A 144,179-nucleotide genomic window follows, 5' to 3' on the forward strand; every position below is an offset into this window, starting at 1 on the left:
ACTAAATTGTTTGTAGACATTTCTTAGAAGCTGACGGATGACAAAGTGGACAAAGTTTTATGGATAACAACTTCTTTATTAAATTGAAATACAGTAAACTACGTTTGTAACGAACACGCTTATAACGAACTGACCGATGTAACGAACGTATTTTTTAGTCCCGACCATTTGATGTATAAATGCTGTATATATGCTTATAACGAACTACGGTTATTACGAACTAAAATGAGTGGTCCCTTCGAGTTCGTTATAACCGTAGTTTACTGTAGCGATGTTTCGGCTTTGATCCCTGTCTAGCAATATGTATAAGAATATTTTCCGAAACATCGCTACTTCAGTTCAAGAAGTTGCTATCCATAAACCTGTGTCTACCTTGTACTTAAAAGAACTCAGAGAACGGCATAGCCATACATGGTCTGGCACCCACATTACGATGAACTTAAAATGATCGGTTTTGTGCAACGTAACCTGAAAGTATAATTCTATGATGGCTGTGGCTGTCAAAGTCTATTTGAATTTAATGTTTGACAGACATTCATAAGTTGAAAGAAAACAACATGTTTTAATGAAAAACAACTTCTTTAATAATTATTATTTGTAACGACGACTCAGGGGTACTTCTTGACCCTTCTTAAGGTGAATACTGAGGAAGCGTATGTATGTGCTATGATATGTTTACAGAAGGTTAGTTTAACGTACCAAGATATCAATATAATGACGAAGCCAATGATATTAACAGAAGCGAAGGCAATTTAGTACAAGGATTGTGTCGTGATTGAGCTGGGTGTTATAACAAGGCGCTGACTATGGTAACAATGAGGCAATCAAGATGTCCATATCTGGTGGATGATGTGATTAAAGCACAGAGGAGTACACTGGGTAGGTACATGCCTTGGTCTCTGTTAATGGCGGGCTTCTTTCTTTGGATTTCAATGGTTTCTTGACCACCATATTTCCTGGCAATAAACCAAGATTCTCCGTAAGAAACCCACTCACTGTTAAAAGAGGACACTTTAAGAAACTATTGAAATCCAAAGAAAGAAGCCAGCCATTAACAATGAAACATTTTATAACCTCCTTGGTTGTTGATTTTCGGTCGCTTTCTACATCACTTTCAATCTTGAATTTTTCATATTTTTTTTATGGTAGTACACATTTTAAGTTTTATAAAAACATCCAATCTGTGTGACATTGGCATTTACAACATGTTCTTTAACTGTTTATCACATTGTCAACCTACTCAGACCTATTGACACCGCCGTCATTACTTACAGACCGCCGCCATACAGCTGGAAATATTGCTGAGTGCAGCGTTAAACAACAAACAAACAAACCTATTGACGCTTGTTGATGTTTGACTTCATGCAAGCCCAGGCGATCCTTCAATAACGACGCTGGGTTTCGTATGTAATGTCACATGACCAGATTCACTATGGCCGCGAGTACCAGGAACTCCGAAAACTGAGAATATATATTAAAATAAATATGTTATCAAACCTCCGACATTGTGTCTCTCTTCATAATCAAATCAGATCATATTATAATATATGTATACCCGACACAATTTTCTATCGCACAGGACACGTGACGATCCCGGGTAAAATAGGTCTTCAACAACCCATGCTTGCCGTAATAGGCGACTATGCTTGTCGTAAGAGGCGGCTTACAGGATCTGGTGGTCAGGCTTGCTGACTTGATTGATGCATGTCATCATATCCCAATTGTGTAGATTGATGCTGATGATGTTAATCACCGGATTGTCTGGTCCAGACTCGATTATTTACAGACCGCCGTCATATAGTTGGACTATATCTGAGTGCGGCGTTCAACAACAAACAAACAAACAGACAGACCTATCGCACATCTGGTATACGGGTGGCCCAGCAGTCAAAGGCGTAGTAATTTGCTGTGCAGAGTTGGAGTTCCAGAAACTTATGATCATGGGTTCCAAGTTTCTAAGTTTCCCGGCACTATATTGGTGCTCGTGGGTTTCTGAGACTTGCATCACTTCACGTTTTCCTCCTAAGTGAATCAGACACGCCGTAATATAACTGAAATACTGTTTAAAGCGGCGTTAAACCCATCATAATAAGCTTTAGTGAATTTTCAAATTGTGCAAAGTAATGCAACGAAACACTGTCCCCGGTCGCAATTTAATTAACTAAACATCATTGTATGTGTTAAATTATACAATAAAGTTTTAACATGACCGTATGTAATGTTTATGCCAAATGACAGAACTACCTCCACCCTCTTCCACTCCTTTTTGTGAAGTGATGTTGCGATGGGGAAGGGGATGTTCTCAACAATGTCATCCATTATGGAGGGCACGGGTGGCCCAGGCGTCTAAGGCGCCGCGATTCGTTGTGCAGAGTTGCGTCCCTTGGACGCGCCAGAAACCTGGGATTGCCGGTTCGAATCCCGATTTGCTCCGATTATGTTTCTAGGTTTGTCAGCACCACGCCGTGATATGACTGTAATACCGTTAAAAGCGGCGTTAAACCCAACTCACTCACTCATCCTTCATGAGGTTCATGACCAGTGTGGGTAATTACTCAACTGTTGTTCAGAAAAACATTTAACATGTGCTATATGAAATGAAATAAAGTAGCATTTTAGACGTCACGTATTACCGTTTTAAAATTAGCTACTTTTGTTAAATTTTTCACATATACACTGAAACCTGGAATAATTTTAGTATCTATGACACAGCATAATTCCGATCCGATCTTAATCATGGCCCCCTTTGAAGCTATGTTTCCTGAAAATGTTGCCAATTGATCGGCCATTTCTGCAAAATTAATTATGAAAATTGAAATGTTGTAAGTGTGTAGTTTGCCTTTTGTTATCATTATTGAAATCTACAAACATTGTAAACATTATCAAAAAATATATTCTCAACCACTTAAATCCTGAAGCAAATACTTTGTTAGTATGTTAATACACCATTTTGAATCGATCACAAAATAAACTGCCGGGCAAAAGACAGTACGCAGGGAGATAGGATTTGACCCAAAAATGACGTTATCACGACGTTACAACGCTAGAAACAGTCGTGGAAGCATTGCAAAACTTAAGGTAAAAAATTGTCGCTATATGGCTGAAATAATGCCGATGCAGTTACATTTTAGCTCACCCACTAATGTCCAAAACACAGCTATGATACCCGTATCAAATACATCACTATCGAATAACCATCCTTGTTTGTTTCGTTTTTAGCCACCGTAAAACATGGGTAATACTTTCTTTTACCCGGCAATATATATCTCTGTTCACTCACAGCATCGGAATATGTGCGATCATGTCTACAGATTATTACATACACCTGTTCAACTGCGACGGCCATGTTGGAAGCGGGGACCATATTGGAAATATCTGATGGCCCATGTCTGAACATAAATTGCATAAAATATTCTACCTCTTTGCAAAGTTTCATACTTTTAACACTACTGAATTACTTATAAAAACTGCCAACAAAACCCCCAACTCGACAATCCTGTTAGCTTCATTTTTTATTTTGTTATCTTCAAAAAGTAACCCTTTCCTGTTTAAACAGTTACTGTCTGTGTATAAATCAACACATAAGGTCAGTAATCACTACAGAAACGTCACTACAAACGACATAGCCCCACATAAGAGTTTAGTCATCATACACTGAAGGCACAGGACGTTACCAGGAGACGATGTCGTTACCATGAGAAGATGTCGTTACAAACACTTCTTCTTTTCTTTTTTTCAACGTCTCACACAACAATATTCCCGCCATATTACGGCGGTCTGTAAATATTCGAGTCTATACCAGACAAACCAGTGATTGATATCATTAACATCGATCCACGCAATTGGAATACGATGACATGCATCAACCAAGCCACCAAACCTGACCACCCGACCCGTTAGTCGCCTCTTAACAAAAGCATGGGTTGCAAACCAATTCTAACCCGGATCTCCATGGGTTTGTCACAAACACAATAAAGAAGTTATTAAAACAAAGTTTCACGCTCCCTCGTTCTATCAACTTCTACATGCAAATCAAAGATTTCATGATGCAGAAGCTTGGTTGCAATATTGACATCTGATATCTAGAAATTCAGCATGCTTAGAGTGGGGAAGTGTATTTAAATCTAATCGAGTCTGCTGTATGATGAGATGGAACTCGTTGATGTAAGTATACAGACGCAGTTGTTGTTCTACCTCATCTATTAGATGGCATCTTTGCTTTATGACATTAAACGGAATAACACTTTTTGAGAAATAAAATACCCTTTGAAACATTTTCGAATAGGTTTGTTGTTTCTATTTTATTTGCTGGACAAATCTGCTCTTGTTTCAGCAGGGAAGATCAAAAGAGATACATTACCGACTTGAGTCCATGAAACCATGCGGAAAATTGTATTCCATCTGATTTAAGACAGTTTCAGACTACATGTTTAAGTTCAAAAATAAATCTCATCTGCATACTTTTTTAACCCATGAACTTTAAAATCATAATGTGATTGTTCTTGTGAAACATAATATCAGCGATCATCTTCGTATTTCTGTTCAAAGTAGGAACAATAGCTCGTTGTCGGTTGAAGGAACACGATTATGCCAGAGATGAACAGAAACTCGGATTAATTTCGTCTTTGCTTTGTTGAATAAGAATTAATATCAAGCCAAAAATTGCAAGAAGAAATTCGATGAATAAAATATAATTCCGTTGTTCATCCTCGATAGTGCAGGAACGTAGAAAGATTCATGGTGAACGACGAATTAAGGTTTTCGGTCTATAAGATGAGGTCAGTTTCATGTCTTGATAATGTCTGAGGTGGATAAAACACATTGAGGAATATATCAAATTACTACAGACCCTTCTGCGGACTCGCTTTGATCGACATTAGCGCGAATCACGGTGTCAGTTACAATTCTCAGAATGTAGTATTTTATAGCTGATATTTCTTTAACTCTGATCTCTATAAGAAGTTAAGTGGGTAACTACTAAAGGATATGTCGATATGTGTCTCTGTGTGTCTGTGGGTGGTGTTTGCCACTGACCCTGTGTGTTTGAATGCATGCGGGTTTGCGCACAGTGTGTGTGGGTGGGTGTTATTGCGCGGCATATGTGTGCATGTCCTTGTGACTTTAGTGATTGAGTTGTAGAGTACGTTTGCTATTATGCTTGAGAGTGAACCAAAGAGAGTGTGTTTGAAAGTGAAATAGAGAGTGAGTTACAGAGAGAGTTAGACAGTAAATTAGATAATAAGTTGGAGAGTGTGTTAAAGAGTAAATTAGAGAATAAGTTAGAAAGTGTGTTAGAAAGTGAAATAGAGTGTAAATTAGATAAGTGAAAAAGTGAGTTAGAGAGAGAGTTAGACAGTAAATTAGATAATGAGTTAGAGGGCGTCTTGGAGAGTGTGTCAGAGTGTAAATTAGATAAGTTAGAGAGTTAGAAAGCGAAATAGAGAGTATATTAGATAAGTTAGAAACTGAGTTAGAAAGTAAATTAGATAACAAGTTAGAGAGTGAGTTAGAAAATGAAATAGAGAGTAAATTAGATAAGTACAAAAGTGAGTTAGAGAGAGAGTAAGAGAGAAAATTAGATAATAAGTTAGAGAGTTAAAAAGCGAAATAGAGATTATATTTGATAAGTTAGAAACTGAGTTAGAGAGTAAATTAGATAAGTTAGAGAGAGTAAGAGAGTGATTAGAAAGTGAAATAGAGAGTATATTAGATAAGTTAGAATCTTTGTTAGAGAGTAAATTAGATAAGTTAGAGAGAGTAAGAGAGTGATTAGAAAGTTAAATAGAGCGTGAGTAACAGAGAGAGTTAGAGAGTAAGTTAGAGTGAGTGAGTGAGTGAGTTTGGTTTAACGCCGCTTTTAACAGTATTACAGTTATATCACGGCGTGTCAGCTTAATGTGGGAGGAAAGCCCGGAGTGATGCAGGTCTCAGACGTTTACCACTTCGGTGATACCCACGAAGTGGGGGTATGGTGCTGACAAACCTAGAAACATAATCGGGGCGAACCGGGATTCGAACCCACAATCATAGGTTTCTGGCGTGCCCAAGGGACGCAACTCTGCACAGCGAATCGCGGCGCCTTAGACGACTTGGCTACCCGTACCCCCGTAAGTTAGAGACTGAGTGAGTTAGTGAGAGAATTAGAAAGTGAGTGACAGAGAGTGTAAGTTAGAATGTACACTAGAGTGTAAGTTAGAGAGTGAGTTAGAGTAAATTTTAGAGTGAGTTAGAGAGAGTGAGTGAGTGAGTATATTTTACGCCGCTTTTAGCAATATTCCAGCGATATCACCAGAAATTGGCTTCACACATTGTACCCATGTCGGGAATCGAACCCGGGTCTTCGGCGTGATGAGCGAACGCTTTAACCACTAGGCTACCCGACCGCCCCAGTTAGAGAGAGAGTTATAGAGTGAGGTAGAGAGTTATTTAGAGAGTAAGTTAGAGAGTGGGTTAGAGAGTTTGATTTGATTTGTTTGTTGTTGAATAATATATTTCAGCTATATGACTGCGGTCTATAAATAGTCGTGTCTGGACCAGACAATCCAGTGATTGACATCATGAGCATCGATCAACCTAACTAGGATACGAGGACATGCATCAACCAAGTCAGCGAGTCTGACCACCCGAGTCCGTTAGTCGCCTCTTACGACAAGCAAAGTCGCCTTTTACGGCAATCATGGGTTGCTGAAGACCTATTCTACCCCGGATCTTCACGGCTCAAACTAGAGAGTAAATTAGAGAGTGAGTTAGTGAGTTAGATAGTGGGTTAGAGAGTATGTTAGAGAAAGAGAGTTAGGGTGATTAGTTACAGAGAGTGAGTTAGTGAGGGAGTTAGAGAGTGAGGGAGTTAGAGAGAGTTAGATAGTTTGTTAGAGAGAAAGTTAGAGAGTGAGTTTGAGAGATGTTAGAGAGTGAGAGTTGGAGTGGTTAGTTACAGAGAGTGATATAGGGAGTGAGTTAGAAAGTGAGTTAGAGAGTATATTAGCGACTGGGTGAAGATGCTTGTTATGGGTGAGTGAACAAATAGCCATCTTCACGTTATATTACAGTAGTCCTTGCATCTAATGTTTGACTCAAATCAACAGACAACTCCAAGAGTTCTAACTCCACACACTGGTATGGTAGCCTGGTTGATAAGGATTCGTTGTCATACCCAAAGCCTGGGTTCGATTCCTGACATGGATACACTTTATCACATTGTCGGTGTCCCTGTTGCGATATTTCAAGAATATTGTTAAAAGCAGCTTAAAGCCATAATCACTTCCAACTCGATTTCTCCATCACGTTCATCAATTCAACACAAACCACAGTATCACATCACTTGAGTATCCAGTGTCGCAATCAGTGAACTGGGTATCACTATAATTTCTAAAACGTTTGTATAACCATCGTTCTACATAATAACACTCGCGCGATAGCTCGCTCAGATTTGTCTCTTTTTCTTAACAAATAACAAGCGCAGTGAGTCTTCGTCTTCGTCCCAATTTCACGTTTCTTATCATTTCTTGTTTAATGAGGTCCTTCAAGTGCACCCCTCGTGTGCTTCCCAAATATTTTTTTTCTGACAGCTATATCTCGCTGATCATTAAGAAATAATTAATCCGATTTGTGGTTACAAGATACCTCCGGGCCTCCAGGTTGTGCCGTGCACGTCATTACCGAACAAATTACACGAAACTTCTGAAATTCCTACCATTTCGTGGAGATTTTCAGATTGCATAAACACCCCATTAAATCTATTTTGACAATAATTTCCCATCTTTTCTCGGCGCCGTATCAGATCATTGGAAGCCATGAAATGTCATTACAGTGTAATCATATGTGTTTTTCCCCAGCTAAGCCTCCCCCGGGGACGCAGTTCGCCCATGGGAGTCGGACACTCACTTAGTGGAGTTTGTTGTGCCGAGTCTTGGTAGTGGCAGCTTGTCAGAGCTGGAACGGATGGCTACACCTCTCAGGTTTCCGTCATCTGATTACCTGCCGCCTGATATCATTGACAGGCTTCTGGTTCACTTTAATTTAAACAACTCGTTTATTAATTTGATTTTTTGTAGCAAAAGGTTTCGGAAAAACATGTCTCATTTGCAGTTTATATATTCTAATTAAATAACGAAGGCTGTGTTTCTTGGCTTGTTTTTGCCTAGATATATATGAACATGGACTTGCTGTGGTGGATACGTAAGACCCCCGGCGGCGACACAGCGGCTGTTGGTGACTGTGCTAACTATAGTTCCAGTTCTGTGTCTGATTTGATAAGCACAAATCATTCTTAGAGGCCATCGGTTTGATGTGTTTAATGCTATAAGGATTCGAACCCAGACTAACGGCTAAACATTGTAAAACAAATTGAATGAGTGAGTATGGTTTTACGCCGGATTTAGAACTAACTAATTTATTGTCAAATCCAATTTCCAAGTGTATCCTTTCCCCAGTCCGGTAGTTTAGTTGGTTCTCATAAATTAGATTATATTAATTTTTAATCTTTGAAATTACATATGTATATATTTACAATAAAATACAAATAATTTTTTTTCGTTAATATAACGCTGGGTTGAGTAAGTGTATGGTTTTACGCCACTTTTTGTAATATCCCAGCAATATCACGGCAGGGGGACTCCAGAAAAGAGCTTCACACATTGTACTGATGTGGGGGATCGAACCAGGGTATTCGGCGTGAAGGGCGAACGCTTTTACCATTTGGCACCACAGCTGATTGAGTGTGCACGTTGGAAGAGAATGCTACGGAATAAAACCAACCATATTTGAGTCTACAATGCCGATTAACAACGTGTTGCAGGTTTGCGGTTGAAAACAACCACCTTTATCTCTTAGTTTGAAAATATGTCAGCACCATACCCGTGCTCGTGGGTTTCACGGAAGTGGTAAAGGTCTGAGACCTGCATCACTTCCGGCTTTCCTCCCACACGCAGCGATATAACTCGAATACTGTTAAAAGCGGCGTTAAACCCAATTCACTCACTCACTCACTAGTTTGAAAATAATTAAAAGCTCCCCTGTACGCAGTGCCACAGCTCCTTACAGCGTCGAGGACTCGTTTGGTAGAAAGTAGCATTTCTTTCTAAAGGATGTCATCGACCAATACCCAAATTATGGCAGTGAAGCAGAGTAACACGTGACCTGACTACAGTCACACGCACGCCTTTATCTCGAACCTGGCGGGGCCGTGTTGTAACTTCGAGATATCCGGATATTCGAGATAACGAGGACAGATCGTGTAACAGAATTTCAGATCCATAGCAATGCGATTGCATATCCGAGAAATTAAGAACACAAGGTCCAAATAGAATTACCAATTTGCACACAACACCAGTTACTGATTGTTTATTAACACATTGCCCAAGGACGTGTCTGTAGGAACCACTGTGGCCTTAGCTTAAGCTGAGTCTGGGGATTAATCAGAACTTGAAATAATCGATGATGACCTTCAACTGTACTAACCAACTTTTAAATATCTTGAAATCAAGCGTTAGCTTCCTCTCTTATCAGATACCAATGAAAACTTTTTGAAAGGCTTTGTTGGCATCGACAGATTTGCTCGAGATAAGGCATTTCTCGCACTGCACAGCGAGCGAGTGAGTGAGTGAGTTGGGTTTAACGCCGCTTTTAACAGTATTACAGTTATATCGCGGCGTGTCAGCTTAATGTGGGAGGAAAGCCCGAAGTGATGCAGGTCTCAGACGTTTACCACTTCGGTGAAACCCACGAGCACGGGCATGGTGCTGACAAACCTAGAAACATAATCGGGGCGAACCGATCATAGGTTTCTGGCGTGCCCAAGGGACGAAACTCGGCACAGCGAATCGAGGCGCCTCAGACGACTGGGCCACCCGTTCCCCCCGTACTGCACAGAAAACCATTCGTCTTCAATGCATATACGACTGGTTGTTTGAACTCGTTTAAAAACTATACAATAGTGACTTACATATTGACTGTGAATAATGTGACCTTTGAACGTCGTAGATTTGTTTCTTGACTCCAAATATATCGTGACCTTGATCTTCACTCACGATGGTGCGACTTTGACGTTCGCTCATGGTGATTGGAACCTTGACCTTCAACCACAATGGTGCGACCTTGACCTCTGCTCACGATGATTGCGATCAGAAGGTAAAAAACACCTAATGAGTGGCGACAGTAAGTTCTTTGTTTCGTTTCATTGTGAGATAGGAATGCCTGTCTTGATAATATTACAAACCCCTGAAACAGCAGTTAAATATTTTATCGTAGAGAATTTTATATTTCTCATGGGGCACGAGTGGCCCAGTCGTCTATGGTTCCACATTCACAGTGCCTTCGGCGTGCCAGGAACCCGTTATCGTGAGTTCAAAGTTCAAAATTTACCTAGCATCATAGCCATGCTTTTGGGTTTCACCAAAGTGGTAAACGTCTGAGACCTGCATCAATTCGGGCTTTCCTCTCACATCAAGCTGACACATCGCGACATAGCTTATATACTGTTCAAATCGGCGTTAAACCCAACTCACACACTCTTTCTCTTACTCACTCTTTCACTCACTCACTCACTCACTCACTCACTCGGCAACATAATGAAGCGACAGCGTTGGGTTGCATCACTGTCTTTCAATCAGACAGACAATTTACCTATATTTGGACATCCTGTTTCGATCATACGTCTTGTGAATAATAACATGCTCTTAACGAGATCTTCCATCAATTTAATGAATTTCCCGATCACTACACACCGAGTTTGGGTAAACAACAACCAATGAAAATTGCCGGCAATATTGATAAAGGTCACGTGGATCCCGTGAACGAGACTGAGCCCAATTTTCTCTGAACGATATTTCGTAGTCGAAGGCGACCTCAGTTCGTGTGACGCACGCTCGTGGTTAATGTCTTTGTATAAATACACGTAAAAGTGTTTTCAACATGTGAATTTATACTGCTCAAAAGAAGTTAAGGAACACCCTATATATTCATGGGACAATCTGGCATGACCATGACAGATTAACTTTAGTCATATCAAAAAGGTCGGCCCGATCAATCTGACCATGACTGATCCGGTGATATGAATAAAACGAGTTTTCTTTCACTTCTTTTACGTAGGTAAGGTGAGGTGAAATGGGGCTTAACGTCGCGTCCAAGATTATTGCACTTATTTAGCGACGTGCATGCATGCATGTGTGTGTGTGTGTGTGTGTGTGTGTGTGGCTGCTTGTACTAGTCCGAACTAATGCCGATTTATAGTGCTAGCTCACTGAGATACAATGCCTCCGTGGTCTAGTGGTAGAGGGTCCGCCCGGAGAGCGGAAGGTCCGGGGTTCGATCCCCGGCCGTGTCATACCAAAAGACGTTAAAAAATGGTACTTGTTGTCACCCTGTCTGGCGCTCGCTATTAAGGGACTAAAACAAGGACTGTTCGGCTCGAAGTCAGTATACTGTGTCTGAGTGGGGTATTCATGTTAAACTGCGGCATGGTATCTCAGTGAGCTAGCACTATAAATCAGCATCAGTCTCGACTAGTACAAGCAGCCACACACATGTGTATGCACGTCGCTATATAAGTGCAATAGTCTTGGACGCGACGTTAAACCCAATTTTACCTCACCTCACCTCACCTCACCTCACCTCACCTCACCTCAGCAGTAGTGCATGTGACGTCATAAAGCCACGGCCTTCATGTTTTTGGAAAGCAGAAGGGGTGATAAACGTAAGATATGGCACATATATATTGTGTTATATGTTATATTAATACCATCTTGGTACTGCGTCAGGTAACATCACGATTATCACCTGTTTGCATTAGCTGCGTGAACATAAATAGAGAAGAATATTCAGGGTAACATGGCGAGAGATGCTTTCTCCTTATCTTCATATATTTGCATAACGTCCACATATAAACGTCACATGGTATTCATCTTCAATATATTAACAGTTTTAGGACAAACAGAAATAGAAAAATCGTTCATTACTGGGAGTGTAGCTGTGTCTTCCAAGTTCCACATTTAAATGGAAATTATTACATCTACAATTTGAAATATATATCTTATTGTAATGTGGAATGTCATGTTAAATAACGTTCTGTGTTCAACATAGATTTGTACTGAACATAGTAATTACGTTTCGAAGATAATTCCATTGATGAATGCCAGTTTTGTTGCAGGTTACCTCATAGTCTTTGCTGAAATACATTTTAGGAATAATGTGATATCGCCGATTTGTTGTTGTAGCCAAACTAGCCAAAACCTAAGCTAAACACAGTGTCTCAGTTGACGTAGCCATGTCCCTCTGCCCACCTCACCAAGTGATTTTAGCATTAAGAAGGTCTGACGTAATCTGTAAGTGTCTAGAGGAAGACGTCTGCACCAATATTTTACTGCTCTTGTCATATAGATAGACTGCAGAGGGAGGCTGCCACCCAGATAAATAAATCTGCAAATAAATTTGATACCTAACTTGAAATGGAGTTTAACGTCACGCGCTATCCCGCAGTATACCACACTCAGACACACTATACTGACTCCGTGCCGACCAGTCCTTATTTTAACCTCTTAATGACGAGTACTAGGCAGGTTAACAACAAGTACCATCTTTTAACGTCTTTCGGTATGAAGCGGCCGGGGATGGAACAACTGACGTTTCACTCTCAGGGCGGACGCTCTACCAGTAGGCCACGGAGGCGGTCCACTACTGGTAAATATGCCTTGACCACATTTTTTCTAACATCATTGTGAGTTCATTGAAAAGATAATAAAAAGGTCTGAGCTCAAAACAAATCCCTGACGGGTGCCGACATTGCAGGTGAAATAATCAGAAAGACCATCCTCCATTCGAACACATGACGATAAGAGTACACCGATGCTACTTGTCGCAGAAAGGTCCAAATCATTTCCACTCGAATTAAGCTTTTCAAAAGAATGTTGTAGTCTACTCTGCTAAAAATGTTCTCGAAAAGTCAATAAAGAATGCAGTTGGAGAAAATTGCCTAACCGTGAGTGAGTGAGTGAGTGAGTGAGTTGGGTTTAACGCCGCTTTTAACAGTATTCCAGTTCTTCACGGCGTGTCAGCTTAATGTGGGAGGAAAGACCGAGGTGATGCAGATCTCAGACGTTTACCACTTCGGCGAAACCCACGAGTACGGGTATGGTGCTGACAAACCTGGAAACATAATCAGGGCGAACCGGGATTCGAACACACAATCATAGGTTTGCCCAAGGGACGCAAATCTGCACAGCGAATCGCGGCGCCTTAAACGACTGAGCCACTCGTGCCCCAAAATGGCCTTACAAAGAGAATGAAACAGGACAGTGAAGCATCATGTATACAAAATGCAAATAGACAAATACTCTGTGTGTAGTGTTTGTTTAGTTGATTTTGTTTTTTGCTTGTATTTGGGTTGTTGTTTTTGTTTGTTTTTTGTTGTGGTTTGTTTTGTTGTTGTTGTTGTTGTTGTTGTTGTTGTTGTTGTTGTTGTTGTTGTTGTTGCTGTTCTTGTTTTGTTTTTGTTTTTGGAGGGGTATGGAAAATATGAGACAACGTTAAAGTTGAAAATAACTCAGCAATGTTGACAGCAACTGAATATTGTGTCTATGGTGAACGAATTCCAGTCAAATGGGTGGGGGGCTCAAATCAACATTTTGAATGTCATACTTCCATAAAAGGACTGGGCAGAAGAGGTAATAATATGGTTCAGGGACTGTGAGTCAGACCACTGTATCTTCGGAGATGAAATCCGTTCTGTGGTAAAGACGATAATCACCAAAGATCATTACTTAGTCTTGACTTCGCTTGTCATATTGGCATGTTTGTTAGTTCCTTGTTGTGATAGTTCAAACTAGCGCGCTGTCTGAACACAACACTGACGTGACCTGACTCACCAGAACGTCAGTAGCGGCTTGCCGAGCTGTTTGGAGTCAACAAATAAAATTATTTCAGTCATTTCAATTAAAACGTGTTGTTTCATAGATGTAAGATAAGTATATATCACAAAAACGGAATGAAAGGCGACAATGTTGTGCCGAACGTTTACCATGAGGTTTGATTTCCAGAATAATTCAGCGGTCTCTATATTTAGTCCGCGGAGATGTTGTTGTATATTATGGAAGTGACGCGTCTCTATGTTTGGATTTTGCCTACTTTGTATGCATACGCTCTTATTTTAAGGACACATTGACATGGTGTCGTTTTGTTGATAAATAATTAAAAATCGTCAGCGATAAATAGGATCCAAAATTCGTTCTCATTTCGTATCAATTTATGTCCCTCGTGAAATTTTTTTTTCTCCAACCGGAGCATAAAATTTGATCACTCGCGTAATTTCCTATAAACATTAAGCTAGTATTATGCAATAATTTACTTTGTGGCGTCAATTAGAGGTTATATATTTAGCCTGTTATCTGCATCTCTATGTGTCAACTACATAGAACAATCTTTACCTTTTAACTTTAAATTTTCGGCATATGACATACGGCGTGCACGCTTCGATAATGGTCGCCGTCAGTTAAGTCGACACTTGTCAAAGCTAAACCTATTTGAGAGACTTGGAATAGAATTTACAACCAGACAAGACTCGTCTCTGTCAGAAAGAACGACAGGTCAGCCATTGCTGGCCATATCAATAACGTTTTAACCTCTGATAATTACCCCCCTTGTCTCAGGGGAGACCACTGGAAATAATGAGAACCGAGCAATTTACTAATTACAGTCTGTGCGCAGACATAAACATATTCAGTAATTTTCGGGAGAAAATTACTTTACAAGATTAGACAGGAAATTGAGTGAGTTAGAGAGGTAAGGGTAGTGAGGGATGGGTGTGGGGGTCACAAGGACAGACGGATCGAGAGGGGCAGGGAATGGCAAGATGGGTGGGGTGAGGTGGTCACCAGGACAGACGGTTCTGGAGGGGCAGGGATTGTCAAGAGGGATGGAGTGATGGGGGGTGGGGGGGGGGGGCGTAATCAGGACAGGCGGATCGGAAGGGGTAGTGAATGTCAAGAGGGGTGGGGTGAGGGCGGCAGGGGTCACAAGGACAGATGGATCGGGAGCGGCAGGGAATGGCACGAGGGTTGAGGAGAAGGGAGTAGGGGTCACTACGACAGACGGATCGGGAGGGGTAGTAAATGTCAAGAGGGGTGGGTCGAGGGGAGTGGGGATCGCTATTACAGACGCATCGGGAGGGGCAAGGAATGACAAGAGGGTTGGGATGAGGGGAGTGGGGTTCACTAGGAAAGACAAATCGGGAGGGGCAGGGAATGCTAAGAAGGGGTGAGGTGAGGGGAATGGGGATCACTATGACAGACGCATCGGGAGGGTCAGGGAATGGCAAGAGGGGTGGGGTGGGGATAGTGGGTGTCACTATGACAGACAGATCGGGAGGGTCAGGGAATGGCAAGAGGGATGGGGTGGGGGTCACTAGGACAGACGGGTCGGGAGGGTCAGGGAATGGCAAGAGGGGTGGGGTGAAGGGAGAGGGGATCACTAGGACAGACAGATCGGGAGGGTCAGCGGAAGCCAAGATGGGTGTAGTGAGGGGTTGGGGAGGGTAGTTGTCGGGGGAGGTGGAAGAGACAAGATAGTAAGTAGAGAGTCGGAGGTGACAATGCAGATACAAGTAGGATAGTGGCATGAATTATTAATAACTGTGTGATTACACTCTGACCCTAATCCCATCTCTCAGCAACATATCAGTTAGACTGGACCTCATTCCGACACCAGTCCAACCGACCGACCCCCCGGGTTCTCTGTACCCCGGGATTTCGCACCTCCCACTGTAGTGCCGCCTTCAATCCCAACCTGAGGCGCAGCCTCATCTCGTAACCTCATCACCTTCCCAGTCCTCATCAGAAACGTCGTCTTTGTACTTATTCATCCCAACCCCTTCGTGAATCACAGGCGTGTTCCATAAGGAAGTCAATGACCGCAGCTCTGCATATCATAGTCACTGCAGCACCAGTCCTTCATCACTGACGCGCGCCCCTTGAAAACAAACTTCCGATAAAGGTGACAAGTTGAAATTCACCGCTACCATTTTTCTTTCTTTCCTAAAAGGCCAGTGAAGTAATATAGAGTCCTGTCCCCGTCTTTCAGTAGTGGGATGTAAGGCTCTCTAATTAGCTGTTATTATGACATAGTTTTTGTCCCCGCTATCACTCGCCCGCCATGATTTATGTCTAGCCAAGCTGAAGAGGAAATTAGCCGCCATATTGACTAAGTGTCAAGCGCGTGCGGACAGCGACACCTGGGGAGAAAATTAGAATCTTTTTTCTTCCTTCGCCTAATGAGCACATTTTCAAAGTAATTGGCAAAACAATGAGACTTGAAGGAAGAGAATAAACAATTTGTGGCGGTCGTACCACCTGTGGTGCTTCGGATTCGTACAGTGAATAATCAGTTGGAGAATATGCTTCAGAACTGGGTGATTGGCTGTTCACGCAGGATGAGACGGTGTGGTGGTCAGTGTTCATTAGCAGTCTTCGTGGCAACACAAGAACATGTAGGTAGACAGATGTAGGTATAGCAGACGCTGACCGAGCACATACAAAATCCGAGTGTTTTAGTTAAGGTAACTCTCAAATACGTGTGGGGCCCTTGGGTAGCCTAGTGGTTAAAGCATTCTCTCGTCACGCCAAAGACCTAGGTTCGATACCCCCACGTGGGTAAAATGTGTGAAGGCCATTTCTTGTGTTCCCCGCCGTGATATTGCTGAAATCTTTCTATGCATGACGTAAAACCTTACTCATTCACTCGCCGGCCTCTCTCGTGGATCCACCCCTCCAACCTCTTTACCGGGCCCATTACTTCAATATCTGAGGGGCTGTCGGGTAGCCTAGTGGTTAAGTCGTTCGCTTGTCACGCCGAAGACCCGGGTTCAATTCTCGACATGGGTACAATGTGTGAAGCCTTTTTCTGGTGTCCCCCGCCGTGATATTGCTGGAATATTGCTAAAAGCGGCGAAAAAAAATACCCACTCACTCACTCAACTTCTCATGTCTCCATCCCTACAACTTCTCTCGTGGATCCATCACTTCAATTTCTGTAGAGGATCCACCCTTTCCACAACTGTTGTGGGACCACTCCTTCAACCTCTCTGGTGGCTCCACACCTTCAACCTCTCTAAATGATCCACCCCTTCCACAATTCTAGTGGATCCACTCCTTCAGTCTTTTTGAAGATTCACCACTGCAACCTCTCTTGTAGACACCCCCCCCCCCTTTCAATCTCCACCCCTTCCACGACTAATGGATCCACCCATTTAACCTCTGTGGTGGATCCACCCATTTAACCTCTGTGGTGGATCCACCCCTTCCACAACTCTCGTGGATCCACCCATTCAACCTCTCTAGTGTCTCCACCCCTTTCCTCAACTTTCGTGGGTCCACCCCTTCCACAACTCTCGTGGGTCCACCACTTCCACAACTCTCGTGGATCCACCACTTCCACAGCTCTCGTGGATCCACCCATTCAATCTCTCTGGTGGATCCACCCCTTCAACCTCTCTAGTGTCTCCACCCCTTTCACAACTCTCGTGGTTCCACCCCTTCCACGACTCTCGTGGATCCACTCCTTCCACAACTTTAGTGTCTTCAACCTTTCTATCTAAGCTACTGCTAGCAATATGCTATATTGACCTCTGCCCTCGCCAATTGGCCAATCTCTCTGATCGACCCGTTCAATTTTCTGTTGAATCCACTCCTTCAACCTCTCTGTTGAATCCACTACTTCAACCTCTCTGTTCGAATCCACTCCTTCAGCCTCTCTGTTGAATCCACTCCTTCAACCTCTCTGTTGAATCCACTCCTTCAACCTCTCTGGTGGATCTCCGTCAACCACTCTTGTAGATCTGAAAGGAAAGCGAAGAAAGCCCATCCACAGACTGAAGCTTTTATAAATTAAAACATTCTGACGAACCTTTCTGACAATTCACGGACCATGTAAACATATATGTAACAGAAATTGCGTTAACAACATGTTTTCATCGAATGAGGGAAACTGGTTCTTTTGAAGTTTTAGTATTATCTGCTAGCTTCAAAAACTCACGACAAGCATATTATCAATTTCCTTGTGGAATAATCGCACAAGTGTAAGCTTTAGGGCACTCACTCACTTATAGTTACGACCATCGCCTACACTTAGCATACACTTACGGCTCTTCCTGGAGCGAGGCCCAGCTTAGTTGTTACATGTACAGTAAACAACGGTTATAACGAGCTAAGAGGGACCACTAATTTGAGTTCGTTATAACCGTAGTTCGTTATAAGCGTTTACACACCATATATACAGCAAATGGCCGGGACCAAAAACACAGTTCGTTACATCGTCAGTTCGTTAGAAGCGTGTTCGTTATAAACGTAGTTTACTGTATGTGTACTAGGAAGACCATGGCGAGAGTGACCTATATATGTCGTAAGATCCGGTTGATATTGTGTCATTGTACCCCGACGATGTAGCTCGTTGCTCATGATGTCGCCCACTGGATTGGCAGGTCCAGACTCGATTATTTACAGACCTCTGTAGTCTGTCCCACAGTCCCCGAACCATATTAATTTCCCTTCCGCCCAGTCCTTTCTGTAATGCAAAAGCAAAATGAATTAAGTCTAGATTTACCCCTGGTCCATCTCACAGGGGTGTTTTTTCAAGTGACTTGGAGTTATTTGTTTCTATCAAAGTATTTTTTCAGAGACTAAGCGACTAACATGGCTGACTGCGGCATTCAACAGCATTCACTCATTAGCACCGAAGAGTGTTATTGATTCCGTGTGTTCCGCCAGTCACTGACAAGCCTCATACGCCTCCATCTTACAGCAGATATACTACTAATCAGACGTCACAACTAACAGATTAATAATAGTTTTTGTCTGCATACAAACGGCTGACTTCCGCGGCCACTGTAGAAAGTCATTAGGCTTCATTAACAACCGCAGTGGGGGAAAAAATGCCAATTTATAAGAACTTCTCCAAGTAAGGCCTTTTTCAGGAAGCGTGATGCCAATGTCGGCAGCACCTGGTAAGGGTGTTAGGTGCTCTCCAAGACTTGCTCCACTCCTTCAACTCGTGGCGTATGTTTGCTTATTAAAATTATGCCAATTCGTATCGGTAGGGTACTAGCATATTTTCTTTCTCCCTTGGGTATTAATACGCCAGTAATGAGCGATTCGGCTCACTGACAGTTTATCTTTCCGCGCTCAAATTAGTCCATGGAGGAACCATAGCAGAACGCGAAGCCTCATTACGGCATTGTTAGACCTGTCTCCAAGTTCACACCAGCTGTCTCAATCTCGTTATAATGAGGTGATTGTGGAAGTTGCAAGAAAAATAAACCGTATAAGCTGTGCTGTGCTTCTAACGAGCTTCAGCCTACAGTAAATGTGTGTAATTAGGACCCATTATGGCGCATACAAACCCCCTGTTCTGTTGCCCGCTCTTCATTACGGCAGTTCTTGTTACGTGGCTAACCCTCTGTCCCGTCATTGCCTTTCTTCTCAAGAGCGTTAAATAAATAAGGTGGTGAGAAGAATCCGAACGTTTTTCCCCCGTCAATCTTCGCCTAATTTGTGCTTTATTCTCAGCCTAATTGGCGCTCATGGTCGTAACCTCTGGCCCGTCTGACTAATCCTGACAAGTTTGGACCTACACATGAGGTAGCACCACCACCGTACCAGTCATTATTCACAGACAGTGTGAAGATTTCCTACAACCAGCTCGATGAGTGAAAAATGCTACTAATGACACACAGACACTGCTATAACGTTATTTATCCGCAGTTCCGTCTCCCGCTTGCTGCTCCGCCATTCTAGGAACCTAGTCCGAGTTGCAGTCGTATTTAGATATCTCGTTGCCGTAACGCACGGTTTCGTACATCTTCACTCGCTATGTTATGTTAGGTAACGAAGCCTTCAGCTGCCTCCGGCGCAACAATAAAGTACTGAAAACGTTCTGAGGTCGAATTCTGAAGAGGGCACGTGATAAGTCCAATATTCAGTCTCAACCCAACATCCAAGTTTTGTCGGACCCCCTATCTAATTAGTCCGTGTTTTTGTTTAAACCGAAATCTGATTTTGTCCGACTTTTTGTATAAACCGAGCTGTCAAATTTCCGTCAACGATGACCAGCAATGTCATCTCCTGCCCACAGATCCCTTACCACACCATGACACTCCCTCCACCATATGGTACGACCTCCTGCACGCAACACGCCGCCGTTCGTTCACCCCCCTTCGGCGGTAAACACGTTGTCTTCCATTAGCCCTAAACATACAGAATCGACTTTCGTCAGTGAAGACAACCCAATGCCAGACACGTCGTTGCCAACGTCGTACAGTCCGGGCCCATCTCAATCGCAGACGACGATGTTGCGCTGTCAATAGCTGTATGGTCTAAAAGCCCTGATTCCATGAGCCCTGAGTCTCCTGGCCACTGCCTGTCGACTAACCCTGTGACCCAAGGCATTTGTCGCCGATGACGTCACTGTCAGGAAGCGATTTCGGAGGTGCAAGGTACGCAAGTACCGGTCATCATGGGGCGAGGTCACCCTGGGTCTGCCTGTTCTTGGCCTGTCAGCGGTCCGCCCTGTCTGTCTGTAACGTTGCATCAAGTTGGTAACGGCAAAACGGCAGCAGACGAAGGTTCGTGCAATATGGGCGTGGGTGGCTCCCATCTGTACCATACCCAAGGCTCGTTCACGTTGTTCGACTGTGAGTCGTGGCATTTCTTTTGTGTTTTTTTTATCACTGTGGATGTCTGACTTGCCGTTGGAATCGTTTTATACCCTTACCCGCACGTGCATTTGCAGTTGTCCGTGGTGCACGTGTTTTTCACTTTTTCGCGTGTTATCTCGCAAACATTTAACAGACGATTAACATTTTCTGCATACACTATTGTTGTATTTAGGTTATGTGTTTTAGATAGACTTCATCGAAAAAAAATTTATACTTTGTCTGAAATTTATATTTTCAGTTGGTAAAGTTTCTTTTGGACGTCAGTTTATTTTAGACTTACATGGGCTGTATTGGATACATTCGTTTTAGGCTCTCTGTGACAATCTAGCAGTCGAGGCTGCACTGGTGATTGTGCACTTATTCTTACCAACGAAGTTACACATCAACGTAGGAAGAAGATGACATGTTTAAGATACTTAAATGTTCTAATAAATTGCATAGATACAAATGAACTCCAAACAGAGTGAGTGAGTGAGTGAGTGAGTATGGTTTCACGCCTCTTTTAGCAATATTCCAGCTATATCACGGCTAAGGACACCAGAAATGGGCTTCGCACATTGTACCCATGTTGGGAATTGAACCCGGGTCTTTGGCGTGACGAGCGAACGCTTTAACCACTAGGCTACCCCACCGCCCCTGAACACAGTGATACTGAGGTCCATACATCATATCCAATTGTTGAGAGCCTCTTAAATAACACACCCATGTTACCTACAGCAAATAATACATTAGACTGTGTTTATAAAAAGTTTCGAAAAGAAACAAGTTTAATAAACCTTTTTAATAACAATAGACTGTATCATAATATGTGTTTGATGTCTTGAATTATGTTCTACGATGTAAATAATTGATGGCGCTTCACCAAGAGAGACAGTCACCAATATCCGGATACTTACGTCACCAGAATAAAAAAGTCGTTTGGATAAAACACGGTTATTGACAGTCGGTTTAATATGTCATAATATCCCAATCAATAATCCGTGTCTCGTATTGTGTGATGATGTCAGCTGTACGATTCATCTCGTGTTGAACATCTGTTAGAGTCATATACAGTAAACAGCGGTTAACACGAACACGCTTATAACGAAATGACGGATATAACGAACTATGTTTTGGTCCTGTTTATTTTTGCTCTATATTCCGTACATTTGCTTATAACGAACTACGGTTATTACGAATTAAAATTAGTGGTCCCTTTGAGTTCGTTATAACCGTAGTTCACTGTATAAGCAAAGATGCATACGTTACCCAGTGTTTAAGGTCGTGAATTTGAATTTATAATTTACATGGTTTGTAAAATCAGCTTGTATTGATCATCTTTTATTTTTGAAGTTTGGTACCGTTGTATTGTTTATTGTAACGCCGTTCTTGGGCATTAATACCAAAGGACCCGTGAAGATCCAGGGTACATTAGATCTTCAGAAACCCATACTTGTCGTAAAAGGCGACTAACGGGGTCGGGTGGTCAGGCTCGCTGACTTGGTTGATGCATGTCATCGATCCCAATTGCGTGGGTCGATGCTCATGATATTAATCACTGGATTGTCTGGTCCAGACTCGATTATTTACATACCGCCGTCATATAGCTGGAATATTGCTGAGTGCGGCGTTAAACAACCAACCAACCAACCAACCAACCAACAACCAGTAAAAGTTCCTACTACAAATAGCGTGTGGGAAGATAAGCCTGATATAACTTGCAAGACAGAACGTTTGCTGCCTTTTGGCAAGTAAGGGAGATTCTTCAAGCTGCATCAGAGAGACGAGGAAGCTGAAGAAATGTGACAGGTATCTGAGACAGACGCTGCTGCATCTGGGAGTACATAGCATGGTGTGACTCGAATGATGATGAGAGGGAAGGCAATGTGAGCCTGTGGTGTGTTTCAAGAGGCAATAGATTGACGACAGTTGTCTATTTCTAGATGGCGATTCAGATTTTACGGGCCTTTTTCATTATTCTTTCATATGTCACCCTAATATTGCTTTAGATATGTAGCTGGTGATACTATTTCGCCAGATAGTTTATTTTTCTTTTGTCCTGATCAGTGTTTCATGTAAATTTAACGTTCTAACAGTATAATCTGTAACTGTCTCTTCTGATGAGTTTGTACCCACTCATATTGAAATATTGATAAAACAGAGAATGTTTACACGTAATAGCATTAAATGTCACATAACAATAAGGATCTTAATAACAACAAATATATTTTAATCACCGTGTTTCTGAAAGTATTGAAATATACCTTGATACTTGATGCCTTCGTTGTGGCAGCGTGTAAAGGTGTGTCAGTAACAATTACGTACGTTACCAAAGTCATACGTAAATGTTCCGAACAAAGACATAAGTTCCATTTAATAATGTCTGAGACATTTGCTTTTCTATGTGTAATAGATTACTATAATTGTGTTTCCCTTTCTTAGTTCTTTTTGTTAAATTATTTCATTTCATATCAAAGCTGTAGCAAATTATTTAGTTATTGAAGCAATCAATGAAAAACACGATTTATAAATATGTGGATATATGATTCAAATAATCCAAATTTCAATAAAATGGAGAGAAAAATAATAATTGTGAAGTAAATAGGGATGCATGTTAACAGACATGTGATGAAAGATTACAATATTTTAGATATTGTTTGAAAATTAGAGGATCCACTTTTCACTTCTTTTATTCATATTAGGTTCTTCCCATCAATAAAGGCGAGTTGTTGGCCTCGCCTTCGGAACACCGCTGCACGTATAAAACACAAATGGTGCTGTTTAAATGTTCAAACTGACCACCATATGTGACAACCTTTTGAAAAAAATCCCTGTGGATTGCCTTTTTTTTAAATGTCATATACGGTCACTTCAATTGCACCTCATTAGTGAGAATGATTGTCTGATCTTAGACAGACTCACACATATGTGGCTGTAGACGTACGCAATTTTGTGTTAGAGTCAGATCAATATGAGGATATGTAGAAAATGAATGTCGTTTTAGCTTGTTTGTGAGGCTATGCAGATGTGCGTCAAATTTATCTTCACTAGCAATGCTATGTACATCTCACTTTACAGAAATAATAATATATTAATAAAAGCGATAAAAAAAATTCTATATTCATAAGAAAATCTGCCCAAAGCAGGGTCGATTGTACGATTCCGACTGTGTATTAAAAAAACATCAATATTAATTGATAAATAATAAAATTTACTATAGCCCGCGAGGATATTGGAAAGGTATAGGAGAAATATAAAAAATAGCCACTGCGGCTAAGGTTTGTTTGTTCGTTTGTTTGTTTGTTTGTTTGTTTGTTTGCTTGTTTGTTTGTTTGTTGTTTAACACCGCACTCAGCAATATTCCAGCTATATGACGGCGGTCTGTAAAATAATCGAGTCTGGACCAGACAATCCAGTGATTGATATCATGAGCATCGATCCACAAAATTTGGATCGATGACATGTATCAACCAAGTCAGCGAGTCAGACCACCCAATTCCGTTAGTCGCCTTTTACGACAAGCATAGTCGCTTTTACGGCAAGCATGGGTTGCTGAAGACCTATTCTACCCCGGCATCTTCACGGGTCCTGCGGCTAAGGTATCTAAAGATGTGGCCAAGGATTGGTTAAAGAAACAAGCAATGTGGCAAATATACTTACCGGCCCGGCGTTATATACCGAGGAAAAAGTTTCATATTTTCACAATGAATAAAGTTCATCAGGCTGACCTCTTGTTTCTTCCTCAAGATAAGGTAAGACGCAAAACACATAAATACGCTTTAACCGTAGTGGTTGTAGCTAAAGTACTCACGGAAATGAAAAAAACCCTGTTTTTTCGACCTCAGATCTGAAATTATTGCAGTTAATATACAAAATATGTAAATATTCAAACAACTAAATTAGTACTAATTGGGTCGTGGCACAAATAAAGCGTATTAAATGTTTTTATGCCTTTTTACACGTAAAAGTGTGTAAAAATGTGAATAAAACAGACTATTGTGAAACAGAGCATAACCAGGTGTAAGTAGATCAAGGTGACCTATGACACCTTGACGACAGGTGAGAACAGGTGCATAATGCCTATAGTCTGTTTCTGCTATGTCAATTTGGACTTAGTTTTATTTTTGAATGTTGAAAGTGCCGACAAAGTACCTCCTGTAAAGTACATTTTGTATTGTTCACTGAGATCAAACTAGCAAATCCAGACTAGTACTTTTCGAGTTGTTTTGTTATTTCGTATTTACATCTACGTAACACTTTGTGTCGATTTTTAAATTGAGAAAAACAGTTTTTTTTCATTTCCGTGAGTACTTTAGTCGCTACAAGGAGGCTGAACCATTAACCTCGAAAGATTCAACATAAGTAGCTAATGCACTGAGTCGCACATATAAACGCGGACCACTAAAATGGCCTAAGTTCTTTATAGATGTGAGTGTATCCTAACCCCGGTGGCATCCATCACCAACACATTCAAAGGCAAGTCAATTATTCACCTGAAACAAAAACATGGGAACATACATAATTCTTGTCAATGATACGTCAAATGCAAATACTGAATGTTGGCTGATCTGTAACCCAGGCTGTGTGGGCCGGTGTCCTACATCAATGATGAAATTGAAAAAATATGTCATTGAGCTTATGTTTATGTTGTTTGGTATAGCACATGGTTTCGAAATGCCACGAACTTTCCAAAATAACGTTTGGACACAAGATTACTGCTTGTAAGGTATTAACTTTCTTTGGTTAAAATTAATTTATTTTCAGGACAAATATTTATTCCCATTATACTATAAGCCCCCTTAGATATACGTAGTATATGGTACAACGAATATAGTATATAACATAACAGATGTTTTTGTCTGTTTTTTTAACGCCGCACTCAGCAATATTCCAGTTATATTACGGCGGTCTGTAAATAATCTAGTCTGGACCTGACAATTCAGTGATTGACATCATGAGCATCGATCCACGCAATTGGAATACGATGACATGCATCAACCAAGTCAGCAAATCTGCCCGTCCGATCTCGTTAGTCGCCTCGTACGACAAGCATAGTGACCTTTCACGGCAAGTATGGGTTGCTGAAGACCTATTCTATCCTGGATCTTCATGGGTCGCATAACAGATGTAGTATACTAGTATAGTATAACAGATAGAGTACATTATATAACAGATGTAGAATAGAGTATAATAGATATAGAACATTGTATAACAGATCTAGTATATGGTATAACAGATATAGTACATTATATAACAGATGTAGTATATGGTATAACAGATATAGTACATTATATAACAGATGTGTGTGTGTGTGTGTGTGTGTGTGTGTGTGTGTGTGTGTGTGTGTGTGTGTGTGTGTGTGTGTGTGTGTGTGTGTGTGTGCGGCTGTTTGTACTAGTCCGGACTAATACCGATTTTATAGTGCTAGCCCACAACGATACTGTGCCGTAGTTCATGCCCTGTAGAATACCCCACGCAGACACAGTATACTGTGCCGACCAGTCTTTGTTTGAGCCAATTAATGCCGAGCGCCAGGCAGGGTAACAGCAAGTACCATCTTTTAACGTCTTTTGGTATGACGCTCTACCACTAGACCACGGAGGCGGTCGTATATGGCAAAACAGTATTACTTATGTTTTTGTTCGGTAGTTAACGTTTTTCAAACAAATCTAGATAACAGATATATGTTACTGCTGGTAGTAATGTTCAACTCTCATCTTTAATCAAGGGCGATGGAGTGAGTGAGGGAGTATGGGTTTACACCGCAAATATAAATCAATGATGTCATGATGTTCGTACAAGCGGACAGGTAATAGACTGGGTTCAATCGCGCTAAGCTTACGTCGCGTACCAACAGTGGAACCAGTTTAGCGGACAGGCCGGCGTGTATGGATTTTTACAAGGCAGCGTCTGTCAAATCAGACATGTCGATTCTTTTGCGAGTAATGAGAACGTTCTGTGTACTGTCTAAAATATGTTCCCTTGAAAATCTTACGATCATTCCGTGTGCGCTGTTCCCTTAAGCCATACTGAATACACAAAGCAAATGTTACATTTGTCTGATCTATTTGATATTCCCCAACATTACAAATCGTCAAAAAAACATGTCTTAGTTTTCTTTTTGGTTTAATGAACTTATTTCGATACATTTGCATAAAGACAATTATGATGGGTTTCTAATTGTTTCCCCAACCGCTCTCTGAAACAGCCTTAAACGCAATAAAAGCAAAGTTTTTCTCAGAAAACAAAAAGCAAAGAAGGTAATTATACCGAAATAAAAACAGCCGAAGTTGACATCCATCAATTCTCTCCCTTATGTGTATTACTTCTAAATGCCTTTCAAAGACTTGAAATAAAAACGATCCATGTCAGAGAGTCTTTTGAATCACCCAGTGTACGTGTGTAATGACGTTTGTTACGATAACGCAGATGAAATGGATTCCAGTAGCAGTTCAAGCATATAAGAAATGCTATTAATTCGAATTTTATTACCTTAGTAATGATTTCAAGAGCTGACATTTTTGTCATAACAGTAGACAAATTGATGAGATTGCGCGAGTAACAGATATGTTGTAGCGGCTTGTGTAATATAAATCTGATAAAACGTCGCACACACATCAACCTAATCCTTGTCAATAGTAATTTAATTTTCCTAAACGAAATTAAAATCTCATATGAGTTATCAACAATCGTTCAAGCGCGACATTCCCAGATCTAATGCAATAGTCCGTTGAAAGAAATAGCCTAGATTTGTTTGAAAAACGTTATCTACCGAACAAAAACACAAGTGTTACTGCATTTTAAGGAATGCTTTTGCTCTACGCGAAACTGTCTTCTCTGGGAGGCTCCATTTAAGTTTGAGCGCGGACGCTATCGAATTAAATTTCTCATGATATAAAATCAGTCGTAAAACGAATCGCCAAGCAACCATTTATCTTAATTGAACAGAAAATGCTATTTGTAGTGTCCTCTAATCGCGATGTACATCTTGATTGGAGTCCCTCTTTTTCCTACTTATCACTTACGCAGCCGTAAAATACAATTTCAACCTACACGACACCCGGTATCAGCAAATACCGCGCTCGCTTGTCCGAGTTTTCTTATCCTGAATATCAATATGGCGAAATCACATCAATTCCAGGCCCGACGTTTATTGACGTGAAATCAAATTTGGTTTGATATCAAAGAACATCTGATTAATCCAGATCCAGCGCTTTGTATCGGGCGGTTATATCTAATTTGAATGAAAGAAGTAATTAACAAAATGATAGAGTTGAGAATTATTATGATTAATGTTAAGGATAATGAACGCGTTTTCAATACGACGTCCAGCGGTCATGCTGTGAAGTTGGACCTCGTTCCTTTCGCCCTTAAGGGGGCCTGCGTCTCCTCAATATATCAAATTGCTTTTCAATGCCGCTTTTATACAATTACACAAGATTTTAGATAATTATATCAAGAACAGATCTTTCACATGTCCGAGACTGACAAGACCAGTTCTGATTTCACACAAAAAGTCTGGGGGTACTGCCGTAAGGGCGTCGTGTACCGTCCATGTTTCAGCGTCACACACGTGTAAAGTGCGCCGTACAAGGTGAAGTCTCACACACGGTAAAGCGTGCCGTACAAGGTGTGGTCTCACACACGGTAAAGTGCGTGGTACAAGGTGTGGTCTCACACACGGTAAAGTGCGTGGTACAAGGTGAAGTCTCACACACGGTAAAGTGCGTGGTACAAGGTGAAGTCTCACACACGGTAAAGTGCGTGGTACAAGGTGTGGTCTCACACACGGTAAAGTGCGTGGTACAAGGTGTGGTCTCACACACGGTAAAGTGCGCCGTCATGATGTAGCCTCACACAAGGTAAACAAACATAGGTGTGTACTTTCTTTTGCCCGGCTGTTTACAAAGAACCCATCCCATACAACTAGTTCTCGCATTGCATAATTCAACGGACCAGTGTGCATTCAATTTGTATTCTCGTCTCCCTGGGGAGTATACAAGCCAGCGTGCCTCTCAGATGCAAGAAGGTTCTGAATTCACATTTGAAGATCAGGGTTAGAATTGGTCTTCAGCAACCCAGGCTTCTTCCCTCGTGAATATCCGGGTTATAATTAGTGTTCAACACCCCATGCTTGTCGAAAGAGGCCACTATATAATCTTGGACGAGACGTTGCATTTCATCTCACTTCACATTATGCCATATACTCCATCTGTTATACCCTACACTAGATCTGTTATACAATGTTCTATATCTAGTATACTCTATTCTACATCTGTTATATAATGTACTATATCTGTTATACTATATACTACATCTGTTATGCGACCCGTGAAGATCCAGGATAGAATAGGTCTTCAGCAACCCATACTTGCCGTAAAATGCAACTATGATTGTCGTAAGAGGCGACTAACGAGATCGGGTGGTCAGGCTCGCTGACTTGGTTGATGCATGTCACCGTATCCTGAATGCGTAGAATGATGCTCATGATATCAGTCTCTGGGATGTCCAGTCAAGACTAGATTACTTACACACGCCGTCATATAGCTGGACTGTTTCTGAGTGTGGTGTTAAATAACAAACAAACAAACATTCTCTGCTGGGTAAACAACGGCTGAAACAACGTGTGCGAGGAGACAACGACTTACATAACCTTTGTTTCAGCGTGTGATGCACTTTAGCTCACCTGCAACCCCTGGCCCCACAGCTTCATCAACCCTGAAGCCAACATGCCGAGACGAGGAGATCGCTTATTTCTCTCATTCTGAAAAAAAAAGTAGACACCAGCTTCAAGTTTGCCACTTTGACCAAGGGCTTCAAGACCAGCTGACGGAGATACTCATCGGCGAATTATTCCCGTGCTATGAACCAGCAAATGATAACACATGTGATGTGGGGAGTGGAGAGTTTATCAAGTGTTTTCTGCCCACTGCTCAAACTCCTTTCAGCGTTTGTTTAAGCTGACAAAAAGGATTTTATTCGTAAGATCGCGGTTTTCCCTTGACATGGCTAGAGACACGTTGGTGCGCAGCCCTCGTTCGAATTTCGCGCTCGACTGACTTACATCAAACGGCGATTATCACAGCACAAATAGTTTTCACAACTGTCAAGCGAAAGCAAACTGTAAATGAAATTGTTCAAATGTTACTTCATAAGCCTTCTTCAACAGATGTTTACATATAGTTCAAGGCATTGGAGCTTAAGTCAACTTCAATCAAATTTAATTTTAATATAAACACATATAGTTGTTTGAGAGATATTTATTCAATTGAAAGTTAAATTGACGTCAAACGGAAAACACTGCACCGAAACGTCAATGACATGTAAACATCCTTGAAAATATTTACCGTTTTCTGATACTGTACTACAAATATTTATAAACAAAGACAGTCTGTTTTGTTAATAAACTACTTAACCCATAACCTGTTTTCATTCTAATACACATTTCATAACTGAGTGATCTTCCAGCATAGGAAGGCGTTGTGTGTGTGTGTGTGTGTGTGTGTGTGTGTGTGTGTGTGTGTGTGGTGTGTGTGGGGGTAGTTAAAGTTGAGGGCGAGTGGATGGTGGGAAAGGAATGGGTTGGGGCGTGTTCGGGGCGTAGGGCGAGGTGTGGATCGTAGGAGGGAGAGGGGTAGGGGCGTGTTGGGGGCGTAGGGGCGAGGTGTTGATGGTGGGAGAGAGAGAGGTAGGGGCGTGTTGGGGGCGTAGGGCGAAGTGTTGATGGTGGGAGAGAGGGAGAGGGCTAGCGGCGTGTTCGAGGCGTAGGGCGAGGTGTTGATGGTGGAAGAGAGAGAGAGGGGGGGAAGGGGCGTGTTCGGGGCGTGGGGCGAGGTAGGGATCGTGGAAGGGAGAGGGGTAGCGGCGTGTTAGTGGCGAGGTGTTGATGGTTTGGAAAGAGAGAGGTAGGGGCGTGTTGGGGGCGTAGGGCGAAGTGTTGTTGGTGGGAGAGAGAGAGAGGGATAGCGGCGTGTTCGAGGCGTAGGGCGAGGTGTTGATGGTGGAAGAGAGAGGGGGGGGGGGGGAGGGGTGTGTTGGGGGCGTAGGGGCGAGGTGTTGATGGTGGGAGAGAGGGGGTAGGGGCGTGTTGGGGGCGTGGGGCGAGGTTTGGATGGTGGGAGAGAGAGGGTAGGGAAGAGGTGTTGATGGTGAGAGAGAGGGGTAGGGGCGTGTTCGGGGCGTGGGGGTGAGGTGTTGATGGTGGGAGAGAGAGGGGTGGGGGCTTGTTAGGTGCGTAGGAGCGAGGTATGGATGATGGAAGAAAGATGGGTAGGGACGTGTTGGGGGCGTAGGAGTGAGCGGGAGCGAGAGGGGAGGGGAGCGGCAGGGATTAATGGAGCAACAGATTTGGAGGTGAGATAGGGATGGTTTGAAAGGATGAAGGTGTGTGAGGAATGGAAGGTCAGCGCTGTGGGCAGTCAGTCCAAGGAGCATTTCCCCTCGTTAACATCAATGAGACAACAGATACACGGCATCACACATATTACCGGGGATAGGTCAGCTCTATATGCAGGGCCGGTGGGTGTACCTTCCCGGGGCACCCTGCCCGGGGGTCTGTGTAAAGGACACCTCCATTGATGCCACCCCCAGCCCCAGGTCTACGGGTCCCCCGCCGGCCCTCCGTTCGTCCTCCCCCACACAGACCTTCATCATGCACTAACAACAGCCTCTGAATGGTGTGTACACATGGTAGTATGGGTTGAGTTGTACAGGGATAGAATACTCGACTCCAGAATAGAAAGTTATCTGGGGATCCAAGGTCTTGTTATTTCCTTACTACGGAAATAGTGTTGGTCTTTTGGGGTCATTAGTATGGGAACGCATATGGAGCAGGCAACAAATAGACTAAGTTCGTTCTTCAGTAGGTCATTGTGCATGCCTACGCTGTCAGTAGGTGTGAGCTAGCTGCTGATGGTCGCCGAAACATCTTGGAATGGATGCGCGAGTGAGTAAGTGAGTGAGTGAGTGCGCGAGTGAGCGATTGAGAGAGGATGAATGGATACATAGCTAGATGATGGATGGATAGATGATGGATGTGTACATGGATACATGGATAGATGATGGATGGATACATGGCAAGATGATGGACGGATACATGGCTAGATGATGGACGGATACATGGCTAGATGATGGATGGATAGATTATGGATGTGTACATGGATACATGGCTAGATGATGGATGGATACATGGCTAGATGATGGACGGATACATGGCTAGATGATAGATGGATACGTGGATAGATGATGGAAGTGTACATGTATACATGGATGGACGGATACATGATTGATGATGGATGTGCATATGGATACATGGATAGATGATGGATGGATAGATGTGGATGGATAGATGTAAATGGATAAATGGATATATGGGTATATGAATAGATGATGGATCAGTTTATAAATAGATGATGGATTGGTATATATATATATATATATATATATATATATATATATATATATATATATATATATATATATATATATATATATATATATATATACACTTTAAAATAAGAAACGAACAGGTAGTATGTAGTTCATTGAACCTGAAACAAACCGGTATATAAATTGGATATATGTTATTGGAAAATGTTGGTGGCCTGATATTCGACAAACGGTGCGTCAAAACGCAGCCATTGTCGATTTGCAATGTCTTAAGCGGCATTGTTTTCCCACTTGTTCAAAAATGTCATGGAAGAAAACAGTAAAGCAAAATGCACGTGCAAGTTATGGTATTCGTAAGTCGTGGAAGTGGTTATAAAAAGGCAAGTATAAGTCAATGTTTTTCATTCAATTTTCGAAAGTTCGAAAATGCCATGACTCAGCGCTGCCGATCGGAACTTCGCCATAGGAGGTATCCAAAGAGGAATCGTGGTCTTCTGTTGCACGCCACTTCAACGTCCACTACAGCACCATTTGCCGCCTTCGGGAAGGATACACACAGTTCAATTCAACTGCAGACCGTCCGAGAACAGGCCGACCAAGAGTTACCACCCTTGCACAGGATCGCTACATTCGACTGTTCCACCTACGTCATCGCAATGCCACAGCTACGGAGACTGCAGGAAGCATCCCTGGTTTGAGGAGGATATCGGACCAGACTGTCAAGAACCATCTTCTCGAGGCTGGAATCCGACCCCGAAGACCAGTTATAGTCCCTGTTTTGCAACAGATCCCCCGACAGCTACGTTTGCGTTGGTGTCATACCTTACAGTCTTGACATTTTGAATCACGACTTCTTCTTCACCGGCGAGATGGAAGACAACGCGTTTATCGTCGTCGAAATGAGCGTTTTTGACTTGGTTGGGGTTCAGGGAAATTTGACAGCAAATCCCTACATGAATCAAATTCTTCAACATCACCTTCTTCCAATCATTTAAAGCCAGGACAACGCTCCACCGCACACAGCTCTTGTCACGTTAGACTAACTTCATAATGCCAACATCAACGCCTTGCCCTGGCCGTCGAGTTCTTCAGATCACGACCGAATCGACCACCTCTGGGATGAAACGTCAGAACACACCGCAGACACTCCCACAACTGGCCAACACGTTACAAGCAGATTGGCGCATAATTCCACAGGACAGAATTCGTACACTTATCCAGTCAGTGCCGAGGAGATGCAGAGCCATGATTGCTGCCCGGGGCGGTCACACGAGATACAGTTCAGCGCAACCTTGTGGCCTTATGACAATGAACAGTTTTCAATGCCTTTGTACAACGATAACATGTGACTATCGAACTCCAAAATTTCATATTTGTATCTATGATATTATATTAAATATATCGACTTAATTAGGTACAATAAATTTACTAAAAATCTACCTGTGCGTTTCGGTTTTTTTAAGAGTGTATGTGGTGGATGACACATGGATAAGTGATGGACGGTATATGGATAGATAATGGAGAGGTACATGGATAGATGTGCTTGTTTATATGGATGGATACTGGATGATACATGGATAAATGATGTACGGGAACATGAATAGACGTGCTTGTTTATATGGATGGATAGTGGATGATACATGGATAAATGATGGACGGATACATTGATAGACGTGCTTGTTTATATGGATGGATAGTGGATGGTACATGGATAAATGATGGACGGATACATTGATAGATGTGCTTGTTTATATGGATGGATAGTGGATGATACATGGATAAATGATGGACGGGTACATGGATAGACGTACTTGTTTATATGGATGGATACTGGATGATACATGGAAAAATGATGGACGGTACATGGATAGACGTGCTTGTTTATATGGATGGATAGTGGATTGTGCATGGATAAATGATGGACGGGTACATGGATATACGTGCTTGTTTATATGGATGAATAGTGGCTGGTACAAGGATAAATGATGGACGGATACATTGATAGACGTGCTTGTTTATATGGATGGATAGTAGATTGTGCATGGATAAATGATGGACGGGAACACGGATATACGTGCTTGTTTATATGGATGGATAGTGGCTGGTACAAGGATAAATGAGTGATGTTTTGGTATTGGATAGATGATGAATGTTGAATGACGAAATATGGAAGGACTAATGTGTGATTATATGAATGACGAGTTGATCAATGATTGATTGGTGAACAGATGTATGAATGAATCATGTGTATGGGGGACGAACAGACAGACAGACAAATGAGGCCTCTTTAAGTGTATCTCAATAAAGGTTATGTTAATAAACGCCTACAGTCTGTTGGTAAGAATTCGCCCAAATCCCAGGTCCTACAGCAGTGTCTCTATGTTGTGGCACTACTGCTAAGCCCTCTTTGATCTGAGAACTTGGGTTATTTGGGGCATCCCTGTATACGATTAATGATGTGTTTACTTTAAACAGAAAATCAACTTGAATCATAATACATCTCTCATCTTCCGCTACCAAACAGTGAGTCGTGTTACTATAACAACCTCTAATTGTGGCCCGAGGTGGTGGGGGTGGTGCCAGTGCCGCTGGGGCTGATATTCTTCCCCCAGGGGGTCGTCTCATAACAGCAACTGTACCCTTAATGAAGGAAGACCTCTACATGAGGGACATTTAATGAGAACCGGGTAAATAATCAGCTAGGTACTTGAAGGTAATCACATGTAAATTTTGAAGTTTTTATTTTTAAAATCAATCTTGTTGAAATTTGAAGGTATAATTACATGGCATGACGTCTGTGAACTTGTCATGTGTTCGGAATATGGCTTACAGAAGGACGCTCTTGTTGCTTGCTCGTCACGCAGGGAGATGAATCGTGGTTGGTCATCAATGCTGGGTTTAATATCTGTGAGATGTATTAATAAAACCAGCGATTGTTTTATTGATATTTTCAATTAAATACACTTTAGCACAAAACTCAATTAAATACACTTTTTACACATACAAGCTTCACACACATCTTGCTGTGACGTTCAACTGGCAGCGGACGTCGACACACGTGACAACAATTTCGTTAAACTAAGAAAAAGAAGATACTTTATTTGTTTATTGGTTTATTTGTTTATTGGTTATTTGTTACATCATATAAACATTTGACACTTTCATTGAATTTCTCCACATTGATTTATAACATTTAACGCCGATTCTTTGAATGACTGGGTGAATGTTGTTTAATGCCGCTGTAAGACATATTTCAGGGAGCAAACAGTAGGATATAAATCATCCAATCAAATACAAAACAAGTCTAACAAAAACGCAATATAAAGAGTAACCTAATCAGAACCCGGAATTGCGGATTAACTTTACCCCACTCACTCACTCACTCATGGCGGGTAAGTTATTCTCCCAACAGATACAGACAGCATACATTATTATAACGGTTGATTAATTTAGTTCACATAAATCCGTTTTCAACTCTGACATTTAAATTCACTTTTTGACATATTTAATTTATTCATCTGAAAGCAATAACATCCCATTTAACATTTTTCCATAGCACACTGGAAATGATTTACCTTTCCCAAGTCCACATTTATAACAAAACCCACCAGTGGTGTTCTTAGCTCACCTTACTTTACTGAATTACCAGTACCGTTTATTCATCCCACGTGTGGGGAATAAGTCTTGGGATGGACAACCCAATACACACACCGCCGGGACTAACCAACAAAATGAACTTTAACACAAATAGGCAACAATTCAAGCGGCGTAAAGCCATACTCACTCACTCACTCCATTCATACATTGATCATTTTGGGACTTCGGATATTGACTGGATTTAGAAGAGAGGGGGGATTATTTTACGCCCTTTTCAGCAATATTCCAGACATTTTACGGCAAAATTAAACCACGAACGACCCCCCTAACACACCTCGTGCGACCCGTAAACATCCAGGTTATCCTTGTCAGCTATATGACTGCTATCTGGACCAGTGATCAACTGCCAGTGATCAACATTATCAGCAGTTTTGGTCATATGGTGGCCGAGAGGGGACATCGCTTTCTTGTTTTCTCGCTCTATCGCTTTATCGCTCTATCTATGAAAGAATCGGGTGTTCTTTAACTTCTTTTGAATAGTATGTACTGTAAATCTTGAAATTAACGTGAAAGTTAATTATGAATGCAAAAAAATGAGAGTAGACCTAAGTAATTAAACTTATGTCTCTGCAATGACTGTTGATTAGACGACCTCACTGCACACTTTGAATAGCGGAAATACCAACTTGAATATAAAACCAATCAACTATCTATTTCCACATTACGGTTACTGAGAACAATATGTCATCCAAAAACTAGAAATTACATAATGGACATCCGGTAGTATTACCATTGCTTGGGTGATGACTTCCACTTTTATGACATCTGCTCCGCAAACAGAACAAACATTGATATAACCTAAGTGTTGTTTTTAGGAAAACACTATCAGCGCTGTTTGTTTTGATAACTTGGCCTGGGGGCGGTGGATCCAATAAAACTCCTAAATAGTCCATAAATCAATCAAATTCTTTTTTTACGCAGAAATCCGTGGATTGTTATTAAAGCACCTACGTTTGTACTGTTAAATTATGTTGAAGTAGACAGTGAGAAAAAAATTATCATTCCAACCATATGTATAATTTAAAATGTGACTGGAAAAATCTCAGTTCTCTTATATAATTAAAGCCCACATCAGCCTTCGCCAACTGAGGTCAGGTTTAACAATTCATTAATGTTGTTTTACGTATATGCTTTTTATCGAAAAGAAACACATAACACATGCGACCCATATAGTGGCCAAGAGGGAATATTGCTATATCGCGAGAAAGCGAGAAAGCGAAATAGCGATATAGCGATATAGCGAGAAAGCGAGAAAGCGAGAAAGCGATATAGCGAGAAAGCCAGAAAGCGAGAAAGCCACATAACGATATAGCGAGAAAGCGAGAAAGCGATAGAGCGAGAAAGCATGTCCCCTCTCGGCCACCATACAGTCATGATGTTCGACGAGTTTGTTGTCAGCTCTGCATTTTGTGGCTTTTCTTTAAAACTGTTATTTTTCATTACCTGATTCGGCGCGTGACGGCGATTTGGAATATTAGAATGTTTCAACAACAAAATAATTATTTCTGTTAATGCGCATGTCAAAGTAAACATAAAAAAGGAATAAAGTTTTAAATTAGTTTTTGAAGAAACAAATGTCATTCTTTAAGTGACTGTCTGTATGTATCATCGTGCCTGAATGTGTGTCGTCGTGCCCTGAATATGAGTCATCGTGCCCTGAATGTGTGTCATCGTGCCCTGAATGTGTGTCGTCGTGCCCTGAATATGTGTCATCGTGCCCTGAATGTGTGTCATCGTGCCCTGAATGTGTGTCGTCGTGCCCTGAAAATGTGTCATCGTGCCCTGAATGTGTGTCATCGTGCCCTGAATGTGTGTCATCGTGACCTGAATGTGTGTCGTCGTGCCCTGAATATGTGTCATCGTGCCCTGAATGTGTGTCATCGTGCCCTGAATATGTGTCATCGTGCCATGAATGTGTGTCATCGTGCCCTGAATGTGTGTCATCGTGCCCAGAATGTGTGTCGTCGTGCCATGAATGTGTGTCGTCGTGCCCTGAATGTGTGTCATAGTGCCCTGAATGTGTGTCATCGTGCCCTGAATGTGTGTCATCGTGCCCTGAATGTGTGTCATCGTGCCCTGAATGTGTGTCGTCGTGCCCTGAATGTGTGTCGTCGTGCCCTGAATGTGTGTCATCGTGACCTGAATGTGTGCCATCGTGCCCTGATTGTGTGTCATCGTGCCCTAAATGTGTGCCATCGTGCCCAGAATATGTGTCATCGTGCCCCGAAATGTGTGTCATCGTGCCCTGAATGTGTGTCATCGTGCCCAGAATGTGTCATCATGCCCTGAATAAGTGTCGCCGTGCCCTGAATGTGTGATATCATGCCCTAAATGTGTGCCACCGTGCCCAGAATGTGTCATCATGCCCTGAATAAGTGTCGTCGTGCCCTGAATGTGTAATTATGCCCTGAATGTGTGTCATCGTGCCCTGAATGTGTGTCATCATGCCCAGAATGTGTCATCATGCCCTGAATAAGTGTCGTCGTGCCTAGAATGTGTGTCATCATGCCCTGAATGTGTGATATCGTGACCTGAATGTGTCATCATGCCCTGAATAAGTTTCGTCGTGCCCTGAATGTGTGTCATCGTGCCCTGAATATGTGTCATAGTGCCCTGAATGTGTGCCATCGTGCCCTGAATGTGTGCCATTGTGCCCTGAATGTGTGTCATCGTGCCCTGAATATGTGTCATCGTGCCCTGAATGTGTGACGTCGTTCCCTGATTGTGTGCCATCGTGCCCTGAATGTGTGTCGTCGTGACCTGAATGTGTGCCATTGTGCCCTGAATGTGTGTCATCGTGACCTCAATGTGTGTCGTCGTGCCCTGAATGTGTGTCATCGTGCCCTGAATGTGTGCCATCGTGCCCTGAATGTGTGTCATCGTGACCTCAATGTGTGTCATTGTGCCCTGGATGTGTGTCATCATGCCCTGAATGTTTGTCATTGTGCCCTGAATGTATGTCATCGTGCCCTGAATATGTGTCGTCGTGCCCTGAATGTGTGTCATCGTACACTGTCGCACGATCCTGTGTCCATTCCAAACGCCAGGTAAGGTGAGCTAAATACATCAGAGAATGTCACTTTAATGTGCAGCAGCATTCCATTGTTATGTTCGTGAAAATATTTATCGTGATTAAAATTATGTTCGCAATACAATTACGTTTTGTCTAATTAAATGCCAGCAGTAGTGATGGAAAAAATTGCCATGGAGCTGATGTAAAGTAGATTTATCGACGTATCCATATCAGGTTACAAGGTATGATTAAATTCATCAACTTTTGTTAAGAAATTCTAAGCCGTTTTATTTAGTGTTCTTACACAGGTAATTTTTTCTGTCAACAGCGACAAAGACGCGGGCGTTTTAATTAGACGTTTCATATTCAGTTAGATTCATTTATTTACTCAAAACCACCCACGATGGTACATGAGTACAATATGCAATTAACATTAAACAAATATACATAGAATAATTTAAGACATTGAATACATACATTGCAAGTGTAAATTAACATCAGGATGTAGGGTTTTAGAACTTAAGTAATTTACATAAAATTCCCAAGTGTTTAGTGCTGTTCCTGGAAAATAGAAAAGGGTATTGGGGAACTTATAATAATATTTGGGATCCAGACGGGACAAAGGATTCACATTTAAATAAATAATGATATTCATCAGCTACTATAGGGTGAATTTTAATATTTTTAACTAGTTTTAAATATTTTGATTCAGTATGAGGTCAGGTTTGATATACTACTATAGTCTTTAGAACTAGATATGACTCGTTTCCGTTAGTATAAACTTTATACAGATGAACACCAACTCTAGTGGTATCATGGATAAACTACACACAGATGAACACCAACACTCGTAGTATCATGTATACACTACACACAGATGAACACCTACACTAGTAGTATCATGTATACACTACACACAGATAAACACCTACCCTAATAGTATCATATATACACTACACACAGATGAACACCTACACTAGTAGTATCATATATAAACTATACACAGATGAACACCTACACTAGTAGTGTCATGTATAAACTACACACAGATGAACACCTACACCAGTAGTATCATGTATACAATACACACAGATGAACACCTACACTAGAAGTATCATGTATACACTACACACAGATGAACACCTACACTAGTAGTATCATGTATAGACTACACACAGATGAACACCTACACTAGTAGTATAAACTACACACAGATGAACACCTACACTAGTAGTATCATGTATAGACTACACACAGATGAACACCTACACTAGTAGTATCATGTATAGACTACACACAGATGAACACCTACACTAGTAGTATCATGTATACACTACACACAGATGAACACCTACACTAGTAGTATCATGTATAAACTACACACAGATGAACACCTACACCAGTAGTATCATGTATAGACTACACACAGATGAACACCTACACTAGTAGTATCATGTATAAACTACACACAGATGAACACCTACACTAGTAGTATAAACTACACACAGATGAACACCTACACTAGTAGTATCATGTATAGACTACACACAGATGAACACCTACACCAGTAGTATCATGTATAGACTACACACAGATGAACACCTACACTAGTAGTATCATGTATAGACTACACACAGATGAACACCTACACTCGTAGTATCATGTATAGACTACACACAGATGAACACCTACACCAGTAGTATCATGTATAGACTACACACAGATGAACACCTACACTAGTAGTATAAACTACACACAGATGAACACCTACACCAGTAGTATCATGTATAGACTACACACAGATGAACACCTACACCAGTAGTATCATGTATACACTACACACAGATGAACACCTACACTAGTAGTATCATGTATACACTACACACAGATGAACACCTACACCAGTAGTATCATGTATACACTACACACAGATGAACACCTACACTAGTAGTATCATGTATAGACTACACACAGATGAACACCTACACTAGTAGTATCATGTATAGACTACACACAGATGAACACCTACACTAGTAGTATCATGTATAAACTACACACAGATGAACACCTACACTAGTAGTATCATGTATAAACTACACACAGATGAACACCTACACTAGTAGTATAAACTACACACAGATGAACACCTACACTAGTAGTATCATGTATAGACTACACACAGATGAACACCTACACTAGTAGTATAAACTACACACAGATGAACACCTACACCAGTAGTATCATGTATACACTATACACAGATGAACACCAACACCAGTAGTATCATGTATAGACTACACACAGATGAACACCTACACGAGTAGTATCATGTATACACTATACAGTGATAGCTTGATATCTTTAATGTTGCAGGGGAAGAAACACATCTCCATATGTTCTAACCAGCGTCAGATGGTCTCTCATAAATGTAGCATACGTGAACCACATGTGCACAACAAAGCAGTCTAGATTATATTCTATTCTATCAATGCTCGCTGTTCGCTTGTTTATTTATCGCCCGGAATACGTGGTCCCCTCGCTTCTTATAATTCAATAAAACCATATTTACTGTCCCTAGATATATATACAATTTTTTTTTGTATTTTAACCCATTTCATGTTTATGTATCCCTGGTTCCATGTTTGTGGGGACAGCCTCCGTGGTCTAGTGGTAGAGCGTCTGCCTGGAGAGCGAAAGGTCCGGGGGTCGATCTCCAGCCACGTTGAAAAATGGTACTTGCTGTTACCCTGTCTGGCGTTTGATATTTAAGATGCTAAAACAAGGACTGGTCGGTTCGGAGTCAGTATACTGTGTCTTGAGGGGGTGTTCATGGTAAACTGTGGCATGGTATCTTAGTGGGCTAGCACTATAAATCGCCACTAGTCCGGACTAGTACAAGCAGACACACACACAGACACACACGTGCATATACGTCGCTATATAACTGCAAGAAATCTTGGTCGCGACGTTAAACCAGAATTGACCTCACCCACCACATGTTAGTGGTCAAGGCGTGGGAAGCGCCTTAAAATACCTCCCCAAACCTTCTTCCACACCATCTGCGCGCAACATGTCCGAGAGTCGATATTTATGTATAAAATCAGTTGATATTTACACTTGCGCTCGAAACAAATATGCATGGTTATACAGAATAATATATACACATTAAAATTTTGTTTTTCTTGAAATAAATGTTTAATATGAGAGCTAATTGTTTCATGGTGCTTTCGGTAGGTTCTTCTCGGTGTCCAGTGTATTGAGTCCGCGATAGTACCCACGTTGTACAATTTGCCAAATATTTTCCAAAATAAACATTACTGTACATGTTTATTATAACACCATGGCTACATGCGTTATATTGAATACAAGCACATAATGTAAACGTGAAGTATAAAATGAAACCCGTCGGAAGTTATGTGAACAAATAGCGAACAGGCTCGCGTTTATCTCAACGACTGGCCGCCTATTTGATATGTTCACGAGGACATAGCCACGAGTGAAATCACATAAGAAGATCAAGAGATGTTATCAACATCAAGAGATGAGCTTACTCTTGTATATATGTATTATGGATTTTGTATTCAAAATAGTCGCAGCGAGTTTGGCCGAACTTAGGACAAATATGAAGTGCTATTTTATTAAGTGAAAATCTATCGACTTTATTTTCAGACTTTTTTTTGTATCTGCTCGTGATTGAACAATACAAAGTTCCTTTACTTTCCACATAGGTCCACGTGGAGTAAAGTATCACAAACAAAATAAAGTATAGATGTTTTATTTTTATATTGTATCTTATAAATTGTTAAAGAAGCAAACAAGGGCTTTTTCATTTAATCACTCGGGCATTTTCTAGTACAGATGGTCATTGTCATTTTGTCATATTGTCATATATATATATTTTTTATTAAGCAGACAATATGCACACACCATCCAACAATGCCCTATACGTTTTCATTTAATGTAAAATAAACATAAAAACATAATACATGGATTGTAATAATGTATGAAAGGCAAATGTTTACACTATTTGTGTTTGTTTATCTGGTGTTTACCCGTCCTTCATGTATGCATTACCAAACTGGGACCGCTGGGACGGTCTTAATGAATCTCCAAATCAGAAAAATACTTTCCCATTATGTGTGTCTTTGAATGCAGTGGGGCTGATAGAATCACAACTTAATGAGAACATAGTTAGAGCTATCAAGAAACAGGGGAAATTGTGATCGAACTCTGTGATACAAACTCGGACTAATCCAAGGCATGGTTCCAGATATTAGGTGGCTTTCAAATGAAGAACACCAACCAATGCTGATTTAATTGAATCTGGGTGTGGCCATATAGAGTTTTAATCAATCATTCTGCTTTGCAAAATCCAATTATAAAGGTTGCATGATCAAATCCTGCAATTAGTTTATTAATTCCATGCAATACACGGCTGTATGGCAGATGCGTGTAGAATTCTTCTCGTAACAATCTCAATCCAAGTTTCCTTAGCGTTGCACAGTTAGCAATAAAATTGGGGGAAATACGTCTGTATGATTAGGCACCAGTATCCAATCAAACAGACCTCATAAAGGCTGCACACGAATCGTCAGATCGGGACCTAACGTAATGCAATATCACGGTCACCGTCTGCACGTGATATAGCGCGCGAACGCGGCGTGCGTCTTACCCCGAATGTATCAATCCCCGCTATTAGAGGGAGCAGCCAATATTACTCTATACTTACCCCTAATGAAATAAAGGGGACCAGATAATGGGGTCCAACGTTGATTGAAAACACTTGTTAAAAACAACTCCGACTTAATTGATTGGCTAGAAGACAGTTATTTGAATTACACACTCGTGGTTCGTTCTTATTGCATTATTGCATGGATTTTCTACTGATTAAGGGCGCTCTCTCCGGGCAACTAGTGGTCGGCCGAGGGCAGGCCCAATATATCGTTGATTATACCACTTCAAATGTAATGGAAGGTTTGCAATTTTGGGCAGCAATGTTTAATGCCGTCTATTTCATGTCCGGGCAATATTAAAGCCCAGTAATTGCGATCGATCTAGCTTTCAAGCCGAGGAGAGGGTAATTAGCTTGGTTTGTTTATTCTTCATTTCGAGCGAGCTCGCTTACTCCGGCCAGCCATGTGCTTTCATTTCCCTCCGTTAATGAGCTCGGGCAACCCGACACCCCTACGTCTGAAAATGGACCGACCGGCGAGTCATTATCGGTGTATACTGAACGGTGATTCGTCGACTGGATATCATTAGAGGGCCCATTCATAGCTCAGTCGTTGTGCTTCGCGCTAATGAGGTAACCCCAATGCGATATGACAAGCCAAATTACTGGAGTTGGGATGCTTCGGCCGACACGGCTTGAATTAAAGATCGGCCATCAGTGCGGGCGAGACTAGGGGCGAGGAAGGACTGTCGTGTTGTGATGTTACTGAATGATACAGTGGTTTGAAAGTGTAGGAACTGCTTGCGGTGAAAACTGTCTACTCGTACCACAGGATAACGCAGGGTCGGAGTACGCTACCCAGGAACGCTACGATTCTCATACTAACTGGACCTGTCAGTTAATCTCGGGTTAACATTGGTGGCAGACGTGTGGACCATGGACCCGTCTGTGTCCGCATTTAACTCCATGACAAACGGTAAGTGCACTAGTCGCTGTGATCAACACACGCATACACAACACGTCACTTACCATGTCGTGCACATGAGCTCTGCGCGTCTCACACCACGCGCTCAACACAAAGACTGGCATTTCTATCCGACGGGGCAATGGCAACGATTTATAACCGCAAGTGAATGTTTTGACAGTTGAATAGAGATTTGGGATACGACAAAGAAGGGTAGTGTCGTTGGTGTTATATTGAGATCGGGGTTTCTGTATTCATTGTGACTATTTGCCACGTGCTGGTGGCGTTCTCTCATCATTCGCCCCAGTAAGACTGAAATCGTTGACAGTAGTGATGAGAGGTAAGGCCTCGCCGTGTAAGTCAGCCGTTCTCAAAGTGTGTACAATAGCTAATGGATTGGCCTGAGGCCCTGTCCGGCGACCGCCCTCGCCCATGTGGGTTCGCTTGTTTTGGTTGTGGCGGTCTCTCGATCGACAAGAGAGCGCTGAAATTCAGGCGTCTGGTATTATCGTCGTTCTGTTTTGAATCATGGGTTGCCTGATTACATGAAACACGTGTCAATTCCTGTTAGTTCTGCCGCATAGATGTACACAAAACCTTCTTCGGCTGACCTCGTAGCTGGCACAACAGCCATAGTTAAAAGGCCGCGCAGACAGCTGATCACTAAAGCTGATTTCGAATCTGTTATTTTCACGAATCTGAAATAAACAAAGTGATTGGTTTAGTTCATTCCGAATGTTCCCGTAAGATCGATCCGTGTTTTAGCCGACTTACACCACCGATGACACATCAAGCTAAAGAGTGATCGCTGCCTTTGATCTTTCGAGGGGGAAATGTTTCCTTTTTTTACTGGGGAGGGATTCGCGAAACCAGTTGTAGCGTCACGCCTCACAAACATCCACACACGCCGGGAGTATTGGGAATAAACCTGACTCACAGGGAACGTGGATCGGACTGTTTCCAGCCCTAGTAATGGTGATTAGTCATAGAAAGGAGTCGTGGTAAATGCACCTCTTTCTGCAGGACCCCGACAATGGTGCCCCACTTCCGATTATATCGCTGGTCTTTTCTCTGTAGGGTCACTCGAGGTCCGTGTTGGACTGCCGTTGGAGAGTTCGCTAATAAGACGCGGCCGTTGTGGTTGTTGAAGATGATGTTTTGCTCTATTACTTTCAATAGGCTTCATTGCCTCGACAGACCCTTTAGACGCCAAGTCAATCTACTGTCTGGATGCAGCCCAAATCTCACTAAGGAAAACGATCAGTCTTGTTATGTAAGCACCGTGCCTCCAGGTTGTAGAACCAACTATTGCGCGTTTACAATGCGACGATGTTATTTCGATATCATTATATAACATTCTATTTATAGCATGAGTAACACCCGTAATAAACACGCCTCGTAACGGTTATGCTTTTGTCCAGTAATGTTCCCTCCTTACATGTTTGTAAGTAGCTGTGATATACACGTAATTAACGCGGTTTGTGAAGATGTGCATGGTGACATGGTTCTGTGGTAGACAAGGTCTTAAGATGAGGGTGACACAGACATTAGAACACATCGTATTGGAGAGACCGCCTCCGTGGTCCAGTGGTAGAGCGTCCGCCCGACCGGTCATACCCAAAGACGTTAAAAGATGGTACTTGTTGTTACCCTGTCTGGCGCTCGGCATTAAGGGGCTAAAACAAGGACTGGTCGGCTCGGAGTCCGTATACTGTGTCTGAGTGGGGTATTCATGTTAAACTGCGGCATGGTATCTCAGTGAGCTAGCACAAAATTCGGCATCAGTCCAGTCCAGACTAGTACAAGCAGCCGCAGACACACGTGCATGCACGTCGCTATATTAGTGCAATAATCTTGGACGCGACGTTAAACCCCATTTCACCTCACCGTATTGAGGACCTTGAGACTACCCCCACGTGTAGGTAGCGTACGAAGGTCACCGAACGTTGCAAAGGGCAAAACTCATGTTGACTGCAGTGAATAGGGAAATAATACACTCAGATTTAGGATATCTGAAGCAGATGATTTAATAGAAGTGTTGCCCAAATCATTCACCAATATTTGTTTGTCACACATTATTTCTGATATTCTCGTCTGTTCTTGCCTTGTATTATTGGTGTTGGCGACTACAGTGTTCTAATGGTGCTCAGCTGTTGTGGTGTGAGGGTGGCACCCCTGGTGATCGCCAATGGAAGCGAGGTCCGCATCTCGACAATGATAGTCATCACCCCTGCCATGTTGTGTTGCATGACCAGAGCGTCATGAAGTCAGAGAGACAGTACCGCATATGCGTGTCCACAGACAGCGCCGCATATGCGTGTCCACAGACAGCGCCGCATATGCGTGTCCACAGACAGCGCCGCATATGCGTGTCCACAAACAGCACCTCATACATGGGTCCACAGAGTGGCAGCTGCATATGCAACTGCCCACAGAGTGGCAGCACCACGCCTGAATCCATTGCACACTTGTTACTGGATGTTCAGACCATGCCCCAGCCCAAGCTCTGTTAAAACAAGAATTGCAGTTAGATCCTCTATCTGTCGTACATCTCCTAAAGCCAAGAGATGTAATAGCGACGGCCAAACTAACTCTATTTCTGAGAGATGAACAGCTCCTCGAACGTATGTAAACGCAGCAGCCAAAGATAAAAAATGAAATCATATCAAAATACGAAAATAGAAATCTTATCAATACAAATATGTGGACCCTAGTCACACACGAGTCCCCTCATATGGGTACACTGCGTGAAGCCCATTTCCGCCGTTATATTGCTTGAATATTGCCAAGAGCGGCGTAAAACCATACTCACTCACTGACATGTGTCCTAAAGAGGGACAGGTCAGTCGAAATTGCTATTGCAGAAGGCGACCTCTTTAACACTTAAAGCAACAGCGACAACAACAACAGTGACAGTGACACCACCACAACATAGCACCTACGGTATCAGCCCAAGCTTCAAGTTTTATCCAATTCGTTTCTTACATTTCAAGTTACACAAACACCTTTGAGCGCAAACCTAAATACATGTTTCCAAACAACTGCCTGCTGCAGTGGTGTTATTCCCATGCTCCGGGTCGGTGTACCTTCTCCAACACCTATCCATTATTAATACTGAAACCACTACCGTTAAAATGTCACGTTTAATTCAGCCTCACAAGAAGCTGTCGCCGCTAGCTGGTTGAATGTATGTACTTGTACAGCACCGACTCACGCTTTAAGTGTTACAGATATCTAGTTGTCAGGAAAGTGGTGTTAATCATCGCAAAGAACATTTGTTTCTCTTGGAACGCCAGTGTTTTCTAGCACGATTGAGGAATCTTCGGTGTGTCGCGCCTAATTGTTGCGCAAACAGTCACCACTTCTTTTTATGAAACATACGTGTTGTAATTGCTATCCATTTAATGTCCTACATTAGTGTGAACGCTGAAATATGCAATAAACGCGATTCCATTATACAAATATTTGTTACAGCGAAACAGCGTGGGGGGAGTGGAAGGGGGCGATTGGAAATAGAAACTGTTCGCATTTCCATGCTCTTGACATAATAACAATCCGTCGGAATTGTTTATGGGACATGGATTAATGGTGTTCTGTTTCCAAAAGAATTTGTATCACAGAACAATCAGAACGCTTTTGTTGAAAAGGATACCAATTACATGGTACTGTGGCAATGAATGGGTGCATGATGACAAAAACACAGGTCTGGTGCAGACAAGGCATTTTCATTATGAAGCTCACTCGAGCGGGATAAAGAGCTATAATTTACGAAGTATGATCAGTCGAAAGTACAGAAATGTTTCGCGTATTGATGAGTGAGTGCGTTGGGTTTAACGCCGCTTTGAACAGTAGTTAAGACACAGGGATAGAAACGGCTACTGGTCCGTTAGTCGGAGACAAGTGAAAGTCGAGATGGACTAGTTTTATCCCCAAATCTGATGACATGTATATTTATGTGAATCACAAGTCCGAAATGAGCTGCGGAAATGACTAATGGTGTCGGACTCGTGAAGATCTGGGTTAAAATTGGCCTTCAGCAACCCATGCTTGTCGTAAGAGGTGACTAACGGGATCGGGTTGGACTCTCAGAGTTCGTTAATGTATATCCTCGTATCCCAATTGCGTAGATCAATGCTTATGATGTCAATCGCAGGATTGTGTGATCCACCCTGGACGTTCTCCTGACCTCCGTGACAAAGCTGGAATATTGTGCGGGGTTAAACAACAAACAAACAAATGGTGTTTATCCCTGTCAAAGTCATAGAATTCCCAGTGTGATGCGGGTCGTACACGTTTATCTCTTTTGTGGCACCGACAAGCATTGGAATGGTGCGGACAAACCATTATCACAGTCTGGGATTCGAACTTACGGTCGACGGTTTTGAGAGCTGCTTGCATATATATATATACACACACACACAGGGTAATGGCGAAAACTGGTGAGCAGACAAGCGCTGTCCGCTCCTATTTGTGTAAAAGCAATTTAAGATTATAAGCCTTTTACCGTTAAGCCTGACCTGGTGTGGTATTTAAGCACCGACGATGACTCGAACATGGCGCACACTAGTGGAAATCGCTTCACTGAGAGCGGGGTCTGCACTGTGGCAGCTCTCTAACCATTCCTGACAGTCTGCGAGTCTGTCGCGCATATTCCAATAGGTGCTCAGGTACCGTGTCAGTGACATGTTTTTTGGTTAACAGGCTCCGCAGCCAAACAATTCCCCTTTCCTCTCGGGTGCGTGGTGCTTCATGTGCAAGAATGGCGCGCTGCAATGAGTTTATTAATTACGCTGCAAGTGTAATAACGCGCCAAGGTACTTGTTGGTGTGTGTCCATCGTTGCCGACTATTTTGTCAAAGTTCAACTGTTTAGTCTTGCACTGCACGTGCTCACGGGGACGTTAGGGAGGAAACAGATCTGAGGTGAACATTTGTGGGAAACAGGAACAGATCTAACCAGAGTAACGTGGACATGAATGGGAAACAGGAAGAGGTCTGGCGTGGGCATCAATGGGAAACGGGCAAAGATCCTGACGTTATTTGAGATTTTCTGTTGTGTTCCAGGAGGTGGAATGACGCTCAAATCAAATGATATTTCAATGTCAGCGATATGTGATTCATACATAGATACCTGTCCTTCCGAGTACCAAAACAGTCTGTGTGGCAGTTTATGAGACGATTCTCAAATATAAAATGGCTGCCAGGTCATAACTTGCATGTAGAGTAATCTAGAAGAAACCTTATGAGTTTAATTACTGAAACTTTGTCTCCACGGGGTACAAATTACAACGTCTAGACCTGTAGTGGCCATTGTCTCCGGACAGACATAGCCTCCCCCCTCTCCCCTCTCCCCTCTCCCCAACCCCCTCATTAAGTGTACGGTTGAGCACGTGATACCGGTTACAACAAACATTATTCGGGATACATCTCCGAAACGATGAATATATTCCACATCAATGAGCTAAATAAGGGGTGGGGTCCAACGTTTGTTTGTAATGAATACAGCCTACATTTAGTATACATGTTAATTAACTCACATGCTGAAACGTCAATACAATTCCTTTAATTAGTTTTACTAACTTAAAAACTGTCATCGCACCAGACATATTGATGAGGTGTTAAGTGCTTTCTGTCGTCAATAGTTGGAACCAATAGATAATGCCTCACGCACCCCGAAGACGAGTATGCCTGTGTTAAACACAATATCCAATATCGTTACACATTTGATATACGATATTCTGTAAATATAACAGGTATAGATAGGTTAACTGTAATTACGCTCCGCGCTATTAACCGCATCAGAGATGGATATTGTATATTAGGACCTATAATGGCCGAATCTATCCGTGGCTCTCGTCAGAGTGATTACAGTTAATCATCACGCTTGTGAAGGTGACTAGAAGCAGACAGCTGTTTATAATTACTGTATGATTGACAATATCGGAGACAACAGCCCGGAGTAATTACATGGCCGTCATGCGCAACAAGGATGTAAATAGGTGTCCGGAAAGTAGAATCTAATTTCATATAACGCGTGAAAACAATTAACATCCTGTTTTAAAAAACAAGCCTTGATTGTTCTGTCGCAGGTACGGTATTGTGAAATTTTCACGTAATCACTGTTTATTTTCGCTCACATTATCTACAATTGTTTTTTGACAAATTCAGTTCAACTCGATACTTGTAAATCCGTTTGGGTCACCGTGTACAACACTAAACTCAAACGTTCCCGTGTTAGTTGCATCGATTTGCGGTTGTATATTCCCATTCGGGCGCCATTGCGCATCTTACTAGCCCTTATCGAGAATTGCGTTTCTGTTCGTGTTTGCCTCATCTGATACTCCTCGTCTCCCCAACATCTCCGCCTAGAGGTTGTCGTGTGGAATTCTTTGTCGTGTCTTCATTGCCTGCCGCAGCCTTCCTGTAGTGTCTAGTCTGTCCTTGCCCCACTCCCACCTGCGTTATGTGCACAGATATACCCCACCCCAGGGTATTGCGGGATATACCCCTACACCAATTTATAGCGGGATATATCCCACCCCAGTGTATAGCTGGATATATCCTACCCAAGAGTGTGCCGGGTTATATTCCCACACCAGTTTATAACGGGATATACCCCACCCCAGGGTATAGCGGAATATACCCCTTCACAGGTTTATAGCGGGATATATCCCACCCCAGGGTGTAGCGGGATATACCCCTACACCAGTTTGTAGCGGGATATACCCCTACACCAGTTTATAGCGGGATATATCCCACCCTAGGGTATAGCTGGATATATCCTACCCAAGAGTGTGCCGGGTTATATTCCCACACCAGTTTATAACGGGATATACCTCCACACCAGGGTATAACGGGATATATCCTACCCCAGAGTGTACGGGGATATATCTCCACACCAGTTTATAACGGGATATACCCCCACACCAGGGTATAGCGGGATATATTCCCACACCAGTTTATAAAGGAATATACTCCACCCCATAGTATATCCCACCCAGAGTGTAACGGGATATACCCCACCTTATGATATAGCAGGATATACCCCACCTTAGGGTATAGCGGGATATTACCGACACCAGGGTATGGCATGGTATGCCCCACACTAGTTGATACCTGAGTGTGCCCTTCACAGGATGAGCAGTAAATACCCCCAACCCAGGGTAAAGCAGGATATACTTCGCTCAGATGTATCGTGTACCGACATTGTCACGTCACGTGACCTTGATTCATCTTGTCTTCAATTATAATATACATTTCAATTTGTTGGTTAAGTTGAATCTTTTTTTTGTTTTGTTATTCCAACCAGTCTGTGATCTTTACAGCGTTATAGCCAACACGCCATTCGTTCTTGTCGATTGCACAACACAGTTTGTAAACACGTTTCGTGAAATAGTTCAGTGATTGGTTAATTTCGGAACTATATTTGTTTATTCTTTGCTGGTGGGTTTCTTCTGAACAACTGAAATAATCAAGTCGAAAATCTTGGGATCATGAAAGTGTGCATCGTCATTTATTCGATTTCACATAGTTGTAAAGAAATTAGTTTTCAGATCAAAGGGTAGACATGGTAATTTGTTCACCTCTATTGGAGTTGTTTTATGCCAGACTAGATGTCGTAACCCAGAGATTTAGCTCCAGTCAGTTAATAGTATATGCGAAATACAATAGTGCTGGGAAGAATTATTAATATGCCTTCTTGTGTACCTAGACTCTAAATAAGGAGCAAAGCCGATAACAAATGCTCGACGTTGTACGAGTCGACAGTTACCGAACCTATGCGTGAACATTCGGCACATAGACACATAACTGTCATCCCCAGACTGTTTATAACGCGCTGTGCAAGCAACGCCACTCACAAACTCCAGCTTTGCCTAAAATATCAAAGTTTTGATTCTTCGCTTCTGTCCCATCTAGACTGGTTTCAATCGAAGCGCAGACACGAAATGATCAGCGTTTGTCAACATCGTCCTCATTTCGCATATTTACCACTTCATCTTCCTGTAAACACCGCTTCCCGTGTACTAGGTGACACACAACTTAAATCCGTAACTACACACATTATAAGGTCGTCAACCGAATTTCCTTATCTAAACAAGTTGTCGGCATATACCGTTATGCTGCGGACATCATTTCGCGTGTTAAGCTGTAATCATGTAGAGTAAAAGCACATGCAGAAATTATTTCAATACAGCTAAATATTTCCTCTCCTCAACTTAATAATAGTATCGTTCCATGTTTTCACGAAGAGGGATGCGACACGAAAATCTACTCTTCTTGTTTTGAAATATCAAACACTCAAATCGTAGATCGATAGTAAAACATGAAAATATTGATATTTGAATATCACTTCAGTGTATCAGTGTTTTTCCATGCTGTAGTGAATTCCGGCAGCATGTTTTTTTTTCTTGTAGTCTATTATATGTGGTGAGTAATATAGTATGTTCCAGCGAGAGGCCCTGTAAGGGTGTTTAGTCTTTTGATCCATTGTATCAGGCTTGGCAAAAAAAGAACGTGTGTTCAAAAACATAGAAATGTGTGTGAAATTATTCTATTTCGCTAACTAAAATATCCATAGCCAGATATATGATAAGTTTTTGCACACTGAAACTATATGTACAGAGTAATGTTATACGTCACCGTGGGAGGCCCAGGAAGGGTTTTCGATTTGTGTCCATGTCAACACAAACCCTGTAACAGCCAAGTGACAGTTTGTAGTGGGTGAGTTAGCTAGAACACTTAAACTGCCCTCGCTTCGTGCCCACCCTCATACTACTTATACCGTCTCCATTATCGCCATCAAAACTCCCTCCAGGACCCATCGACTGCTAATCGACGCATTAACTTGAATGTGTTAATACGCTGTTTTAATAATGCATAGACGTCAATCGTTCGAACCTGTCAAATATTTTACTGCCATTAAATCTACAATTCCAGTAAGTGGTTTTGCGTTGATGATATTTCTGTAGGTAAGACACTCTTGCGTGTTCCGTTTAACGATTAGGGTCTTATCCGTTTTCATCATCAATCGTTTAATGGAGCGTAGGCATGTGCTGTGTGGATAAATTCTGCCTCAACATCCGAACCCGTCCTTCGCGGGTTGCCAGACTCGTTAACATCTGGGTGAGAACATGTCTTCAGCAACCCATGCTGGTCGTAAGAGGCGACTAACGGGATCGGGTGGTCAGGCTCGCTGACTTGGTTGATGCATGTCACCGTATCCCAATTGCGTAGATCTATGTTAATGATGTTAATTACAAGATTGCCTGGTCTAGACTCGATTATATATAGACCGTCGTCATGTACCTTGAATATTGTTTGCTGCGGCGTAAAACAGGATCATGTGTTCAGGCTCGCTGATTTGGTTGATGCATGTCATTGTATCCCAATTGTGTGGATCAATGCTCATGATGTCAATCACTGGATTGTCTGGTCCAGACTCGATTATTTACAGACCGCCGTCATATAGCTTGAATACTGCTGGGTGCGGCGTAAAACAAACAATAGCAAATAGCCAAGTCAGCTAAATACTGACATTATGACAAACTGTCTCCAGCTTGCTTTATAGATTCGACATGTGTAATATGTTGCTAAACCTGATATGAACAAGTTGTACAACATTACAAAAAGCCTCCTTCGAAATTTATGCCTGTAAGAGGGTATGTCCCGCCGACTAATTGAATACGTCGGCCTGCGGGTTAAGGAGCTGCGCAGACAAAGCCAGCTGTACGACCCCACGGCTTAACAACCCCGATATTTTAGTTGAAACCTATTAGGCAGTATACCCCGCATAGCACCTTGATGTCTCTCAAATCGCGCACCTGTTTCGCCGATGTGTAATTCAGGCTCTTAACGTCGTCCGGATCCATCCATTTGCGTTGTATTTTTTGATAATCCATTAAGCGCGTCGACGTTTCGCTCACATATCAATAATTCAGGAGAGAGTAAATAACGCAACACACGCATGTGCAATCAGTTATTAATCCGCCCATATCAAGACAACCATTAGATGAATATTATATGCTCCGAAAACGTTAATGGTGGGACAAATGGTTTGGTATTAATCTTGGGTAGAATAAACATTAAACAATGATTCGTCTAATCTTCACCACAATGATATCTCCTAGTTATAGTAATACACTAGGGACCATGTGCTTGAAGCTTGAAGCATGGACAGGAATGATTCTGATTTGTGTGCTTGTTGTTTAACGCCGCGTTTAGCATTATCCAGCTATGTGAGTGCGGTCTGTATATAACTGAGTCTCAATCTGACAAGGGGCGGTCGGATAGCCTCATGGTTAAAGCGTTCGCTCGTCACGCCGAAGACCCGGGTTCGATTCCCGACATGGGTACATTGTGTGAAGCCCATTTCTGGTGTCCCCCGCCATGATATTGCTGGAATATTGCTTTAAAACGGCGTAAAACCATACTCACTCAGACAATCCAGTGGCCGATATTATGAGCATTACCGGTTGGTACGATGCCACGCAACCAACGTGTCACATGGCCAACCAATTCCAATTGGTTGCCGTAAAAGGCGACTTTACTTGTCGTAAGAGGCGACTAACGGCATCGGGTGGTCAGTCTGCTGACTTTGTTCATACATGTCATCGTATCCCAATTGCGTGGATCGATGCTCATGACATCAATCACTGGATTGTATGGTCCAGACTCGATTATTTACAGACCGCCGTCATATGGCTGGAAGATTGCTGAGTGCGGCGTTAAACAACAAACAAAACAAACAATTCATCAGGTTGCCTCTTTCGACCCGCACTGGTTACTGGGACTTCTAACCCGGAGTCATCACGGGGATAGTTTTGTTATTGCCCGCGTGTACCGGAGCAAAGCGTCGTCCCATCATTAGATGGCGGGAATAGTGGCAATCCTTCATATCAGGTTCCCCTCCGACTTATCAACAGATCGCTCCGTAAATACGCATTTTAGCAGGACTGTTTAACGCGAGCCTCGTTGCATGACATCCTTGTCGGTATAATCTCTGTATTATTTGACAGGAAACTTCGAGACGGGTAAATAGCTTTTAATTACTTTTTTTTTACGCCCAAAGCTCGGCTGGTTTTGAGAGTGCTTGGTTATTACCAAATCTGACACTATCCAAAGCTCTCAGTGTGTTGTTGATGTCGTATATGCTGCCTGACATGCTGTCGGGGATGACGCCGCATCCATATACTCATCTCCGCCGTAAGATGCTTGGTCGTAGTGGTAACGCCGCTTTCAAACACTGCATTGCAACCAATAGGAGCGCGACACTAAGTGCTTTCTTACCAGTCTCGCACAGTCTCGTACATTCTCGTGTAGACTGGATTATCCAGTCGTCCTCGGTTTAATGGAACGCGGGCAATGTATCGCAGCCGCGGTTGCAGGCACAGCTTAAATAGAGATCACAGGCCTCTCGTTTCCTCCTTTAATGTAGTCTTCGCTGTATGCTAGGTACATCAACGACACCTAATTGAGGAAGTGATAGTCAGCCCACGACAAGGCTTTCAGATGAAGTTTCCTTGCGTTTGTGTATTTTCTAAATGTAATTATCATGTTGTTCCATTAGTCTTGCTCGCATCTGCCACATGACGCATTCTTGGTCTACATGCATCTTCCATTCCAATAATTAAAGGCACTGTGCTAATACGTTTAGCTGTCGATATCGATATAGCCTCCGTCTTTTATTCTGATTAAGGCCTGGTCTCGGTTCTCGTGGCCAGAATGTGGTTCCAACGTAGCGACGAGATTAACCCTTGAACACGTAACGGTGCTGCTGACTCGAGCCTTTAGTGTCTTAGTGGTTACCTTGAGATGTCTTAGTAAAATAGCACCCCGGTTCTGTCTTAAATTAAAACCAGGGTTTACACTGTGCGACCTTCAGAATTGTGTGACATTCTACCCGGACGGCGTTGATGGTTGCTCGTGCTATTGATCACTGGTTTGGATGAAAGACGTGTTATAAGTGGCGTGAAACAAGGATCGAACCACGGGTGGTCTTAGGTGCAGCAACTCACTATGCAGTCATTTCAGGATCTATAAGTGCAATAATCTTGAACGCGACGTTAAACACCATTTCACCTCACCTCACCTCACCTCACCTCACCTCACCTCACCTCACCTCGTCTTCCACTACGTGCTATTTGCCTACTACATACGTCACTGAAGTGATGCTCAAACTGATGTTGACTCACTCACTCTCACTCACTCTCACTCACTCACTCACTCTCACTCACTCACTCACATACACACTCACTCACTCACTCACTCACTCACTCACTCACGCTAAGCAGCTTGTGGTTACTCCCTGACAGGGAACACTCATCAAGGCCAAGAGCCGTGATTCGCCTCCTTCCAGATTCAATCATGGCTTGCCCCTTGACCCTTTCACAGTTAAGTGACCAATTAAGCTTTTAGCCAAGGCGGTTCTTATTATCCGGATCAGGTTAGAGTTTAGCCTGGGTTCCTTGACCCTTTCACTGTTGGGTCTCTGTCCACCCATTGCCTTGACAATGGCAGATGCCATATTATAGTTATCATTTTGTGGGATATTATATCCCTTTGTTTGATATTTCTGGACAGGGTGTCGTTTCTTATGTGCGTGTTTCACGTCGACCGCATTTTCACTCCCGACCAAAATGACATTTTTTGTTGTTTTATTCCTGCCAAACCAAACTCCCTGATTTGAGGACAAACTTTGAGTTAGACCTGCTTGTTGAGCCGTGCAATGTAGAGTACAGTGGCAAACTACGATGTAAAGTTATCCGTTTTATGACAAGTCTTCCGATCCTATCATTGAACCCCAGGGCAAATACAGCACACTGTTGTTTACCTCATGGAATAAATTATGCATCACGAGAGAGCTGTGGAGGTGTGTAACATGGTTGTGATGATGAGAGTGTGGTTGTTGGGGGCCATGATGTGTGTGGGGAACCATCCTCTGTTTGGATACATCGCCATTTGTTGCAGCGAACTTTACGAATCGGATCCGTGTTTCAGCTAACACCACCCTGGTGGGATCCCAGCATTGGGCCCCTAGTACAGGGCCCCCAGTACAGGGCCCCCAGTACAGGACCCCCAGTATAGGGCCCCCAATGTAGGTTCCAAGTATAACTCCCAGTATAGGTCACCAGTATCGGGTCCCCAGTATCGGGTCCCCAGTACAGGGCGCCAGTGCCTGGTGTGTGTTGTATGACCAGAGGGATCGGGTGTTCAGGCTCTGTGACTTTGGTGATTGAACCCCAGTGGCGTGAACCGTGTTATCAACCTCTTGTTGTCTTGTCCAGGTTTCGTTATTCACAGACCGCCGTGATGTAACAAGACTGAAGCGTTGAAGAACAGCCAGTCGCTCAGTAAATGAAGGTTAAATATCCGTTTCAGAATTGGTCTTCAGCAACCAATGCTTGTCGTAAGAGGCGACTAACGGGATCGGGTGATCAGGCCCGCTGATTTGGTTGTTGCATGTTATCGTATCCCAATTGTGTGGATCGATACTCATGGTCTCAATCACTGGATTGTCTGGTCCAGACTCGATTATTTACAGACTGCCGTCACATAGCTGGAATATTGCTGGGTGCGGCCTTAAACAAACAAACAAATTGTCGCTCTTTCAACACCACGCTCATTAAATTGTACAGGTTTCAACCACGCCCCCTTTTGACCATCGTTCTTATTTCCTTCTAATATGACTTCGGTTTATGAAAAAGGTACTTGCTGTCCTCCACATACCTCGCACCTGATCGTAAGCTTCCCCCCTTCCTGACGCAGCGAGAACTGACATCTGTCTCTGGTAAATTTAAATTGGGGAACATATGGCCATGATTGAAGTGAAACACGGTCGTCTATGTATTCACGGGTTTATGAACTAACTCACTTCTAAACATTCTCATATCAGATCCCACCTCCTGCGTGAGCTAAACACTTCACCCCCGCACATGTAAACACGTCTATATGTAGCCCTGATGCCCGGATGTTGGAGTAACTAAGTGCGCATATATGTGCTTGTCAACTGGGTAGCGCTTGAGTGTAATAGCGTCGATGTATGCGTCCTGTCTTGTCTCGAACGGTGTCCCCTGATGTCTCGAACACTGGTGTGTCTCGACGTGGAATAAAACGTCGCTGTGTTTTGTTTGTTGTTTAACCTTATTTCACTAGTTCTCAGAATTTGCAGGTAGTCCTACTTTGACAAGACAAACATGGCCACATATTGTCAATTTTATTCAGTTCAAATTGTATTGAAAACTGGTTCAGAATCTTAGCCCTCAAATGCTTCTAGTGAATGAGGACACGGACTTGTATAATAGGTCCGGTGATATAGGTCCGTGATGAGGACTACCATGATTGAATTGTTTCTTGTCCTCAGTCAAATTTAGTTGTCCCGGGTGACGGGCTAGCATGAAGGCTGGCAATTAGTAGGAGCAGTAAATTAACATTTCCCTTCCACTGTTACCGGAGTATCACAACTATAATCTATCAGAACATGCTTCTCGATAAAACACTCACTTAAAAAGCTTTCAGACCTCGATCAGGCTTCCAATATATGTTTTCACGACAGTAAATATTGAAGACGTTTGTGATGAATTTTGAAGTTGACAGAAGTACTTAGAATCAATATTTGGAAACCTGTGTTAAGTGCAATTAGTGTCAGCTTGTCAATCACTGGAGTACATTAAACGGAGATAGCCGGTAGAAGGGTGTTATCAGCTATCATCTGGATAATACATCTTCACGGGGAACCCATCCCCTGGGTTTTGTCAATTTCATTTTGTCCCGGTCGGGATTCAAAGCTATTGTTGGTACCATTTTTATGAAATTGTTAATATATATTTGCCTTTATGGCTTTTATGATCAGCTTTTTAGCGCCCTTAAATTGGCCATGGTAGACATCGGTTCGTTCCGCCCCCTAATTTCGACGCAGGGTTAACAGCAATTATGGCTGTGCAGTTTTCATACTGACCACTGGTCATATATTGTCCTTTGGGACAATTGACCGTTTCCACACCTCCGTTGTTCAACTTAAAGGCGTACACCATTCCCCGCTGTGCCCGACCCCCGAGGCGATCTACACATTGTTCCATTACCATACCTAATTATTTCAAGTGTCGATCCTCAAAGAAACCTTATTCCGTTTTTTACTGCAATCTACTTTTTGATCATACCTATTGTAAAACATAATGTCATTTTAGTTCTTTGTTGTTTTGCTAATCCTATCTTTAGAAAAATGTGCTGCCAGTTTCTTTCATGTTGCCGTTTCCGCCATTTCTCATGAATTAATTGATTTTGGAATTAGCTCGACAGGCGTTAGGATTTTCAGTTGTCGTTCGCTCTCGCGTGAATTTCCTATAGTGATTCTGCTGCCGCCTCGTCTCAGTGTATATGACCGGTCAGTCTCTCACCCCACCCCACCCCACCCCATCCCACGCCACGCCACCCCACACCACCTACGTAGATGACCAGCAGCCCCGCGCATGGGTGGGGGAGGGTTTGTTTGCAGCCTGTGTCTATAGACGTTGCCTACAGTCCCGTCCTTGACGCTGTCTTGTACTATAACATCATTTAGCCACAGCACTGATATGGATATTAACTTGCCGCATGTTGCCTGCGGCGCTACATCGATTGATGCTCTCAATAGCTATTTGTCTGCTATCATTTGTGTTTACTTAAGGGTTAATCTAAACCATTTATCAAATTAACCCCACTCTGTATTGACTAGCGATTGGGGGTAATTTCTGTCGTCTTATGGCGCTGCCTGTGGTTCTTGTTGAGAGACAGAATTTCGACCTCATCCGACAGAAGAACAATGTCAAGGCCGATAACTCTTCTACTTCCTGTTTGAATCATCACCCATGTTAATTTAGTGCAGTTTACACACGCAGTGGGATTTACTTTACACTGATATAACCTATTAATCTTGTCTAATAAAACCATGTTTGCAAATATGTTATCTTGAATCACATATTTCCTCCCTTTAAATTTGCTTTTTTTTTAAAGAAATGTTGTTTGTTTTGTAGGAAACGCAGACAGCAACCAGCTCCAAATGAACGGCAGTTTAGTGTCTCAAGCAACCAACAACCCCCAAGGTAATGGGGGCCCGAACGGAGGGGGTCCGGTTAAAGCGTGTGGGGGGTGCGGTGCGCGCATCGTAGACAGATTCCTCTTACACGCATTAGACAGATACTGGCACACAGGTTGCCTAAAGTGTTCTTGCTGTCAGGCACAGCTTGGCGAAATCGGGACATCGTGTTTCACAAAAGCAGGGATGATTCTATGTCGGAATGATTACATTCGGTGAGTAGGTTGTGGATTGCTTTCGTATTTTGTGACGTTTCAGATCTACTTACATTTCAGATAACCTCCAGATAAGACCGGGCTAGAATTGGCTTTCAGAAACCCATGCTTGTCGTAAGAGGCGACTAACGGGATCGGATGGTCAGACTCGTTGACTTGGTTGATGCATGTCATCGTATCCCAATTTCGTAGAGGGATGCTCATGATGTCAATCACTGGATTGTCTGGTCCAGACTCGACTATTTACAGATTGATGTCATATAGCTGTGATATTGCTAGTGTGGCGTCAAACAGCAAAAAAATAAACAAACAAGCGTTAAGGGAAAAACGTTTGCTATTTGACCCAGTGCGTTCAAAATAAGTTCTCGAATTTCCAGCACACCGCTGTGGAGCCTCATTCACAATTCGGTGGCACCGGGGGATGGTCATTGTTGTGTTGGGCAACTGTGGAGCAACATTTATGTAGGGCTTTAACCTAGGTGTACGGTCAGTTCAATCAGTCAACATCAGCAATCTATTCTATCCCATTAGCTGTCGTAGTGAGCTTCCAGGTGCATTCATTGGAAGGGAAAGCGGTCTCCATTTCCCTGAGTGACCAGCACACTGACACCATCAATCCTAATGGCCACCCTAACTGAACAGTGGTGAACTGCCACATACACCGTCTACTGTTGTAACGGGCGGTGATATATTCTCCCATCACCCTCAGACTCGTGGCTTTTCCTAATAACGTATTTGGAATACTACCCCAGGCATGGAAGTAAGTAAATAAGAAATCTACTTTGCTGAAGCTTTTCTCGATGTAACACAAATAAATTTCAAAGCCGCGGCGTTCTTTCAAAGTTGCTAAAATGGGGCGAGGACTAGCGACTCGTTAAGGTTAAATTTCATCCGCGGCTTGTTCTGCCCCAGCGTGGGGTCTTGGAGAAATATCGCCTTTTCACGAAACTGCCGAGTACGCATGGTTCAAACAGCACTTCAATGTTGGCAAATGAGTGAAGGTTCTTTGGGAAGCAGGAATTATTATCCATTGACAGCGCTAAACCCTGGCCGTAATTATATTCCTTGTCTATTGAAAAGGTTGGCTGAACTTGGAGTAAATTGGATGTCCCGCGAAACCGCTGACACTTGTTTCCGACATGTCAGCATCAGAATCAGACTGACTAGATTTGCTTAATACATAGCAACAACAGATATCCTCGAGAGGGAGGAGGGGGGTGTATGCGTCAGCTTCTTGGTGAAGCATTGCACTTCACCAATGTACTTTTCTATCTACTTGCCGTAAAAGGCGACTACCCTTGTCATAAGAGGCGATCGGGTGGTCAGGCTCGCTGACTTGGTTGATGCATGTCATCGATCCCAATTGCGTGGATCGATGCTCATGATGTCAATCACTGGATTGTCGGGTCCAGACTCGACTATTTACGGACCGCTGTCATGTAGCTGGAATATTACTGCGTGCGGCGTTAAACAACAAACAAACAAACAAACTTTTCTGTCTGACCAGGAAGACTATACAGATATTATAGATTTCCTGCTCTGACGTACGAGGAGATTATGTAAGAAACGAACTTTTGTTAAAGCGAGACTATGGAACACAAAACCACTCTGCTACCCTGTTTAAACTCCCTCGATGGGAGGAGTCCGTACTGGTTCACATGCTGTTCTGTGTTGTACTCATTACTCAGACCTAGTTGACAAAGAGAGTATGGGCGTCGTTTTCATTTTCACGATGGCTAGAATTGATTGATATTAGCATAATCCTCATAATGAAATTGCTTTTAACATCAGTATTTTGGCTGAGTATTATCCCCTAACAAAAAACGTCAACATTGGACAAAAGACAAAGGTTTGTCAAACTCGTACAATGAAGGATCCCTTTAAGACAATAACCGGTCCCCAGCATACTTTTCCTTTCTCCTAATAATGGCGCAGGAACCGCCAATCCATTCCGTTATTACATTGGGTAGCCGGGGCTCTTAAAACGTCCATTTTTAATTATCTTGGCAAACGGTGACGTCACGAAACAATTCCTAATTGAAATATGAGTCAGGGACAGAGGAGTATAATTAATTCCCGTGGACGGTGTTTACCCAATGTCGCCAATTCGGAATTTACTTCACTTTGGCGCAATTGGGCCTGGATTAATTTACCGTGACTATGTTGTCAGCCTTTCGCGTTTAATATTTGTAATGGGAATGAATTTTCCCTTTTACATCCAGCATAATTGAATGTGTCGGTCGTATGTTATCTGGGTGATGTAGGGCTTTAGAGCGTGGATCTGTGCAATAATGAAAAATAGTAGATTTATTTCATGAACGTAATTAGATTAGTTGTGACGCGTTTTCCACACATCACTAACGTCGGAATTACATCTTTTTGTGGCGGAGTTTGAGATATGTCATTTATTGCGACGAAAATACGTTTCATTAAGTGTGACTGTTTGTTAACGAATTTCAACTTAAAAGATCACACAAACTGTCTGTTAGGAAGGAATGCGGGCTTTTCGGCATTAAAACCTCAAACTCACGTTCCATGTATGAATAGCGTTGGTATACTTTTGAAACCTAATGAATTTCTCAGTAAGTTCTGGGACCGCTTCCGTGGTCTAATAGAGCGTCCGCCCGGAGAGCGGTAGGTCCGGGGTTCGATCCCCGGCCGCGTCATACCAAAAGACGTTAAAAGATGGTACTTGTTGTTACCCTGTCTGTTCGGCTCGGAGTCAGTATACTGTGTCTGAGTGGGGTATTCATGTTAAACTGCAGCATGATATCTCAGTGTGCTAGCACTATAAATCGGCATCAGTCGTGACGAGTACAGTACAGGCTGCCACACACACACACGTGTATGCACGTCGCTATATAAGTGCAATAATCTTGGACGCGATGTTAAACCCAATTTCACCTCACCTAGTAAGTTCTGGCAAGCCATGGCACTGGTAACGCTAATTAACAATCTCTAAAGTGACGTAATGAGAAAGATAGCATCCAAGTACACGTGGAGCTTTGTGTGCAGAATTACGCTGCAGTGGAGCCACTGAGTGCGTGCGCATCTGTCAGAACTCGACCCGCACGGCAATGCAGGGGTGAATGCAGACGTCATTCAGCGCCTAATTTCAGAAGTGGAAAAAATAGCAGAAGCGGGAAACGCTGTTAAGAATAGACATGACCTCTTGTGTGCGTCCGTACTTGGTGTAGTTGTAGTCATGGTGGTGAACGTGTGTTGACAGGAAGACTTCTGTGTTATGTCATGCAACAAGCACATTTTTTTATGCCAATTGTGTGATTGGCGGATGCTCCAAAATAGGACAGAACAGGCCTTTACGTGAACACATGGTGTCATCACAGATTTTCAGTAATCCGTTCGTATTTCCACCGCTATTCTGCCTAGTACGCCCAATGGAATCTGTTTCGGCGGATAATCGAGACTGGCTGTTTTATGGCGTTGGCGTTCTATTTTGGTAGAGGCAATATAACTATTCTCAATTTAATACAGACTAGTACAACTCTAGTCTATGAAAACATTTCTTTGAAATAATTGTATTTTATTCTTCAAAAGAACCTTTCCGCTTCTGCTGTTTTGTGGAATCAAGAAAACTAGACTTGGTTTAGTTTATTCTAGACTTGCCTAGGCTTTTAGTAAAATAACTGAGTTAAAGAAGACGGACGTGTTCATACATTTTTAATGCTCATATCTCGAACACTTTGCGAATCCGGGTGAAATACTGGTCCTAATTTTTATGCTTATCTTATGTAATAGTGACGTTGCATGGGGATGGGTTGGCTTGGCTGATTGTGTGTCATCTACCTCATCAGCGTTCACAACATAGCCTCGCGTACTGACTCACCGAGTCGTGTTTTATGATATGTATCGTTTTATCATAAACTCTTGAATTTCAGTTTTATTAACAGTGTTTCGTGGCGCTGAATTATCCCACCCTTCACTCGTCGCTGAAGTCATTGTTCGTGTATCGTTTAGCAAGCGGATATGAGTTTGACACCTCTCGGATAAGAGAGGAAATATGATTCGTATTGCCCCATTAATAACTCTCTGGCTCCCCCGAGTCGCTAAAAAAACTACCGAACAAAAGACAATCTCAAACAACATTCTTGTGCCTGTTGACAAATATGTAACTATTTCATTTGATTGGAGACTAGATTGTGCCTCTCAACTGTTCCACAATGACGGTTTGCACGTATGTGTTTATGAATTTTCATATTTACCATTAGTATATAGAGGGGTAATCGGGCGAGGCCAATGTGTGCCCATCTACAGGCGATCTTCGCACCTGTGTTGTGGGGTTCAGTGACGGGGTGGCAGTCAATATATATTAGTATTGTTACTATCTGTTGTATGCGAGAGGTGAGGCGAGAGTGGGTCAGACACGGCTTCTGGCTTGCCGTGGAGTCAAGGGCGAGAGGGTGTAGTGACATGTGGAGAGAAGCGAGAGGGTGGGGAGAGAAATAAGAGGCGAGAAGGTGACGAAACGTGGGGAGAGAAGCGAGAGGGTTGGGAGAGAAGTGAGAGGCGAGAAGGTGACAAGACGTGGGGAGAGAAGCGAGAGGGTTGGGAGAGAAGTGAGAGGGTAGGGAGAGAAGTGAGAGGCAAGAAGGTGACAAGACGTTGGGAGAGAGTGACGAGATTTGGGGAGAGAAGCGATAGGGTGACGAGAAGCCTCGTCAGGAGAGAGGCGGGTGTGTGTCGAACACAACTACTGTCACGTTGATGAAAGCTGCCATTTTATCTGAGACGCTGCGAATTACGACGTAAGGCTGTTTCCGATCGATACCCCAACTATTGAGAACATATTTAGGTTACGTTGCTCTACACTTTCATCACACACCCCTCACAGGATCCGAAACTGGACCTTAACGGCCACAATATGCGTGTAAATATGAATCTTGTCATAAATGTGTTTTGTATCACAGCCAGAATTCACGATTAGCCAACATTACTCGATCTGATAGCAAGGAATAACTCAAGACGTTCCTTCAGACGAAACGATCATAACACGGAGATAAATTTGATTGCGTTCTTGTAGTGTTTCGTGTATATCGGTTTGAAATATAATCCATAACAGGGATTGAATTAACTTGACAAGTACGTGGTAATGAGAAGGCTTGTGGCCAGTCCAAATTGGGTGGTATTCACCGTTGATTATGCTATTGTTCTGACAGGAGCGTTTCTCGGGGGATAAGGCATAGCGATACACCAGTTGAGGCGAGAACACCGCGAATCTATTGCCATGTCGTAATTGACAGCTTCTAAAATTACACTACATTGAAACGAGAAAATAAGCTCGGCGTGTACAATGTCTCGAATTGGAAACCCGAACAGTTTGCAAATTACATTCAACGTAGTGTCAATAAATTGAAAGCTTACGTTTAAATTGAAACGGTGTCAAGCAGACGGCGATGTCAATTACAGTGTGTGCCTTCAGTCGTGGTCCGGGCCAGGTGAACGCTGATGCGGCCCCCGGCTAATTGCCGGGGAATAGATCGACGCTTTTGCTGATAAACCCTCGTTACACGGGCGGTGTGGGACTTGCTACTGATCAGACAGGACTGTCACAGCCGTAATTAAACAATCTGCTTGTTACGCCATATTGTGTCGTCTTGTAAATGGGAAGAGGAGGTGGGGGATTGAGGCGGGAGGCGAGGTTTGTGATTGGAGATTGATGGGAGTAAGATTGGGGGAAGATGGGTTTGCGGGAAGGTGATTGAGAGAAGGAAGGAGAGAGGTTGGTGATGTGAGTGAGTTGGGTTTAACGCCGCTCTGAACAGAACATCAGTTAGTTGACGTCGTATTGGCTTAATGTTAGAGGAAAACACAAGGTAGTCCAGGTTTCAGACGTTTGTCACTTTGGTGAAACACGAGCACGGATACAATACTGACAAACCTAGAAACATAATCGGGTCTGGGATTCTAACCAACGATCACAGGTTTCTGGCATGTCCAAGGGACGCAACTCTGCACAACGAATTAAGGCGCCATAGACGACAAGCATCAACCAACCAAAGAACCTGACCACCCGATCCCATTAGTCGCCTCTTACGTCAAGCATAGTTGCCTTTTATAGCAAGCATGGTGTAGGATACCCGAGTATTTTCCCCACAATGCGTATATCACAATCAAGGTGTAGGATGAGGGGTATATCATACACACCTCAGCGGGCACAGCCATGCTGTACTGACAAATGTTAGCAGGGGAATGAATGCCATATTTCTAATACACACGTCCGTTTGTGTTCTAAGACCACTAGTGAAGACATTATAGTTCAAGCATGAGTTGGCTGCTCTATGAATAGCTGTAATATTGCTGGTGGTTCGTAGCTTCGTTATTTTACTGTATATGATTCTCGTTGTGTTGATATTTATCAGATAATTATAAAGTTTATGATGTAGTACATGGGACACATACTTTTGTGTGTTGGCTGAAGGTGGCTAATGTTGTTTAATAACAGTTGAATAAGAGGAATGATATGGGCCAGACAAACCAGTGGTTAAGAGCATGAGCACCGAGCCACAAAGTGGGGGTGTGAGTGAGTTAAAAATTAACGTCACATCGGCATTATTTCAGGCATATAGCGACGAGGGGGAGGGGAGGGGTATGATCACCCAGGTCCCCCAGACAAACAAGTGGCTGAGAACATGATCACCGATCCACAAAGTGGGGGTATGAGTATCCCGGTCCCCAAGACAAACAAGTTGTTGAGAGTATGAACACCGAGCCACACAGTAGGGTTTTTTATCAATGTTGTGGCCACCTGACTTCGTCGTCAATGGAATGTGGAGGACAATGCAGAAATATGTCCTGACCAGGTACATAAACGAGATTCTCGCGTCAATATTCGAGATTCCCGCGTAAACACGGAAACAGCAGACGATATTTGAGTCAATAAAACGTTGATGATCAACATACATGGCGAGGCTGCTGAGCCGGAATGCCTGCTGGGTTTGGAAGGGAGATACTGGAATGACTTCGTCATCCATCGAAAACCGTGTAAGAAAAACCGAGGATCACATTGTTCATCTTAACCAATGTGTTATGTACACGAGTCATTGATCACTAATCCCAGATTTTCTTCTAATTCGTTGAGTTGCGACCTTATTAGAAACGTGACGTATCAAATATAGTTCACATTGTGTCGACGAATAATGGATGGTTTTCCCACTAACTTACATAAATGGCTCTCGTGTCTGGTAACTGTTCATTGTCAAAGACGCAGTCTATTTAATTCTTCGAAGGTGGTATTACTTTGAATTGTGATTAAATGTTACTTTCATCCCATTACAAATGCAATTTGGCGGTGGATTGCAAAGGGAGATAATATGACTGACACTGAGTTCCGAAACAGCATATTCTCAAATAACTTTGAAGTGAACTTTCCATTCCGTTGCGTACTATTCATAACAAAACACGCCTTTATCAATGAGATGTTGGATAACTGTTTAAATTTAGTATTCTCTGGTGTTGATAGCTGATAGGATGAACTAACGCTTAGTCTCTGATTTTGAAAAAAACACAAACAACTCCATTTATATTTGAAAGGAGTCCCTTGACTTGCTTCATTTAGGGCTATAGCATTACCGTATGGGCTGGACTGAAGCAAAACATATATATATAGTGACTGCAAGACAGTCTAGGGGATGGGGTAGCATGATGGTTAAAGCTCCCCTCGCTCTGAACACCGGGTTCGAATCCCCATGTGGCAAAATACGTGTGACTGTAATAGTGCTCGCTCGCTCGCTCGCTCACTCACTTACTCACTCACTCACTCACTTCAGTGACCGTTCTTGCAGCTCTGTCGGATTCTCTCCCCATGCCCAGTTGTCGTGTCATGGGTGAAGGTCATTACGTCACTGATTGGCCACTATAAAACGGATAGTTTATTGTAGTCCGGAATCCGCCATACTTAACTTCGTGTTCATCACGCCATATCGAACCAGACTCACCCGTGTTAACAACGGTCAGTGTCCGGTCCAATCTCAAACGGGACCTATCATTAACCGGGACGATGAAAACTGTGCGCTGGCTGTGTGCTGATGTGTCTGAACCTGGCCAGCAAGGGGGCCTCGGGGATGACCAATCGTCTATCTTGAAGCATCTTCTTCAAGTCAGATCGGGCTGCGTGAAAGATGGTCACGGCTCTCGACAACGTCGGAACGACTTCAGGTAGGAGAGGTTGATCCTTGAGGCAGATGTTCAGCATCTCAAAAGAACCGTTACCCTGGAGGAGCAGCTTGTTTTTCTCACTCGTGACAGGTGTGTGTGTCTGTCTGTCTGTGCGTACCAGGGGACACGTGGTTGACGTCTACGACAAAGGCGGCGTAAAACCCCACTCATTCAATGAAGGGGGAACATTCCAAAGAGACCGAATATTTTGATGTCAAATTCACATCTCCATTAGATCTGTCTGATGAAACTAAATAATTCCCCCGGTACGTATCCGTGGATGCTGGTGATGACACTGAAATAATCTGACTCAACTGACGCCTCATTCTTTGGTTCAGCGTTTAACGCGTTACATTTTTGGGGACATATGCGTTACAGCTACGCTCCCCATTGCTGTTCACAGTCAAACGTATGCCAGACGGTGCGATGTTTTTATCAGCCACGGGCAATTGTCATACACACTCTATACATGCTGAAACTAAACACGTCTATTGAAAAACGCGATAAGTGTCTAATTATCTCCTTTCGTCCCTATCATATGGACTGTCACGAACTAATATATGGGCAGATGGACAGGTGGAAGGCAGGACACGGCAGCCATGATAAACGATCTTCTTTCAAGCAGCTTGAATGAACAAATAAACATAACTCTCGCACGAGCTGTTGATGTTTTACCATTGTTACCGATTTGCCTTGAAAGGGTATCTTTGGGTGTTCATCATAGTGATAAATGTTTGAATGATAATATATACACAATGGTTAAGGCACTACAATGAATTCACCATCTGGTCTTTTCCGTATAATGGTTTTTACTCTGAACATGAAAGACAGTGTTTGATTGGTCAATTTCCTCTCTACACTGTTACAGTGTGTTGGACAAAGGTTTGTCCGCTCACAGTTGGTTCAACTTAACGGATCAATGAACGAGCGTGCCACACTGCAGGGTTATACGATATAGATTCGACAGTGAAAGTTTATGACTGTTTGTCGAGGAGTATTCCACGTTGGGAGAAGATTCTCAAATCAATGGCCGAAATTTCATTACAAGAAGGTGAACGACGTACCTGTCGTCGTCAATGGAATGTGGAGGACAATGCAGAAATATGTCCTGACCAGGTAAATAAACGAGATTCTCGCGTAAATATTCGAGATTCCCGCGTAAACACGGAAAGAGCAGACGATATTTGAGTCAATAAAAGGTTGATGGAGTCTCTTTGTTCTCGAGTGGTCTGTCACTGGCGGCTGATCGCCATATGTCCGTGAATCGGCTTGACCATTGGACGCAGATTGCTAGGAGAATGCCCTGGCCTAATTTGATTAAGATGAGATAGCTGATACATTATCCTTCTCAGTGAAGTCTGATTACTGGAACTGATAAGGAGATTTAGCCATGGCCAGGGCGTTGTCACTTCGTCAGGCTCAACGTATTACTGTACATTCGTGGGTTGTAAAATCGGATACATATCATTATATAGTGATAGGACTGACTGTGATGTGGTGGTCATATTGAACGTTCTGTAACTGAGGGGGATATGGCTTTGGGTGTGGCCCCAGTGGTGAGTCTAGGCACGTTCCTCGAGATAGCCACATGGTTAGTGTTGTTGCTCTACAGGCGACTGCGACCGGGTTCTAGTTCCCGTGGAGGTACGGTATCGTACTCCCGTGGGGGATTCGGGGCAGGATATGTCCCTGATACACCACGCTTGTCTTACAGGACTGAAATTAAACGTTACACTGCGCTCACTGTTTGTTTGTTTGTTTGTGTTTGTTTAACGCCACACTCAGCAATATTCTAGCTATATTGTGGCGTCTGTAAGTAATCGAGTCTGGGCCAGAAAATCCAGTGATTGACATCATGAGCATCGATCCACGCAATGGGGATACGATCAACCAGGTCAGCGGGCCTGACCACCCGATCCCGTAAGTCGCCTCTAACAACAAGCACTGCACTCATGTGTCATCGCACACCAGTGATGTGAGTGGATGTTATTCATGTGGTGGTTTACTTGGTCCAGAGTATAACGTAAAACAAGGTTTACTCACTCTCTGACTGGCACTTATGCTCCGTCATGCAGGTACACAACATTATGTACGATATTATGCCGATGCGACTTTAAGGTTTAACTGTCTAAAACAATCCCCTGAATTACAAGAGTCTTAAGGTAGAATTGCTTTATTTGACGAGTGTCCTCTTCTGTTAATCCATTCCATCACACGATACCATGTCTGGCTTGGACGTCTCGACAGCTGCGTTAAGACTTGGTATCATCATTAAATGAAACAATTACTGAAGACGATGTCGCAGCGAGGGTACCAGTAACCTTGCCAGTGTGAAGTCCCACGGACTTGCGGTCATCCATGCCGTACAGTGAAAATATGTGAAGATCCGTTCGATACGGATTTAATTAATTATTTCTGAGGGTCCTAATCAGCCTCTGAATCCACTTCTGGTGATCCATGCCGTGATATTGGTGGAACATTGCTGAAAGCGGCGTAAAACCACATTCACACCTGTGTGAGATGTTTCACGTGAGATTTATATGACGCTTATACAGTGAAACACCGATAGTCAGGATATTACGTCTTGGGGATTGATTGCTGAATGCCTACACACAAAGGGGTATTACTTGATTAACAGACAACTATACCGCCCAGATATCCGAGGTTATCGGAATTTGTCCCGCTTCCAAATGATGGCGTTGTCAGAATATTACAGTATTTCGGAATTGGGAAATTACAGAATTGCAATGTCGACGACTTAACTCACTCACTCACTCATTGGCGGAGAATGTGAAACTGTATATTCACACAACAACAATGGATTCGTCCAACAGCGACCCGTGGCCTGCTCGCTTGTCGGGTGAGGTACGCCGATATTGATAGCGAGCGGATCGAACCACTCGAGGACAAGAGCTGAGGAGGGGCGAGAAATGCTTTTCCCTGATTACAGGAAATGGGATATCCATGTTAAATCATTTCTCCTTCCACTCGATGGAAAACAAACCTTACGGTCGCCATCTTAATTCGCCGGAATACATGAATCGCGTTCAATGTTGTGATACCGTCAATGTGATGGAGAGTCTGTTCTGGACAACGCAGCCGCTGTAGCCGTTGTGACAGCTGTTGTGAAGGCTCTGCTTTGATGGCGTGACGTCTCAGTTGATGCGGCAAATTCACATATTTACTACCGTTGTAAGTTCAGAGCGGGAACAGCGCATTAGTATTGTCGAGTCGTTTTATGGACGAACATGCTTAACAAGCTATAAACATAATTGATCTGGAATGCGTTCTTTGACAACTTCCCGGTTCTGTGGGCAAGTCTCTGGTGTCGTGGGCAACTCTCATGTGAGTCCACGTCAATGATCTTCAGTTGGTCCACGAGTTTTGTCATGGCACATTACCCAGGATGCAGCGGGATCAGGCCTTCGACTTTTCCGGCTGTATTGAACAGAATCTTGTTCTTGCTGCTGCTTCTTTGGTCTTAAGAGTGGGAAATGTGCCTTGTTGGGTAGACGAGTAATAATCGACAAACCACTGGTTGATAGTTTAAGCGACTATCGACGCCGTAGAAGAATGGCGGCCATAACACGTGTTAACGTCATTCTACAGAGTTGCGTCCCTTAGCTGTGAAGGTCGTCCAGCTTGGCTACCACCTCAACAATCAAATCACTCTGCAATATTCCAGTTACGTAAATCTTGATCTCATCTTGATATTGTGAGCAACGATCCACGCCTTGAGGGTATCAAACCATGTCACTGAGCCTGATCACCCGACCATTTTACTCGGCTCTGTATATGTTGTTTGGGACCTATTCTAACCCGTAATCCCCACGGGGAAGGAGGTGGGGGGAAGGCACCTACAGATACACGTGAAGCAAGAGGGGACATCCGTGTCTGTTCTTGTTAAACTCCCTCTATAAACAGTTTGGGGCGGCCGGGTAGCCTAGTGGTTAAAGCATTCGCTCGCCACGCCGAAGACCCGGGTTCGAATGTTAAGGGTGTTAAGCCGATTTCTGGTGTCCCCCGCCGTGATATTGCTGGAATATTGCTAAAAGCGCGTAAAACCAAACTCACTCACACACTATAAACAGTTAGTTGTAAGACGTCAACACAGTCAGTGGTGATCGTGAGCTAAGATGTCAAATTCCGGTTCTACCTGATGATGTGTCTAGGTTAGTCAGCACAATACCCGTGAAGAATCCGAGGTAGAATAGATCTTCAGCAATCCATACTTGCCGTAAAAGGCGACTATGCTTGTCGTAAAAGGCAACTAACGGGATCGGGTGGTCAGGCTCGCTGACTTGGTTGATACATGCCATCGATCCCAATTGCGTGGGTCGATGCTCATGATGTCAGTCACTGGATTGTCTGGTCCAGACTCGATTATTTTTACAGACCGCCGTCATATAGCTGGAATATTGCTGAGTGCGGCGTTAAACAACAAACAAACAAACAAACAAACACAATACTTAGACTGACGTTTAGTCTCTGAAACTCTATCATATTGATAGAAACATACCGTTATTTAAATTGAAAAGGAGATGAGAATTCAGAACCTGTCGAAAATCATTGCAGTCAGGGTTTGACGGAAGGGAAACTGATATTGTTCAGATACTGAGGCAGACTGTACGCTCCGTTCTCATGGGTTTCACCGAAGTGATAAACGTCAAACACTGCATCACTTCTGGATCTGGTACTAATCGAAGCTGACACGCCGAGATGTAACTGAAATACTGTTCAAAGCGGCGTTAAACCCAACTCACCCACTCACGGTGTCACTCAGCTGAAGCACCATAAACCAAGCATCTCTTACAGTCATATTGATTTGCTTCTACGAGCTTACTTTTTAGATAAAATATCTTTCATCCCCGAAACATACATTTCTTCGACCTGTTTACTTTCTGTGCGTTTGAGAACTCTCATGAGCCTGTACTTACTTTTTTCCAAAGTAAATAACTTATTATATAAAGCGAGCTAGCGCGTGTTGGAAAACGCAAGCACTCTTCAAAACCACCCCAGCCTAAACACCGCGAAGGGTTAACGTTGCCATCCTTAATGAGGTCTTAAATAGGATTTGCTGAAACTTTTAAGTTTTTCATTCAGGATGCAAATAATCATCTCGCCTCTGTACGTCGACTTAAAAGACTATTATTTTTGCTTTTTGTGACTTTGATGAAATCAGAATGTATCTTTATGATTTCTTATCAAAGTAACTGCAGGCTTCTTCATCTTGCTGCTGGATGTATGCTAATGCGCGATCTGTGTAAAAACGCTCTCCGTGCACATTGACAGGTAATTCGAGTAGCGCCGAGATTATCTAGCATATTGCGACAATACTTACGCACTACTCGAACGAAACTCATCATTTGGAGCGTACGTGTTAAACTTTGCCGTGTGTACTGCAACGTTTGGAAGCTAAAATTTATCAGGTCTTGTAAAGTTCTTGAAAAGTTAAATTTGTTGAAAATATCTTTTAGGTATAGGTGAGTAAAAAGTATTTAAATTTCTTTCCAATTCCCGGGTTGAATTAAGCGAGCTTGATTGAAAATACTTGTTAACCTGAAGCGATGAGTTTGAAAACTTTGAATAAGAAATGATCTTTTGTCGGAACAGTGGTGAATTGGTGGGAAAGATTAGTGTTGATACGCGAGAGAAATACCCTCGCTTGTAACTCGCCAGTCTACGATCTATCTGCTGTTCTAGCAACTGAAAGGGACATGTGTTACAACCGGTAGCCTCTCCACACGTCCACATCGACTGAGAGGAAAGTAAAAATCCCTTGATATTTGTGCAGAAGATCACTTGTAGTCTAGCAGGTAATTTAGAGAGATACTGGGTCCCCAGTGGTGTAATTAGTCGAAACCCGCTAGCTGGCTAACGTTCTTCGTGAAGCTCGTGCTGCACGTGGAGCTAGTCGTCTGCTAGTGAAACCGCGGGAAAAACACGTCTGATTTCTTGGGCGATTCAAAAGTTGATGAGGGTGATAAATCGAGGCTCCTCTAACAGATTCGATCGGTAGGCATCAATTCCTGAGCTACACGCCGTCTAGATCAAAAGACTGGAATCCCGAAGATTGAGCAGATGGACTAGTCGGGACAAGCGACCCCACACCTTCACAATGTAGCTTTGTGATAACGCGCGACCGCCAGGTGCTATGCCACGTTGTATTGAAGGGAGGGGGAACTTTAGCGGCTGCGATGGGTGATCAACAGATTAGGGTGTATTTACTCGCAATAAAACTTAGTAACTATTGCACTGTGGGATAGTCCAGCCTTTGAAGTTAGTCATATTACTTTTCGTTTCTTTGCTTCAGTAGGATTGGATGTTTAAATTTCCTTAGTGAATATCCTATATTGGAGCAGAGTGAATGTATCTACTCTCATGCTTAACCTGCATTCTTAGGGTAATAGAAATTTAGTGATATTCAAAACAAATCTTCCTAGATATTGCTTTCTGGACATTCATGCTCCTTGATTTCAAATCTTCGTCTTGGCGTTGACTATGAAGACGATTATCTCATACGACGATGGCATATTTGAATAACTTCGATGTTTAAATATTCCCTTTAAATGCTACAGAAGCAATCGAAACAACCGCCACACAGATGTTTCGAGATTGTTTTGTGTGTGAAAGAACATCACGTCGTGACGGTATCTGCCGAAAGCAGCCGAGCGTGACCGATGACGACCGATTAGCCGGGTGGTTTCTGTACCCCTCAAATCTGATATGGGACGGGGCAGCTGGTGTTTGGTATGCCTGAGCTGTGTTTACGGTCCGCGTTCATCGCTATGTAGTATTTACTGCTCCCCATGTGCTCATGCGTGTCAAAATAGGATGTCAACTGAACGTGACGACGCGCGTCGGAAGTTTTCATGGCAGTAAAAGGATAGCGATAAACTTGCCGTGTGCTATTAAAGAGCGGTTATGAATTCGGAATTCAAATTTTAGTTGAATGACGATGAAAACAGACGGATTTTATGGCTTTTATTGGTTTTATTGGTCTTGGGGCAAACGTATTCCTGGATTAGACCATCCTGTGTTGTCGACGTTGACGACGGGAATGCGCCCGCCGCCATATGTTAAGCCTTCATATGCTTGTTCTGAATATTGCCTGTGCAGTTGGTTCAATGTCTCCACACACAGCAATCTTTCATCGACCCATCTATGTTAATCTGTTCGTGGGAGAGTTTGGGTAGATACCGTACTAAAACAGACAAGAATGAGCATGGCTTCACACATTGTACCCATCTGGGGAATCGAACACGGTCAAGTACTTTCCCACTCGGCTACCCCATCTTCCTTATCATTTCAGTGTGCATGTTTGAATGTTATAAAACTTACTTGTTACATAGAGATTAAAGTGGTCGTGTTTTATAACCACAATTCTTTCTTGCATGTGAGTTAATATTTAACGTCACATCGGCGAGCAAATGACATATTTCCGACCCTTGTTTTTAACGTCGCATTCAGCAATATTCCAGACGACGGCTTGTAAATAATCGAGTCTCGACCAGACAGGACAGTGATTGATATTGTGAGCATCGATCCACGCCGTTAGGGCAATATTCCCTATCATGGACCCCTTCAGAACGCCTGTGTCCGCTTTCTTGCTGTTGTGTTATGTAATAACATACGACTCTACCACCAAGAAGAAAGTCAAGATAATATTTTAAATGCAATTCGGTTTTTTTCCTTGATCTATGACATTAAAGACACTTGTTCCCTACCCGTTATGATAGCTTAATTGCTTTGCCATAGCATGATTCATTCATCAGCGCCGCCTTAATGAGAAAACGATATAGGAAATTTGAATTGAAATATTTATTTTAATGAAAGCCACTAAGTGATCCTTTTTAATAACATTTCTTTAACAGAACAAATCGGAGTCGTTTAAGATAATTGTGTCTTTTTTATAGAGCTTCATTTTTGTGGTTTTCATAGAATATCGAGGCGTATTATGTGCATGGAAAACCCGTGCGGCAATATGAACGGACTGTAGGAGGGCGCGACTACGGGTTGGCTTGGCAATTAAAATGTTCGCTTGTCCCCAGAAGGCCCGGGTTCGATTCTCCACGTGGGTTTATGAGATGTAAATTGGAGTGAGGGGGGATTTGAAAATAATGATCATTGTTTATTTGTTCTAGAAGAAAGCAACACCGCCTTCAGGGTCCTCGTTCGAATGAAGAATCTCTTCCCTGTGTTAGAGGGGCGGTCGGGTAGTCTAGTGGTTAAAGCATTCGCTCGTCACGCCGAAGACCCGGGTTCGATTCCCGGCATGGGTACAATGTGTGAAGCCCATTTCTGGTGTCCCCCGCCGTGATATTGCTGTAATATTGCTAAAAGCGGCGTAAAACCATACTCACTCACTCACACCCTGTGTTAGAATATTAGTCCAATAAATCTAACCTTGATCCATACTTAGGTTATTAGATTAGGATCGGAGTGTCTAATAAAGAAGGAATGTTGTGCTATCTGTGCCCGTCTAATGAAGAGTTGTAGGGAGCTAGTACCAGACTGATTTATACAACTGCACGGGCCCTGATATACGGGCGATCGTATTGTCCTGCCAACACTTCATGTTTAACACGGCCTAATTTAATTTCTAGCCACTGTGGTTATTGCGATCATAAAATGGATTTGATTTGTGACGTGGACATTAAGTGGGGTAAAACTCAGTTGTAACTGGATGTTTTTTAATAAAACAGATCTCAACACGTGGTTAATAAAAAGGTATTCTTTGATAGAGAGTTGATAAAGCGTGCAGTTTTAATCAATCCGAGTCGTATTCTCGTCAACGTTACGAATACCCCGGGAAAGCTATATTAAGTCTTGTGAGAAATGATGTCGATATGGTTGTCACTGTGTGATTTATTCCACGATTTTCAAATTAAAGGTCGTGATGCGATGTTGTGTTGAACCAATGATATCAAGTCTCGACCGTTCGCCTCCACCCGAGTTGATGGGGGTAGCACCTCTCCGTATCCTACCAACTGCGGTATTGGAGGGGCCTGTCTTTACATAGTAAGGACTTTCAGGAACTTTGTCGCTAGTTTATCGTTGAAATCGTCTTCTATTATTTGCACAGTTTAAAAGATCCGGCGAAAGCCATACATTTCGCTTGTCACAACGCTTAATAATTCTCATATAAATTGGGATTTCATTAATTACTCTAGACTTTTGCGTTTGTTTTGCCTGCTTAATAACCCCGAATGAATCAATTTGATTTTCGCAATATCAAACCCAGTTGGGAGATAGGACGCAATAAACGTGCCAGGGTTGGAAAATTTGCCCAACAAAGGATATTAAAGTGTGCACAAATAAAGCATCGGGCTATGGCCACTGGTGTATTTATTTTAATTAAATTTTCTTATTTATAAAGGAGGCTTTTCTGCTCGGGTAGGGATTCGAGTGCGTCAAATTAAGAAGAATTATTGAGATTCGACCAGGAGGTTTTCTCTCCCTCAAACCACTTGATCTAAATGGATCTAAATAAGTCCACCGACGTCCATCCCTTCAAATGAAACATATTAAACGATTGAAGAAAGAGACGTATTTACGGACTTGGTGACCTCGGGCCTCCTGCGGCCCATACAGCACAAGTGACCAATAGCGGCCAATTTAGGTGAGACATTTCGCCCCAGCCGACAAAAACCGCGGCAAATTGAATTCTAGTGAAGCTGAGTGAAACGGCCGTCGTTTGATGCCAGAGACTGTATTGGAAGTTCTTGGAATAAACGGGGATTAATTGCATTAATTCACAACCAACAAGTTATTAGCGCGGGCCGAGATTGGCTGGTGTGACGTATTCATAAACTTTCCAAATGGCGGGCTTGGAGGGGTAAACACAAGGCTACAGGTCATTGAGCAGCTAAATAAATCATTTCATTAAATTGAAGCAAGCGGTCAATTAGCTTTCACCATCTTCAAACGTTTCTTATCAAGGCGTTCGTTATTTAAAGAAGCAATTTTCAGCGTCACCTGATATGGCGGGCAATGTTACGTAGGGGATTTAAAAAGCCTTTGATAACTAAACCTTACTATTTTCAAGGCAAGTGCCCCGGGCTAAACTAATTGGACATACGGACGCTTAAAATTCACTCGAATTGCTTTTCTCAGCTCCATAAAGTAGGGTTTTTTTACTATCTTTCTTTCTACGCGTTGATATACGTTGTCGTGAGGGCAGGGCAGGTTCTCGCCTTCCACAAGGTCGGCGATTTATTAGCTTGATGAAGAATGAACTGTTCTAATCTATTTGTGGAGGGCTTGTTACTCGTCGCGATAAATCGTAGCGTGATTATGAACTGATTGAATGTTGTTTGCTGTCTTGCTTTAAATCTCACCAGCGAATATTTTTGTTACTAATTTACCTCTTTTTAACAAAGAACAATTTGTACTCGTGACAATCCTATATTGAAACTTCTACTTTATGAATTCGTTAATTTGAAATGATAAAGAAATAGGTCGGGTTGAAAATGTATGGGTGTTTGCGAACGGTAAGTTATTACATGTAGTTCATAAGAAAAGAAAGACGGATAAAACCTGTAAACATCTGATTATGTATAAAAGTTTTAATAAATTCGTTCTTTTTTTACCCCGTGGAGATTCCGGGTACGAATAGATAGGTTCCCAGCAACATGTGCTTGCAAGGGACGACTGAACGGGTGGTGAGGTCCAGGGACTTGGTTGATTGCTTGTCAGTGCAACCATCCCAACTGGATTAGTGTTCATGATGTCAATCACCTGATTGTCTCGTCCAATTACAGTGACTCGATTACTTACATACTGCCGTCATATAGGTGGAATATTGCTGAGAGTTGCGTTAAACGACTATCTCTAAACTTAGCGTTGTTTATTGAAGAACGTGTGTAGAACCCACTGGGTAGGTGAGGACTGGACTGATGATGAGGGTCGGGGCACCCAGATGAATGTGTGAAACCCTGCCCTAATAACATGGATTGGTGCTTGCACTGACAACCACTTGCGATCACAGATCGTGATATAGTTTGAATAATATGACCGGGACATAAACGCCATTCCTACCACAAGATCGTGGCAAAGTCCCCGACTGTATTGGTCGGGGCTGTTCGCTACACTATCGACTTCACAACACGGCGGTAGAAGAAATGGAATAACGTCGTCTCGCTAAAAGTACATATATTTGTATTTACAGTAAGTTGTGTTCAAATTCGGCCACCCATTAGTAAAACGCTCTCCACACATTGGTTGTGTTGAGTGAAATATTCATACACTTTCTCTGTCGGGGTGTGTTTTTTTGTGCTTGGAGTATGCTTGTTGTATGACAGGCCGGCGTCTAACCTCTCCAGACGTGTAATGGCGACTTCCATTACTGGGAGAGTGTACAGGACCATTACGAAATGAAGTACATTATGGCTATCGCTACTCTTGAGTTGTCAATTACAAATATGGAAGCCTCTGCAACTTGCTAATGGAAACGGGGAAAAAACCTTGAGTCGACCCCGGCCGCGAGTGTTATTATCCGTTGCTTCAATCATGTCCCATATGTAATGGTATTCTCCATCATCATAAACTGGGCACTGGCAAACCTGCAAATTCATTTTCTTCATTGAGCGGGGCTGCCATTCAACGAGAGACTGGTGTAACCGTAGCGGACAGCTATACAACCGAGTGATGAACACTCGCCCTGCCCGATATAGTGAAATGGTGAAATGCGATGTAACGGTGCGTCTTACGGTTAGATGTTTTCAAATCACTTGGAAGAATTTAGCGACACCGTGAGATATTGTCCTTAATGAAATATTATTTGATTACCCCATTGTGGGACTATTTTCGTCTAATTTCAATTATACCTATGTCTATGTTCTTAGGATTCAAACGTTCCGGAAAGTAGAGTATAGAGAATTATGTATGTCCATTAAAGGGGCTCTCCGAGTGGTTATTAAGTGCTGTAGTTGCTATTAAAATGATCGCGACCGGGGTAGGGGGCTTTATGACGTAGTTTGTCGTACCCGACGGCGTGGCTCGATGTCCTAGCCATCGGTCAACGATGTGTGTTTCGGGTCCGATCACGATGTGTGGTGTATGTGAAAGGTCCTCCGTGGCATCGGAAGTAATAGTTACAGCCTATACGGGCACGTAACACGCATACAATGTTGTGACAAGTCTCTGATCCCCTGTCAGTGTGGAACGTGATAACATGTGTATTGCGGAAGTCCTGCTTGAAGGGCCATAATCGCACCCTTGCTAAGCCGTCATCGTCATGTTGTCTGTCTGACCAACGTGGCCACTACGCAGTGACGATGTCGGCGACCAGACGCCGTTGCTGTGGGTGGTGTGTCAATTTCACTTGATACCGTAAGCTGTAGTGGATGATACAGTATCCGACCCCCAATCCAATAACCCGCTGTAATAACGCCACAAACGAGATACCTAGCTATCAGCCGCCGGCACCTATAGGCACAGATGAAGATCAAGAATCTCCACCATTGAAATTCGAACGCCCTACTTCCACAGAGTCGATAACATCGTAACGTAATGTCCACCGTAATTTGAGAAATCGATTACTCGACAGTTACCCCGTAATGCCGCCTCCCTACCCCGCCATTTTTCTCGACCCAACCCCTCCCTCCCCCCTCACCCTCCAATTACGTTGTATCTACTCGATACACGAACAATCTCCTTGGCGGCGATATCCGACTCCAGCAGGTTACTAGTTGAGAGAAATCAGTCTATTCCCAATGCCCTTACCCAGCTTGCGGACTTCAAAGCCTAACCAGCTAATTTAGACCTTCTTTCGACCAAGCCGCCATTCTCCAAAGCAAATATTCGATGCGTTTGGATATTCCGGTGCTGTTTTCAAGTCATTAAAGAAGCAATTAGGTCTCGAGCAACACGGCCAAGCTCGGTTCAATTTGTGTGCCGATTACCTATGCCTGTTGTAAGGGCTCCGTTCCCTTCTAATTATCTCTAATGAACGACGAGAGGAGGAAATTCGTGATTATCTACTGATAAGAGTAAAGCTGGTTAGCTCAGTTTCCTAATTGCCCGTGTCGCACAAACTCTCGCACTGACGACGACTGGGCAGGTATAGTCCGATGGACCCAACCGCAGTACTCGTCTCACTCAGGGAGCAGGGGTGGCGATGTGCTGGTCTCACAGAGGGAGGACGGGTGGCGTTGTGCTAGTCTCACTCAGGGAGCAGGGGTGGCGCTGTACTAGCCTCACTGACGGAGCAGGGGTGGCGCTGTACTAGTCTCACTCAGGGAGGACGGGTGGCACAAGACTAGTTTCACTGACGGAGCAGGGGTGGCGCTGTGCTGGTCTCATTGAGGGGGGACGGGTGGCACGAGACTAGTTTCACTGAGGGAGCAGGGGTGGCGCTGTGCTGGTCTCACTGAGGGAGGACGGGTGGCACGAGACTAGTTTCACATACGGAGCAGGGGTGGAGCTGTGCTGGTCTCACTGAGGGAGCCGGGGTGGCGCTTTACTAGTCTCACTGACGTAGCAGGGGTGGCGCTGTACTGACGGATCAGGGGTGGCGCTGTACTGACGGATCAGGGGTGGCGCTGTACTAGTCTCGCTGACGGAGGCGGGTGGCGCTGTACTAGTTTCGCTGAGGGAGGACGGGTGGCGCCTGACTGGCATTGATTATGTCGACAGACCCACCAACTGAAGGCAGTGTCTCTCTTCAATAATGGCTCCTTGGCTCCACAGACACATAAAGGAGACGCTAACTGAATTAATACAACATTGAAATCCGGTTTAAATTTGTCCCAAGCTTCCATATATTAACAAACCTATTGACGCAATTTCTTAATGCTTTCTGCAGACCATTAGTTTAATTGCACCACTATAAACTTAAATTAAATATTGTGACAAAGTAGGGACTATCGACCTCGCTTTCAAATGATATTACTTCATTCGTCCCGAGCCTGGGACCAGGCTGTTTCAAGCAGCCCAATAATGTATAGATCTTGCCGTCCATCGAAAAAAAAAGTCAATTTGCTAAGTTATAAAATTGAAGCAACTTCTTCATAGAAAATACTCAATTTTCGTAATTATTTAGTTAATTTGGTTTAGGCGCGGCGAGCTGGGGTCATGTAGATTGTGTGTCTCTTCTCGCAATTAGAAAATTGTCTGCTAGTATTGTACATGGTGAATAGCTTCGAAAATAAACCTCTCCGCTTTCACCCCACCAGTTCAAATTAGATAAGCGAGCGAAGGAACCCACTTTATAAACTTTCCTATTTCAATCCATTTCCTTAATTCGCTTGATCACGTCATGGCCCGCCTGTGTGAAATAAACTTTCACTTTGTGTTCTTTTCTTAATTGAGCTAAAAGTGTTCAATAACATTATCTATCCATTTCCTGAATCGTGCAAGGCCCCCGACCAAAGTCAACTTTTCATTTTCTTCCCATTTCGTTAATTGTGTTCGCAAATGGCATTGACAGACGGGGAAGACGGGCGAATTCGATCTTCATGCTGTGTTGAAGATTAAAGTTTCAATTCCCTCATTATTCTGTCGTCTTCACAATGCAGAAATCAGATATTAAAATACAGATAATGTTTTGCTGTTTGAAACACGACGTGCTGTGCAGAAAATTAACAATTCTGTTTTTGTAGCTAGTTCTTTCCAAATCCACATGGGAGCGCATTACAGGAGAAACATTTAACTACCTTCCCACAGTCACCTTGTTGAGGTCGGGCCTAGCGCTCTAGTCGTGTAGATCGGAGAAAGGTTTAATTAGCCTGCAGTCGCCCCTACGCAAAAGACATGGTGGCGTCTCAGGCACTTGGAGAGTAGAGGCAATGACAAGCATTGTTTCCCTCAAACCAAGAACTCTTTTGTACAGCGCAATCTGAGGTGTAATGAGGTCACGAGAGGGGTGTACTGATTTCACGCGGGCACCTGTTAACGAGGGCAATGGCAACCATTCTAGCCGGGTCTCTTGGCCAGGGTGTTAGGTTCGCCTGTGAATATCCTGTGCAGACTCAATAGTAATGACCATTATGTGTTAATAAACAATTTGGCTAATGAGATCCAGGCTTAAAGAGCTCAATCACGTCTTCCTATAATAGATTGCAATCTCTTCTAACAATATGCACTGTGTGTGTGTGTGTGTGTGTGTGTGTGTGCATTGTCATTCCTCACCCACACGGTTCGCCCCGATCATGTTTCTAGGTTTGTCAGCACCATACCCGTGCCCGTGGGTTTCACCAAAGTGGTAATCGTCTGGGGTCTGAATCGCTTCAGGCTTTCCTTCGACACGCCGTGATATTATTGAAATACTGTTCAAAGCGGCTTTAAACCTAACTAACACTCTCTCACTCTCACTCTTGTCCACAGCCTCGGACAGTATGTGTGTTTGTTGCTTTACTCCACAAACAGCAATATTCCAGCTATAAATAATAGTCTGGACCAGACATTCCAGAGATTGACAGCATGAGCGTCAATCTACACAATTGCGATGCGATGACATGCATCAAGTCACAGAACCTGACCACCCGATGCCGTTAGTCGCCTTTTATGGCAAGCATGGGTTGCTGAAGACCTATTCTAATCCAGATCTTCACTGGGGCCTCGGACAATACGTTCCCTACATAGTCGATCAGTTTTTGTGTGTAAAAGATGAGTTATGATACAGATATATAATTAGTGTTGTTCAGTTCCAGATTTATGTGATGTTTAGTGATGTTATTTGATGAAGACTATACAATAGAACCATTAGAACGGTCGCTAGTAACTATCGATGAACGTATATACTGGGGGTAAAGGTATTTTGACGAGTTCAAATCACTGGTTCATCACAGGCTTTTCCAAATTCCCTGTACGCTGGAGCCCCTGTATAAGGGAGGGGTGGGGTATGGGTCGAGAGTGGGGTTGCATGTACTCCCTAAGGTCGCTTTCGGGACCAAGAAGCAACTTGCACGGAGTCAAAGGTATGGAAGGTACACGAGTTAGCTACAGCTCCAGTTTAGGAGTAGATTCCACGTACAACTTCACTCAAGCAGTAGAATGATTCTCTGTACATCTTCAGTTTAGCGGTAGATTTCCCGTACAGCTCTTCAGTTTTGCGGTAGAATACCCGTACAGCTCTTCAGTTTAACGGTAGATTCACCTTACAGCTCTTCAGTTTTGCGGTAGAATACCCGTACAGCTCTTCAGTTTTGCGGTAGAATACCCGTACAGCTCTTCAGTTTAACGGTAGATTCACCTTACAGCTCTTCAGTTTAGCGGTAGAATACCCGTACAGCTCTTCAGTTTTGCGGTAGAATACCCGTACAGCTCTTCAGATTTGCGGTAGATTCCTCGTACAACTCTTCAGTTTAGAGGTAAATTCAACGTACAGCTTCCGTTCAGCAGAAGGTTCAGTGTGAACACAGCGCCGTCTGGCGGTACCGTTTATCAATCCGTCTCCAAACCTCGTAGTCACATATGCTACCTACTAAATGCCTATAATTTGCCGCCTTTCATCTTGCGGCTAACAGCTTACCGCGGGTAATAGCGTATTATGATTGTCTGTAAATAATGCGATTTCAATTAACCGAGTTCTATGGGAGCTCGGGAGGTACTGTACGTTAGATTAACTGCTGTTCATTGTTGCGCCCTTCGTGTGGCGGAATATCAAACATGTGCTGGAGTCTTGGCCTGGAGTGTGCTTACAAATTACTGCTGCAATTGATCAGACTCGTTTTCTCACACATCCAGTCGTTCTCTACGTTGAATCAAATGATGTAAACTGTCATCAGATTGTGTTTGGGAATGAAAATTAACCTTCACGAAGTTGGATAATGAGCTCGAAAAGAATAACGAATTCATGTATAACTTTCCACGGTCCGCTAAGCATGAGGTATTTGTTGAGTCGCGTCCTATGCAGAGTTACCTCCCCGGAACACAGCTCTTCCCTAATTGGGGTGTAGACATATGTGCTGGTGATTATCGGGTCTCATTAACCCGACCAGGCAGCGTTCATTATTCACCATGTACAAAAGCGACAGTACACTCTTGGAAATCTTTTTGCATAGAGATTTGAAAGTCGTACCTCTTCAGTGCTCTCTAATTTGGGAGATTTGAAAAGGCCGTACGAAGAAAGTTTTACTTTTGTAAATATGAAAAGCTCTTCGTTCTTGATCAGGCCCAGATGGTGGGAGAAAATTGACATTTTCCCAGGAACGATTGATGCGTTGAGTGTCCCTGAATGTGTTTGAAGGTTGGCAAAGCGACGACTGTCACTGTGTGATACTTGTCTCGCCGTGGCTTCAGCTCCCTGTAACACCTGTGGCTGTGGTGGCGGCAGCTAATGAGACAGTGTGAAATGGCCGGAAATAACACAATCTCTTCACCATTAGCAGTGAACATTTCCGACTTGGTGACAATTAACGAATTGATCAGTTTTCTAACTATTAACTCCCAGTGTGTGGAGTATCTCAGGGAGGGCAATATGTATGCCCACTTATGGACGGAGGTGACTCTGTTGTATTAATTTGACATGTCATTTGACACGAGAGTACAGAGTTGATTCCCTTGGACACATCAGGAACCTATGATCCTGGGTACGAAGCCCGGTTCGCCCCGATTTTGTTTCAAGGTTTGCCAGCACCATATCCGTGCTCATATCCGTGCTCGGGGGTTTCACCAAAGTGGTAAATTGTCTGAGACCTGCATCACTTTTGCTTTCATCCCACATTAAGCCGACACGCCGTGATATAACTGAAAGCTGAATTTTGTTCAAAGCACGTTAAACCCAACTCTGGGGTATGACGTGTCATAACGGATCTGTTAGTACCCTGTTCTTATCCCCAGTTTAATTCTTGATCTGATAGTACCTTGCCCTTTACTGTTGTCTTATTTTGGAATGTCGTTTGACACGGGTGGTCCAGTGGTTGACGACCTGCGTTACTAAAGTTGGTTGGTTTGTTGTTTAACGCCGCACTCAGCAATATTCCAGCAATATGACGGCGGTCTGTAAATAATCGAGTCTGGGCCAGACAATCCAGTGTTTATATCATGAGCATCGTTCCACGCAATTGTGATGCGATGACATGCATCAACCAAGTCAGCAAGCCTGACCGCCCGATCCCGTTAGTCGCCTTTTACGGCAAGCATGGGTTGCTGAAGACCTATTCTACCCCAGAAATCCACGGCTAGATGAGCATATGTAATGTATTGTGTTCCCGTATCAAGATAAGAATAGAAATCCAGAAAATAGGTCCATTAGCAGCGTGATGAAATGATGACAAACCAGCCTTGTTAAGTGGTGTCAAAGTGGACACGTGACACCAAACCCGTGAAGATCCGGGGTAGAATATGTTTTCAGCAACCCATGCTTGCCGTAAAAGGCGACTATGCTTGTCGTAAGAGGCGACTAACGGGATCGGGTGGTCAAGCTCGCTGACTTGGTTAATGCATGTCTTTGTATCCCCATTGCGAAGATCGATGCTCTAGATGTCAATTACTGGATTGTCCAGACTTGATTATTTACAGACCTCCGTCATTTAGCTGGAATATTGCTGAGCGCAGCGTTAAACAACTAACAAACATTTGTACAAACGAAATATTTCAATCTTCAATATGTACAGCAAGATAAAAAAAATGGCCTTGAGACCAACTCGCTCAAAGTATCAAAACTGATAAAAACATTCTGGTCCTTAATGTGATCCGTTACCCTTTGAAGTTTACAAGGCATGGGTCAGTAGCTTAAAATTTAATTACAAGCGCAGAAACTTGACTATCAATATTTGATTTGTTAGCTGTTGTAATCACATCATTTTTTTCACCTTATTGCCAGAACGGCTGTTGTATAAATTCAATATCAAGGAAAACTGTAATTGTTGTAAAATCAAACGTTTGTCGATTCGCTGTGCCAAGGACGTCCACTCTATTGTGCAAAATAGTACAATATTGAAAAATCGCACCCCCAGGTTACTAAACTCCTCTCCGTCTCATACACATGTTACCAGACATTGATCGTGAACACTTTGTGTCGATCATATGTCAACACGTAACGTTAAAGCATGTTCCACTTATTATAATTCCACGTGCAATTCGTTCAGGTAAAAGGCAATTAAGAGACATATCCATCATGTATGACATCCCGTTACTGAAGTCTGAACTAGCACATAAAGGACTGTCACGGGGCTTGAGGGTTTAGCCATATTTAACATTGTTTATACCGGGTCGTGCCGACATATGTTGCATGTGTCGATATTTACTCACGAGGAAGTTATCACTGCACGAACCCGAGAGTTATTGTACTGTTATAATGAAATAAACATTCAATACGTTTCTGATAATATTGAAATTTTATCATTACATTCAATACTAGTATTCTACAGTTTAGGTATCTTCGTGGTTAGCTTGTTCCTTTGTCACACATTAACGGGCGATATTGTGGCCAACGTCAGATATTGCTTGAATAACGGTTCTTTCTAACTGTTAAACTGTTTGAAATTGAGATGTATTTTGACGGTGTGGTTGTTTGTGGTGTGACTGACTTCCTTGCGTACATATTGTAGAGACATGTTAATGTTGTGAAATAACTTGAATTCCCCCATGTAATCTTGTCCAACAATTCATTGTATTTCATGTGTTATTACCCCGTTGCTGTGAAAGTAATTCATGCATTCCGCCCCGTATCATCGAGAGAGAAAATTATCTGAGATAGGATTTTGAAATTTTGGACCCGTCCCTTTTAAGAATGCTGGAGCCGCCGTTGTCATCGTATAGTTATGGCGTAGATCGATGCATATTCGAGGTACTTGATTGTCTGGTTCGTCATACAGCTGGAATATTGCTCAGTATGGCAACAAGCAAACCCACAATCCGTACCTAATTGACTACAGTATTACAGGCGAGAATATATCTGCGTGCGAAAATACAATTCACTCGCCGACTGAGGCGACAGTTGTTGCCAGCGAGTACGTTATAAGGTAATATTGTCCCGTTGTTGAATCACACAGGATTCTTTAACCAAATCTTATTTAGATATATTTTGCCACGCGAAAGTCCTTCAGTGCATTTCCCAAAAATGTGTAATATCCCCGACCACGAGTGCTGTTGATACAGGGATATACGGTCTTCTACAACAAGTTTCTCTTCAGATAACCCTGGTCATGTGTACCCGTGCTGGCGTTGCGATGGGGCGCTGTAATATTGGTTTTTAGCGATTACTTGCAGCTCTCTGTTGTGTGGCCGATTGTATATTAGTATTTGCTTTATTTCGCGGTGTCTGAACCCTACAGCCCCTCGCAACTAAACAAATCATTCCTAATCTATCAACCATCGTAATATGAGGGCCCGGTAGTTTCCCAAATATATCATTCCGCAATTCGGACAAGGGCGATAGCCGGTTCAGGATTCAGTAACTCCCAATATTGAGAGATTCGCCGACCTTTGAAGCTCAAAGGGCCAGGTATGTTTAATTTTCGCGAAGGGAAATTGAACGAAACGAAATTATTATTACCAGCCTGTCATCCGGGATGTAATTGGAGAACAGAGGGCCAAATGTCACCATGTAATATTCAATATCGCGACAAGCGTCCATCACAGCCTCATTATTACCTCTCTTCTGATATTATCCGAGTCGCTGTAAATTTTAGCGGCCGTCAATTACATTCCTTGGTCTTGGAGAATGTATCGAAGCCAATATGGATTTTATCATAGGCACATATTTAATATTAAGGAACCGTTGCACATGCCAGAACCGCCCTGGGCCATGTGTTAATGTTTATGCCCGCAAGGCAGTTAAACTTATAAAAGTAGTGGATTGTGTAGACGGAGTTTTAGCAAAGAGGGGCAGATATCGAACCGAACCAGCCAAGTAAATTTAATTAATATTTCAATTTCTCCTCACGCTGTTCGCGGCTGGTGTATGTCCAATAGCTTGTCGGTGCTATATCTATCGGTAGGGCTAAATTGAAACGTTATCTTTCATCACGTGACATATCTAGCTCCATCAAATATTGCTTTTAAATATCTGTCATAATCAGTGTTGAGGCTTAATTTAGCTATTCCTTGTCAATTTACGGTGGTAAAACACCGCTCAATATTGAAGAGCTAAGCAAACAGTGGTCGCAAATCCTAAATTGGACAACTCAATTGCTTTATAATGAAATAACATCGGGTTTTTCAGTCATATTATTACAGACAAAATTGAGAACTATTGGCGATGTTATATTAAGCCCGCCGTTCATTATAAACTCAGGTATCCATTATCATACTCGTTTTATTAACCAATTTATTTCAGCCAATTTCTTATCGTACTAATATCCTTCGCAGTAATTTTATATAAATACGGTTTATGTTCTATTAAACAGTTGTGAATAACGATGGTACTGGCCTCAATTTTAGCCTTAACCCTTTTGAGTCAAACGCAGTTTTACAGATGAAATTGAACAGAATAGATGATATGGCATTGTTACCACGTGCTCATTCTACACCATGACCGTGGAATGTATATATATATATAATGAAAAATAACCAATCTAGCTATGTATACAAAAGCAAGTCTTGCCAGCTCTATTCCACATGAAATCATGAAATTATGAAATCTGCATCGGGTAATTGTATTTGTTTAATTTTAGAGTCGAGAAGAGTATTGTTTAATATAAGATTTCATAGACTTAATGTTAGTCAACAACGTGCTGTATACAATGCAAATAACATTAAAAAATGCCCGGTTGATAAATAAGTTATTAAATCTCTTTCATTGTATGTTGAAGATGTGTTTTGATTTATACCTGTGCACAAACAACCATGTTCTCGGTTAGGTTGGAGTTTTCTGTTTGTAACTACCATTCAGAGTGGGTTTTCCGAGTACATAAGAAAACTGCTGTTTTTGATCTCATGAGTAGGTATCAATTCTTGTAACAACGAATGACTGTATTCGTTCGGCCACAAGTGGAGTTGTTTTACCGTGTGACTCGGAACTTTGTTGGCGTGGTAAACCTTTTGTTCAGTTAAACAGTTGTTAAATCAACCATCTGCTTCCCGCGATATTTCGAGCGTGTTCAGCGACTGAAGCAGGTTCTCTACACAATTGATCACCAACCGTTATTGTTGGTATAAGCAAGAGTCTTTTTTTCCACTTAATTACATATTGACAAAATATGTCTGTTCGCCTTTGTTACATTCAGTGGCGGTACTGATCAATTTGATGTTACATTCTGTGTTTTATTGGAAACTGAAAATATATATATATACTTTGGAACTTGTCGAACCATCGAACCAGTCCAAGTTTGAAAGCTCTCCGCGTAGTTCGCCTTGAATGGCTATCATAGCAAATGTGTATTAGACTATTCAACCATGAAATGACCCTTCAGTGTGCTAAATCTGTTATCGATAGGTTTATTAAAACTGTAACGGTATTCTTGAGTTTACTGTGTGTGATGATTGAGCAGTATTGTCAACTCAATGTTTAATATGAATCTAAATCTTATGATGCTAGTCCAGCCATCTTTGCCAAAGCGGGATGAGATGTAAATTCCTGCTAATATTGTCCTCGTACTCCGAATCGGTGATATTTAAAAAAATAATAAATATGAATTTCCACGACTTCTTCGTTGCAACGAAATCTGTTTTTCCATGACGACGATATTTTATTTTCTGATTTCGTGGGCTTTCGTGCAAAAAGCTCGTTGAATACCATTATTAGAATTGTTATTTTTACATTATATTTTTTCCAAAGGTATCGAGGCATTGTTATTGGATTGTGTTCACACATTAAGTAAAGAAAATGACGTTTTCGTGTACTTTCCTTTATTTTATTTTATTATTCTATGTATTTCCGGACCTTTGTATCTGGAATGATGGAAGCATTTCATAACAAGGGTCGTAGACTTACATAACCGAGTATTAAATGTACAATATAATGGGTTTTTTTTTTTATTTAACATGATAAAGCGTCATTTGATGAAGACACAAAGCGAGTGCTATATAAAATAGCGCATCGATTGTTATTAATATTATCACACAAATTTATATGTTTCCAGTTTTATGTGACAAATCACAAGGATTATCGGTGCTGTGAAAATATTTCGTTTTACACGTTATGTTTACAGTTTGCCTTGTGTGTTTCAGGTTATTTGGGTCTGGAGGTACATGCGCGGCCTGTTCACAAAACATTCCTGCCAGCGAGCTCGTAATGCGCGTGCAAGGCAACGTATATCACTTGAAGTGTTTCACGTGCGTCTCGTGCCACGGGCAGCTCGTGCCAGGAGATAGGTTCAGTATTGTCAACGGCAGCTTACTCTGTGAACAAGATTATCCAAAAGTGCTAAAAGGTCACGCTTCGCTGCCCGCGCGGACAGCTCATAAGGTAAATATAGTTTGATTATTCAATATAGGTGAGGTGAGATGAAATTGGGTTTAACGTCTCGTCCAAGATTATAAGCACTTATATAGCGACGTGCATGCAGGTGGGTGTGGGTGTGGGTGTGGGTGTGTGGCGGCTTATACTAGTCCGGACTAATGCCGATTTATGGTGCTACCTTACTGGGATACCATACCGCAGTTTAACATGAATACCCCACCCAGACACAGTATACTGACTCGGAGCCGACCAGTTTTTGCCCCTTCATGCCGAGCAGGGTTCGGTCGGGTAGCCTAGTGGTTAAAGCGTTAGCTCTTCACGCCGAAGACCCGGGTTCGATTCCCGACATGGGTACAATATGTGAAGCCCATTTCTGGTGTCCCCCGCCGTGATATTGCTGGAATATTGCTAAAAGAGGCTTAAAACCTCACTCACTCGCTCACTCATGCCGAGCGCCAGACAGGGTAACAACAAGTACCATCTTTTAACGTCTTTTGGTATGACGCGGCCGGGGATCGAACCCCGGACCTTCCGCTCTCTGGGCGGACGCTCTACCACCAGACCACGGAGGCGGTCTTATTCAATATAAAGAGTGAGTTGTGTTTTACGCCGCTGTGAATAGTATTTCAGGTATAAAGAAATTGAGGCAGATGTAAAAAGATTACCACTTTGGTGAACGACACGAGCTCAGGCGTGAAAATACGGTGAAATTATCATGACACACTACCATTAAGTTATATACTTCTCAAAACATGTCAAAGAACACCCCCAGTTGGAAGGATGTGTGTTGCCATACCCACCATCCATGACAGATTATCTGATAATCGTATGACAACAATCGGGTGTTCTTTCACTCCTTTTGAGAAGTATATGAAACTGGATTTCAGGAAATTAAATATGTACAGTAAAGTACGGTTATAACGAACTCAAGGGGACTACTGATTTTAGTTCGTTATAACCGTAGTTCGTTATAAGCATATATACAGCATAACTACAGAAAATAGTCGGGACCCAAGAAGTAAGTTCGTTATATCTGCCAGTTCGTTATAAGTGTTCGTTATAACCGTAGTTTACTGTATTGTAATGGTGATTTGATTTGGACAAGAAAACAACTTAAACCATGATCGATAGTGTCATCGTGCGCCAAATGACATGTATGGTGGTTCATGCTGTCAACCACTGGTTTGCTGACCCAGAATAAAGCATTTCGTACTATTTCTTAAATTCTTACCACAGAGCAAAACAACATTTGCCCGAAAACATTGAAAAAAAAATATTAGATCGAATTATTATTCCCCAAAGACATGAAGAATGACTGTAGACCATCACAAAGCCGACTTGCCTGTCGTGTGTATATATGACAAGTTGTATTAACAATAGGGAAGCCAGAGCTGGTCTCTGAAAACATCCCGCCCCAGAGTATGTCTGACATTCCTTGAATAAAACTTTCAAGACAGTTAATGACATCAGGTGTTCGTGAAACAGCTAATATGTTTCCAACCTAGTATGTTATTCATGTAAACACTTCATTAGCGAAAAGCAAACTAAATTAAGTAGACATGTATCTTGATAAATACACATTACTTTAACATAAGATTGGGTTTCAATAATGAGACATAATTGGCGAAGATGACATGGGAGTCTCTGCGGATCTCTACCGCAGTTTCACCTGGATATTGTACAAGTATAACATGACTGTATACATTAATATACTCCCTGACTCGGCGCTGTTTGTACACGGTATATTGTGACAAGGACATTGTTAGTTTTAATTTCATGTCGATAATGGAAGCCCGTGTTTCCTTGAAAGAATGTTGATGTAGCTTGTCGGAGCGAGGGGGTCGTCGGGCTGATGGGGGAACCTGTCTCACCTTACCCCCGGGGACAGGGGCCGCAGGGAGATCCACCGGCCGTGATCAGCGAATTGCATCGAGCTTGCTAATCCATGGTCAGACTAGCAGTGGCAGTGGGTTGCACCGGGTTGGTATATGTCCACTACTTACATGTATGCAGGCTGCAGGGCACGGGTGTCCCAGTCGTCGAAGGCGCCGCATCACCCTGTGATCGTGGGTTCGAGTCGCGGTTGGTCCTAATCATGTTTCTCGGTTCGTCAGCATCAACCTTGGACTAACGCTTAGTCTCTGGCAATTGTGTTTTTGATAGAAACAAACAACTCCGTTTATGTTGAAAAGGAGCTCCAGTGAGAAGTGAATTTCAGAACCTTTGGAAAATCTAGATTTATTTCATGCGTTCGCCCGAAGAGCGGAAGGTCCGGGGTTCGATCCCTGTCTGCATCATTCCAATAGACGTTAAAAGATGGTACTTATTGTTATCCTGTCTGGCGCTCGGCATTAAGGGGCTAAAACGAAGACTGGTCGTCTCGGAGTCAGTATACTGTGTCTGAGTGGGGTATTCTAGGTAAACTCAGTAGGCGAGCACTTTAAAATTGGACTAGTCCGGGCCAGTATGTACGCCGCTATGTAAGTGTAATAATCTTGGTAATAATCTTAAGCCCTACGTCACCACACCTCAAACAATATGCTGCACCTCTGGTTATGTTAACATTTTGCTGGACACAAATTGAATGATTTTTTTCTGACGGGTATTTATGAAATATAAAAAAGGAAATAGTGTTTGTCTGCTTTCCTTGTAATATGGACAAGCACAAACGTATGTTAATCTTCTACGTTTAAGCTACAACGAGCAGTGTACGCTTTGTGTATGGCAATCGAAGGGATGTCTGGACATAACTAAAAGACTCTTTAAACCTCATTCACTCACCCACGTGTTGGAGTTGGTGGTAACCTCATCAGATGGAGCGGACCGGCAATTAACCGGGAAAACAATCTGGTTGGGTTCTTGAAACCAAAACGAGAATACCAGATATAGGATGAAAAATCAGCGCCATTTGTCGTAAATGAGAAATTAATGCTTCTCACTCAATCAGACGGAGAGCCGTGTGGTTGTTCCGCGTTGTCTTGGATGTGTACTTCCCGCAACCGTTCTTATTGAAGCTGTTATGATGAACGACTTGAAATGATTAAGTCCAACCATACAACCAGGGCTGTTCTCGCTATTCGGTGAAAGGATTCTTCTATTATTGTAGTCGTTTTCAGAAGCAGTTTCTTTTTTTGCGAAATTTATATTCTGTGAAAGTGTATTGTGGGTAATTGATCAGCTGACAGGGCGCTGATTCAAAGACTTATCCCTCGAATCGACTGTCATCAGCATACAGTCTCAAACTGATGTCTTGAGGTCCATTTAATAGTCGCTCCATCTGTGCCGGCAATTATTTAGTGTAAAAGGAATGGCTTATTTCAATGAGAAATTGAAATTAGAATTCGATATTCGATACCAGCCTATTACCGTGCCGGTTTACGGTATGTCGTTAGCCCGCGACCGGATTTCGGCAATGTGGAAACTGCTCGCGGAGATCAATGGCCGCGCACGTGATGGAGATGTCATGACGAGCACGCACCGTAATGTTAACATGTTTAATTCCCTGAAATCCCTCCCCGAAATTGGAGAGGATGCAACCATGTCGTGCTCCAACTTCCAAGACATACAGCTTACCAAAGTCCATCATGGACCCCGGGCGCAGATCAGCTGAAATAATTTCAGCTCTCTGTGCCTTTGATCGGGGTGAAGGGGACCCGTAGATCAAGAAGTATGAATTGTGCCAAATGTTTTCCCCGCAAGATGGCGCCACTAGCTGCAGCACGTGCTGCACGATTGTTTACATGGACGTGGAGTGTGTTGTGTTTCGCTATCGCTTGGAATAGTCGGATGCTTAATTTGATAGGGACTGAGCAATCGAAGCCCTTTGATCATAAACCTCATTTCTATATTCGGGTCCTCAGCTGGTCGGCCATGTTCATCGGAGACTCGAGAAAACGGCTTTCGTCGTCCTCTCCTCCGACAGCCAATAAACACGTATGCTGCGCCCAGTCCTTGCTGGAGTTGAACTTTTGTGTAATTAAATAGGATTCGGAGCAACGTAGTTGTACAGTAATTAATTATTTACTCTTGATATTCGTGAATCGAATTACGGTTGATTATATATGATTTCGATATTGGCAACGTGGGTATTTGGATATAGTTGTTAAATGAGATCTATATGAATTATTTTTTTTGAAAAAGTCTCCCCGGTTATTTTCAACATGCTGAAATGAATAATTGCCGTAATAACGAGACAAGCTGACAGCTAGATAATTTGAAACGCTTCGAAGACCAGACCAAGAGGCATGACCCGCGTTAAAATATGACTAACGCCATGTTTCATTGGACCAACTCTAGGTCTACATGTAGCATAGTGTCTGATGTAAACTCCCCAAAAGAGGTTCGGGACCCCCTGATTCTTTCACATGACCATAGTTGATCTGTCATAACCCATGATATGAAAGAATCGGCGGCCCTTGACTTTATTTGAGTAGTATAAAAGTGAGACATTGTCCACATGAGATAAGTATACGTCATTGAACCTGCGAGGACTGCCAATTGACCCAAGCACAGTACCCCTTTAAGTTTCGTCTTGTTTCTTTAAGACACGGGATGGTGGTGTAGCCTAGTGGTGAAAGCGTTCGCTCGTCATGCCGAAGACCCGGGTTCGATTCCCCACATGAGTACAATGTGTGAAGCCCATTTCTGGTGTCCCGCGTCGTGATATTGTTTGAATATTTCTAAAAGCGGTGTAAAACCTCTTTAAGACACGCTGAACGTAACGAACGTATGCCATGGGACAACCTCCACAGCAACCTCGAGCGTGAAATTAAGAACGTCTTTTCACAGTGACTTGAGGACGGCGACATATCGCCCGCTTTGTGTAGATCATAATACATGAGGACAGCGACATATCGCCCGCTTTGTGTAGATCATAATGCCAATCATTCAAAGCGAACATCGGTCTCATTAGCGTGAAACGAGTGGTTTTTTACGCAACGAGGTTCGTCATCCCCTTAATCAGATGCAGCGTTCCGCGAACTACACATACAGTGTTAATGTAATGTCTAATTTTGTTGTTAGCATGAGCCGTGAAATGATTCAGCCGCCCAGCAAATGAAATTGATTCTACGGATTATTTACCTTGTTAATTAATTGAATGAATAATTAATTTGTCTGAGTTCGTGATAAACATCGCACAGGAAAACCGTCTGTTTCATTATCTAATGAAAACTGGATACATGTTTTCTCTTCCAAGTTTATTTTTGCGACATAGCAATCAGCCTTCCTAAATACCCTGATAATTGGCTTGTGGATACAGATGGCTGCCTGTTTCATCCCATGGCAAACAATTTACCGACTGATGATTGAAACCAAATAATGTTTCCATATATGTTCAGTATCAACTGCCTGGAGTTGCCTGAGAGCTTGAAATATCACGTGTACTTGACGATCTCTGTTCTATCTGAGCGGCGATGGGATGGCTAAAGCGTTGGCTGGTCAGGTTTCAAAGTCGGGTTCGATTCCCCGATGGTCTGCACTTTCCGTCGTGGTGCAGCTGTAAAGGTGTTCAAAGAGACGTAAAAACTTCCTCACTGTCACTTTCATTCCAAAGAAGAATAGCCTCAGTAAGTTAACTGACGCGACGGTTTAATTTGGTCAGTTGGGAAGGGGGATAACTCTGCGCCCCGGCATGTCATGGCGGCGACTTCCTGTCATATTACCACTTCTCCGGGTAGCCCCACGCGAGTTCTCGTCCTGTGTTCCGGCTCAACGCAATATGTTACAGCCCACTTAATACCGTAATTGTAGGAGGACTGGCATAATCTGCCAATGTAGACGGAGTTTAATCTAAGTGTACAGTTAATTACAATGACACGACCGAGCCCCGAGCGAGTCGTCCGCCATTGATCCTTCGCCCATTCACTCATATTGTGACAGACTACATAGCTAGCAACAGGAGCCTAATTAATGTCACGCTACTTAAAATGCCTTAATTGACTTGTGTACAGGCCATGTCATTCACCCGTATTGGTAGAGCAGTACAGTAATTAGGGTTGCATAATTACGAGTAATAAACACTTTAATTTGGAAGGCTATTTACTGAAAGTAATTTCGGTATATGAGCGTTGTGGGAGTAGGGGTGCTAGCACCTCAGCCTATTACCCGCAATGGAAACTGGCTGAGATGTAGGCTGATTAGCTTCTAAATTAAAAAGATGGAATTGCTTTCTCACGTCTGACTGCCAAGAGCAGGGGAGACTTGATTACCCAGGACCAGAAATGAAAGGTGTATGAACATTCGACCCGATGCATGGACGCCGTGATAGAATATAATCTCGCATCGGCCTCCTGGTTTGGGAGTGAAAAAAATACACTTAAAGTTTTGAAGTTCATTTGATTTGGAAAAGGGCTTTAATATTTGATGGGCTTATAATGATCTTGATGAAACCGTGCTCATTTCCACATGAGGCTAGGTGTTTGGGGGTAATTAACTGATTAACTGCTTCTGTGGTTGCGAATAGAACAGAACACCTAGGATGGTCAGTGGGTTTTTACAGTGAAGGGTATCGCTCTCCGACCAGGCCATACAGTAATGTTTGTTTGTTTGTAGTTTAACGCCGCACTCAGCAATATGACGGCGGTCTGTAAATAAGACAGTCTGGACTAGACAATCCGGTGATTAATACCATGAGCATCGATCCACGCAATTTGAAACGATGACATGTATCAACCAAGTCGGCGAGCCTGACTACTCGATCCCGTTAGTCGCCTCTTATGACAAGCATAGTCGCCTTTTACGGCAAGCTTGGGTTGCTGAAGGTCTATTCTACCCCGATCTTCACCGGTCCCTTACAGTACTGCGTACGGATGAAGGTTATTCAGCTGTATCGTTTTACATACGGTCGAACGTCATGCATTTTTCTTCTAGGGTCGAGTCCATCAAACAACACCCCCTCCATGAGTGAGTGGGTTTCGCACCCCTTTATGTTAGTTCTGTGTTCCGTCTCTCTTACAATGTTATTATCACGACAGGGGACTCCAGCAAAATCGTCTTCACACATGGTACCCACGTGGGGACTCGAACTCGGGCCTTCGTAGTGACAAACAAATGCTTTAACCACTAGGCTACCCCACTCCCCCGCGCCACTTACATAAAGTAGTACAAGGACAAAACTCCAACGTTGAAAGTGTTGAAATATAGATGTTTTATTCTTCGCAGATTCAAAATTTAATTATGACAGGCTATAAACCTATAAACTCAAGTGGTCCTGTCATCTGGTGATGATTACGCGGGAGAATTGAGGGCCTTCGCCTGACGACTGAGAGTTGGTGTATTATTTCTCTTCAATTTTAGTAGTAAAACGTACTGGAATAGCTTTTCTTCCTCTCTCCCCTTCTTGTTCATATTGCCATATTTCAAGTTGCAAACATGACTGTTAGTTCAAATATTCTAAATCTGTGAAATAACACATTTCCTATTTTGTATGTTTCAGGTATGTTGATGGCTGACACGCAATGACTGTTCACGCCCTCTCCATTGGCTACTCGTTTGTTAGAGGGTCATTTCACAAATCTTCATCCAATCTTTGCATCTCCGGTCAGTCGGCCATTAGGGCGGCAGCGGCAGCAGCAGCAGCAGCTCGCGATGGTGAACACGGCAACATTCTGCCTTTTGGATGTCCTCGTTTGTCAACACACAAACAATACCGGGACTTCTCGCTGAGGATCAACAAGTGGCTAAATATTTAACGTGATGACGATTCTTGACATTGCCAAGGTGCAGGAAACAAAATGGCCGTTAACTGTAAATGGCGGAACCCATTGTCGTCTGCTCTTTGAGGGAAATCACAAACGCAAACAGCGACTTGTTTGAGGAGGTGTGCTACGATACCAGACACGAAACGTTCTCAAAACATTTTGACTTTATGAGCATTTTCGTTTCTGCAACTATTTAGACAGTATACAAGAACTGTCAACAACTGTCTGGTGGAAACAAACAGCTGTGGAGACGTTACTTCCGGTTCGCCGTAATGAACGATGACGTCATCATGACGCGATGACAGCAGACGACAGTGAGATACTGATAGCTGCAGTGTCTTATTCGCAAGGCCATGTTTTATCATGAGTGACTGGACAAGGAAGAGAATGTACACTTGTAAATATTCCGTTCATAAACCCGTTCCTATGCTTTGGTCCAGTGAAACTGTCTGGTGCAGCCTTGCGGCAATCTGAACACTCACGCCCGTCTCCACCGCGTGTACAGTCTCTGTCACTTCAATTCGTTGCACGTGCTGTAGTATGATGTGTTACGTTATATGTAGGTGGCTCGAACGGTAACATTTAAGTGCCTATATTTTGTTGATAATTTATAGAAATTTCAATCACGGGGAGGGCGCCGTTTCCATGACAATTATCCAGTATACTCTAGCTATTCTTGGGGTCGTTTGTATCTTTAACATGTACCTCATAGATACATCAATTCTGTACTTTCATGCAATTTATTGTGAAGTCCTTTTTTTCATCAGAGAAAAATAAAACATGCCTCATTTAAGAACTTTAGATGAAACATTTTACCATTCTGAAATGACACGTGACCTAATGTAATTCATTTAACGTCTTTTCACTTTTTAGTTTTCATTTTTTCCTCTTAAATGATGGTATTAGGTTTCAGGGGGTTTTCATAGTTGCAACATATTTGTGAGAAACCGGGGATTAAGTATATAGATTACATGTGATTAATGTACTGTAAAGATATTCGGTTACTGCATTTTCAATATGTTTGAAAATTTAGCTTAAAATAAATACTGGTCTTGAAAGAAGGAAGAATATATTGGTGGGGTATTTGTCATCAAAGCTGTGCACCGGATACGCTGTGTGAGACGAGTGTAGCCAAGTATGATAGAAATGATCTACAAAATATGCATAACATTCCTTCGGCCTGGATAAACGTAAACTTGAATTTTGTTTCACAGTATCGATCGTATTTTGAAATGTGATGATCTTGAATATCATACGTTAATACTGAACACAGAGAGTAAGATAGCTTGTTGGAATTGTTTCTGTATTGGCCTGGTTCTTGTGTGTTTCAACTGTATGGGCAGACATGTAAACATGTCCTTTACCTCGTGACAAAAAGCTGTCCTTTGACAAAATGTCTTGACAATATATATTGACAATATTTGATATTGATCAGCTGGAAGTAAAACTGTGTCCAGTGGGTATGGCTCTCTCCGACATAAAATGTATCACGTTAAACGTCGAACTGAATAAATTCGGTTGCGCACAACTGTTGAAAACGAGCGTATTCAAATTGTGCACTTGTGACCATATGTTTATATATGCTTGAATATCGCACTCACGAGATGTAACATTTTATTTCCGAGACTTGGGCTCAGTTGTGATTGGAGAACGGTGTCACGGGTTCTCAGCGTGCAGTGCTGTGTCCCACTGCGGCCTGCTGGCTCCACTGGACCAGGGTTCAAAGCCTAGATCCCCCGATCATGATCCTTGGTTTGTAAGCACCATACCTGTGGGTTTCACCAAAGTGGTACACGTCTCCGACTTGATTCATTTTGGGCTGTCCTTCCACATGAAGCTGACACGTTGTGGTCATGTGAAATAATGTTCAAATCTGCGTTTCGCCCAACCTGCTGATGGCACTAAGAAAGAGAACCATCGTTTTATCGTATAGAACTCATAATGCGGATCGTCACGATATGGCTGAAATATTGCCGATATGACGTTAAATTGTTTTCAGAAAGGTGAAATAATCAACTGTTGAACCTATATCCCTCGAGAACCGACATCCGGCAGTGGGTACTCTTGTGGTTAAACACCGAAGACGAGTTCAATTCCATTTTGGAAATATGTGAAACCCATTGTTGGTAACCACCACCACCACCCCCATCCTCACCACCCCCCCAACCCCCAACCCACCCCCACCCAACCCCCAACCCACCCCCACCCACCCGCGGGATATTGCTGTAATACGGCTAAAAGCGGCGCAAGACTCACTCATTCAATCAATGTATTGACACCACCACCCACCCCAACCCTAAGAAAAGCCCTGAGGATAACTCTGTCGGGCCCCTTAAGGGATTCCCTGGGTATTTAGTTTCCTCCACGAGGGAACGCACTTTGTTTACCGTGATTTGCTTTTATGAGGTATTGTTTTTTTCTTTGAAACACTGATCGCTGGACACTGATGTGAGACGCTTGGACTTGCAACTGTGTTTTTTTCCTGTGCTAATTAACGTGTAACGAGAGCCTGTGTGTGACTGTGTGTATATACTGGTGAGACTGAGATGTGATGGAGCTACGGAGACTTGTTGTCAATAAATGTACAGTGTTGATACATTAGGGGAACTTATGTTGTGTTTTATACGTTGTGGTGAACATGTTGCTGGAACCAGGCAACTATCTGGGATCAGACGTATCGTTCTGGCACTGCCGAGAAGACACGACTTCAAGTGCACACTTTGTTTAACGCCACACTCAACAATATTCCGTCTTTATGAGGTCGGTCTGTAGATAATCGAGTCGGGACCAAACAATCCGGTGACTGACATCATGAGCATCGATCTTTACAATTGGGATACGGTGACCTGCATAAATAATGCAGCGAGCCTGACCACCCCATCCCGTTAGTCGTTTCGAACAGGCATGGGTTGCTGAAGAGCAATTCCAACCCGGATTCTCACGGGTCGTACACTCACAGAATCAGGTCTGACTGCTTCTAACACCTGCAAGCGACTATGCTTGTCGCAACAGGCGACTAACGGGGCCGGGTGGTCAGGTTCGCATGTCATCGTATCCCAACTGCGTAGATAGATGCTCATGATATCAATCACTGGATTGTCGGGTCCAGACTCGATTATTTACAGACGGCTGCCATATAGCTGGAATATTGCTGAGTGTGGCGTTAAACAACAAGCAAACAAACTAACACTTGTACACACAGAATCAGACCGGACTGCTACCAACACACAGAACCTTGTACACACAAACAGAAAAATACAAATACACACAGCGCCGAATGAAGATGCTGGGGAACGAAGGGAGCAATTGTATAAAGGCAATAAAATTATTATTGGGTTCTCCTTTGACACGTTGGAATTAGAAGTCACAACGTAATTAATCAGTTGATTAATTCACGACCGATGCCTTGATTGGATTTGTGGAAGTCAAACATCCCACTTATGATCAGGGCTAACTAACGTCACAGCCACAGTAAACATTCAATGGGAAACTGTATTCGTGCAAAGTGGCCTCTGTTTACCGCTACTTTTAAAGGATTGTTCATGGTTTATGTGAATAAGAGAAAGAGCGAGCGAACAAGAGATCGAGTGAGGCAAAACCGTTAAACATATAACAGTATATTATTGCTGATTAAATATACCACTCAAAAGAGATCGTGACTGATTAACTATGGTCATACGAAAAAACGGACGTTAAACCATATGCATGGTACGTACTTTCATTATGCTGTCGTATGTGAGACACTACACCAGGACATTCAGAACAGATGGTGCGCTTTTGAACTGTTCAGTTAGGTTCATTTCGTCTTTTCTTCATTGCTGAATAAAACTTTAAAACACCCTTTAACATCACCAAGCAAATGTCATCTGCGATTTCGTCATATAAGGGGGCACGGGTGGCCCAGTCGTCTAAGGCGCCGCGATTCACTGTGCAGAGTTTCGTCCCTTGGGCGCGCCAGAAACTTATGATTGTGGGTTCGAATCCAGGTTCGCCCCGATTATGTTTCTAGGTTTGTCAGCACCATACCTGTGCTCGTGGGTTTCACCGAAGTGGTAAACGTCTGAAACCTGCATCACACGCCGTGATATAACTGGCGTTAGACCCAACTCACTCCTATACAATTGTCATAGGTCTGTCAGCACTCTACCCGTGGGTTTCTAGGTGTGTCAGCACTACACGCGTGGGTTTCTAGATGTGTCAGCACTCTACCCGTGGGTTTCTAGCTCTGTCAGCACTCTACCCGTGGGTTTCTAGATGTGTCGGCACTACACCCGTGGGTTTCTAGATGTGTCAGCACTACACCCGTGGGTTTCTATATGTGTCAGCACTACACCCATGGGTTTCTAGGTGTGTCAGCACTCTACCCGTGGGCTTCTAGATGTGTCAGCACTACACCCGTGGGATTCTAGATGTCCCAGCACTCTACCCGTGGGTTTCTAGGTCTGTCAGTACTCTACCCGTGGGTTTCTAGATGTGTCAGCACTACACCCGTTTGTTTCTAAGTCTGTCAGAACTCTACTCGTGGGTTTCTATGTGTGTCAGCACTCTACCCGTGGGTTTCTAGATGTGTCAGCACTACACTCGTTTGTTTCTAAGTCTGTCAGCTCTCTACTCGTGGGTTTCTAGGTCTGTCAGCACTCTACCTGTGGGTTTCTAGGTGTGTCAGCACTACACCCGTGGGTTTCTAGATGTGTCAGCAATACACCCGTTTGTTTCTAAGTCTGTCAGCACTCTACTCGTGGGTTTCTAGGTCTGTCAGCACTCTACCCGTGGGCTTCTAGATGTGTCAGCACTACACCCGTGGGTTTCTAGATGTCCAAGCACTCTACCCGTGGGTTTCTAGGTCTGTCAGTACTCTACCCGTGGGTTTCTAGATGTGTCAGCACTACACCCGTTTGTTTCTAGGTCTGTCAGCACTCTACCCGTGGGTTTCTAGATGTGTCAGCACTCTACCCGTGGGTTTCTAGGTGTGTCGGCACTCTACCCGTGGGTTCCTAGGTGTGTCAGCACTACACCCGTGGGTTTCTAGGTGTGTCGGCAGTACACCCGTGGGTTTCTAGATGTGTCGGCACTCTACCCGTGGGTTTCTAGATGTGTCAGCACTACACCCGTGGGTTTCTAGATGTCCAAGCACTCTACCCGTGGGTTTCTAGGTCTGTCAGTACTCTACCCGTGGGTTTCTAGATGTGTCAGCACTACACCCGTTTGTTTCTAGGTCTGTCAGCACTCTACCCGTGGGTTTCTAGATGTGTCAGCACTCTACCCGTGGGTTTCTAGGTGTGTCGGCACTCTACCCGTGGGTTCCTAGGTGTGTCAGCACTACACCCGTGGGTTTCTAGGTGTGTCGGCAGTACACCCGTGGGTTTCTAGATGTGTCGGCTCTCTACCCGTGGGTTTCTAGATGTGTCGGCACTACACCCGTGGGTTTCTAGGCCTGTTAGCACTCTACCCGTGGGTTTCTAGGTGTGTCGGCACTACACCCGTGGGTTTCTAGGTGTGTCAGCACTCTACCCGTGGGTTTCTAGATGTGTCGGCACTCTACCCGTGGGTTTCTAGGTGTGTCGGCACTACACCCGTGGGTTTCTAGGTGTGTCAGCACTCTACCCGTGGGTTTCTAGATGTGTCAGCAGTACACCCATGGGTTTCTAGGCCTGTCAGCACTCTACCCGTGGGTTTCTAGGTGTGTCAGCACTCCACCCCTGGGTTTCTATATGTGTCAGCACTACACCCGTGGGTTTCTAGGTGTGTCAGCACTACACCCGTGGGTTTCTATGTGTGTCAGCACTACACCCGTTGGCTTCTAGATGTGTCAGCACTACACCCGTGGGTTTCTATATGTTTCAGCACTACACCCGTGGGTTTCTAGGCCTGTCAGCACTCTACCCGTGGGTTTCTAGGTCTGTCAGTACTCTACCCGTGGGTTTCTAGATGTGTCGGCACTACACCCGTGGGTTTCGATATGTGTCAGCACTCTACCCGTGGGTTTCTAGGTGTGTCGGCAGTACACCCGTGGGTTTCTATATGTTTCAGCACTACACCCGTGGGTTTCTAGGCCTGTCAGCACTCTACCCGTGGGTTTCTAGGTGTGTCGGCACTACACCCGTGGGTTTCTAGGTGTGTCGGCACTACACCCGTGGGTTTCTAGGTGTGTCGGCACTGCACCCCTGGGTTTCTAGATGTGTCAGCACTACACCCGTGGGTTTCTAGATGTGTCAGCACTACACCCGTGGGTTTCTAGGCCTGTTAGCACTCTACCCGTGGTTTTTTTAGGTGTGTCAGCACTCTACCCCTGGGTTTCTAGTTGTGTCGGCACTCTACCCCTGGGTTTCTAGGTGTGTCAGCACTATACCCATAGGTTTCTAGATGTGTCACCACTCTACCCGCAGGTTTCTAGGCGTGTCAACATCATGCCCGTGGGTATCTAGGTGTGTCAGCTTTCTACCCGAGGGTTTCTAGTTGTGTCCGCACTCTACCCGTTTAGTGTCGTTCAAAGCGGCTTTAATCTGCAAATCTTTCATTAAGTCTCACACGGGTTTCGTACACGCTTGAGGAACTGTCATCTGTTGTCACCTGTGTGTGGTCATGTTACACATGTCCGAGGTGACGACACTGCTGATGACATCACGGCCATTAGGCTAATTAACAACCTGTAATTAATTAAAAAGAAATTCGGTCATATAGCAATTCCAATACAGCAGATTTGAATTTAAACAGCACTTGCAATATTCTCCTTGGTGAAATACGAGAGGCTGTCAACCCCCTTCGGCATTCGGGGGTCTATATCGAGAGTATTCGAGACTCAGCAGGGGCGGTCGGGTAGCCTAGTGGTTAAAGCGTTCGCCCGTCACGCCGAAGACCAGGTTCGATTCCCGACATGGGTTCAACGTGTGAAGCCCATTTCTGGTGTCCTCCGTCGTGATATTGCTGGAATATTGCTAAAAGCGGCGTAAAACCACACTCACTCACTCGAGACTCAGCAGTGTGGTTCGAGGGGTGCAAATAAAATCGTATTTGGTACGCAACTTCAACAAACAATTAATGGTGTACTGTTTTCGATATTTTTTCAGTAATTAAACTTCAAATCGTACCCTTTCTCAATGCTTTTCAGATTGTTGTTGAGTTGTACTCGTGATTCAGAGGTGGGCAATGATTCAGAGTGAAAACTTAGATGGCATATATGACTCAAAGGACGGGCTTGGCATCCTCATTCGACCCAAGGCAAAAACTTGATACTTCTTCCTTTATCAGTCGGGTAAGGAATGAACTATTGCTAATAATTCAGAGATGGAAGCATAATTTTTACGGACTTAAACAACTCCTTAAAATACAAACAAAATGGAAGTAACAGTTAAACATGTTTCACTGCTTGTAAATCACTGGATCCACCGTTGTTAAGATGGCAAATCTATGCAAGCCAAACATAGTCACATACGTACATCTTGGAAGTCAAAGTTCAAGAGCTGGCACAGGTTTGAACCCTGTTCACCTGTCTCGTGTGGTATATTTCACAATGAACCAAATTACTTATATGAGTTATTTGCCCTTGGTTCAAGGTACTCAGTAACGTGGTAAAAACGTCTCGGCCTTCCGCCTCAAGGACAGGAGTCACATACGTCCGCTAATGAGTGTTTTAATCAATAGCTACGAAATGGAATTTTGCCAAGACAAATTTTCCTTACCCTATTTTAGGAAGACGTTTTTTTGCCATTTAAACGTTAACTTTGGAAGTCTTTTCGTACAGTGTTCGCTAACTGCGCTATCCATCACAGGACTGTGATCGGTTGATGATGTAACTCTAGTGAAATTCGCGACACTTGAAAAGAAAAGGTTTCTTTTTGCTGAAAAACGATGATTGGATGCTAGCAAGTTTTGCCCGTTAATTGATTGTTGATTAAAAACCCCCAGGCCTACTTTACCGGTATAATTTAATTACCAAAATTACCATTTCAACTTTTGCAAATTACTTTGAGCTAATCAAGGCAGATACCACCGTCTGTATAAGCCTGTGAACTGGATGAAAGAGATAAAGTAGCCATTTGCAATGGACACCGCCACATGATGGCGTTGGGATGAACACGAATGCTGATAGATGGGGGGATGGGGAGGAGGGGGGGGGGGGGGATCTAAAAGCGAGAATAAAGGGGTGTGGCTGAACACTGACGCTGATAGAAAGAGGGGGAAGGGTGGTCTACGCGGGAGGATAAGAGGGTGGAATGCTCGAATGGGAATGGGAAAGGGGTGGATCTAAAAGTGAGAATAAGAGGATGGGGATGAAAACGGAAGCTGGTGTGGTGAAGAGGGGGTAGAGATCTAGAGGATAAACGTTTAACATAAATAATTCGCTATTTATTCATTACACCGAATGATCTTTAGGCCCACGATATCAGCCTCAAAGTGAGATTGACCAATCAGAGAACAGAACTACTAACCCCCTATATCGTCAGTATAAATTCAAGATGGTTGTTACTGACCTAATATGAGACCGTGTACCGCTAGTAACAGCCATTTTGGATTTTCCAACACCCACCTCACATGTTTCACATGGAAATCCTGTTTCAGACATTCGTTATTCGTTTTGTGTTTTAATATCATTAATTGTGATGTGTAAAGACATTATTTTTAAAGACACCACGTTCGTGGCTTTATTAATAAACAATATAGAGAAAAAAATGCTCACAGCGGAGGTCACTGATTTACAAATAGCAAGACCCGTGAAGATCCGTGGTAGAATAGGTCTTCAGCAACCCATGCTTGTCGTAAAAGGCGAGTATGCTTGTCGTAAAAGGCGACTAACGGGATCGGGTGGTCAGGCTCGCTGACTTGGTTGATGCATGTCATCCATCCCAATTGCATGGATCGATGCTCATGATATCAATCACTGGATTGTCTGGTCCAGACTCGATTATTTACAGACCGCCGTCATACAGCTGGAATATTGATATGTGCGGCGTAAAACAACAAACCATCCATCCATCCATACAAATAACAACGTCATAGAACGTAATACAGGATGACGTCACAAACAAGAAACGGGACGCTGATGACGCAAAGGACAGCAGCCCGTCGTCGAGAAAAGCAGACTGCTATCAAGTCTATGGTCTGCAGTCTTCTGATAACATGCGGGCATTTTGAGGATAATTCTATACCTTTTAGCTTTTATACTTGTTTAAACGTTCACATTTAGTGCAGTATATATCCCATTGTTTGTGTTTATATTTAAGCGTTGTATCGGAAACATATGTACTGGTCCTGTCATTTATGACAATTGTAAGTGTTAGTTTTCATTTTGACATGTGCGATGAAGATACTAGACAGTGTAAACTTTCGGCCTGATAAATTCGTTGTGGTGTCTTTAGTTGCCGTATACACTGTCAGATTAGGTTAGAAAACCAAATTTGGACGAGGCTCGATTAGGGTCACAAGTTGGACAAGTAAAGATCCTTATTTGTAAAATGACGTGCCGGGATCCGTCGGGTGTGGGTTCGAATCCCACCTTCACCCCGATTATGATTCCTGGTCTGTCAGCACCATGCTCGTTGCTTCACCCAAATGTTAAATGTCTACATCCTGAGTCACTGTTGGCTTTCCAACCACAATACGCAGACAATGCCGTGAAATAACTGAAATACGGTTCATGCCGAGCGTTATTGAACCCAACTCACTCAATCTCACTTGTTGTAGTGGTACGTGTACGCTACAGTCGTAGCCTGCCTCGCAGTCAATGAACCATATTATTTTCCCTTCCGTCCGGCCCTGAATGTAATGCTAAATCTTTAAATGAAGCAAGTCTAGATTTTCCACAGTCTGGGGCGGTCGGGTAGCCTGGTGGTGGTTAAAGCGTTCGTCGTCACGCCGAAGACCCGGGTTCGATTCCCGACATGGGTACAATGTGTGAAGCCCATTTCTGGTGTCCCCAGTCGTGATGTTGCTGGAATATTGCTAAAAGCGGCGTAAAACCACACTCACTCACTCACTCCAAAAATTCCCATCTCACTGGGGCTCTTTTTAAGTTTTTCGGTTTAAATGCAGTTGCTTGTTTCTATCAAAGTTTCAGCCACTAGGCGTTAGTCTAGGTACAGACGTTGTCTGAAAACATACACGGTGCAGCAGGGTCAAGATAGCGGCTTCGTGAAAATATACGTCATAAGAAATGTTTAACATCAACAGCAACATGAGAACCCCGGTTTAGAGATCCTATTTTTTGATAGACTATATCTCATTTAAGCTTGTATGATTATTCCCTCACTCTAATTTCCTTGAAAAGATAACGATGGAAATTATATTCAGACGATAAGATGATATCACTTAAAATTTGCTCTAACTAACCTCGGGGTTTGTCGAAATGACAGCTCGGATCGCTTGAAGCGAAACGAAATTTTATGTTGCATGCGATTGCAATCTTAATAAATGCGTTGTGAAATTCGCGATGTTTGAATGTCCCATAGCCAAGTAAATAAACAAATATAACCGCAGTCGCTATGAAAATATTGATGTAAAGCTTTATTAAATTCCGTAACGTGTCATGCTTGACTAACATAGCCCTGATGGAAGGGATTGATTATTGACCATATTCACTTTTTCTACAGTGCGACATTGCACAGCTTTCTTGTAATGTAAAAATCTATAGTCGTGCCCATCTAGCGCGCGTCCACCCATGGCGAGGGTGCACTATTCCATCGATTTGTTGTGTCACGATGCGTCTAACAAATAAATCCAAACTTGCACTTTTTGAATAATTGTTATTATTTTACGATAAATTGACGTGCATGTACTAATGGCCTGGGCTATAACTGCCTATAATCGGACATCAAACTAATTGTCAATATCATACAAGTTTATTTCAGTTCATATTTTTTCCCAGCATTTGTTTTCCGAAAGCGTTTATCAAACAAGTTGATTTATTGCCAAGATTACCAAGTTCAATAAAATAAATGCTCCGCCTTCTAACTTCTGTCCTGGAAACTCATAAAACATCTAAACATAAAATAAAACTCATCATCATACACGCAAAAGGTTCAAGCAAACAGATATGTAGTGTAGTTATGATGAGTCGTTACGCAAACAGCATCCCACTAGCACGGCAGCCATATTGGAAGTTCGTGTCACGTGACCTCGACATCCGTTTCTGGCTGGCGCTCTTTAATCTTGGAATCAGTCATGAAAATCAGATGGAGCCCTATCTTGTTTGAACACAAGTTTACAGGGCACATCTTTAATGGATGCAATAAATTTCGGCTGCTATCTGTAATTATTATCAGACACATGGGTTCAAACGCCTCGTGATGTAAGGAAGAAGAGCGAGTTATTTGGGAGGGAGGGGGGTTCGCGAGAATCTTCTGAGGATATTGATTCATTGATGGATTCCACTCATTTGCCATGGACAACGAAACAACATCAGAAATTAATTGTTCGAAAAGATAGTCTCAAGTCATATGTTTTTTTGTAGTTTACAAATAATGTGAAAACAAAAAGTTAAAAAAATACAGTAAAATGTGTTTCTCAGAAGAGTGTTCGTATGTTGATGCACCGAAGAAAGCGTTTGTGTTTTTAATTAACTAAAACCACTTTCAAAAAGGGACTTCCAAAAACTTGGAAAACTATTTTTTACGCCACAGGCAGCAATATTGCCGCTATGTTGGGCGGCCTGGCAATAGGCCCGAGTCTAGTCCCGACAAACTAGTGATTGAAAGCATGAACAACAATGAGCGCCACCTAGGTACCTTGACATATAATAAAAATATAGTCAAATATAGTCCAAAATACCCAATCCTCATTAGAGAACAGTTCGAAAGTACACAACAGGATAAAAAAAAAATCCTTAAGTTTCGAGACAAAACATCCATGCCCCAAACAAACCTATTTGTGAAAATAGTGACATCTTCGGTGAGATTATTTGTCAAGGGATCCCTACATCGACATAATTTATGAAGCCGGTGATGCTGCGGAGCTTTGGAGTCAAGTTGACGTCATTTTAACTCAACACGTTTTTATACCTCTGGGGGAAATATTGTTCATTTTCAGGGTAGAAACATAGCGCATAGAGCTGTTGATTTGAAGTGTAAGTAGATTCTGCCGGACCTCTTTAAACTCCAACCACAAAAAGATTTTTTTGTCTTTCATCAAACTTTTCAATTTCCCCTTATTCGTCCTATATGCCAAGCAGGGTGCTGGGGAGACATTCTGACAGGAATCCCCAAGGGAGAACATCCGCAATTCCTTGTAACCAGTGCAAGCAGGTGTACATGCTTCTGTTTTTCATCGGGTTTTTTATTGCTTAAACACAATGTAACAGCCCACGGTAACCACGTGTCTCTGCCTCAAGTCAAGTGGGGAATTCAAACAGCTTTCCGTCTTTAATTAGCTTTGTGTTTTCTGAAGAAATAATCCTCAAAGATTGAAACTTATCAAACCACTATTTAATGAAAATCTCCGAAAGCCCACAATTTGTGTTGAAGCACTTAACATATAAATATATTTCCAATTAAAATGTTTAGGATATCCCGTGTAATCTCTGATACATGGTGTGGGGTGATAAGGTGAGAGCGGGACGCTAGTTTTATCTTTATTACGTAGTGTTCTACACGTCTCGGCAATAAGCAAATCCCCCTCGCTCGGGACTTGTCAGTTATACTTGGAACACCAGGCCTGCAGTGTTGATGGTTTGCCTTACTGGGAAGAAAACAAACCAATATCATGACACATGAGAACATATACATGTTTGGTTTGATAATTCCGTGACGCAGTATTCTGTTGATTTTTACTCACCTTTGTTCTGGGAATTATCATCGTTTTAAACCGTGTATATAATATCTGAATAATTTACAACAGCCAAAAAGAGTGTCTATTTTACACATTGTATTAATTTACAAAGTTCAAAACGGCTCAACGGTCTTAATCTGAGTTGACAAATATCTATATCCTGACAGTCTTCTAGACGAAAGTCGGGGGCACGGGTGGCCCAGTCGTCTAAAGCGCTGCGATTCGCTGTGCAGAGTTGCGTCCCTTGGGCACGTCAGAAACCCATGATTGTGGGTTCGAATCCCGGTTCGCCCCGATTATGTTTCTAGGTTTGTCAGCACCATACCCGTGCTCGCGGGTTTCACCGAAGTGGTAAACGTCTGAGACCTGCTTCACTTCGGGCTTTCCTCCCACACTAAGCTGACAAGCCGCGATATAACTGGAATACTGTTAAAAGCGGCGTTAAACCCAACTCACTCACTCACTACACGAAAATCGTTTTACCTTTAACTCCGTGAGGACTCGGATTAGAACAGGTCCCAGGTACTTCATTTGTTTGTCGTAAGAGGCGACTAAATTGGATTCGGCGAGGCCTGGAGACGTTGCTCATAATATCAGTCACTGGTTTGTCTGCCCCAAACTAGATTAAATGTAGACCACAGCGAAATAACTGGAAACTGTTGTCTGCAGCGTAAAACAAGAAACAAACTGAAGTCTCCTCCCCCAGAGCAGTATTGGTTCCCGGTTTCCCCTGTGTGTCTTCCCTTGTCTCTCTGTGCACATTCAGAATCAGAACAGGCACCCAGTACCTCATGTTTGACTCTCTGTGGCGATTTAGGAGCAGAACAGGTCCCTAGTACCCCATGTTTGACTCTGTGGAGATTCAGGAGCAAAGCAAGTCCCTTTTACCCCATGTTTGACCCTCTCTGGCGATTCAGGAGCAGAACAGGTCCCCAGTGCCCCATGTTTGACTCCCTGTGGCGATTCAGGAGCAGAGCAAGTCCCTAGTACTCCATGTTTGACTCTCTGTGGCGATTCAGGAGCAGAGCAAGTCCCTTGTACTCAATGTTTGACCCTCTCTGGCGATTCAGGAGCAGAACAGGTCCCCAGTACCCAATGTTTGACTATCTGTGGAGATTCAGTTACAGAACGATTACCCAGTACCCAATGTTTGACTATCTGTGGAGATTCAGTAACAGAACGATTACCCAGTATCATGTTTGGCTATCTGTGGAGATTCAGTAACAGAACGATTACCCAGTACCCATTGTTTGACTATCTGTGGAGATTCAGTAACAGAACGATTACCCAGTACCCCATGTTCGGCTATCTGTTGAGGTTCAGTAACAGAACGATTACCCAGTACCCAATGTCTGGCTTTCTTTTGACATTCATTAACAGAACGATTCCCCAGTACCCAATGTTCGACTATCTGTGTAGATTCAATAACAGAACGATTCCCAAGTACCCAATGTTTGACTATCTGTGGAGATTCAGTAACAGAACGATTACCCAGTACCCAATGTTTGACTATCTGTGGAGATTCAGTAACAGAACGATTACCCAGTACCCAATGTTTGGCTATCTGTGGAGATTCAGTAACAGAACGATTACCCAGTACCCAATGTTTGGCTATCTGTGGAGATTCAGTAACAGAACGATTACCCAGTACCCAATGTTTGACAATTGTGGAGATTCAGTAACAGAACAATTACCCAGTACCAAATGTTTGACTGTCTGTTGAGATTCAGTAACAGAACGATTACCTAGTACCCAATGTTTCACTATCTGTGGAGATTCAGTAACAGAACGATTACACAGTACCCAATGTTTGACAATTTGTGGAGATTCAGTAACAGAACGATTACCCAGTAACAAATGTTTGACTATGTGTTGAGATTCAGTAACAGAACGATTACACAGTACCCCATGTTTGGCTATCTGTTGAGATTCAGTAACAGAACACGCGCCTACATACGTGCTCGTTCCAGTGTCTCCCGTGAAGATCAGGGTAAGATTTCCGTCTTCAGCAACCCGTGATTTTCGTACGTCAGGCTCGCTGACATGGTTCATGCATGTCATTGTATCCAAATAGCGTAGATGGATGCTCATGATGGCAACCACTGGATTGTATGGTCCAGATTTAATTATTTACAGACCGCCGTCATTTCGCTGGAACATTGTTGATTTCCGCGTTACACAAAAGGCAAAATAAACACCACCGACCCGATTATTAAGGGACAATTCATCGTAACTCTACATAACAACAAAAGTAGTGAGGTGAAATTGGGTTTAACGTCACGTTCAGGATTATTGCACTTATATAGCGACGTGCACGCACGTGTGTTTGTGTGGATACTTGCACTTGTCTGGACTGAGGCCGATTTTATAGTGCTTGCCCACTGAGATACCATGCCGCAGTTTAACATGGATTTTGCTTTGTTGTTTGTTGTTTGTTGTTTAACGCAGCACTCAGCAATATTCCACCTATATGAATGTGCAAAGCAGAGTAACAACAAGTACCATCTTTTAACGTCTTTTGGTATGACGCGGCCTTCTTCTCTCCGGGCAGACGCTCTACCACTAGACCACGGAGGCGGTCAAATAACAACAAACCTTCTGTTAATTTGATCAGCGTTGTCAGAACATCTGTTGTTTAAAAGATGTCATTCAGTCCTTATTTCTTCATGTTTTAGCATAAGCTTAAAGAGACATTAGGTCAGGTTGACATTGCGTCTCCCCGCGGACATACAGTCCAGGACAGCGCTCAGCATCCATTGGGTGAGTGGCTGGCGTACTGCCGAGTGTATATACTCGGGTAACAATACCCCTTGATGACAAACACCATAAAGATGGAATAAGCAGTTTTTTTTATTTCGTTACAGACCAAACACTGAATGTAGAAACCACATGGTATTGTTTAAGACATCATGGTTTGAAGCTGCATTGGCCTCGCTGTGTGTTAAGTAACTCGCTACTAGAGTCGTCAATCTTTCACCAATTACAGTAATGCATCTCCACAATAGCGTCATTAAAGATTCCAAATACTTGTTTTGAGAAGCTATTAAATGTCTAAAGTTCCATTACATTAAGACGAAGTCAAATAAACCCTTCTCTCCGAGCTCGGATATTCCCCGCGCCTATCACACAGACAAGCCAGTCATGTCAGCTGATATCACGTGCATTATCCCGCCCAATTGTAGCCTGGCGAGACAAAGGCTGGTATCATTAGCTAATACATTGAGCAGGTGCCCGTGCCTCGCACTGCCCATAAAACCTGGCCACTACAAATTGCATGTGTATTAGTCACTAATCAGTGTGTTTTCTGGCAATTCTCGTGAAATTTATACTTCACCATGCAAGGTCACGTGGCCTTCTGGCCCTGATGTCAATGAATAGCGGTGATCTGGTGCTGTAACCCCTGTCATTGTGCCGAGCCGGAGTTGTGGGTACATCAAGGATGCACCATGGGAATATAGCGGGGGGGGGGGGGGGGGGGGGGTGTCACGTCCGCTGAGATCACTGAAAGAATGATGTGGGTGTTCTTGATGTTTGTTTGTTGTTTAACGCTGCACTCAGCAATATTCCAGCTATAGCTGTAAATTATCGAGTCTCGACCAGACAATCCAATGATTGACACGCAATTGGGACCGATGACATGCATCATACCAAGTCAGCGAGCCTGACCACCCAATCCCGTTAGTCGCCTTTAACGACAAGCATAGTCGCCTTTTAGTCAAGCATGGGTTGGTGAAGACGTATTCTACCCGGGATCTTCACGGGTCTGTTCTTGATGTGGTGATGGTAAGGATTATTATATGGGTCCCGTTGCACAAAGCGATCTTATCGCAAATGTCAACGATGATAAGTTCCACCCGTAACCAATATTGCCTGTGTGTCGTGAAAAAATTGTTCCTTGTGAGAACTGTTCCATGGGAAACCGGGGGACACGGGTGGCACAGTTGTCTAAGGCACCCCAATTCACTGTGCAGAATTCCGTCCCTTGGGCACGCCAGAAACCTATGATTGTGGGTTCGAACCCGGTTCGCCCTGATTATGTTTCTAGGTTTGTCAGCACCATACCCGTGCTCGTGGGTTTCACCAAAGTGGTAAACATCTGAGACCTGCATCACTTCGGGCTTTCCTCCCACATTAAGCTGACACGCCGCGATATAACTGGAATAATGTTAAAAGCGGCGTTAAACCCAACTCACTCACTCACTCCATGGGAAACCCCTGAGAAACAGATTACGCAGGACATCGTCATAACAGGAACAGACACTCTTTGACACAACCACCATCATCAGTACCTATACTTAACGTCGACTTAAGAGAGTCGTATCGCTAAGATCGCTTTGTGCATATGGCCCATGGTACCGAGCGGAATATAACTATTCAAACCAATAACTATCTATATATATTGCAAACGGACTCACTGACTGTTTGGGTATACATACTCCACCAATACTCCACCAATAAAGTTTACACCCCACAGGAAGACAAAATAGTACGTGCTGACTTGACGCTGGGGGTAATTCGTCGAAGTGACGGTGCTGAAGGATGCATCCCGAATAAGTTGGGGGAGGGGGGGGGGGGGGGGGGGGGGGACTAGCTCTTACCGTGTTGACATAATCTGAAGAGAGAGCGGGAAATGGAAGGCAGTTTAGTGCACGCTGAAATTAGGGTGAAAGCTTTTCAAAGCGAAGGAAATAAGTTAATTTAGATATCTTTCACAAGTGACAAATCTCCCCACGGAACGTTTTAATTCTGTATGCTTCATTTGGCCATTTGAAAAGAGGAAAGCACCCCTCGCTCTGCACATGATAAGATGAAAGCTTTGATAGAGTGAAAGTAGCGGGTCTTGGACAGGGGAGAAGTGATGTCAGTCCATGGACATCTCAACACTCAGGTTTGGTAGGCAATTTAATGGAAGCAACACTTTATTTACAAACGTCGTGATGGGCTTTCACCTCAGCCCATCGATGTCTTGGTAGTGTTTGACGTTCTTGCCGTCTTGGGTATATTTGGCGAGCTTCCTCGTACTACTTCTCCCGTTGTCTGTGTTACATATGAGATGTCAATTGTTACCGTTATGTCACGTGTGTATATATATGTGTGTGCGTGCGTGCGTGCGTGCGTGTGTGTGTGCGTGAGCGTGCGTGCGTGCGTGCGTGTGTGTGTGTGCGTATATATATATATATACCCCGCCCCCTACATACCCGTTACTTCACTTATATGTGATACAACTACCCCGTTACTTCCCTTCATGAATATGTGATACCACTACCCCATTACTTTACGAATATGTGATACCACTACCCCGTTATTTCACGAATATGTGATACAACTACCCCGTTACTTCACTTCACGAATATGTGATACCACTACCCCGCTACTTCACGAATATGTGATACCACCACCCCGTTATTTCACGAATATGTGATACCTCTACCCCGTTACTTCACGAATATGTCATACCACTACCCCGTTATTTCACGAATATGTGATACCACTACCCCGTTACTTCACGTATATGTGATACCACTACCCCGTTACTTCACGTATATGTGATACCACTACCCCGTTATTTCACGAATATGTGATACAACTACCCCGTTACTTCACTTATATGTGATACAACTACCCCGTTACTTCCCTTCATGAATATGTGATACCACTACCCCGTTACTTCACTTCACAAATATGTGATACCACTACCCCGCTATTTCACGAATATGTAATACCACTACCCCGTTATTTCACGAATATGTGATACAACTACCCCGTTACTTCACTTCACGAATATGTGATACCACTACCCCGTTACTTCACGAATATGTGATACCACTACCCCGTTATTTCACGAATATGTAATACCACTACCCCGCTATTTCACGAATATGTGATACAACTACCCCGTTACTTCACTTCACGAATATGTCATACCACTACCCCGTTACTTCACTTCACGTATATGTGATGTCACTACCCCGTTACTTCACGTATATGTGATACAACTACCCCGTTACTTCACTTCACGAATATGATACCACTACCCCGTTACTTCACGTATATGTGATACAACTACCCCGTTACTTAACTTCACAAATATGATACCACTACCCCGTTACTTCACGAATATTTCATACCACTACCCCGTTACTTCACGAATATTTGATACCACTTCCCCGTTACTTCACGAATATGTGATACAACTACCCCGTTACTTCACGAATATTTCATACCACTACCCCGTTACTTCACTTTACGAATATGTCATACCACTACCCCGTTACTTCACGAATATGTAATACCACTACCCTGTTATTTCACGAATATGTGATACCACTACCCCGTTACTTCACGAATATGTCATACCGTTACCCCGTTACTTGGTCCCCGATGTCTCCACATCCAGGAGTGGGAGGGATATGGCACTCGGTGTTAGGAGGAAAAGTACAAATGGTCGACGCGAGGATTGTGAGAATATGCGGGAAATACCAAACTTATTCCACCTGTTGGTAAAATGGACTTGTCCGACATTTCCGAGGTAGGATTCTATTCATGGAGTCATCATTATTAAAATTTGGGTAAATATTTTTAAAGCTGATACATTTTATCAACATCCTTAAAGAGTGTAGTGTCGTTTTCATTAAACATTCACCGCCAAGCACACTCGTATTGTTCACGTAAATAAACAAATAAATAAACTTAATGAAACTGTAGCATGTAGGAAGGCATTAGTACATACAGCATACGTGGAATGGATTCAACGTGTTTCTAGGTTCTACCACACTAAATCAGAATCAGTTGTTCGGACAGTCTCTTTCTTAGAATGAGTGCAGAATGGGAGAAATCTGGCAGCTGTGATTGGATAATAATGTGAGAGATTTATATCTTTTATATGCACATCCAGTTATTAAAAAGCTCAATATTTAGTGCTGTCTTTATCAACACGATGACTTATGCTGAATGTGACCACAGATATTTTCAAGCAGGAGGTGCTTTGTTCTGAACTGGGTTCAGCGTCCTGCACTCTGAAAATTAGCTGGCTGAGCTAGCCGACATTTGCGTTTTTGTTGCAGCTTTAAGGCCAGTCCGCTTACGTGTACATGTAATGGTTGATGAATGCCTAGTTATTTAAACAGAAATATACTGAACAACAAAAGTTCCTGTGACATTGAATAAGATTTAATGCCAAGTTATTTTATTTACCAAATCTGAAACAATTTCGGTTTGCAACAGATAAAAGACCCCTATAAGTGTTCAAATGGTTTAATATGCCATACTGACTTCAGAAAATGCGTGATTTCATATATATAAAAAAACATGAACATGCCAAAATGTCAATTTACAAATCAATAGCGTGTGTGTCCACCTCTGGTTGTGATGCAAGCAACACATATTCGTCTCATGGAATGGACCAGGCGTCGCACAAAGTCCTGTGGGATATCTGTCCATATCTGCTGGAGCATGTTTCGAAGTTCCTGGAGTGTTTGTGGAACACGTGGTTGACGTCGAAGGCGCCGATCCATCTCATCCAACATGTGCTCGATTGGTGAGAGATCAGGGGAGCGAGTCGGCCAGAGGATGACATACACGTTGTTTTGTTGAAGCGAATCCTGAACAAGTCGAGCAATATGAGGCCGGGCGTTGTCACGTTGAAAGGTAATGCGTTGTCACGTTGAAACGGTAGAACAACAGGGCCGAAGATCTCGTCGCGGTAGATGATCTCGTCCATTGAGATTTCCCTCTACCACTATCAAACGGGTCCTCTGTCTTGCTGTAATCCCAGCCGATACCATAACGCCGCCGCCCCCGAACCGATCTTCTTCCATGACACAATGATTGACGTAACGTTCACCTCGACGTCGGTACACTCGAATCCGTCCATCGCTGTGGCTGAGGTGAAAACGAGTGATTAGAACTTGTCCCCACTGCATGGCCGTCAAGCGTAGACGCTGTCTGCACCACTGTAGACGTGCTTGACGATGGTTTTCCGTCAAAATGGGACGTCTGGAGGGTCTTCTGGCGACAACCCCTGCCTTTCTGAGGCGGCGACGTACGGTTTGTGAAGATATTCGTCGAAGGCCAGGGATGCTTCTTGCAGTCACTGTTGCTGGCTGGAATTGATTTCGTAGGTATGTTGTTCGAATCCAGTTGTCTTGTCGATTATTGGTTATGTGTGGCCTGCCACTCCGAGGATGGTCTCTGACTGCATTCGCCTGTTGCCAGCGTTGCCACAAACACCAAATGGTGTTTCTGTGGACGATAAATTGTCTTGCAACATCACGTTGACTCGATCCTGCTTCAAGCATACCAATGGCTCGCAGACGCTCATTTTCGGACAGGCGTTGCATTTCGTAATGCTGAATAATTGCGTAATTTTGTTGTTTTTCTATGTGGTTGTTGTCAGCACGATGCTAACCAATGCATATGGAATCCCGTTAACGCACATGTTTTTATACCCATTTTGGGGTAGTGAAATGCATGGGGCTTGCATTCAAGTCAACTTTTGCATGGAATGCATGCTTTTCTGTAGCATTTGCGTTATTGTGACTTGATTCCATACGTGTACTACAATATTGAAAACCAAAATTTACTTGCTTGAAAAAAACACTAAAATATTGGTGTCACAGGAACTTTTGTTGTTGAGTATATAACGTTACTATAGAAGTCGAACGTGTGGCCAGAGATCATCTTCTCAAGGCAAGAGTGTCCACTGGCCTTTTTATCAAAGTCTTGTAGAAACTAGGCTTTGATATAGGCTACTCGACAAGCCTACCCCAGGAAGATGCCAAGAGAGCAGAATGTCGGGGTTCGATCCCAGGCCGTGTCACACCAAAATACGTAAACAGATGATACTTGTTACCCTGCCTGGCGATCGGCGTTAAGGGTCTAAAACAAGGACTGGTCGGCTCGGAACAAGGAATGAGCGGCTGTCTCGCTTTTATAGGCATAGGCTACATCTGCTTCGCTGTGTTCTTACAAAGAACAACTCTCCTTTAGTATTTAGGCGGTCAGATACATAATTCGAAAAACTGTTTTATTTAAAAAACTGCGGCATTCTATCATTTAGGCAGCAGGTTATAAAACGAATGTATCACTGATATGTTCAGGATGCTCTTGAGAGAATAAAAATAAATTAAACTTTCCAATTTTATCCCATACAAATTTAATAACGCAATTGTTTTAGATAAAAAAAAACACATTCTGTCGCGTTTCCATTATTTTATATAATAGCCATAACTCACGTGCTGTTTTTTCCCCTTAAATAATTGTCCTCGTCCTCAAATTGCAATCTCGCATGAGGAGATTGCCTTGATAGCTTGAATAATTCCGCTGTTGTTTTATACTGCCAAATGTACTTGAATATGGGGTCCGTGAAACAAGATAATTCTGATTTCGAAATAAAATACCCAAACCACGCATTCCTATTATTGTGAGAAACGACTTACACATGACAGCTCACAAAAATGACATCATAAAGTTTCTATCTAATTTTTATTTCAATTAGAATTTGGCCTTGCTTTGACACGCGTTACGTGACAAATACGAAGTATGTTCGTACACAATCGATGTATTTCTGTCGTGTTTGATTAATAATTAGCTATTTACGCTGCCCCCGTTCAAGAGTTATTTCGTGAACGTTAATTAACCTTCTGAAAAAACATAACTATGCAAGGTGAAATCACCTAACAAGGTAATTGATATTTGTTGCGAGGAGACGAGACATTAATGTATAGCCCGGCGTTGTTTGTGCGCGGGAGCCCAGTTCGGTATATATGTAGCATCTTTAGACACTCCCAGCTGGTATTCCTCCCTTAATGATCCATCCACGACCCCTTATTGTTCTTTCTATGGTCAAGTATCGCACCCCGTGTGTTAAAGCACCGTCTCGATAAGCTTACCAAATGAGGTGAAAAAATTATCAAGGGCTCAAAAAGTACTATTCTCCTCACAACTACCTAGAGGGGAGCATGTGCAATTAACCATATTCACTGATTTGACGAAATTCACTGGAGGGTAGTGCAAAATATCAAAAATAGAGTGTCCTTTAACTGGAGATGCGCGCTGAATGAAGCACGAATGCACAGAGCCGAACCGCAGGCGGTGATTCTGTTGGCCTGCGCAAGCTGGGGATTGTTAGCCTCGTTCTCGATCTAATCAGCATACTCCCGGCATCCATTGCCCGCAGCCATAATTAGGTCTATCGGTACTTCCGTTCAAGCTTTCTCTCATGTGAAATCAGATTTCATTGATCAAGCATGCATTAAATCAATGATTGAAAAGTAAACGAAGGGTTTGTTCAGGATTATGTGCTCTGTAGTTTTCTCTAGATGGTTAATGATGTTTTTTATCAACCTTTTATAGAGTGTCGTACCTTCTTTTGTTCGTCCATAGGTTGCGGGTATTGGTTTTTCCACATACGGTTAGTTGTATGGAAACTATTAGCTATAATCTGGGAGATTTCTCTGCGAGAACTTTATACCAGTGGAAGCATAAGTACCAATAATTTGGGGCCGAAAGAGCATGAAACATTCTAGAAACGTATGATAATGGGTTCGAATCCCAGATCACCACATATTATTTTTCTAGGTATGTAATCACGAAACCCGTCCTCGTTGGATTCACTGTAGAGGTGAGCCTTTAAGGCCTGCATAACTTCGAGTATCCTCCCAAGTCAAGATGACAGGCCGTGATATGACCGGAATACTGTTCAAAGCGGCGTTAAATATGGGCCAGACAGCCGAAGTATGTTTCTCTTTCATATTTTCTGTCATTAATTTAACACTGAAGATAACTGTATCCAGTATTATTAACTGTGCTTTGCAAATATAAAACAACATGATTAAGTGAGTGAGTATTGTTTTACGACGCTCTGTTGCAATATTGCAATTGAATTTACACATTGTACCGGGAATCGAACCCGGGCCTTCAGAGTGACGGCGAACACTTTAACCAATAGGCTCCACTCGTTTTAGCTTAATTTCCACTCATCACAATGGATGTCAATAGTAAACTTGCTTTCCCTTCATGAATAAATATTCCTCTTTTATTTCTGTTTGGTCTGTAAACTCAGCCGCGGTGTTTCTATATATTCTCAATTTATCGATGTTTTTAACTTTTAATGCTTATTTTCAACTTTTTTAAACTGGCTGTTTCCTGTTATCTGTATTTACCCCAAAGCTATCGCACAATTTTCGTTTTTTGTTTTTTTATGGCACAATTCGGCTGTGCAGTGTCATACTATCTGTTTATCTAATATTTTTGTTATTGATATTTCTTTGACAACTGCCGTCGGTTTCCAAAAATAATCTCTTTATCATATAATTTTCCAATAATTATGAAGCCTGGCAAACATGCAATATATGAACAAACACGTAGGATAAACAGCTTGTGAGACCAATATTTAATACATAAACACACAAAGCCGTAATGGACTGGTAATGACATTAGTTGTAGGAAAATATTACCGTCTCTGGCACAGCTGTTTGGCTGAACACAAACACCACCTCGGTGCCCGGACACCGCGAGTGTGAAACTGTTTTAAACGCGCGGATGCACACGGTGGATGAGTTGTCATGGCGCCATATTGGATTAATTTCAAAACAAAAAGTAGTCCACAGTACCAATAACTAACTAGAGTATAGCAACGGGAACACATGGAATTATGCATTGAATAACCACTACGACAATATATGTAGAATATATTTATTGCTGCTGAAAGCAATTGTTGTATTACAATACGAGTGTTATATTTGTTTATATGTGTTATTTGGTCACTCCTATACTGTAACATTGTAAGCCATTTGACGGCGGTCTGTAAATAATCTGGACCAGGCAATCCAGTGATTGACATCTTAGCATCGATCTACGCAATTGGGATACGATGACATGCATCAACCAAGTCAACGGGCCTGACCACCCGATCCCGTTAGTCGCCTCTTATGACATTGGTTGCAGAAGACCCATTCCACTCCGGATCTTCCTAAGTTGATAGTTTATATGTTACATTTAGTAATGTTCCATCTGTAAAAGGTCTGTATTTGAAAATGTGGAAGAAAATAAAAGAATATAGCAAAACATGACTGTGACAGAGCAAATTGTTAATTACCACAGAGAAAGCAAACATTATTGTGTCTCAATGGTTGAAAGATGAACTCTTTGAGAGGCATTTATTAGAGTTATTAACGGGATTTCTTTTTCAAATATATCTACAAGTGACGTACAGACTTCTTATGATAAGATGCATATCATCCATTTGTCTAACCCGCTCTGAAGAGTTCCCTCACTTGGTTGTGCCAGGATCCTAAATCCTAAATTCGCTCCCATTTGGAATTTAAGAACCCGTGAACGTGCGTTTCTCAACGTTATAAACGTCTATCGTTTGCCGTTGGGGTTTCAGTGATCGATATTCTGAGCAACGACCCAAGCCGTCGCGGTAATGACGCGCAATCAACCGAGTCACCGAGACAGGCTATCCGATCCATTTAGTTGCCTCTTAAGAGTACAATTGTATATAGATGTACTCATAACAAATGTTTATCGCACATTTATTATCTCTATGTAATTATCTTGACAAGATAAAGATGTAAATAATATTCCGAAGGAAAGGTTTATATTATCTTACTAACCCCGGGGTTTGTCAAAATGACACCCCGTATCGCTTAGAGCAAAGCGAAATTTATGTTCCATGTGACAAGATGCGTTGTGACATTCGCGATCTTTACATTGATGATCGATCCTCATCATGGTTGCTGAGTACGACATTATTAGCCTCGAGCAGACCAGGGAAGCCTCATTCTCAATTGGGATCTGGCTGACGTAGCGTGCCGCCGATGACGTTACTTAGTGCTGCAACAATCGACCACTTGTTTACTGGATCACATCACGTGATCATGCTGACATATGCTCACTCGGGAATAAGACCACGTTGTTATGTCCTTTTCTACGAGGAGCATAGAGGTAGCCTCGAGGTTACAGCTCTCGCTGCTCACAGAAAAGAACCGGGTTCGAGTCACCACAAGAGGGCAATGTGTGAGCCATGTTGGTGTCCCCGCTGTGTAGGTAAGTTCACTCACTCACTCATTTACTCACTCACTCACTCACTCACTCACTCACGTCTTGTCCCTGTCACGGCGACTACGTCCTTGTCCGCGACATGGATCTGCCTCCCTCAGAAGTGCAGGGCAGACCCAGGGCTGTGTAGCCGGAAGCTCAAACCCGGAAGCTGTATCCCGGAAGTAAAGACCTTATGCTCCATGGCCCCCGGCTCTAGGGCAGCTCCTGAACTCCGCGCTGCTTCTGGCTGATTGCTCTTGTGGCTATATCCGGATCACTGGACGAGCAAAACAATATAGGCTTCCATATTTGTAGACATCACAAATATGAGGTGTGTGAAGAGGGAAGTAGTTTCTGAATTAGAATCGCCGCTCTCCGTTAGAGATCTCTGTTGGTTGATATAAAGGCAATACCGTTTGAGGTGAATAGGGCTGGAATGGCCTTTGATTTAGAGGTAGATACGAAGAGGTAGACACACAGGTATAGTCAGGTAGACAGACAGGTATACTCAGGTAGACAGACGGGTATAGTCAGATGGATATACAGGTATAGTCGGGAAGACATCCTTGTATAGCCAAGTGGACAGACGGGTATAGTCGGGCAGGCGGACAGGTATAGTCGGGTAGACAGACAGGTATAGTCAGGTAGACACACAGGTATAGTCAGGTAGACAGACGGGTATAGTCAGGTAGACAGACGGGTATAGTCATGTAGACAGACGGGTATAGTCAGGTAGACAGACAGGTATAGTCAGGAAGACAGACGGGTATAGTCAGGTAGACAGACGGGTATAGTCAGGTAGACAGACGGGTATAGTCAGATAGACAGACGGGAATAGTCAGGCAGACAGACAGGTATAGTCGGGTAGACACACAAGTATAGTCAGGTAGACAGACAGGTATAGTCAGGTAGACAGACAGGTATAGTCGGGTATCATGATGACATCATTTACAGGAGTGACGCCACAAGGTGACACCAACTTGCCAAACATCCTGAACTCAGTAGGAGACACGGATGTGCCATGCTGTTGCGTAAACTTATACTCTTTTATTATCGTTTAGGTTGTTTTTATATCCTTACAATTACAGATATAGTGACGTACATGATGAGGCGCCATAGAAACCGATCGCCTGATAAAATTTGGCGTGAAAACAATTACACCATCTGTCTCCTGACGGATACTGAGCCGATCACTATAGTATGGGACTACGTTGGGGCCATGCACTACATCACCAATGTATGGGACAATGTTGGGGCCATGTATTATACCATCCCTGTTTGGGACAATATCGGGGTCATAAAGTACATCACCAATGTATGGGGCAATATTGGGGTCATGTATTAAATCAACACTGTATGGAACAATGTTGGGGCCATGTATTATATCATTCCTGTTTGGGACAATGTTTGGGCTATGTAGTACGTCTCCACTATATGAGAGAGTGCTGGGTCCATGTCATAAGCCCCCACTGTATGGGACAATGTTGAGCCATGTAGTACGTCCCAACTGTATGGGACAATGTTGGGACCAAGAAGTACATCACCAATGTATTGGATAATGTTGGGACCATATACTTCTCACCAGTGTATGGGACAATGTTGGGGCCATGTAGTACATCCCCGGTGTATGGGATGATGCTGGGGCCATGTAGCACATCCCGAGTGTATGAGATATTGTTAGGGCCATGTAGTACATCCCGAGTGTATGGGACAGTGCTGGGGCCATGTCGTACGTCCCCAGAGTATGGGACAATGTTGGGGCCATGTAGAACATCCCCAGTGTATGGGACAGTGCTGGGGCCATGAAGTACATCCCCAGTGTATGGGACAATGTTGGGGCCATGTAGTACATCCCCAGTGTATGGGACCATGTTGGAGCAATGAAGAACATCCCCAGTGTATGGGACAATGTTGGAGCCATGAAGTACATCCCCAGTGTATGGGATATTGTTGGAGCCATGAAGTACATACCCAGTGTATGAGATAGTGTTAGGCCATGTAGTACATCCCCAGTGTATGGGATATTGTTAGGGCCATGAAGTACATCCCCAGTGTATGGGACAGTGCTGGGGCCATGTCATACGTCCCCAGAGTATGGGACAATGATGGGGCCATGAAGTACATCCCCAGTTTATAGGACAATGTTAGGGCCATGTAGTACATCCCCAGTGCATGGGACAATGTTGTGGCCATGAAGTACATCCCCAGTGTATGGGACAATGTTGGGGCCATGTAGTACATCCCCAGTGCATGGGACAATGTTGGGGCCATGAAGTACATCCCCAGTGTATGGGACAATGTTGAGGCAATGTAGTACATCCCCAGAGTATGGGATAATGATGGGGCTATGAAGTACATCCCCAGTGTATGGGACGATGTTTGGGTCATGTAGTACGTCCCCAGTGCATGGGACAATGTTGGGGCCATGTAGCACATCCCCAGTGTATGGGACAGTGTCGGGGCCATGTCGTACGTCCCCAGAGTATTGGACAATGTTGGGGCCATAAAGTACATCCCCAGTGTATTGGACAGTGCTGGGGCCATGTCGTACGTCCCCAGAGTATGGGACAATGTTGAGCCATGTAGTACGTCCCAACTGTATGGGACAATGTTGGGCCCTGAAGTACATCACCACTGTTTGGGACAATGTTGGGACCAAGAAGTACATCACCAATGTATTGGACAATGTTGGGACCATATACTTCTCCCCAGTGTATGGCACAATGTTGGGGCCATGAAGTACGCCCCAACTGTATGGAACAATGTTGAGGCCATATCATACGCCCCCACTGTATGGAACAATGTTGGGGCCATGTAATACGCCCCCTCTGTATGGGACAATGTTGGGGCCATGTAGTACATCCCCAGAGTATGGGACAATGTTTGGGCCATGTAGTACATCCCGAGTGTATGGGACAATGTTTGGGCCATGTAGAACATCCCCAGTGTATGGGACAATGTTTGGGCCATGTAGTACATCCCGAGTGTATGGGACAATGTTTGGGCCATGTAGTACATCCCCAGTGTATGGGACAATGTTGGGGCCATGAAGTACATCCCGAGTGTATGGGACAATGTTTGGGCCATGTAGTACATCCCCAGTGTATGGGACAATGTTGAGGCCATGAAGTACATCCCCAGTGTATGGGACAATGTTGAGGCCATGAAGTACATCCCCAGTGTATGGGACAATGTTGGGGTCATGTAGTACATCCCCAGTGTATGGGACAATGTTGGGGTCATGTAGTACATCCCCAGTGTACGGGATGATGTTGGGGCCAAGTACTACATTGGTCGAAGCCCATTTCTGATGGTCCCCAAAAGGATATTTATAGAACAATGCTAAAACCCAAATCATTCACTCAAACTTTTCATATGAAATCGTGGTTTTAAGCTCCGAATGAGCTTCACACCTTTACCCCCGTTGGAAATCGAAACTGGTTCTTCAACAAACACTTCAACCACTGGGCTACCCATCCCCTCTTTGGTCTATACATCCAAACAACATTCATACTGAAGTGGCGATAAATCTACACTGCCGGACAAAAGAAAGTGTACACCCTTGTTTGTTGGTGGCTAAGAACAAACGAAACAAAAACTGGTTATTCGATTGTGATGTATTTGATGCGTGTATCATAGTTGTGTTTTTAAACTGACGTTTTCAGTGTTTCGGCGACTGTTTTCACCCTGTTAACGTTTGATAACGTTTGTTATTTTTTTGGTCAAATCCAATTTTCAAGTGTATATTTTCTTTTGCCCGTCTGTTAAGCTTTTGGCAGTAAAGGTATTATAGTCCTACCAGATATGCACCTCCTTGTGCAAAGATTAAGAATATGTCAGACAAGGTTCCGTGGTTCTGCGATTAAGCAATGTGTCAGACCAGGCCTAAAATATGTCATTTCCACATCATTGCACCCCGACACCGGATCCTAATCTACCATAGAAAATTAACTTTTTCACTTTAGTGTCGCTTTTTAATTTTCCCATTTGTAAATAACGCATCCTTGTTAATTGAAATGCCATATCGCACGGCACACGTGATCGACTAAGCAGGAGAGACATTATTTCCCACCAGCCCGCCCGTCAGCTGGAGAATTTATTGTGACAAGTGCCGCGCATGTTATTGGCTGGCTTGACTTCAATCTTTCCGCTTGACTGACGCAATACCGACTCAGTAATCACAGCCACATCAGCCTCCGAGATGGTAGAACGTACATGGGGTGTATATCTTTACAACATTTTCACAGTGAGGGGTCTTGTTCCACCAACATCCCAAGATGAAGTATGAAACAAGCATCAAAAACAGATGTTTCCAATTGATCACATTCAACCCTCATTCCTTTGACAAAGGATAACTTCTGAAGACAATCGAAGACAAAAAAGTGAAAGTGTCGCCCAAAATCACGTTGTACCTATCAAAGGCAGTCGCTTAAAACATTGACCATTATTTTCGATTATTTGAAATTTATATAACCGTGCTTAAATTATCTAGCGCCTTTTGAAGCACCTCCCAGTAGACCTATAAACTTCCCCAACATCTCTGACTGCAAAGTAACGAGTGTTCCAAGCACTAAGTAATGGGATTTGAAAGATTCAGGCACGGCGTTTCGTTGCTTGTTGTCTTCTCCGAGGTCCGCGTACTTCGGATGATGTATATTTCTGCCAATCATAATGGTGATAAATTTGGTCGTTTTATCGGCGACGTGGTAAGATAATATCATCACTGGTTATGCGATAAAATATATTGACTTTTAATGGCTACATTATTCAGATTGTGTGTATTACAAAATATGTAACAGACACAATGTATGTTTTGTAACAGAGGCATTTAATACTAAAAACAGAATTCACAACCGAGGACGGTCAAATAAGCAGGGGGTAAAGTGTTGAGTGCTGATCTTCCTCAGGGGGCAGGGATCATCCTCGGGGATGCAGGGTGGTAATAAACAGATTCAACTCATTTCATCTGAGACAAAATATAATATTGGAACCTTAACTATATCACATAATGATTAAGGGACCGATCATTTTTCGGATCGTTCCCCAGTGAGTGAACAGAAATTATGACATCCACAAACTTTGACTTTGGTGACCTTCAATGAGGCCAGTTGTATAGTATATATCCATGTGTTTATGACAGTTATATAGTATAAATTAGTGACAATTATACAGTATTCATAAGTGAAAATTATTTTTAGTGACAATTTACTTGTACGTATTAGTGACTACTGTATGGCATAAATATATTAATGGCAGTTGTGCATAATTATTATTGACAGATGTATTCTTAATATTAGTGACATTTATATAGTATGTTTTCTGACAGTTGTATATCGTATTTATTACTTACAATTGTATAGCATATATGTATGAAATTGTATGGTATATATTGCTGTTCATTGTACAGTATATATCATTTATAATTGTATTATGTTTATTTATGACAATAGTATAATATATACTCGTGACATTTGTACAGCATTGATTAATGACAAGTGTTTCTTATTTGTTAGCAAGACCACGGACCTATATACCTATATATACAAGTCCATGGCAAGAGCTACTACAAAATATTTTGTTACTTATTTAGTGAGATAGCACAGCTATACTTACACTTCTGCAGTGTACCACACGCGCGCACACACACACACACACACACACACACACACACACACACACACACACACACACACACACACACACACACACACACACACACACACACACACCACCACCACCACCACATCACCCTAAACACTCGATGTGTACACCGCATCTCTGATACGGCTGAAAGTGGTGAAGACACAATAAATTCACTCTCTCAGTATCAAAGGTCGTAAATACATATATACCTGTATGTATAAATCATGTTCTACATGTGTAGATGGTTCGTTTGACGCCGTGTGTCTTTGTCCGGAGGGAACAAACGGCGGTTGCCAGTCGACACAACTCTAGTCGGAACACGACACAACGTGTAAATGTCTGTATGAATGCGACTGTTGCCTGACATACACAGCAAATGTTATCATCAGCGCTCTGTCGCTTATCGGGAAATTGCGCCGTGGGGTATAAAATCTAGTGACATGATCTCATATCTCGTAATTACGTGTGCAGTCTCGTTTCGTAATTCACGTTACAAATGTAATTGTGTTGAATAATACCCAATAAAGCGACGCGAGGATTCCCGATAACTTCGACTTCTTGACAGATTCAGCTAAATTGAAAAGTTACATAACCAACTGGAATGTTGTTATCTCCGTATTGACGACGAGAGTGATGTGTATGTAACGCTTCAGTCCGCAGCTGAGACACTGAGTGGATTTTTAACCCGTTCATTAATTACAAGCCTTAATCACCCATTTCTTTCCAATCTAACCCTTATTTTACATTCATTATTTTTGCAATACCTAAAATTTCGTTTTTCTTAAAACGCAGTCTTCATCTTTCATCTGTGAAGCATTTGTCAAGTAATTGTTTTAGATAAGCCTAACGGAATAATAAAATGTTTTTAAAAGTTTGAGTGCTCACAGTTTCGATAAGACTTCGCTTTTGTATATTTCCGTGATAATTATATGCCTTTTTTTCAAGGGCCGGAGGTAACCAGTGTCACGTGACCCCACTCTTCGATAGTTGTGCCTGAAGGAAGTCAAATCATCATAAAAATTTGTCATAGGCAATCAAATAATAATAAAATCATGATCATTTCTTAAAATTGTTTGTAATTGGCTTCATTTTCCATAGTGTTTTGGTGTATTCAGGTTTCAATGTAAAACTCATGTTACGGTTGCTAAAAGAGTTGAATTGAATATCAGAGGTGAGCTGGGAGAACGCCGCTTTGGAAACGTGGGTGTACAATGGCGGGAATAGAGCCCTGGTCTTTGGGTTGACGAGCGAATGCTTTAACCACCGGCTACCGGGTCGCCCCTGTACCTGACACTTTATTTCAGTTATATCACGGTGTGTAGGGTTAAAAAGGGCTAGGTGTAAACATCGTTAATGTTTGGAAATTTAGAAGCAAGCTCTTTTAGACTGCGAGGTTAACTTACAACTTGAACCTTGGATTAGGTTATGTGGAACGGGTCGCTTTGATAAGTATTCGCGCACACAGCCAGAGAAAGAGAGAGAGAGAGACAGAGAAACACGCACAGACACATTCGCATGCACGCACGCACGCACGCACACGCTTACACACACATTGTTTATGGGAATCCTTCTCACGCGACGCGTCAACTGACCATTCCCACAAGTCACTACGGGATTTTTATATAGGTGGGGAGGGTGCTGTGATTTGTGTTTCCGTCTCGGCTTCAAGACCTAACTTGTTTTCTCTAAAAGGATCAAAACATTTTATTTGGGTTTAAAATTTGAGTTTAAATTATTCATTTTAAGTATTTCCTGGACTGGAACTGGTCTCTGTGGAGCATGTAGTCCCCTTTAGAGAAGCTCAGATAACTAAACAGTAGACACAATTATATTTACCAATAGTTTCATTTTAAAGACCGCAAGTGTGGCGTCCATACCCACAATTAGCTGTGCACATCCTTGTGTCTGTCACGCAGAAAACGCGCCTGACTAGTATCTCCCGGATATGCCGTCAAAAAATGTTGTTTATGCAATCTCATTAAAATCTGATCTTAGTTCTCGCTATCGCTAATCAAAGATCTGAGGACATCCCATTATGGGTCACGTCAGAGCGACCTTTCATCCGACCAATCAGAGCGTCGCTTACCAGATCGCGAGAGTGACAGTCGGAATGTGTTTTCTGATCATGCAACCTCGAAAACGTTAACACGGGGTATTCCGAACGACAGTTACAGCCCGTACGTCTGATTCCGTCAAAATTATCGTCTATCTCTCACTTCCGTGGAATAATCATTTGAACGGAGGAGGCGTTACACAGTACGTGGAAAGCACTGCCATACAAACTCAACCATATATATAAGACAATCTGGAATGTTCGTTTGTTCAGTTTTCAAAATTTTAATCGAGAACTGTGTCAACATATTTTTCAAGCGTAGTCTGAAATGGAACTCGCCAGGTTGAAACGAGTGCCGTAAAGCTCGAGAAAGCTGCTTTCTAATTGGCTGATGTCGAGTTCTTGTTGGTCATTTCAGTGGTCAGTCAAAGTTCGCGAAAGGTCGTTCTGACGTGACCCGTAATGGGATGTCCTCAGATCTTTGTTTAGCAGCAGCGAGAACTTAGATCTGATTTGAATGAGATTGGTTGTTTATGTATTCTGTTGCCTTAGAGATCCATTAAAAGTACAACAGCGTAAAACGTGTTGGAACTAATATGACTCAACGTTGTGTGGACATACGGAGATAGTTCATGCTATTGGGAATGAGTGTGTGTGGTTTTATGCCCTTTTAGCCAATGAATGATATATGTATCCAGCATGGGGACGCCAAGTAAAGGCACCAGACACTGTACTCGCCAAGGGAATTGAACCCGGGCCATGGGCGTGACGGGCTAACGTACTTTAGCATATACACTGCCGAGCAAAAGAAAGTACACACGCATGTTTGATGATGGCTACAAATAAAACAAACACGGAATGGTTTTCGATGGTGATGTATTTGATGCGTGTATCGTAGTTGTGTTTCTGACCTTATGTTTGCAGACTTTTGGCGACGGTTTTAAGACTCATAAGGTCTTGATAACATGTGTACTGTTTAAGTCAAATCCAGTTTTAAATCATACACTTTCTATTGCCAGTTAATTTACACACTATTAGTTTGCTTGTTTTGTTTGTTTTCACTCAGAAATAGTCCAGCTATATGACGGCGGTCTGTAAATAATCGAGACTGGACCAGACAATCCAGTGATTAATCCAGTGCATCGATCCACGCAATTCGGATACGATGACATGCATTAACAAAGTCAGCAAGCCTGACCACCCGATGCCGTTAGTTGCCTCTTATGACAAGCATGGGTTGCTGAAGACCTATTCTACCCCGGATCTTCACGGGTCACATACTATAAGTAATAGGTTTTGAGAATACTGGAATAATATGAATATCCCAATCAAAAGTTAAATAGTATAGGTTTCAGGATACCTCATTACAATATATGAAACCGAATCCTGTCAACAACAACTGTTCAAACTTGACTAGTCTTCCGCGGATTAACTGTGCGCCATCCCGACAGCTATACACATACACGAACCACGAACAACACACGGCAGCTGTATATATAAATGTCCCACACATTCCCTGCCCTACACGGACATCAAACTTATTAAACTCGGCATTCTGCTCAGCACTTAAAGGGGTATTGACAGCTACGAGTAGACGCTGGAGGGCTTTAAGGTACGTTTCCTGTTCTTGTGTGCAGGCCCCGGTACTATTGTCTAAACATAAACACAAAACATCAGCCCGCAGCAAATCAATGTCACACTTCGGACATACGTCTACATATAAATCACAACAAAAGCTGTCATAGCCGCTGTCAATCAAAGTGTTTATTTCAGCACCCGCGTTCCGGATGAGTAGGAGATTTGCCTTAATAAGATGGTTGCTACTGTAGGAGCTGAGTGGTAGTTTTGTGCAGTTTCGTTTACATTCATAGCCCTAGGAGTTGACAGAGGCAAATGCCATTAGTACAAAAATGGCTTTTATATTCGAATAAGTGTTGGAACTGATCTGGTCCAATCAGTTTTCAAAGGAACGCATACCTGAATGACATTAATATAAGGCTGATATTCACACTAGAAGAACACATTGCCTGAACTGTGTATTAGAGAACCGAATTTGTGTTTGTGACTGTGGTTATCCTGTTATAACCATGGCAGTTTTACTATAGCCACATTAAAAATCAGGTGTTCTTTAACTTCCTGTGAGTGATATATATTTGTATAAGTATGTTTGTAACGCCAGTGGTCTGAGAATGGCATATGTCGCTGTGGATTATTAAAATCCGTCATTAATATTTGGAATCAAGTGACACTTTGTTTATGGTGTTCCCGACACAGAATCAAATCATCATGGATTCGCCCTGATTAAATGTTGGACTCGTCTAGACCAGAGCGCCTTGATAATGAATCTACTTGTTTAGACCAGAGCGCATGGGTAATGAATCTGGACTCGTCAAGATCAGAGCGCCTTGATAATGAATCTGGACTCATCTAGACCAGAGCGCCTTGATAATGAATCTGGACTCATCTAGACCAGAGCGCCTTGATAATGAATCTGGACTCGTCTAGACCAGAGCGCCTGGGTAATGATTCTGGACTCGTCAAGACCAGAGCGCCTGGGTTATGATTCTGGACTCGTCTAGACCAGAGCGCCTGGGTTCTGATTTTGGACTCGTCTAGACCAGAGCGCCTTGGTTATGACTCTGGACTCGTCTAGACCAGAACGCCTGGGTTATGATTCTGGACTCGTCTAGACCAGAACGCCTGTGTAATGATTTTGGACTCGTCTAGACCAGAGCGCCTGGGTAATGAATCTGGACTCGTCTAGACCAGAGCGCCTGGGTAATGATTCTGGACTCGTATAGACCAGGGTTCGCCAGTTTGTGAAGCATTTTTCAAAGCAACTCACTCACTCACTCAATCCTAGTGAGGACATCTGGACGTTTCAATATCCATTACGTGTTTTGTCCCGTGAAAATACGGGGAAGAATAGGCCTTCAGCAACCCATGCTTGCCGTAAAAGGCGACTATGATTGTCGTAGGAGGCGACTAACGGCATCGGGTGGTCAATCTCGCTGACTTGGTAGATGCATGTCATCGTATCCCAATTGCGTGGATCGATGCTCATGATATCCATCACTGGATTGTCTGGTCCAGACTCAATTATTTACAGACCGCCGTCATATAGCTGGAATATTGCTGAGTGCGGCGTTAAACAACAAACAAACATGAATACCCGGACGATGACAATCAGCTGCAGCGGGGATCCCGTCTCTTTCGTTGGTCTCGATGCTACTTCCTCTTCTCTGACCATGCTTTGTTTCATTGGTATTCAGACGGTTTCAATTTGTGTGATTCCCAACCTTAAGCTCTCCGTCAATCTTGCCCCCAGTAGGACTAATTAATCATCCTGGGTTCGGTGGTATTGAAATAAAGGTGGAGACTTCTAATCACACAATCTGTAGACCGAATTGCTACAACCAGCTACTGGCATTGAAAAATGATGCCGAGCCGTCCCGTTTAGCCCCGGGTCTGATTCTGTGATGACCTTTGACACAACATGGCGACCCCGACACACAAAGGCTTCTTGTTGCGAGAGCGTACCAAGGGAGATAATTGGCCCTGCAATAGCGCTAGTGACAGAGCAAAAATGCGGAACCTGTTAATCAGTTATGGTCGCTACACGACTAATGAGCTTAGTTATTTGTTATAGTCATGACACGAGACAGTGGACAGACGGCGCCACCTCTCGTGGGTAATTCCATGCGATAGGTATACACGCTACTGACGATAAGGTGACGCCATTATTGTGGAACTGAACGAGTGAATTAGGCGATGACAATTAGTCATTCCTTTCCTCAGTGACAGCCAGATAAAGACAGGCAGATTAAGGTATCTCCAGCTGGCTCAAGAGAAAATTGCTTACTTAAAGATTTTCTCATTTGATAGTACGAGATGGTCCATCCACCGCATGCCTGCATTTTCTCATCGTTGATATCGACACGCGTACAAGGCACAGGGTAGAATGTGATTGACCTTTCTGAAATCATCATTATGTTTTATACATATATGAAATAACGAAACAACGCGAGTTCTCATTAGATCCTAAGCATGGCGCTCGAGGCTTTAGTCCCCGCCACTTGAAATAGAATCTCGACATAGCGCGATGATTACTTCACGGGGACACCTGTATGTGTGCTAATACTTGTGAAGTGAAAACAAGCCATTCCGCAGATAAGGTATATTACTTACATTAACGACAAAAATGGCAAAGTGCGTTTTTCAAGAAATGACCATTTTCTTAGCGATAAACATCATCATTGAGTCTTGACCACGTGATCAGGTGACTTCTAGTCCTGCGCCATGACTGTGGAATATATATATATATATATATATATATATATATATATATATATATATATATATATATATATATATATATATATATATATATATATGTTTTGGGTTTTTTTAACTAAAAGCCAAGGTAAGTCAAGATCAAACTAAACTATAAACTATTTTCCTTGATTCCACATATGAAAACAGCAGAAGAGGAAATGTTCTTTAGAAGAAAAAAATAATATTTTTGAAGAAATGTTTTCATTTACTAAGTGTTTGTCTAGGTCACTGCGAGAGGCTTTATTTAGCAGCGCGAGCCGCGTACGTTCGTTGCAAGCACGTACTGAAAGAAAAAAATGCTCAATAACTGGATTGTCTGGTGCAGACCGCCGTCATATAGTTGGAATATTTTTTAGTGCGGCGTTAAACAACAAACTACAAACAAACAAAACGTGGGAAGAAATAGTATGACTCGGAAACGATAAATAAACACACAGAACTAAGGGTACAAGGAAAGACGAGTAGATAAACATAAAAAAAAAAAAGTGTGTGAGTGAGTAAGTGAGTAAGTATGGTTTAAAGCCGCTTTTAGCAGTATTCCAGCAATATCACGGCGGGGGACACCAGAAATAGGCTTCACACATTGTACCCATGTCGGGAATCGAACTCGGGTCTTCGGCGTGACGAGCGAACGCTTTAACCAGGAGGCTACCCGACCGCCCCCATAACAAATAGAACAATAAATGGCATAAGGACAAATGAAAAAGTATAAGAATATGTGGAAACGCGCAGTAAAACATTACGACGCATAAGGAACAGATGTTTCTTTGTTGTGTGACGCCTCACTCAGCACTATTCCAGCTACATGACGGCGGTCTGTAAATAATCGAGTCTGGACCAGAATTTTTGACAATTTTGATCCAATTGTTGACATCATGAGCATCGATCTACGCAATTGGATGGAATACGATGACATGCATCGAAACACGTCAGCGAGGCTCTTACGACAAGAATAGTCGCCTGTTACGTAAATATGGGTTGCTTAAGACCTATTTTAACCGTGATGCATGCAGGTCGTAGACGTTTACCACTTTGGTAAAACTAGGGCAAACTAAGAAACCTAATCAGGGAACCGGGATTCGAACCCACAATCATAGGTCTCTGGCACGCATAAACTAAACGGCTGGCAACTAAACGGCTGGCAGAGAAATATTGGCCCGAGGTGACAAATTCCTTTAAATATGAGAAGTGTATTATACATTTCGCCATTTAAAATTGGACTAGACTATATATGTAAGAAATGTGGCTTCATTAGAAATGTGGCTAGATCTGTATAGAAGAGATGTCTTCATTATAAGGGACCGACCTTTTGATGTTCTTTTTTTATGGACACGTGATATTTTTCAGCTACACCTGCAAATTTTTTTAAACACAAAAACCACGAGCCTGTGGAAAAAAAGTAAAACACCTTGCGACAATGCAACATGTGTAGCTGAAGCATAATTATTTTTTTAGCGTTTTCGGGTATATATCCCCCCACCCACAAGGAGAACACAGTGGTACGGAGGGAGAGGATACAGCGATACTAGCCTCCCTTCAACTACGAATATTTTAAGTGAAAAAGGTCATAATTTTAAAAGATTAATTCAAAACAATAATTAGTGATGATATGCATGGCCGACACTTCAATTAAATTACACGCACAACGCTTAAGAAATACCCCCACAAGTGTCCACGATGTTTACAAAAGCATGTAAGGTGGTGGGAAAATTATCTCCCTTTAATGATCGCACCACCTGGCTGTTGAGCAAAGCTGTCTAATTAACACAACGCTTTTAAAGTGATCCAAGTTGTTACCAGTTCTATAAGCTCGAACCATAACCCCACCATCACATGCTGTTTACCTTGATAAAGCTAATTGAAGTGATCACGGATCTGTTTTCATCTTATCATCATTAAGTTATTGGAAGTGTGTCGATAAGGGCGAGGCGGGTAGATTACAGTCGGAGAGGTTCGCTAGTAATTGGATTGAGTCGTTGACGTTTCTTTGTTTCCTGAAGTTCACGCCGCTGCAGATGCCGTTTTATTTGTGTCGCACTTACTTGATGATTATATCGTGTTTGATTAATTACATTTCCATTTTTTATTAGATTATTTTATTTCATTTCCAATATAATCCGCTGATGGGAGGCTGGTCTTGGAACAACAGTGGCAATGTATCTATACTCGTGTTTTATAAACGTAGACTTTTACAATTATTAATGAGTGAATACCGTTTTTAGAAATTAGATCCTAACGATTTTAGCCCCGCGAGGACTGCTGTTTAGAATAGATACTTCGAAACTTACGCTGCTTTGTAAAAAGCAGCCGAATGATCTTTAAGCCAGGCTAGTGGATAGCTGACGTCCTTGTTCATTGGCTTTGCTTATAATACAAATCTCCGGATTGTCTGCTGGATCGTGTAGAGACCGCCACCATATCGCTGAATGAAACAATGCTGAGTGCGGCGTTAAACAAACAAACAAACAAACAAAACAATGACTTCAGATTCGATCTCTGATATGGCTGCAGAAGACGGACACATCGCCCATTGGGTGCACTCCAGTCTGACGAGAACAAACCTTATGAGATATCGCCTGTTTTCGTGCCGTAGCAGGTCTATACAATGAGCTCACCTGGTCCAACAAGGCCATACAATGGGAAAATACTACATATAAATATAAAAATAATATTAAATACATATATTTATATTTAAAGTCTTATGCACGATAAGGACACCCTCGCTGTATATCCGTTATGCACCTTCTATATATCACATATACACTTTCTATATGTCCTTTTTACAACTTCTACATATCCTATTATGTTTTTAGGTTTGTCAGCACCGTACCCGTGCTCGTGGGTTTCACCCAAGTGGTAAACGACCTGCATCACTTCGGGCTGTCCTCCCACATTAAGCTGACACGCCGCGATATAACTGGAATACTGTTAAAAGCCTCGTTAAACCCAACTCACCCACTCACTCTACATATCCCCCATACACCTCTATCTCCCATATACACGTTCTATATATCCTATATACACCTCCTGTTTATCCTATGTGCATCTTCTGTATATATCCTACATGCACGTTTATATATATCCTGTATACACTTTCTATGTATCACATATATATACTTTCTCTGTATCGTATATACACCTTTATATCCTAAATGAATCCTCTATGTATCCTATATAATATCACACACACATACATACATACCAACGCACGCACGCACACACACACACACACACACACACACACACACATACCAGTACACACAACACCGAACATGGGGAACGGAGTGGTGCTTACAAACGCATACAAAACAAAACGCCTTGGCTCACGATAACCGACGTAGCATGACAGAGCACGTTGTTTTGTAGAAGATAAACTGGAGAAGAAGGGGGCCATTATCTACATACAAACTGAAAACCAACAAGAATCCGTCCTTGATAGTATCTGTCCGCGGACAGGCCTACAGTTTTAGTCCAGAAAGGGATATTTGACAAGTTCCTGTTTCTAGTGATTAGGTCCGTCAGTGTCTAATGAGAGGAGCGCGTATTTCTCACAGAAACATTAGCATCAGAAAAAAAACTTTCGCCTGTTTCAAATCTGCATCAAATTGCGACCCCAAAACAAACGAAGCCAATTGCTAGGCACTATAGTTTACAAATGAAGCCAGTTTCCCTTCTAATGACGGTCAAAATCTTCTGTTTCGCAATTACACCGTTAAAATCCGTCAACTCCTCGGCGGCAGCCGCTGCCAGGAGCTTGTGTATTTCATAACGGCGTATCGCCTGTATCTACCGTCATATTACCGGAGCGTTGTGCGATAATTACCAGTCAGGGAAGTCTCCCTTATTAACCCAATACGTTAATTACCTCTATTAATGAGCAACCCTACTATTCTGCTTATCAGTGACACCAAATTGGCCTAATTTTACCGCCTGTTTCGAAATGTTTGCTTGTATGTAGGAAAGGTGGGTTGGTTAACGGCAAGTACATGTTCTCGGGCAGGGGAACTTTCAGCCTACGTGACATCTTACCTTTCTCTGCGTTCTCCGTGGAACCGCGTGGTGGCAGCACCACGTGATTAGCAATTTGAGTGAGTTTAGTTTTACGCCGTTGTTATCTTTTACCAGCAATATGACGGAGGTAGACACCAGAAATGGGCTTCGAAAACCGCGCCCATGCACTCACTCTGTGTATCTGAATAAAACACGCACATGCCGAGTGTTTCTGAATAAAATATACATTCGCTAAGCGTATCTGAAGAAAAAAAACATTCACGAAACCCTTGTATGTGAATAAAGCATCAGCTAGCCCCATGTATCTGAATAAAACACCCATCAACCCCAACCTGAATAGAACATCCACTGGTCTAGTGTATCTGAATAAAACACTCACTATTCCCGCTCAGCTGAATGAAATATCCACTAGCCTCGTGGACCTGAATAAAACACTCACTATTCCCGCTCAGCTGAATAAAATATCCACTAGCCTCGTGGACCTGAACTCACTATTCCCGCTCAGCTGAATAAAATATCCACTAGCCTCGTGGACCTGAATAAAACACTCACTATTCCCGCGCAGCTGAATAAAACATCCACTAGCCTCGTGGACCTGAATAAAACATCCACTAGCCTCGTGGACCTGAATAAAACACTCACTATTCCCGCGCAGCTGAATAAAACATCCACTAGCCTCGTGGACCTGAATAAAACATCCACTAGCCTCGTGGACCTGAATAAAACACTCACTATTCCCGCGCAGCTGAATAGAATAACCCCTCTAGTAGACCTGAATAAAACATCCACTAGCCTCGTGGACCTGAATAAAACATCCACTATCCCCGTAGATCTAAAAACAGGCAACCACTGGCCCTATGTATCTGAATAAAACATCCACTAGCCACCTGGATCTGAATAAAACATCCACTAGCCCCGTGGATCAGAATATAACATCCACTAGCCCCGTGTCTCTTAATAAAACATTCACTACACCGATAGATCTGGGCGAAACACCCACTAGCCCTGTACATCTGAATAAAACACCCACTTGGCCGTGAATCTATAAAAGCAAGTGGTCCAAGACTCTGCAATTCGCTACGAAGAATTGGGCCCCTTGGTCGTGCCAGGATCCGCTAGTCATTATTTTCAAAGACAATGTTGATATAACAGAATATCTATAAATGCAGTGCTGTTGTTTATATGCAGGCGTCCCAAGACGAAGAATATGCCACAGAAATAAGACCTAAAGGAAGAACCTGACTGAACTACTTAGGACCTAAACTCGTGTTAGACCTCGTGTGCGTTTCTTCTTCTTCTTTTTAAGTCTCTCGAAGAAAACGTTACTCAAGACGTTTACAAAGTTGCAGCGTCCCTTCTCCACCCCTCCCCCAAATCTAATCCCCATTTGATTAAATTCCATCTTCCTGGGACATACGTGTCTAACGAAAAACTCATTAAAGTCGGACACAATTAAAGATGCCTGCTCGGAATTGATCCTCGATTATCTCAGTGATCCACCTTGCATATAAAAGGAAGACGCCGTACAATGTCACGAATCCAAATAAAAAAACGAAGGAAAATTTAGGGATGAATTAAATATTGGATTTCGGCTGTTTGACAAAGAGACGACAAGGCCATTAAATCAATGTGCCCTGCGTGATTCAATTCTGTTAATAACCTACGATGAGTTAGTGTAATCAACGCTCGCAATAATTTATCCCTAATCAGGAATCTGTGCAACATAAAAACCAGTTTGAAAATATTGACCTTTCACAGGTCACGTTCCCCAAACAATGGCGGCGTATAAAACATCGCTAAATAAGGTGTTGCAATCAATCGCCAGTCAGGACAATCAGACAACGCTACGTTATTGGCTAATATCGCCTACCGCTTCCTCGCGCCAATTAGAGCCTCGTTATGGCCCACACTTTCCCGCCATTCGGCACGTCCACTTTGATTTTCTACTCAGTTGTTTATACTCGGGGAAATGTGAACGCGACTGATGGAGAACAAAGACTAATTTTAGGCTTAATTTGGAAACTTCCAATACCCAGTCGACTACACGGTCATGTTAGTGTTAACTGACACTCTCTTTGTTGCAGAAATACAAAAGCTCTGGTATTACTACAGCCATAACTCACGCCACAACGTCTGTCTGTTTCGTCACTGGTTGATGAAGACAGGCAAACTCAGCTTGCACAAAGACTTTTTGGAACAAAAAGACGGCTACTGGAAAATATCAGGGTGAAAACACTACTGGAATGCGGCCTGGGTGTAGAAAGACTAAGGGGACATACCAAAGGTAAAGAGAGACCTTGCTGTGTTCCCCCAGTCTTTCTGATCCTTCCTGTGTGCCCTCAGTCTTTCTACACCCTTGCTTTTTTCCCTCAGTCTTAATGATCCTTGCTTTTTTCCCTCAGTCTTACTGATCCTTGCTTTTTTCTCTCAGTCTTTCTAATCCTTCCTGTGTTCCCTAAGTCTTTCTAATGCTTCCTGTTTTCCCTCAGTCTTTCTAATCCCTGCTGTGTTCCCTCAG

The 144,179-nt window shown here is 42.8% G+C and overlaps 1 protein-coding gene across 1 annotated transcript; it reads left to right on the forward strand.

Moving 5' to 3' along the window:
• Window positions 1–44,007: 44,007 nt before the first annotated feature.
• On the forward strand, window positions 44,008–101,558 carry LOC139459563 (LIM domain transcription factor LMO4.1-like). Its single transcript, XM_071241113.1, has 4 exons — window positions 44,008–44,380; window positions 60,375–60,651; window positions 91,885–92,122; window positions 99,552–101,558. Exons 1-4 carry the CDS (start codon window positions 44,341–44,343, stop codon window positions 99,558–99,560), a joined length of 564 nt encoding a protein of 187 aa, XP_071097214.1. The 5' UTR covers window positions 44,008–44,340; the 3' UTR covers window positions 99,561–101,558.
• Window positions 101,559–144,179: the final 42,621 nt, after the last annotated feature.

The sequence above is a fragment of the Haliotis cracherodii genome, unplaced genomic scaffold (genome assembly GCF_022045235.1).
Source record: "Haliotis cracherodii isolate W230 unplaced genomic scaffold, xgHalCrac1.p SCAF_13, whole genome shotgun sequence".
Classification (NCBI taxonomy): Eukaryota; Metazoa; Mollusca; class Gastropoda; order Lepetellida; family Haliotidae; genus Haliotis; species Haliotis cracherodii.

What these genes read in the sequence shown, in the direction of transcription:
- LOC139459563 (XM_071241113.1), top strand. Translation starts at nt 44,341, where the DNA reads ATGGACCCGTCTGTGTCCGCATTTAACTCCATGACAAACG. An exon ending in ATTTAACTCCATGACAAACG is followed by an intron (nt 44,381 to 60,374) that starts GTAAGTGCACTA and finishes TTTGTTTTGTAG; the next exon opens with GAAACGCAGACAGCAACCAG. An exon ending in TGTCGGAATGATTACATTCG is followed by an intron (nt 60,652 to 91,884) that starts GTGAGTAGGTTG and finishes TGTGTGTTTCAG; the next exon opens with GTTATTTGGGTCTGGAGGTA.